Below are 124629 nucleotides of genomic sequence, written 5' to 3'. Positions count from 1 at the left end.
GTACTGTAGTCCTCTTAAGTCTCAAAGAATTGACATATATCCTCCCCATTAAATATAAAGTGTGAAATATAGAAATTGATTTGTGAAATGTTTTGTGTATAGTTTTAATTCCTTTAGTTGGACATCTGAAAAATGTATCCATATATTGTTACATAATATAAAATTTACTATCATACCATGTGGCACTTGGTTGTGTGCGTCTAATGAACGTTTTATTTGCAGCCAGAAAAGTGAGCATATTGTGAACTTGAGCAGTAAAATTGAGCTGCAGTACCTATAGGGCAGTACATTGAACTGCAGTACCTATAGGGCAGTAAATTGAACTGTAGTACCTAGAGGGCAGTAAATTGAACTGCAGTACATATAAGGCAGTAAATTGAACTGCAGGACCTATAGGGCAGTAAATTGAACTGAAGTACCTATAGGGCAGTAAATTGAACTGCAGTACCTAGAGGGCAGTAAATTGCACTGCAGTAACTATAAGGCAGTAAATTGAACTGCAGTACCTATAGGGCAGTAAATTGAACTGCAGTACATATAGGGCAGTAAATTGAACTGCAGTACCTATAGGGCAGTAAATTGAACTGCAGTACCTATAGAGCAGTAAATTGAACTGCAGTACCTATAAGGCAGTAAATTGAACTGCAGTACCTGTAGGGCAGTAAACTGAACTGCAGTACCTATAAGGCAGTACCTATAGGGCAGTAAAATTGAGCTGCAGTACCTATAGGGCAGTAAATTGAACTGTAGTACCTATATGGCAGTAAATTGCACTGCAGTACCTATAGGGCAGTAAACTGAACTGCAGTACGTACAAGGCAGTAAATTGAACTGCAGTACCTAGAGGGCAGAAAATTGAACTGCAGTACCTATAGGGCAGTAAATTTAACTGTAGTACCTATAGGGCAGTAAATTGAACTGCAGTACCTAGAGGGCAGTAAATTGCACTGCAGTAACTAAAAGGCAGTAAACTGAACTGCAGTACCTATAAGGCAGTAAATTGAACTGCAGTACCTATAAGGCAGTAAATTGAACTGCAGTACTTATAGGGCAGTAAATTGAACTGCAGTACCTACAGGGCAGTAAACTGAACTGCAGTAACTATAGGGCATGGACATTATTTTTGCCAAGTATATTCTGACTGTGCACCATTACAGTGTAAAAAAAACAGTGTATTGCATCACTTAATAGGATTTCACTTTAAACTGTTACAGCAGCTTCTTAAATTGCTAAAATTTGTATGATCAGTAAATAAATGTTATTAAAATTGAGGTGAACTTATAAATAGATAGATGAGGATGGTGTGCTTAAGAGCTAATTTAATCATATGCGTTTTGATTCAGAAGCAAGTTCGGTATATAGTAATGTTTTCTTTTCAAGGTACCAGACTTATTTCATCCTATAATATGAAAAAAGATATGTATTAACTACATTGCTACATGTTAAAATATGCTTTTTGTACCATATGATGAAATAAATATGTCTGACATAGGAAAGCAATTCTCTCTCTCTGTAGAATATATGTATTATATATACACTGCATCATTGATATGCCTCAAGATTTTTAAATATTTCATTGAAAAGATACAAGGCTTGCAGAATTTCCTTTTAATGAAAAAGTTAATAATGAGAGATACATCATTTATACAGCAGATACACCATACATGTATTTTATTTATTACATAAATACACATAGTTGAATTTGACTACAGCAACTGTTTATTGTCGGAGTGAATGAATTCATAATATCCCTGCCAGTGTTTCCACTACTTTTTGTGGCAATTCACAATCCTCTTTTCAAATTGATAAGTTGATTCTTAAGTTGCTTCTATTCAACCACTCCGGTGGCCTAAGCGGTTAAAGCATCTATCTCAGATGTGGGTTTGAACCCTGGTCAAGTCATATCATAAACGTATAAAAATGGTACGAGCAGCTGCCTTGCTTGGTGCACAGCATTAAGAGGGTTAGTGTTATGACTGGTCGGCCTGGTGTCAGGATAATGTGGCTGGGTGGGACATGATGCTATGTGTCTGCGGCATAATGCCCCAGTACTAGACATCACTATAAACCGACAAACTGCAGACATGATAGTGATGTGACTGGAAAATTGTTAAAGCTACGTTAGAAATCCAACATCACACATGCTTCTTTTCATTATTTTGAGCTCCTATTTTCATTCATATTGATTAAATAAATACAAGACACATGTAAGATTTAAACATGAAAGATGGTTTAAATGAAGTAGAGCACTGCAAACACTGGATGGTTAGCTTTTTGAACACTGAACATGCAGCCATTCACTTACCACCAAGTATGTTGAAAACGAGTGGGAAATATAAACTAAGTGAAACAACATACCAACAAGAGGTAATTCAAACATTTAAATGTATTTACAGTTGATCAAAGTGATTGTTATGCTTTAACATTGCTGATGACTATAAATTGTTTCTATCCTCCATTTTCCTCGGGGGCCCCGAGTGGCCGAGTGGTCTAAAGCGCTCACCGTTCCGGATCACTGCCATCTCACCTCTGTCTGCGTATGTTCGAGTCCAAGGCTCGGCTAGCGTGGGTACGTGGGAAAGCCTGCCAGTAGCTTCTCGTGGGTCAGTGGTTCTTTCCTGGGTTTTCCAGGGTTCTTCCTCCACCAGTTATACTGGCCGCCATATATGGCCTATCTTGTGCTGAAAAATGGCATTAAACCCTAGAACAACAACAACAACAACCATTTTCCTCCTTCTGTTGGTCTATTTGACTGTAAAATTTTACCATCATTCATAGGTTCAGAGACATTGTTACACAACAGACAAAAATCTTCTATGCATGTTTTTTTCTACTAATTTTGTGTGTATCTTGCTATGATGGTCCAGAGATAGTGAGGGTGTGGTAAAACATGTTGAGAGAGAAGGAGATATGCAGGGGTGGGGTGGGGAGGCTTGCCATAAAGGCATTTTTTCTTGTCCATCCCTATGTTTCTTTGTTGGTCAATGAGTCTGCTGCATGACAAATCAACACAGTGAAAGAAAAAGGGGTGGGGGTGGATTTGAACATTTTGATACTAGATAATCCATTTTCGGAATCTTATGATAGGTATGAAAAAAGCACACAAAAAAAGCAAACAAGACTTTAAATAGATGACAGTATGTGTGTGACTCATAGCTAAGAAATGTGTCATAGTCTTTACATGCTATTATAACTTCGTATCATTGGTATTGTGAACACTATTTAAATCCCATGGAAAGTGTAGACCTACTGTTATGGTGACCTGCGTTCCTATAGATTACACGATGTAAGTTCAGTTTCAAGGGTTTCATCAGGCCCAGATTGCTTTTTCTCTAACTCCACATTTTTTCCGATATATTTTGTCCCTTATGTATGAGAGACAAAGAGATAAAAAGGAAAGCAGAAAGGATTTTGGTGAAATTGTGCATCATGTTTAATTCATTTAGAAAACATGGATTGTTAATATTTTTTTGTCATTAGTTGCTTATGTCGCTTATAGTTAATCAGTGGAAAGTCGTTACTTATCATAGAGTTTAGAAGTGACTGCCACTGTTAAAACTGTTTACATGTGCATATTAATACACCATTTGATGTGCCAACATTATTGGTATATCAAATTATTTTATGCCAACACCATAAAGCCATGCTCTGTTCAATGTACATGATATATACCCAAGGCAGTGAATCTATGTAAAACTGAATTCGTCCAACAATATAAAATTAAGCAACAACAATAAAGTTTTAGACTAAACACTGATTTTTGTTTTCAGTGATTTTTGTTTTCAGTGAGTCTGATCTTCATGTGAGAGGTATGGTGTACACTCAGTGTCATAGCTGACATTGTGGCAGCAACAGCATTGCATTAGCAAATATGCGCTTTAGTATTTTAGTCCATATAGATGAACTGTCAACAGAAAGCAACATTTCTTCTTTTCAATGGAAAATTGCAATCATGCTTATTATGTAACTACTTTTCTCAAGGCTCAGGTAGCATATTAAAAAAAATTCATTGAGAAGTAAGTACAGTAAAGACTGTTTATAGCATTTCAGAGTGGGATTTTAGAACGTCATAACCGAGAAATATATCCAAATTAATTTATTTTTTCAAAATGCTTATAAACCTGTTCCTTTTGAAGATGTTGGATATGCACGTCGTAAACAATTTATACTGGTATGATTATTGTCAGAACTTGTATTTAGAGGTAATAAAATTTTCAAAAGATGTACATTTGCATTATTACACATTATCTTGAAGAAAAACTAGCAAGATTTATTTTCTGATGAAAGTTTCAACATAACGTATCCGCTGGTGGATTAAAAAAAGAACTTTTATGTGAAAATGTCTTTGTTCCATCTTAAACTTAACTGGTAAATTAATCCTCGATTTGATGGAAAGAAGTGTTAATAATTCTGTTTTCTATTAATCAAAGATATTTTGAGTATGTGTTTAAATGACATGCAAATGCTCATATAGCTTGGTGTCTATAAAGAGACATTATTTTCTTTCTTTTTATGACCAGTGCATATTCAACCTTTTTCACAAGTCAGAATTCAAAATGAACATGATAGATCTACTTTGACCTGTATTCACATAGTGGACATACATGTACTGAAGGACAGTTAATGGAAATTTCTAAATCAGTGTAAAAAAAAACTACAAGACAAAACAGTTTCTTTTCATGCCTTTTTAAAAAAAAATTGAACCAGCAACCCTAATTGTAAAGTACTGATTATAAATGAGGTGTGATTATCATGTCTTTGCTACCTACACCTTTATTAGACCTATATTTTGTACTGACACGATTATCCATTGGCCATTGTTCATCTGGCTTCAACACATCTGGCGATAAAAATGATTTAATTGAGCTAATTTTCTCAGGCAGACCACACAGAACAAAGGCTTTAACCAGATGAATGTTGTTACAAAGGAATCTTATAACAAAGCCTTTGGAATACATATTAGTTATGAATTTTCTAGGAGAATATATACTTGAAGAAGTTAAAACAGGAAACATTGTATCCAAGAACATAATAAACAATCTTTATTGTATAATATATTGAAAAACAATTGTTACTAATGCCATTGGAAGAACACAAATTTGATTATATCCGCAGAGTTTCAGATAAGAATTTATTACATTGTATTTTGCTTCCTGGTTTGGAACTATCTGTGTTTTAAAAAATTCAATAGATTATTAGGAAAATGCTGCAAACAAACTTTTACCACCATACTTACTATTCCTCCTCAAAATGTTGATCATACCTTTCTGAATGCACCAATCAGTACATGACTACTTCAGGGTGCATTTGATTAAATAACTCTGTTTGAGAGAGTGGTCTCACAAGGATCAAGTACTGTCATTTCAAACTTCCTAAGTAAATTGAACATTTGGAATGTGCACCAGTAACAGTTTATGTTGATAAAATGCACCATCATACAACATTGCTCATGTTGAAACCAATATATTGACTTTAACTAAATGCTTAAATTCAGTAATATGAACATATGATAAATATTGCTTTCATGTATATTTAGTCAATTTGATGGTATAAAATATGCCCTTTAACTAGAACTCGGTCTTGAGGTCATATACATTACTTATATCTATTTGTGAGTTTGTACTTTATACTTTTAAATTTCACCTGGAGTTTGATTTAACTGTTCAGGTTTTATCTCAAATTTTGGTAAATTTTTTTCATCTGAATTATACCCAAAAATTGCATATACATGTAGTTGTCTTTCGTGCTTGACATTTTATGTGATTTTTCAAAGAGGAATATTTATACTTTACTATGTTTGGTATATAACAACTTATCTTGAAATGCCAAGTTTGCTGATCAGGAATACAAGTATCTTTTTTAAATAAAATCTTTGCAGTCTGTCTTGATTAACATGTTCATTGCAGGTAACATTGTATACCTATATATTCTTCCTGAGAGTATATGCATACATGTACAATCAATAATGATTAAGGGCTGTTGAGAATAAATTGTGAATCAAATCATCAAATTCCAGAACTTTAGATTCCATCAACAGTTATGGTCATAACAATTTGGTACAAATTCATATTTTCTACCATATTTCATCTATATTAGTGTTACCTACTGGTTTCTATTCTTGTACTATCTTTACTCTGAAAAGTAACATTCGGTGTAAAATTCTATAATTGGTGCTCTAGTGCCTTTTTTCCATCATGTGTCCACATGGATAACTCTTGTTCAAACTTTCATCCCAACAAATTCTGATCAGTAGTTTTGTTGATTTGGAATGCGGAATTTTCATTCCACAATATTTGGATTGGTTGGTGTTTCCGTATATCAGATAATATTTAAAAATAGATGTGTTGATGTATTTTTCTCATTTAATAAAAATGTACAATAAGAGAGGCACATTAATTTATGTACATATTCCAAAGTATGTGTGCAGTATCTGTTGATGCAGTTTGATCTGATATATGGTAATAGAAAGTAGATGACAGATTTGTCATTCTAATAAACATTGAAGGGTCTTGTGTAAAATCATCAGTATTTTGTATTGGAATTGTGATAACAGTTGTTACATTGTAGCATTCAGTTTAGAGATTTTCGTATTTAACATCGTGAACTTGTCGTTTGTTTTACTCATCTCCCTGGTAAAAGTTTTTAGAGCTTTACTAAGATCTTGTGGTTCATGAATTTCTTTTATTGCTTCATTTGAGGAGGCTTATCTCATCACAAGTATATCTCCAGTATCAGACAAGAGATAATTTTGACTATCATTGTTGTCCATGTGACCCACTGCAGGCCTTGGGTTAAGCTCTTTGTTGCCACTGGCAATAATATGTAACAAGGCCAAGAAAACTGAAAGTCAGCATAAATGCAAACATACCAGTTGTCAACATCTGCAACTTTGTCTTCCATTTAACATGCTGAAGAAATACACCAGTTGTCCCTCTCCAGAGTGAGAGGTTTATAATCTTTATCCGCAAAAATGCACATCAGTCAAATACATCAACTAGTTGGTGCCAATGTGTGTGCATACAGTGATTTGGTCTTTGTATATATATTCTTGTCTTATGGGCCTTTGACCTAGATTTTCCAAGCTGAATGATTTTAATTCATAATCTAGGTCATTGGCTCATAATACAATAATATATTTTACAATGACTAAATCTATCACTTTGTGCACACATATTGGCACCAAGTAGTTGATGTATTATTAAAAACACAATTTTACAAAGTATTTCAGTTTAATTGAACTTACCTAGAATTCTGTCCAGTTAGTGTGTCACTCTACACAAGAGGTATCAAACTTTATTCTCAATTCAAGGCTTTTAACTATGCACTGGACCAAGATCTTTATATTACATGCAAAGTTGAAGTTTTTGTCGTTTTTTTTTTTTTTTAATAAGCAATACAACTGTCAACTAATGACCAAATTCAATTGTGCTTTAAGCTTACTAATGACTTTATTTTTGAAAATAAAAACACTGAAAAATAATGTCTTTTGTGTTCTTTATTTTCAAGAATAAAAATACTGAATAATAATACATTTTATGTCCTTTTATTTGAAGAAAATACAATCCTTTATTAAGAGAAATACATTTTTTTGTTGTTACTGTTGCTCAGTTTTCAGTGGAAAATAATATTCCCTTCTGTTCTGTTCAGATGAAACATTATTTGCATTACAATATTTACGTAGCAGAGCTGAAGAAATGTAATGAAACTAGCCTGCACAGAGCTGAAGAAATGTAATAAAACTAGCCTGCACAGAGCTCAAAACTATAGCATGCTTGGAGCTGAAGAAATGTAATAAAATTATAGCATGCACAGAGCTTAGGCCCTACTACAGATTAGAAATTCTGTAAAACTACAGCCTGTATGGAGCTTGAACCTTGTGACAGACTATTAACTCTGTGCCTAATGTCAGACAGGTTTCATCATATTTCAATAATGGACGAGTTTCCTTTGTAAATTTCATATTTTACAAGTAACTACCTGGTATTTAACGGGACAAGTGTGTTAAACCTACACACATAACAGAAGACAAAATTTGATTTAGGGCAGTATATCACAGTTCTTTGTAGAATCCATCTTTGTTTTATTGTCAGTTTGATTTTACTGGGCTCAGTTCTTCTGTTGTAATGCCAGTTATGATTTTCTGTTCCAATATTTTTCAATTTTGTAATGTTAATGCCAGAAACTTTGCTTTCAGTTTTGATGATATTAGAGTATATATGTGATCATCATTTAAAAAGCAGCTTGTAATTGGAATTTTTACAAACTTCATGAAACATTAAATATAAAATTGTGTTCACAAAGTTTTTTGTTTATACAAAACTTAAAATGAGATGTTCCATTGAAACAGATATTATACATAGTAAAGCAGATTTCTTAAAAGATATATGCCAGAGTTCTCTAATTAATCAAACAATTCATAAGAAAATGGTACAAAATTCTAAACTCGTGGGGTGACAATTATATACAGAAAATTCCATTTCTGGGTTCCAAGCATGTTTTAACGAAGGCACGTTTTTTTTTTAAAAAATGACCCTTTTCTTTTGTCTCCAAGGTCAGACTAGAATTGCTCCACTCCTTTTTTTCAGTAGTATATACAGTATTTCCCTCATTATAATGCTGTCCATGGGAGTTGTAGAATATACTACTTTTTAGTGAGACTGCCTTATAATGAAATACACTATATAGTTTTACTAACACTCAAAGAAAATGATTTCAGGGTTTACAACGAATGGTCTTGTAGTGCCCATAATCTCAATTAAATAACACAACAAAAAAGTTTATTTTGTTGCATCAAAAAATATCACAGGCCGGGAACCCACAACTTTGGCATTATGAACTGTATTTTTAGGAACCTGTATCATATCTCCTGGTTCCAGCACAACTGACTGTCCATACATCCCAAACTGAAAGTGTCCACTTAAAATGGCATCTTTCTTGGATACCGAATGTGTATGATCTGGAAAATTTGTTCCTGGGCCAAATTCATACATTATAAACTTGAAACCTTGAGAATGCAGCTTTTTCTTCATGTTTTCTTCAGTAAGTGCTCCATCTCTTACTGTATCCCACTTCTCGATCTTCAATCGACCATCTGACATGATTACCTGTCAAAACGAGTTTAAAAAGAACTCTTGAATTCTGACATAATGCAGGTAACATTTTCATGATACATGTACTACGTATTTTAGACACATGGGACATTCAATAGTTGTTTCAACAGAGCTAGACATTTTTTGTACAAAACTGGTTACGTATCTTCAAATTATTCACTCTATTCTGAAACAAATTTGAACTTTTTCATAGTTTCTAGATGTTTTGTGGGCTCATAGGTCAATCCCCTAGACACTAAAATAGAGATGATCAGAGTTCGCTGTACCCGGAAGTATTTAATTCAACTTGGCAAACAAAAGGAATGGTAGATAACTGTCGTCATGGAGGATTAGCAAGCTGAATCATTATTTTTCTTATCCTGCACATGCTTTGGGATATATGCATAAAGCCCATTTCCTTCCATGCCTTACTGTAGTCTTCCATTCCATCAGATATTTGTGGAAGAAACATTACTGGTGACATTTTGCTTCGATCTTAGTTGTTTTATACAAATGACATTAGATTTCCAAAGGGCATAAAGATAATCTTTTTAGACATCAACCACCAATTTTTGGGAACTCTATTTCTCCATACTTCTTCTCAAAAAAGTTCAGAAATGTTTCTCTCAATGGACTATGTTTATTACACAATTACTATATGTAGTTATGGCTTATTTGTGTTTCTAAGGTTTATGCTGAGGGTGGTAATTTGAAGGCATTTGATGAGGCCAGACTATATTAAATTACTGAGGATGGTAAGCTGAAGGCATTTGATGAGGCCAGACTACATTAAATTACTGAGGGTGGTAGCAGAAGGCATTTGACGAGGCTGGACCACTTTAAATTACTGAGGGTGGTAAGCTGAAGGCATTTGATGAGGCCAAACTACTTTAAAATACTGAGGATGGTAAGCTGAAGGTATACGACAAGGCCAGACTAAATTAAATTACTGAGGGTGGTAAGCTGAAGACATTTGACGAGGCCGGACTACATTACATTACTGAGGGTGGTACGCTGAAGGCATTTGATGAGGCCAGACTACATTAAATTATTGACTGTGGTAAGCTGAAGGCATTTGATGAGGCCAAACTACTTTAAATTACTTGGTACGAGTTTCACCAAAACCTATATCATGATTACAAAAGATCACAAGGTAACCTTTAATAGTCATTCTCATTATTCTTCACAAAGTTGTTAAAGGCAGCAACAAAAATATTAAATGGTTGATTAGCGATCAGTATACTAGGAGGAGCTTTGTTCTCTATCCTAAAAGACTTCCTGGGTAATAGGTGCAAAGTGCCAGGATGCATTTCAACAACAAAATAGGATTTTTGTTACATTTTATGAACATGCAACTTGTTGCTCTCATCTTAATCCTATGTACTGGGGATGTGTACCAGTCTCACTCATCAAGTAGGGAGGAGGGAAAAAATGCAACTGAAATCTATATTATTGGCTAGTGACCTTCACCTTGAATACAGGGTCAGTAACTATAACTAGTTTCATCCCTGAGTCACAAACGTCTCAAATGTTATATTATTATATACTGCAAATGAAAGTATGAAGGAGTAAATGACCCATTCTCTAGCCATTTATAGATAATAAACAGCAAATGATACCTTTAAGAAGTGAAATAAATCATGACTCCTTAGCTTTTGACTTTAATCACAAGGCCATCATCAGATGAATGATTTCTGCATGGAAGTCACAAGATCATTTTGTACAAAGACAGAAGTTCCAATCTGGAATCACAGTTCAACACTGGCCCCGCCCTCCATAATCTCAATAGTTGCCCTAATTTTTCTCCTTTGGGTATTGTTCTCTTTACCCAGTACTCAGATTTATTTTGCTACAGAAAGGTATCTATTCCTGTTCATATTGACAATGATGTCGACCTTGAAGACTGGACCCAAAATGTTATTATGCAGCACAGCTAGTGATGCTGTACAAGTAAACAACATTTCATCCTGTTATCTAACAGTGCTAAAATTTATGGGGTGGAACGGAAAGTGTAAGGGAAAACTTTAAATATTGAACATGAGCAATGACCTTGATGATAATTCAGCACACATTCTAACGATGATGCATACATATATGAATTTTTGTTCAAATTTAAAATCTTAAGGTTTTGGTCTGAACTTTGAAGATGAGGTCCCCAATGTCACACAAGATGCAGCTTCTAATTATGAGATACAGGTACACCAAGTTTCATTCCATTGAACGTTAATGAGATGAAGTTACAGTTTGTCAGATGGAGACCTGAATACTATGTCCCCACTACACATGCAAAACGGGACAGAAAAGGAAAACATTTTCTGTTTTTGATCAGAACTTGTGATTATAAATCCATACTTTCTACTTCAAATGATGATGACATCTAAGTACTTACACATTAGTGACTGGGTGTCACATATTCTATAAAGTCACACATAATGGCAAACTAAGCAATAGTCAAATGAGGTAATCTTGCCAGTAATTTTGGACAATCTCACTCCATATATATTTTAAAAGTAATTTTCAGGAATTCAGTTGTAAACTTTACTGGAGAAAGGACACAGTCTGCATATAAATTTTTATAATGTACAAAACGCATGAAAAATTGAAAATTAAGAGGTCCTCTATAATATACCTTGAATCACGAGTTTTATGGCCTTCAATAGCATATAGTCTGTAAACTGAATTTTTTATGGTCTAAGAGGCTTATTTCTCTATATTGCACACTGAGGTTTATATGTAACAAAGTAAACAGATGACACTTAGCATCAGATTGCCTCCATTTGTATTTAAAAGCAGTCTGATGTTAAAAAAATTCTGGTATATTCCCTTGAAAAGGAATAGTGGTAAGATTTTAAAGGAACCTCATGGCAGCCATACTGAATATCTTTATTTTGTTCCAACTATGTATCACAAGAAGTCTATTGAAGGCAAATCCCATACTGATATAATTATCCTTCAAGATCTTCAATTGGCAGCCATATTGGTGGTCAGATAGCAACGATTTCATTTGAGACAAACTAGAAATCATAAAAATTCTAGTGAAAACATGTTGATATGACTTTCCACTCAAAAGAAGTATAGATAACATTTTCAAGATGTCTGCCATCAAATTGGCACCATTTTAGTTCAGAACCAACCATACGTAGCTTGACATCTTAATAAGTCTTCTGGTGAAAACCCAACGCTGATATGATTTGCCATTTATAAGGTGCATAGATAGCAAAATTTTGAAGATGGCTGCCATGGTGTCCATACTGGGCATTAAAGAGGCACCATTTTCATTTAGGTCCAACTAAACACCAAAAGTTTTCTGGTGAAAACCCAAATGTAGATGTGACTTTCTGTTTAGGAGTAGTGATACTATTTTCATGATAATTGCCCTTGTAGCCATATCAGATATCAGATAATCTCTATATTAATATTTGGCCAAACATAATCAAAAGAAGACCAGGTGAAAACCCCAATGTTGATTTGACTGTCCATTCAGGAGGTGTAGTGATAACAATTTTTTTTAAAGATGGATCCATTTGGAACTAACATGACAGTATAAAATCTTTTAGTGAAAACCCCATGATAGACCATCCATTCTGGAGTATCAAATTTGCAAATTTTGAAGATGACTACTATGGTGGGCATTTTGGACATCTGAACAGCACTTTTTCATTCAGAATTAACAAAACCATTGGACAAATTGTGTAAAGTTTCATGGCAATAATTAAGGAGTGGCAATAAAAAATTTATGCTAATGGGCAGATAGACTACTAAAAAAATTTGATAGCCCAACAGCCACGGCCAAATTAATATAAGATCAGGCCCCTCTTGTATTACAAGTGAAGTGCCTGACTGGCTTGTTGATAAAAATCTAATTTGTCTGTGAAAACTAAAATCATGCAAATGAAATGTGTAAATTGGCTGAAAGATGAGTAAATTATTTATATCATTTATACCTGTTACCCTTACTTTTCATAGTTCTATTTAAAGCTGTTAACTTACTATACAAAGTGAAGCATGTGACTATGAACGGGGAACAGATTGCCTAGGTTATCTATAATTAGTGCTCACTTGGCTTTAATATAAATGTACCTCTACAAGCAAAAGCAGTAGGACAAAATACTATTTTTAAGGCATTTGACTGCACATACTGTTTTATAGTTTAAATCTACAGCTTTTGAAAAATTATCAGATTTGTAAACAATAAAACAGACAAATCCCTGGTATTTTACATGTCGTATCAATGAATTCCAGAGACCAGCCAGAACCAGTCTACTGGGTAGCAGAACTACTCCAGCAGTCATTGCAACCAGTGTAATAATGCAAGACTGAGTAAGAGGATTAAGGTTAATATGTATACAAAGGAGGCTATAAATTGATTAATTTGTTGTAATCCCAGGAGTTTAAGCCAAATGTGGGATGTTATCTGATGCATTATAAATAATATAGGATTCAGCCATTAAATTCATTTTTAAATTACATATTGAAAGTTAAAAAGGAACTTGAAGCATTGTGAATTAAATCCCAAATAATCCTACATTTTTTACACTAATTCCAAAAATATGGAATGTTCGGAATAAATTCCAATGATCCTGAATATGTTGAAGTATCAATAGTCTTGAATAAGCCGATGTACCAACAGTCTTAATATATCAAAATGATATTCCGGTAACCCTGAATGTCTTTGAATGAAATCACAATCATTCAAAAGTAGTGTTTTGTCCAATGAGCACTTTTCAATTCCAATGAATAATTTAAATAAATGATTCCTCTAAAATGATATCAGAACATAGCAATACACGATTCCAATGACTGAACTTGAATTGGGAATGAATAATTTTGTTTACCACATCCTTATATGAAAACCTAAGGCAATACAATTGCTAGGATGTGGGGCTGGGTTTGCTTACAGAAATTTCTTAAGTTTTTACACAAAGTTAAACCTTGAAAACAAATATCAATAAAGAACTTATTTAGAACTTACAAACATAACAAATAGACCATAACTACTCTGCCTTCAGTCTTGGAAAAAAGGTCATGCACACAATAAAAATTAAATATACATAACATTGTATTATGACTCTATGGTCTTAAAATTAAGAACAGAATTTAGTCAGAAGCAACAAGCTTTGTAAAATTCAAGAAAATGTATTTTCCTAGAATCCAAAGTGAAAATGTAAGATAAAAACTTAGCATATTGTGAATTAAATCCCAATCATTGAATTATTAACCAAAGTCCTAATGAATAAAGTTCTGAATAATCTTTTGTGGTGATCTAAATAATTTCCAATGCTGAAGGTGTTATTGTACTTGTAGTTTCTAACAAACTAATATACCAAAGGCCTGAATTGTTGAATAACAGTAATATAATCCAAGGTTTCCCTGTCTGAATTCACTATAAACCCCAGTTAATGTCTCTTTCCAAGAATAATTTTGAGCACTTTGTATTTCCAGAGAATAATAATAATTTCACTCGAATCAAAATCTTAATAAAACAATGTACATGATTTCTGCCCAGACAATATCACAGGAATAAATAATTTTTCAAGTAAACAAGATACAAGTATTCAAAACTAAGACGCAAAAGAATATCCCTGATGAGGGCCAAAAGTTAATTTCATAAAAAAGTCTTGGCCATAACTAGAAGATATGTTACTAAGATTATAATAAAGAACATGGTAAACACGATGTCCTTGACTCAAAGATAAATGTTTACTTCTGGTGATATTGATCCTAATATTAAACTAGGACTCGTAGACAAAATATTGGCTAATTATTAGTTGTTTACAGAATTTAAAAAAAATGATTTTGGACGGGGTCACTGCAAAATACAATTTTATATTGCCCATAGGATATAATAAATAATAATAACTAACAAACAATGCAAATAAAAATATACATAACGGATTGAAAATTTATATTGGTAGTAACACTTGAGTGTGGGTTAGTGGTTCTTCCCGGGGTTTTCCAGGGTTCTTCCTCCACCAATTATACTGGCCGCCATGTATAGCCCATCTTGTGCTGCAAAATGGCATTAAACCCTACAATATCAACAAAAACACTTGAGTATTATTCACAGATTTATTTTTGGTCTTGTTTAATTACTATTGCATTATTCGATGTTTGAATGTTTGATGCACGATAATTGAATTGTGCCTTGTTCATGCTTACACTGGTGTAATGTTACACTGGTTAAATATATTAAGCAGCATCTATGAACAACAATGAAAGTGTCAAGAGAAACTTATAAAGGAAGACACACTTTTGATACAAAAATGAACATTAACACTGCTGATCCAAAACGGATGGCATTAATAGAGCAATTGGACAATGATATACAGGACCTGGAGGAAAACACTGCTTTAATTTAAATATTTTGAGATCTGAATAAACACACAATTAAATATGATTTTGTTATTTTATTTTCAAATTTAAAGAACAAAGTTGCAATTTTGTGTGATAGATTATACTAAAGGAATGGGGAATTTTGGGCATATAGCACTGGAATCAGGATTTGTGGAATTTGAGTCAGAGCATGTGATTTTTTTAAAAGTCACAAAAGGTTTGTCTAGTCTATGACCAAAAGAGCTAAAATGAGGTCACTGTGACATATACTTCAGTGCAGTTAATTTCTTCAGATTGTTCATTTCTCAGAAATCATTAGTTATGTTGCCATATGACTTTGCATGTATCAACTTTGACTAGATTGCTGTTGGCAGAGGACTGGGATCTAGAATATTCTCTCATTTCTGAAGCCACTAGCTATCAAACAAAAACAAATTCCATAACCATAAAAATCTATGCATTTTTAAAATCATCAGAGAATGAAGAAAATGAATTGGAGAAAACATCTGCATGGCAAGCTACTCTGCCTATAATTACCCCTTTCTGCAACTTCATCAAAAACCTTGATTTAAACAAAATCTGAAATATTTCATACGGAAGGCAGGGATAACTGTCTCCCAAACTTTACTCTAATGATGAAGAATGCAGACCACAAAAAGACCAGTTTCTGAATAAATACAAAAAAATGTCCATCAAGGAGAGAATGGGCAGCCACTCATGCTAGTCTGTTACTTGAATCTAAATCCCAGTTCGCACAAACGTGTTCCTGCACTATAATCATTCCATTGTACATACAACATGAAAGCATACATTCTTGACACATTCATAAATGATGCGAGAAATATGGACATAAAACATGGGTATCTATTCAATGAAAATGTTACCCCTTGGCCAATCATATGAAACTGTTTAGTTTTACCTTAAAGAAATCTGAAAGCTTGTCAACTCTGCACCTACCCTCTTCCACAAGATATTTTGTGTGTGTGTGTGTGTGTGTGATTTGGATTTTTAATGTAGCTTTAACAATTTATCAGTCATATTGCTATGATGTCTGTAGTGTGGCAGTTTATAGTGATGCCTAGCACTGGGGCATCATATTGCAGACATGTAGCATGATGTCTCACTCAGTCACATTATCCTCACACCAGACCGACCAGTCCTAACACTAACCTCTTGATGCTGAGCACCAAGCAAGGCAGCTGTTAGTATCATTTTTGTAAGTCCTTGGTATGACTCACCAGGGATCGAACCCACAACCTCCCACATCTGAGTCAGACTCTAACCACTAAGCCACCAGACTGGTCTATACAAGATATTGAAACTGCTTATGAATAATACAGTATCTAATTTTGTTGCTGTGCAAAATAAGCTACAGTACCCAGTATCTAGTTTCCATGGTAACACTATGCCATCAATCTTAGACATCTGAGGGATATGTTCCTAATGGCTTCCAGTACTTGTGTCACTAGAATGAAACTATGCCGTGACAATATTAAAACTTACATTATTCTACAGAACCATACATAGTAAGTGGGGAATGGTTCATACTATGAAAAGATTTAATTCCAGATTAAGAGCAATATCAATCAAATAAGAAACTAAATTCTGAAGAAGTAAATAGTAGGTAAATGCACATTAAAATAGCTTTAAACACTTAATAGGGTCTGGGTTACTCCCACTTTAAAAAAAAATTATAGCCATTAACATGTATGACTTTTTAAAACTGTCAGAGAACGAGGAAAGTGAATCAGTAAAAAGATTTGTATGGCAAATCTGATCCTTCTATGGTTACCTGTCGAATCATATCCCCACCAATGCATGAAAAATCACAACTACTTGCTATTTTCAAAACTATAAAAAAACAAATTTCTTAGATATTTCATATATCAAGGCAGTGACAACTGTGTCTGTTATTACTTTAATGATGAGGAAAGTGGACCATGAACTCACGCCCACTCAGACACATTGTAGGCCAAACCTTACACTTCAACGTGCTAGCACCAATGTGTTTTGCACTAGAATTGTTTCCTTGTGCATACAATGTGACATTATCCATTCTTCACAACAATGTAATTTATGATGAATAAACATGGAGATAATATATGGATGCATTATATCTTAAGTCACTGTGACCTTTATATCACAGTACTGTGACTTGTCCTTGCATTTGCTTTAAGCTCAGTTTCTACATGTTAAGATGTTCATTTTTCTCATACACTATTGCAAGGTCACACAAGCTGGTTTTTACATATCAAGATCTACATCTTTTGGTGAAAGCTAGGTAACTCTGACTTAGGTACATAACATGGTATGCAAATGCATTATTTGGAGTACTACAGCCACAAACAGCAATACACAACTAGGTCAGTGTGACTTATTTTGAGGATCAGTTATTTCTGCTTAGCTTTACACTCAGCTTAGTTTCTCAAGGTTAGAGATTGCATTTAGGATTGATAGTATTTATTACAGCATCATTTCAGTTGGATTTAGGTGTCAATCCATCGATTAAAGGAACGCCAAAAATCAACAATGTTTGGTGTCCAATAAAGAAAATGGGATTCACAGTATTCATGATTTACAACCCAGCCATACCACCAATTATAGTTTTTATGACTGCAATCCAATAACACTGACATTTACAGGATCTGCTTTCTGGTCATATGGCAGTATTCATGATCATCAATCATAGTTTTAATGATCTGCAATTCAATCCAAATGGCCCATGGATGTGCAGCAGGCAATGAGCAGGGCTCCAAGCAAAAAAAACCTGCATTGCAGAGTTGATTTCTGTCAGCAACGTGTGGCCCCTGAAAGTGTGGGGGCCCAAGGCAGTTGCCTCATTTGCCTTGCCATAGGGCTGGGCCTGAATCCAGTTACACTGACATTTAACGTATGCAGGATCTACTTTCTGGCCAAACTGCAGTATTCATGATCTGCATATATGGTATAGTTTAACGAGGATAAAAATATATCACATTTACAGTAAATATTACCTTGAACAGACCATACCACCTTCAGAACTGAACAATGGGTATAGTTCATGATCTGCACGTGTCAGTCCAAACAGGATTGGTGCACACACCTAATGCAGTAACAGATCATAACAAACTAGCAAAATGTACAAGACAAGATTTCATTTCACAAAATGAAAAGTACATTTCACTGAGCATTTATGAAGGTGCTTTTATTTATTTACTCAAACCTGTGCACTGCTCAAAGAAACATTTTTTTTCTGACACAGGCTCAGGTTACGTGGCTTTAAAAAAATCTAAAATCCAGACGCAAATTCTACTAGACCTGACTAAAATTCCATATGCTTGAAAGGGATGAATTTTCATTCCTATTATTTTGATATGATATTGAAAATGATGTACATTAGATATAAAAAGAAATAATTAAAAATCATTCAACATACTTACATGTTTGTGTCTCAAAAATATTTTACATAAAACAATATTTTCCTCCATGTTCTGGTCTCAACCATTTTCCAATTGCTCCAGTGTTGAAAGAATTTTTCCAACACAGGTCCAAGGTGAGTTTGTTTTGAAAATAAAAAAAATCTGACTTACGATGTGCCAGAGAAGACTATATGTTTTAGTATTATTTTGACAAACACCCTGTCCAGAAAATGAAATGGTCTATCTCTTATACTTGTGATTTTGCTCACTGATGCTTCATTCCCATTCGCTAATGAGGAGTTCACAACGAAGGAGTTACCAAACAATTTTGAAATTCCAGCAAATTCAGGCCTGAAATTCTAAATAACTGTGGCACACAACACTGCTTGTCATTTCTGACGATGCCTTGATGTACAATCTGTATTTCATCATGATCTGTATGTACGACTAAGTATTCAGGGACCTTTGAGTCATTTCGTTTTCTGAATACTGCACAAATTCCCCTCTTGAATACTGCATAAATTCCCCTTTTTCTCATTCAAGGTGAAAACAGAATGGAAGTTGGAGACTTATTAATTTTTTTCTTCATATCAATCAGTAAAAACAACTGGCTTAATATCGTAATTAGTTTGTGTGATGGTACTGAGGACGTGTCACAATTTCCGAAAATACTCTGCATTAATAAAACCGGCAGCTATCAACTCTTTAAACTTTTTGGAGTTAAATATAAAGTAATGATTTCAATTCCTTTTGGGTGAAAAAATAATGAAACTGTATTGTTTTTTTTTTTTTACAAGTGGCAAATTCCTACCTTAGCTTTAGTGTCAAACAATTACATAATTACTCCTCAACAGACATAACCAAAATGCATTACCAAGTCAGCATGAGCAAGGGACATCTTATTATTTATGCTGTGGAAATAGGCAATAATTATAGGTAACCAAAGAAATATGGAAAACAGAATAGCACTGTTCCTCTTTCTAATGTCATATGCATCACTCTGTACACATAAACCTTATCTTTTGATGCAATTATGCAGAAAATCTTCATAATGTGGATGGGTTTGTAGATGGGGTCCATCAGGAAGAGGAGTATTAATGCTTTATCTGCATCTTTCAAGGACTTCAAAATAAAATTCACCATTTTCTCAGCAGGCTCAAGATTTCTTTCAGGCACATTAAGTAACTTTTGTTTCTGGACCGGTTCAAGAGCAACATACTTATAATAAACATACTTATAATATGTGAGTGAGGTGCCCAATGTAGATTTACCTGGGTCATGAGCATTGGGCTATCAATTTTGTTAGCTCTGCTGTGATAAATGTCACAAAAGACTAGACATAGCAATTATAATTTTCATTCTTTTGTCCAGCTTATATCAAAACGTTTTCTAAATACTAACATCTTTTTGTTTGTATTGTTTCTGGCTCATTACCAAAAGTTTCTTATTTCTTATCTTTGAATTATTAGACAACTGCAGTTGTTTCCATGGGGACAAGAAACACTTAAAGGGATGTTAAGGTCATATGGTCAAAAGTCATCATGCAAGTTTTTTCTCTTAAAAATGTTTATTTGATAATTTTGTATGTTTCATTGGATAGATTATATTAAGACATTGCACAATATTTTATTGAATACAAAGAACATCATTGAAGATGTGGGGTTAAAATGTCGAAGGTCACAGAATAGTAATAAACAGTCTATGATTTAATTATTTTCGTAAACTATGGTTTCATCTTTGTTTATTGGTCAGCTCTCATTCTCTTTTTGTCTAGTCTTCCAATGTGAGATGCCTCCCTTGATATTTTTGTTTTTGTGGTCTCCATCTTATTACCTAAATAGTGGAAGGGGCTCTGAATGGCCGAGTGGTCTAAAGCGCCCACCGTTACGGATCACTGCCATCTAACCTCTGTCTGCATGGGTCTGAGTCTCGGATTCAACCAATGTGGTTATGTGAGAAAGCTTGCCAGTAGCATCTCGTGGGTCCGTGGTCCTTTTCGGGATTCTCCTGGGTTCTTCCTCTACCATTTATACTGGTCGCCATGTATAGCCTATCTTGTGCTTAAAAATGGCGTTACACCCTACAACAACATCAACAACAAATAGTGGAAGATCTCACACTTGGCTGGAATACGGCAGAAATATAATTAAGTTTTAGTATGTTTCTTAAATGAAACACATAAAAATATATATGTACTAATACTGAAGAAAGTATTTAGACAGCTTCATTCAAGTATTATAACTCAATGATCTTAAAATGAGAAACAGCAATGAGTGAAATGCAACAAACTTTGTAAAATTCAACAAATAATTTATATCCCTACAATACAAAGTGAAAATGTAAAAAAAAGGAACTTAAGGTATTTCGAATTAAATCCCAAATAATCCTAGAATTACAGATACAAGTCCTAATAATTCTGCAGGTGTTTATGTGCCTGCAGTGGCATGTATTGTTTTGTTGTAGCAACAGTCTTTTGTTGATTCACAGTGATAGAATTCCAGATTTGAATCACTATAAATCCCAGTGAATATCTCTATCCAAGAGTATTTTTGTATGAGCACTCTGTATTCCCAGGGGAAAACAAATCACTTGAATTAAATAATTTGAATAAATAAATTCCATCCTAAATAAAGTTCTGGACACAAAAATAAAATACAATTGATTCTGCTAGATCTCAAAGCATGCATGAATAATTTTTTTCGAGTAACAAGATTATATGGCACTCTTCTTGTTTCAGGTCACAATTAGCATTTTCTAATAAAATGGAAGGTTTACAAGATAAAATGTTAACTATAATTAGAAGGTATGTTACTAAAATTATAATACAGAACCTGGACTATGTCATGTACACCTGGGGAGTCCCAATAACCTAGACCCAGACCCAAATTATTTGTTCACAAAATTTTAAGAAAATCAATAATTCAAGTCGAGTAGGAAATAAACTGGATTTTGGACAAGGTTAAGTCTAATTATTCAATGTTACATTACAATAGTATATAAGGATATAAACAAATAAATAAATAAAAACTAACAAAGAAACATTGCAAATTAAATACACATAATACAAGATACCTTCGTTTTATTAACCCATTTCAGCATTCCTGGCTTTCAATGCATTCCAGCGAACAGAAATATAGCTCAGTGGAACTGGAAAACATATCCATTTGCTTGTGTGAGAATTTGGATTTATTAGAAGATAAAAAAGACATCTGAGCATGTAAAGTCCAACTAAAGCAATATGACTTTAATTTGTATAAAAGCATCGATAAGGGCTGAGAAGTATGAGAGATATTCCTGGAAATTTGACTTCTCGTTTCGATGTCAGTCAAAATTGGAACATGCTACAGAGTGCCATTATTTTGGCAGTAAGATGACAATCCCAAAGTCACAAATATCTGGGAGGTATCATACAATGTAAAACTACTGCAATGTGTTGCAAAAGCATGAAAAAGTTGACAGAAAGCATGTCTATTTGTCTGTCTGCCCATTTGATAGGCATCAACTTTTTGTTTTAAATATTTAGTATGTAACTTTGCATACTAGTTTATTTGGGCACTAGAAACATCCCTAAAGATGCCAAGGGCAACAGTCCATCATTACAGATGACAAGGCAATGTGAAAGTGGGTCTACTGTCATATGCTACACTAGTCCTACAATGCAAGACATCCTTGCTGATGTTTATGTTTTGTAGGTCAAGGCCTAAACAATGATGCGGTGTAGCAGGTATTGAGGTCAATTAAAATTGGAATGAGAAATCAAATTTTCAGAAGTATCTCACACTTGGCAGCCCATTAGGGCTGTCAAAAACCACGGAAAACTTCACGTGGGTACCTGTTGTGCCGTTTAACAGGTAACCAGGTACCCGTTAGAACATGAAAGACACCCTAGTTACCCCACTGTCAAATTTTCACAAACCTGTATTGTTGTAGGGTGACGAAACGAACTATTTATATTATTTTGCACACTGTTTACCATATTTTATCCACTATTCATTTTCGCTAGCGGACCACTTGTTATGAGATGTAACAATTTAATAGGGAAAGCTAGACCTCTTGGCATTGAGAGTCTGCAGCTGTGCATATAGCAGCAGTAGATTAGTTGGCCCTGCTGCCCTCCCCCCAGTCACAGTCAGCCACAGTTTCTTGGTCATCCGCTGACTGATGAGTAAGTGATATGTTAACATGCGTAGTCTACATATTAGTACTGTTTTGAACTGTGAAGCTGTTTGCACAGCCCAGCGTGCAGATGCCTTTTAGTAGTAGGCCGCTGATGCATAACGGGTGGTCCTACTCCTAAATATAGACTGGAGCTGCAACTCAGACCTGCATACTGCTGATGATATAGGATATTTTGATAGTGTTGTCGACAAATTATTTTTGTGAATGGGTGCTCGTCATTAATTTTCAATGCCCAGGTTTTTCACGACGGTCGGGTACCCCGTTACCCGTTGACAGCCCTACAGCCCATATTGATTCTTTTCTATAAATAAAAGTCATGTTGATTTAAGTAGATTCGACTTACTCAGACGTACATTTTTCAGTTGGCTGGAATGCTGGGATTGTTTAAAGGGTGATAAGTATCTTGAACGAAACGAAGCTAACAAATATTACTAACAGAACTTGAAACACATCCATTTGCTTGAGTGAGAATCTGATTTATTAGAAAAAAGACTTCAGAGTAAGCAAAGTCCACCTAAAGCAGTAAGATTGTAACGTACAAAAACATTGATATGGGCTGCTAAGTGCAAGATATTTCTGAAAATTTGATTTCTATTTCTGATGTCAGTTGACCACAGAACCTGCTATGCAACCCAATTATATAGGCGTAAGACCTCGACCCCCAAAACATAAATATCAGGGTTGAAGTCTAGTCCTTTAATGTAAGGCATTGACCCTGGTATTTATGTTCTGGTGGTCGAGGTCTTACTGCCTTGATAATGGCACTGTGTAACGTATTCCGATAAAGTGCACCACTTTCTGCATGGTCAAATTTCTTCCTTGTTTAATAATTTTCATTAGCACGCGTCTCCACTATTAAATGAAAATCTCGTTATACGGGGATTGATGAATCATGTTGGAAATAAATTATCAAGGCATAAATTAACCTTCACACCGTTATTTCGAAGTTCATTTATCAATGCTCTCTGCAGTTCCTAATGTTTTAAATCTTTACTATGCTATAATAATACATGCCCATGGCCAAAAGAACTGTTCTAGATTAAATTTACTACTGACACGCTTTAGTTATTCCACAACACAGCTGTTGAGATCGAGCCTTTTTTGGTGTTTTCTGTCCCTAACTTCCTACGCTTGCGCAGAGTTAACATCCTGTTTTGAGTCAGGAAGCAACGAACAGGAGGGCGTTCAGCAGAAGGAAACACCAACCCCACATATTTCCGTGTTTGCCTTTTAGATTTTATACAACAGTTTCAAGGTAATATAGTCATTACAATTTATGTGTGTTCCATTGCATTCATTAAACAGAATACTGACATTTATGCGCTCGTTAAACGTCGACATTTTTGAAGAAACCTTTGCTTCCGCGTGTGGACAGTTGCGGAAATGAACTTTGTGACAGGCATTTTCTAAATCTTAATTGCTTTCTTTCCCTCTCATTCCAGATGGCTTTTATGAGAACTAGTAAATTTCGGCACGTGTTTGGAAAGCCATTGAGAAAGGACCAATGCTACGACAATATCCGCATCACCAAAAGTTCGTGGGACTCCACATTTTGTTGTGTCAACCCTAAATTTGTTGCTATAATAACTGAGGCTGCCGGTGGTGGCGCCTTTCTCGTCCTACCTGTAAATAAGGTGAGTCAGACTGTTGTTTTGTCATAAAAGTGTCTCCTGCTTATTGAAATAAAATTTCTAAACGTATATAACTATCTGGTGACACCCTCGTCCTACAGTAGTATATATGACATCAACCAAGTCTAGGTCCCAGATATGCATGGTGGGGTGGCCTTGGGCTACAACAAAATCCCCTCAGGACAAGGTCCCCACTTCCCCAACAAAAAATCTTCATAGGATAATCCCCTCTCCAGGAAAATAAAAGATAGGATAATAGGACATAATACCCTTCCTATGCCTAAGTTTTGAAACTTTTTAAATTGTCACAAATATACTGGTCTATTTTGAAACAGGATAGCAGGAAAAAAAGAAATATGACGCATTATCAATATACCTCATATATAATTTCATAATGTGATGTCATGTTTATAAAATAAAATTATGGTTTAACTTTTAAGTACTTTCACCCTAGGGGAAAAAAAGAAATGTGACATGTGATCAATATATATAAAGTGCAAGTTTTAAAAGCATCATGGATGGACTTAATGTTATGGATTAAAAGTGTTTGGAGTGATGCTTTTTCAAGTGAGGCAACACAGCAAATGTGTGTACAATTAGGTCAAAACGATTACCACTCCAGTGGCCTAAGTGGCTAGAGTGTCCACATTGGATGCAGGAGGTTGCAGGTTCAAATCCAGGCAGAGTCATACCAAAAACTTATAAAAATGGTACTTGCAGTTGCCTCGCTTGGTGCTCAGTATTAAGAGGGTAGTGTTAGGACTAGTCAGCCTGGTGTCAGGATAAAGAAACTGGGTTGGACATGATGCTGCATGTCTGCGGCATGATGCATTTGTGCTAGATAGCACTATAAAACTGCCACTCTGCAGACATCATAGCAATATGACAGAAAAATTGTTAGAGCTATGTTAAAAATCCAAATCACACTCACACACACACACACACTTTCAAAATGATCATTAGGCATCTTAATCTCCTTGTCTGTTAATATCTAACATCTAACCTGCACACTATATATCTTTCATCTACTCAAGAAAAACCAGCACAAAACTTAAAAGGGTCTCAGTTGACACAAGGATGTAAATTTGTGATAGTTTAAAAAGGATTAAACTTAGACTGGGGGAGGTTAAGTTCTCTATTTCATTTTGCTGGGGGGATTTTGTCCAAGGGGTTTGTATTTACCCAGGGTGGTGTATTAGCGTCTTACCACCTGAACAATCAGTGCTGTATAGCATGGTATGTCATCATTTGTCAACAGAACTCTTGGTAACTATCTTCAGTAATATCACACTACTCGTATTGTGTATAATGGAAAATCCATGTTTCCTTAGTGATCTTAATCCCTTCACACTGAAGTCTATGAAATACCAGATATAGTGGTCTTCATTCACAATTTTCATTCAAGATGAAAACTATGTCAGAGCATATCTTTAAATGTCAGAAGGTACTCATAAATCAATATGGTATCATACCTAAGTGAATTCAAGGAGTGTTATTTAATATTTAGCTGAATTAAAATTATAGGTACAATATTAAAATTTTACATTATTTAAATCAGTTTTTGGTGACAAATGAACTTGAAAAAATATGACTACACACCTGTAACAATGCACCTAAATCCAAATCAGCTTATAGTGCTTTCTCAGTTTCAGCAATTTCTGATCATAAGCAGTTAATTATCACACTAAATGAAATGTGAATTACACATACCTGTGACAGAACGAGGATTTCAAACCTGTGCATTTATAAAATTTGGTCGTTTGATTGACTTCTAAACCAGTAGATTTTTTTTTATTGGCATAAATTTGATGTGTTTTAAGAAGATTGAGAACAGAGCAAGTGCCTTTTTTAACATAATATATATTTTTTTCATACTATTAGAGAGCAGCAAGTTTTGAACATTAATCTGATTCAGATTTTGATGTAAAATATTGCGATAGTAATTAGTAGGAGTCACTGTATCATTGATTAATAAAAGAGTAAAAGTTGCTATCATTATCTTTGCAAAGATTTTGTTATGAAATCCAATAGCATTTTTATTTTCCTTCACAAGATCACACTCTGGTGACATTCATTGTGATGATTAAGCTTCAAATTTAACAGGTTCTCCATAGTTCACTGGTCGAGATTCCTCCCTAAATAACTTTGAATTTTGGGAAGAATGGAGAATGTACTCTCAGTATAGGCATTAAAATGTGGCGACAACATGACAACCATGCTCACCCAGCAAAGAAGTTATAACTTCAAGATTTTTGTTGCTATGTTTGTAAGGTTGCTGACTACAAAGACTACTCTCCTATAGTACTCCATGCTTGTGCTTATCCTGATGACCTAGTTCCTGAATTGGACTTTGGATGCATTCCTGAGCCTCATCCTAAAGGTCTTTCTCTTCATGGCTTGGATACAAAAATCTGTTAGCAAGTTTCACCACAGTAAATAAAAAAATAAAAAAAGATTGATTTACATTACCACATGTGCCTTTTAGTCTGTTAATGTACAAGAGGTGAAGATCATTTTGACCTTGTTTGGTCACCCAGTCAAAGTTGTGGAGGCTCATTTTTTTAAAAATTTCTGCTTCCATCATACTAGGATATACCATTACAATACTTGTGGTGAAATCTCATTTTCAGTTTTGCAGATAATATTAGGCTATGAATATTCCGCTGTTTCTCTTAACTTTAGTGAAAATGTATTATATTTCAACAAGTGCTGGGAAAATGTGTGACTTCTGTTCACACAGATTTTGATCATAGTATGAGGGTTTGATAATGGAGGGGGAGGAGGATCTCTATGTATATGACAAGGGAGAAAACATGGCAGGATGCTGTTCCATACACTAGCCATATTGAGAGAAAAAAATAAACATTTATATGTTGCTGTCAATCAGTTCAAACTCTGCAAAGTTTTTGTTGTCAGCAAGGAAAAGTTTTGTTTGTTTGTTGTATTTATTGTGACTCCATGGTCTTTAAATAGGTAAAGTAAAGAGTGAAAACCAACAGGTTATGTAAAATTCAACAAATAATTTATTTCCCTGGAACACAAAGTGAAAATTTAAAAAGAACTTTGGGTATTGCAAATTAAGTACCAAATAATCCTAAAATTGCTAACGCAAGTCAAATTTTTAAGGTTCTGAATTTAAACTTTAGTGGTATTCCAAATAATTTCCAGTGCTACAAGGGTTGATGTGCCTCAAGTTGCCACTAATCTCTAACTTGCAAATGTACCACTGACCTGCATTGTAATGCTGTACTAAGTCTTTTGTTGAACGACAGTAATGTAATCCAAGAAGATATTCTTGTTTGAATTTCACTCTAATTCCATGTCTCTCTGTCCAAGACTATTGTTATAGAGTACTACATATTTCCATTGAAGAATAATTTGAATTAAATAATTTCACCCAAATCAAAATACTGCACAACAATAATACAACTGATTCTGCTTAGATGTTATCACACAGATGACTAATTTTAAAGTAAACAAGATTTATTTAAAAACGTTTGACAAAAAAGAATAGCCTGGATGAGGCCAAAAGTTTATTTCTAGAAAAATCTTAGTTATAATTAGAAGGTCTGGTAGTAAAATTATAATAAAGAGCATGGTAAATGCAATGTCCTTGACTCAGTCCAAGATAAAGGTTTTTATTTCTATTGATTATATGATCCTAATATTAAACCCACACTTATAGAGAAATTAGTTCTGTATTAGTTGTTTACATAATTTTTTTAAAAAATCAATGATTCTGGTCAGGTGGACAATAAACTTGATTTTGGACGAGGTCAGCTACAAAATACAATTTTACATAACAATAACCTTCAGCGTATAATGAATAATAAAAACCCTAACAAACAGTGCAAATTAAATATGCGTAACAGATTTAACTGCACTTTTAACGTGCTATTTGTTATATCCAGTGGTGTAGTGCTAAATAAAGAAGTGAGAATACAATAAAGAAGTGAGGGAATGCATGTCTACTGACGGATGTGGGGTGACATTGGTGAGCACAAAAAAGTAAGGAAGCATGGAAAGAAAAAGTAAGAGAATGCAGTTCCCAAATGTTTCCACTGCACATCACCCCTGGTGATATCATGCTAATGAAATCATTGTAGAGTGCCTTTCCTAAAAGACAAACTAGGGCAGCCAGCCCAAGATGGTATAGAACCCATGACCCATGAATTACGAGTCTAAAGTTTTGTCAGCTGAGCTACTGCAGCTGCATAGCAACAATATGACCTGTGACATTTAAGTTCATTGAGCTTGTACCAGTTGTAGAACCATTGTGTACAGCTGATGTGGTTGGTTGTTCAAGGGTTTCATGGTTGTTTAAGTATTTAAGGGTTTCATGGTTGTTCCAGGAATTTAAGGGTTTCATGGTTGTTTCAAGTATTTAATGGTTTTAGATATCCCTACTGCTAATACTGACTTTGAACTATAGACCAAATTGAATGTGAATTACAGAAAGATACAAACCTGATGCCAAGAGGACAAACAATATAGGAAACTGCTGTTGCCATAAAATTTATTTATTTAGTAAATTTACTATCAACACTTAAAATTCTACTGATATGTCAAATCATTTGTTTGGGTTTATGTTAAAACTAATAACTACATGTAGTTTTGAGGTCTTTTCTGATACTTGTAGCTGTGTCGAGAGAAACCAAATGAACCCTTTTACACACTGCATGTGACTTGTCATTTGGTTCAGACCATTTGTGGCCTTGAGTGGCCAAGTGGTCTAAAGCGCTCACCATTACGGATCAGTGCCATCTCACCTCAGTCTGCATGGATTCAAGTCTCAGACTTGGCCATTGTAGGTATGTGAGAAAGCTTGCTGGTAGCTTCTCGTGGGTCGGTGGTTCTTTTTTCAGGGTTTTCCCGGTTTCTTCCTCCACCATTTATACTGGCCGCCATGTATAGCCTATCTTGTGCTGAAAAATGTCTTTAAACCCTATAACAACAATAACAACTGACCATATGCTGCAAGACTACTTACATACAGTGCTGATAGAAGTTATTATTGCTTAAATTTATCAACACCAGTTAAAGTTTTCAATTTTCTTACAAAGTGACATTGTCTTTATTTGTATTATTATTATTATAATTATTAACATATATCAGTATAGTGGTTTAAAACCTCTTATAATTGAGGGATGTTTGTAAATGTGTGCAGCAGTTTTAGAATTTTTTATCTGTTTGAAGTTGGAGATTTTAAATAATTGGGCATAATCTTCAGATTCATGATAGTTTTCAAATTTTCCATCCCATGGGTGTGGGTACACTTTTGCAGATCACATGTTATTAATTAAAACTTTGGGATATAAAATTGGGTGTAATCTTTAGATGGCACAACATTTTCAAATTTTATATCCTTTTGGGGTAGGTATACTTTTGCAGATCACAAGTTTGAGATGTGATACCCAGAGTTAGTTTTTGCATTTGAGTTTTAATGCTCCATTTAACAAATTAGCTGTATTTTGTCATATAAATGAGAACTAAGAGCCTTTCTCAAACAACAAGGCCACTGAAACCATTCTGCCTAATTGGATTACAAGCGGTAGCTCATGGTGTCACCCCCATGGTCCTCCTTCCGTAACAAACCATACAGAATCCTTAGTAATGTCATTTTGGTGTCACCCCCTCTGATGGTGTCACCCGGTGCAGTCCGCATCCCCCTAGCAACGCCACTGCTGTGCCTGCTAGTCATGTATTTAACTATGATCGGTTATCCACTTATGAAATCCGACTAGACCGAGCAGTATGTGCTCTGTAAAATTTGCAATTTTTCATTTTGGTGTCACCCCTCTGAGATGGTGTCACCTGGTGCGGTCTGCACCCCCCTAGCAATGCCACTGATTACAAGTTCATGAGTCCATCAATCTACCAGCTGAGATATAATGGGAAATATCATGCACACAATGGTTTTAGAGTGGGGTGGGAATCTTTTGTAGTACTCAAGATGGAGATTTGAAAATTTGGAATATTATTGAAGGTGGTTGTTACATGTGCATTGGTGGTTTAGAATTTAGATCCTACTCCAAGGGAAGGAGCTCCAAGGATGAGATATAGCTCCTTGGTTACAACTCAGAAACTATTGAAATTCTCATCTTTTAACTTGCAATATACTTACTGGGCTTGATAAGACAAGTTCAGATATATATTCAACATTGGCCCCTAGGTCTGTCTGTACCCACCCACCCTGGGGCATAGATTGAGGGGGTGGGAAAAAACATGAGATAATGGAATGTTATTTTATAGACATTATGTTTACAGTGTGGCATATATGTAGTACAAGGCTGAATCTGAAATTTGCAAGGGTGTTGTAGTTTCAGGTTTTAAAATGATATATTTCTGACCATAAGCTGACATTTTCCTGTTATGATTTCATCTGATTTGATGTAGACTCAGCTTGACTGGCTGAAGTTAATTGCACACAAGAGGCCCAAATGAAAGAGGAAAGAGGATCTTGAAGCTGTTATTCAGTTTCCTTTTGTACATGTTATTTATGCATTATGAGGATGTAGTGTCTGTGTTACTCATTTATATATGGTGAAATTTCTATCAGTGGCCTCCTTGTAACTCCTCCTTTTTTGCAGCTTTTCCTCATGCTTTACTGCTACTCAAGTCATTTCAATGCAAATTAATCCTTTGACCCCTTACACTGGTCATCTCAACAAAATAGGCACAAGTTTTCTTCCCATCAATATCCAGTTTAGCAAAGTTGTACTGCTATGTAAGTTTAATTACTGATGTATCTTGTTAAAGCAGAGTATTCAGATGTTTTACTAAGTTGTCATTACACCAACTCCAAATTTCATAATTCATGCTTAGCAACTACATAATGGGTCCAGATGACCAGAACATTGTAAATGTCTTCAGACAGCTTGGTCTTTATAACTCAGTCATAAGTCTGTGTTGTATAGGATTAGCTGTGCAACATGCATATACATTTGGATAGGTGAGATCACATAATCACTATATTTCCTTGAAAAAGAAAGGAGATACTTGGTTACCTTGGCTGAACAAAATTTTCATGACAAAAATAATAATTATAATAGACTTTATGTATTTTAGTAAAGTTTTTTGCTGAAGGCACTGAAGCAGTTCTAGTCACATTCTTTTGCAGATGTTCATTACATTTTAAAAGATAACTCCATCATTGTCTCCACACATTGAAACAATAATTAATATGACAAATATAAAACTTCTGTAAACTGTAATTCTTGGTTGTGTCCTTATTTTTATATAATTAAAAAGCTTACTTTTCAAGTAAAATAGCTTGAAAGAACTTTTGATACATACAAAGTTTATTTCTGGTTCAGTGATATATTGTATGTTAGGTGTGACTTGTAAAAGTTTCCTATAACACATTTAGGCTTGTCATGTTCACAATATACATAAAGATCCTTTTGGATTGCCCATTTCATTTGGGTAGTGTCAGTTTGTAAGATGGGTGAGATTTATGCACATAGCATTGTTGTTATACCAAGATGATAAATTTGAGATTTCATAATTTAGCTTATTCTCAATTTCTTAAATATTTGTACTTGTGACTTCATCAGCATTAACATCCACATGCATACACATAAATAGCGGCAGATACCAAAGGGAGGTTAGTGAACTATGCTAACATGGAATGGACAGTTAGCAAGTCATTTGTATGAATATTGGGTCAAACATGAGAGCAAATCGTATACATTTGTAGATTTAAACAAATACAAGAAGTCGAGCCATTGCCAAAAGACTGCTCTTTTCCCTTCAACTGCATATACTGCTAGATAAAAATTAAAGAACTGCCAAAGTCCACCTTATTGCTGAAAATTATTTTGTTGTCACATAATTTTATTGAATTCAGTAAATTAATCTACCGTATATACTCGGGTATAAGCCGACCCACCCAAACTGAATTGGTAAAACTGTTATAAAGTGCATGATCCGCGTATAAGCCGACCCATAATTTCTAGACTACTGGTACATCACAAGATGCACAAAGTGAGTTCTGAATATGTTTATTTAGGCAAATCACATTATTAAATAAAATGAAAGTAAGAAAGCTAATTTATATGTTGAAATAAAAACAATTCTAAAGTGTTAAGTCTTAATGGAAATTTAATTAATCCTCATTCTAAAATCATGAATTATAAAAGTTCTATCACTTTTAGAATCCTTCAAAATCTGGCTCTGTATCAGACTTGCCAAACAGTTCACGAAACTCAGCTTGTTACAGGTGTGCTTTCATCATATATGTTGTCATTGTCATCATGGTCATCCGATAGTGTGTCGTTCTCGTTCTCGCTTTCCTCATCTTTGTCGGATTGAAATATAGCATCATCCTCTGTTCCATCCATGGCATTGCTGATACAGCACTTCCTGAATGATTTTGCAATCATTTCCGATGGAATTGAGTCCTACGCTTCTTTTACCCACATGGCGACCAAATCGATGTCCAGCCTCATTAAATTCTCGCCTTTTGTCATTTTCACAGGTCCTGAACAAACCCATTCTGCCAACATCTTTCATAACTTGTCCTTAAAATGTTTAAGGCAGACATCAAGAGGTTGTAACACTGACGTTAAACCTCCTGGTATCACAGCCAGTGTTGTTTTCATTTTCTTTGCGGCCTTTTTTACTTCATCGGTCTTACTTCATTGATCAAAATATGATTGGTTTCAGCGTGGACATTATTCAAGTATTGTGACAGTTTACAACTTTGAGCAGAAACCATATCCACTACCATATCTCATTAAACAATACATCTGAGAGTCGGCATGTATTAGTAAAGTCATTGGCATTGTGCAACAAAACAAACCTATTATCCCCGAGGCATTTACCACAGATTAAGCATATGGTAGCTGTTGTACAACACTCTACCGCAAACAAACCACTTTGCTTTACAAACAACTAAACAACAGTGGTATATAAACTGTGGCTGCCGATTACTTCCAAAACACCTGTCAAAGAAATCCCACAAATTATATTGTTTTACAATTATTCATGCTGACTCGTATATTGCCCTGTTATTTACCCTTCCTAAGCGTGCACAAGAAACCCCTATGGAGCCTCTCGCTATTGCTCCTTTAAGACTATCATACATGTATTTCTACTCTCGATCAAAATGCTTGTCGTATATACCTTCAGTATCGTAATTCTTTTATTTTTTTACGTAGATTCTTTTCATATTTACACTGAAATAAGCTAGTGTGCATTTGCACGATACCGTAGAGTTTAATGATTACTGATTAGCTGAGGGTTAAATACTTGACTGGAGATTACTAATATGGCAGTTCTTTTGGAAAATACACGTACCACCGTGGCTCAAATAACACGTATGGCTGCATTTTCTGGTGAATGGACATCTGTCAAATAGACATCAAGTACGTTAAAACATGTTTTTCATTCATTATCCTACGACTTAAGTTAGAAAAAAAATATTTGTTTCACTTCACGACAGCACAAATCTTATGAGCCATGTGGCATCATTAGGCATGTGATCTCATCTTTGGCGATTGACAGAAACAATAAATACTGGAAATCGAAGGGAAAAAAGCATTAAAAATTTCAGACTTGGACCTTGGCCCGCAGATAAGCTGACCCCCCTTCTTCCAGGCCTTATTTTTTTCCTAATTTTTCGGCTTATACGCGAGTGTATACGGTAGTTATCATCATATGATTTTCAGGATTTTCTTATCGTTAGTTTACATAATGTTATTTTTTGGCTATTAATTTCCAGACGCATGATTTTCTCAGTAAATTCCCTCAGATTTTATACTTGTAAAAACTTTGTTACATAAATTTATTACAATTGCACAGTATTGCTGGTATACTGTTTTACTGCATTTTTTTTTTTTTTCCAGTTGTATATAACATGATACTTTTTCATTAAACCAGTAATTTGGTAGTTTCTTTGGTAGGGAAAATATGGAAATTCCCAAGGAATCTTCTTACAGCTGTAATGACATTAACAAGATGTTTTCATTATTCATGACAAGATAGTACAAAAAATTACTTTACGAAACAGTTGCATCAGTCGCAAATTAATGGTGAATATGAGAAATATAATTATATTTATGATTTTTTATTTCTTGTTTGACGTGTATTACTATTACATTTCCCAAAGTAGTCGCTAAATGGAATGTTGTGAAAAAATATTTGGGCCAGATCCAACTTTAGGAAAAATTTCAGACTGAAAACACACAAAAAAACCCAATAACAAAACACCCAGAAGCACTTACGTTTTTGTTATTTACTGGTGTATGTGAATTTGTTTATTATATGTATTCCTTTGCAAATCATCTTATGATTTTCAGGAGCATATGTATATGCTTTGTGTCTGAACTTAACCTAATTTCTCAAGTCCGCTAAATATTTTCTCATTTGTTTTATGTTTACTGCATGGCCTTCTCTGACAAATATCTTGCGTGGATTTTTCACCGCACATCTTTATCAATCGGCTTTCTAATGTCAGCATAATGTCTTTCACAGTATCAGCTGTAGTGTAAGCTTAATCATCCCACTTTATGTACAGGTTTTAGTTTGCAGCTTGCATAACACTTCATATACACATAATACACATAACAATTTTATATACTCTTCAAGTACAGGCCATTTCATTTTCATGGGAGTTGGGAAAGGGATGTGATTCATTTGAGCTGAAATATTTCTTTAAGATAATTAATAATTTTTTTCAAGTATCATGTTTTTATTTTGCTATAAATCAGAGCAATATATTTTTTCCAGCTATTGACCGACAGAAATTTAAAATAAGTGTCAGGCCACAGCTCCATAACATTAAATTGTTGGTCCCTAATTTAATTGTACTAGACTGTGATCCATATCAGTGTACATTCAGAAATACCACTGTACAATAGTGTTGTGGTAGCAAGCTGTAATATTCATTCAGATTTTATAAATATGAAGTCAGGAATATTATTATGTAATACAAATTCCAGGATAAGGTCAGTAAAATATCATAATTATCTTGAGTTGATAAAAGCTCTAGTTGTATATACATGGACAGCTCTGACTTAACTTGTACAGTAAAATGAAAAATGATGTACTATGTCACCTGGAGCAGTGACTGATATTAGTTAAGAAATTTTTATCCATTTATTGAAATACAAAAAGAAGACAAAATTTAGGTTTAATACAGATAAAGGATGAAGAAAACTACTATTCATAAATAGACAATTTGGGTCATTATTGGTAAATAAAATGTAAAGTTTTCAAACATTTAGGAATGCATTTCATCATCATCAATTTATGCACAAGTAACTTAAGACAATTCAGTCATAAACAATGATAAAATTTTGTACTGGATATGTAAGGCAACAGTATTTTGATTGTTTCAGAAATGTAACACTATTGTTTTGTATTAGTACATGTTATGAGAGGTATAAATGCCTGCGTTTGTTTTGACATCAGGAGGCTGGACAGTGTGTCAGAGGATGCAATTGAAATAAAAACTAAAATCAATAAAATGGAAAGTAATAGTGTGAAACTGGATGCTGACTAATAAGATCTTGTATTAATGATCCTAAACTTTGCAGTATATTATACCAGTATGTAAAATGGTTTATTACATAGTTGGTACACTTTGCCTATTGTTTGTGCAGTTTAATATTTTTCATATTTTAACCTGTGAATATATCACTTTATGTGATTCTGATTGGTCCAAATAAGCCCATAAAATTATTGTGCAATATTCTCTTTTACTGATTGGCTGTGATCGTGGGAAAACTTTTGTAACCCTGCTTTCTGGAATGTTTTGTTGTCAATGAACATTTTTACCACCATTTTTTTTATTCGATTCATGAAAGGAATTGGGGGAAAATATGGTCTCATCTGTTTCAATATGGCCAATTTAGGGGTTTGTTATGTCATGTATATCATAACATGAAAATTGGCTAGAACCCCCACAGCAAGTACAATAACAACAAGTAAAACTGAGAGTTTTGCTCATTTGATGGTGGGGTGGAATGGTGGTATATCTTTTGCATGGAATCCACCTTTTATACAAGAGTGATTTAAATTTGAACTTACAGAAGTAAATAAACTCATTTTTGTTCACAGAATAATGTAGACATCAACCGGTCTCCCCAGTTGACAGAAGTTTATCCAACCACTGCATATTTATGTGGTGAACATGTGATGCAAGTCCGACTAAAAAAAAATTTGTTTACGTCTTCTGTACAGTCTAATGTTCCATACCAAATACTGCAAATACCCAGTCACAAATACATTACAGTAAATATGTGTATTTCTGCATTTAGTAATCTTCTTTTCCAAACAATATCGCAACAATGCAATGTTTAGTTGTGATGTGAAATTTCAAGGCAAACACTGGCACTGTGTTGTATATGCCAACTCAAACCAATACTGTGCACCGTGTCAAACAATGACATCACATGCATTGGACATTTGTGTTTTATAATGATTTTGTCTTCTGTAAAATTTACTGTTTTTTTGGATGGATGCTTATTTTTTGATTTATAATTAGCAAAAATGTATATTCTGATTTTACTATTTCAACTTTATTTGGGACATTTTTTTATGCACAACAAATGAAAGGTACAGCATCTATCAGAATGAATGAAATTATTCATTCTTCTTTATATCTAAATAATTTCTTCTGAAATAAAAACTGTGATAAAAAGAATCTCAAATGGGTAATGATTTGATATTAAATTTATGAAACTTGTTAAATAATGTCCAGCTTTTGTGAGCCAAGGCTTGCAAAAGCTGGACATTATTCAACTCATTTCATTAAATTCAGTATTAAATCATTTCCCATTTGAGATCCTCTATGCATTAATGATTCTAAAATTTGCATTATATTATACCAATAGATCTACTTTTAAGTTTTGCTCTTTGTTACTCTTTCTCTTTTATATGTGCCTGTCTTTCATTTTTCTTTTTTATTCCTATTTAAAAGAACACAGAAACAATTTAAGAAATTCAATTAATGAAACCACTCAGTGGCATTTACCACTTTGTCTTGCTTAATATCCAGGTTGATGGAGTGTATTTTCTCACTATTTCACTGACTACTATGGCACTTTTTAGAATTATCATTAAAAAGATTTGTTCTCGCAAAGTAGCCATCACTAGAATGTTTGTTTCTCTGCTCTCTGGATCTAAACATGATCTTAGTACCTTTCAAAGAAGCAAATCATTAATTGGCAAAGTGCATGTATAACCAACTTTCACCATCTTTGGAGTAAGCATGCCAAGTATTGTAGTGGTTGTTTCAGTAGTAGGCTATAACAAACTTGGCAGTTTACCAGTTACAAAACATGCACACTAACACCATGATACCATCAAAAACATTACTCGAGACAGGCATATTATAGAATCTGTAGGAAACAACTACACTCTGAGGGTAGTGGGTCTCCCGCACACTTACATAAAGACTGTTTACACTTGTCTATATACTGCATACCTGAATATAAAATAAATGACACACCTTTATCTGATTAGATTGTAATGCATTACCATATAGAATTGTTTATAAGTTGGGTACAACTGTAAACAACAGTTCCTGATCTGCTGTCAGATAATGAACCAGTAGATCAAGGCCTCTTGTTTGTTCTGATTACTTTTAACCAACTGCATAGTCCCAGATCTGCCAGTGCATTATGTAGAGGCAGATCTAAGACTGCAGTTTGCAATTGGACCCAATTTATAAGTGAGTATATATGGTATATAAATCTGCATATGCATGACTATTTTGTAGCAGACCTGCATTTGACTTGATTTGGTAGTTGATAAGTAATCCAGTCTTAGACTAGATACTTAGTTTCCAAAATTTTCACGGGTATTATAAGTTGCCTAGGGTATACTTACTTCTAATACACGGATTGGGGCATTCTATTTCTATATGAGTGGAGATAGTTATTCATATGCTACTGTGAAAACAATGAACATATTTTTTGTTCAGCAAACGATGTAATGTAAGACACAAAAGGTAGCACTGTCCTACAATTTTTAGCAATATCATTGTGGTGTTGGCACCTTAATTTTTGAGCTTTTTCCTATAGGAACATTGCATTATCTGTCCTCCAGTAATGATCGTGTGGGGATGGAAGAATGTCATCTGTGCTCAATCAGTGTGCAACACTGCATTGAAAATATCTGATGTTGTGACATCATTGATCCACAAAACTAGTCTTATTTACCGTTATATGTGAAAACTGGTGTCATTAATTTGTTTGAGATGTAAAAGATGATATGTTTGCTTTTTCACTACACATAAGGCCAAAACAAAGTGTGTTTCCTTTTGCACTGGCTTTAGAATTAAGGTTGCCTTGCAGTTTTTAAAAAAACATATTTAGTGTGATTTTTTTTAAGAAACATTTTACCATTGGGGGTAAAAAAGTGCTGTGGTCAGCAATGAGAAACAGGGATGATCAGCTGACTGGAAATACATATTTTGCCATTGGTGGTGCTCGCTGTCTCAAGACATCATTTTTCTGTTACATTTGATGTAAAGTTGAATCATTTTAGCAATTTTCTTTTGCTGCCCTGATGAGTCGATACCGTTCATATGGTTTCTTAAAAGAAGTGTGATGTCAAATCTTCTTGGAACATACAACTTTTATACAGAATTGTCTTGGTGTGAAATTTCAGAATTATTTGCAATGTATATGTACAATACACTATTTTTATACTTGGCACCATCGAGCCTATGTTGTACTGAGTTGCTGTAAAACAGTATATTGTACATACATTTCTATTGTATTCAGGAACATTTATAGGAAATTTGTGTAAACCAACAGCCAAATCAACACAAATATTAAGCTAGCCAGAATATCGATTTTATTGGTAATCAATGATATAGGGGCCATTATCACTAATGGTTAAAATTAATCAGGTGCAAGTTTGCCTTTAAACTCTAATGTGAAATTTTGCAAGATAGAGTAATGAAAAAATAATTATGTCTTGTTTTGTGTTTCATATCTCACTGTGCATTTTTAATCAAAAGCTCTTTGGAATGCATATAATTTTTCTTATTTTAAGTTAAACAAATTTAACTTTGCACATGGGTGCATGTGACATCTTGGCTGTCATTAAATGAACAGGATGTTGCAAGGCAACTTAATTTCAAGTAATTAATTTATGAAGGGATCTCTCAATCAATGGCTAAGAAAGCTATTTACATTTAAAAGCCTCACTGAGACATAAAAATGGCAACAAAGCCATTGACCATGAACTAGTACAGTTACAGTACTTGTTATACTGTTGGTATCTAATATGCCTTAAGCAGGATGGTTTTACTAACACTGATTGTGACACCTATCTTCTCTTTTTCTAGAATAAAATTACAATTATGAAATCAACCTTGGTTCAATATCAGCAAGTGTTATTTACACAAGAATTCTAACAAGAACAAAACAGTGATCATAAATGAAAACTTTTTTCCAGCATGAACTGCGACGGGAAAATCTCAGGATCTTGAACATATTTTGAAGCAATCAGTGTTTTCACATGAATTTCAAGCAAAATACAATGCAAATTGAAATAATTCTCCAGTTTAAACTATATATTTTCCACATTTACTGAGCAAAATGGATCTTCAAATTTATACAACTTTGTAGGAAATTCTCTCCATTTTTTCTTTGTACAAAATTGTATCATGAATTAGGTCAATAAATATTCTCTCTGTGCAAGGTCAAACAGGATTGGGAACATCATATGTTGACATAAAAGTGGTCCTGTAATGTGAGGTAACATGATAGTTATGTCTCTGACATGGTGAAAAATACTTTTTAATTTGTTATCTGCTCTTTTTAGTAACATGAACATCAATGATCACTGTCTTAATTGAGAAGCCTATACCATTGTGATAGCGATTAATTGTGATACCCTGCACAATGGCATAATATAATTGGAATGTCCTTTACATTTATATTGAAAATTTAAGGTTTTTAATAAAAAGTGAAAGGTTTGCAATATTGTACCTTTCTTGTTATAAATGTCAGTTTCATTTTCAAGTTTTTTCCTGTTTTTATTGTTCAGAACAACACACATTTCATAAGATCATTTTTTCGGTGTCATTAAGTAGTGACAGGTTTGAGTTATGATAGATTGGCAAATGACTGCTGCATGATAGGCTACATTGTCCTGTAAATAATGTGTTAACACCATGTGGCTAACTTCTTGCTGTGAGTTCCCTCCCCTTAAGGTTGGAGTACAGTATACTATCAAAGCCACAATACAGTGCTACATCATTATAATTTGGCTCAATATAAGACAAGTTTAGTTCAGCCTATGATTCCATTTCATTTTTTAGTAGTATAATTGCCTCAGTGGTCCAGGATTCCATTTCATTATTTATAGTAACTGCCTCATTATAAGGTGTGCATAGTGCTGGATTCCATTTCATTATTTATAGTAACTGCCTCATTATAAGGTGTGCATAGTGCTGGATTCCATTTCATTATTTATTGTAACTGCCTCTTTATAAGGTGTGCATAGTGCTGGATTCCATTTCATTATTTGATAATAATTTCCTTTGACCAACATAAAATATTGGTTGTATCATTAGTAACTTGGATGGATTTGATAATGACCAAGGGCCGTGAATGTTGATGAGGTGATCTTGCATCTGATTGGCTGACAGCTACCACTCTGAAGGCCAGATTTCGAATCCTGTTTGGATTAGATATCAAATATATTTTGATTTGGACAACATCTCAGAGGAGTTTGATAATGAGCATGATCCATTCATGCTAATGAAATGATCATGCATCTGATTGACTGAGCTGATTACCATTGTGTAGGTTGTATTTCTTGTCCTGTTTTGATCAAACATTTATATCATGAAGGTCTTGTACAAGTTCAGTGAATGAATGGTTCTAATGGCACTAGGTTGGCCTGGCCAGGTATAAAACTCGTGACCCTTGGATTATGAGTGTGACACTGCCATTTTAGCTACCACAATAACAATTCAGATGCATGCATGTTATTGAAATTATTTGTCATCTGTTTAGCAGAGTTTGTTGTCACTCTAGTAGGCACATTTCCAGTCCAATTTTGATGAAGCTTTAAACATTGACATATATCATCAATGTCTAGGATCATGTGATCTTTCATGTGATTGGTTGAGGTTATTACCATTCTGGAAGTCATAATTTTAATCTGAATTTGATGAAAATTGGAAAATGAGCTTACATCAGGATGATCATGGGCAGTTTAAAACATGTGAGCAGGAGCCATGGATAATAATCAATGATCTTTTAGCTGATTGGTTGATCTTGTTATTGCTCTTGAAATCATATTTTTGATCTCACTGATTTATAATGATCAAAATTGTAGATGAGTTTGGTTATGAGCAGGGGATAGTGCATATTTATTATGCCTTTATCTTTAGGGAGATTTTTACCATGATATATAGTAAAATAGGTAGAATCAATATGATATAATGTTTGAGCGATAGTTTACATGGAATAATCTTTTACAGTACTACATATAACTGCTTAGTGGAGTGGCCAGTCAAGTTACCTAAGCTAGAGAGACAATATCAGGCCCACTTGGGCTGCTTGTTTAGCCATGTGTTTTTTTTGTTTTTTTTTGTTTTTTTTTTACATGCTTTGCAGGAACACTTTGAATGTTATATCAATCATGCTGAGGCAAGCTGTGTGATGTGCCTTGTGAAGTGAACTTGCACCCTTCTGGTCCGAAGTCCAAAACTCCAGCAACTTAGTCATCATGGCTTTCCAACTATAGTGGTGGCAACAAGTGTACAAATTAATGGGGTCTAACAGTAATTCATCAAGTTTACTTCTTAGACGCAGTTTGTTTACTTTGCACAGATTTGGTATGTATATGTAAATATGGTATATGTAAATAGGGTTCAGTGACGGCAGCAGGTTACATGTATGTAGTTTGTTAAGCTAAAGTTGTATTGTGAAAATCTAAAGGTAAAATTGGCTTCAAAAACTGAAGGTACAGATTTAGGAGTGATTATGTCGCTTTGATGTACATTTATTGGTTGGATCATTGGAGAAATGACTCGCTTTGAGATTTATTTCAGGCAGATATATTGAAACAGCTTTGTGATTCATTTCAGGCCAATTTATGGAAATAGGTAGTTTGCATTATAAAGATACATGGTAACTGTCACTTAAGTAAGAACAATTTACATGAAAATTATGTTACAGATATTAATGAATGAGACTTGATTGCAATTTTGACTCGTGGTGCTAGTGGTTGAAAATTCACTCCACAAGCAGTGAATGGTGAGTGAAGATTTCATGTGGCTGAATATTTTTTCAATCACTGACTCATTTGGGTATGTGCTGTTTCAGGTTTGACCAGTGTTTCTTTTTGTGTTTTCTCAAAAGAATATTGATGATTTTTCTGGTAGAAAGTATGTCCTTTCATTGAGCAGTTTCTTTTCTGTTTGTCTTGATGAAGCTTTTGCGAGCTCTTTTACTCTCACTTTTCAGTACAAATAAAAGCTTACGAGAAGGAGAACAGACTGGTCTCAGTTTGTAATTTTTTACAACAGGTATTAAAAGGGTCACAGTATAAGTTCATGACAACAACATTTCTCTTGATTGAAGTTAGGTCACTAACTGATTTTCTTTTATATTTTTATAATAACTGCTTGAATTAAAGTTTAGTCATGTGAGTATTTGGACCCCAGGTGAGTCATCAACTTTAAGTGCTGACTTGAAATTGTTTCGTGATAAGTAAAATCAGTCGAAGACTGGTCCAAAAAGATTCAGGTCCAAGCATTTGATTATAATTACATTGGTTGAGTCATCAAAATACTTGTGTGTGAAAAATTAAATCATATGTTTATATTAGATGAAATAAAGCTGAAATCAGTTAACCTTCTGTCCACACAAGTAATGATGGGATTAGATGGCACACAGCATCATAATGTTCAGTATTTCTGATCAATTTTGATAAGTTTGCAGAAACCGTGCTCAGCTCCCACGTAAATGAGACATCATAGGAATAGGTGAAAAACCATTGGGGAGACTTTAATTATTTTAATTGTAATACCATTTTGTAGTTTATAATAATTTTGATGATAATGATAATAATAAAAAATAATAGCTCAGATAATAATAGTAGTAGTACTGCTTGGTCTTAAAAAAAATCAGTTTTGTAGGTTTGTTTACTAGAGATGAACATAAGTTTATTTTTTAAATTATTATTCTTATAAAGTTTTTTACTATAACAGTTTGTAAGAGATTATTTTATCATACTCTTCCATAGAAATAACTTGATACATGATTTTGAGCCACCTTTAATATAGCAGGAAGTGACATTGGTGCAATCATTGATATAACCCTTTGTCAGTGTTCATCACAGATGCTGATTTATGAAATACACTTTGTATTGTTGTTTTTAATTTCTGAATGTGTTTTTTTAATTTAAAATGGCCATTAAATTTTTATTGGTTAATTCATTGGTTTTGTGTAATACAGCACGCCCTTGTTCTAACATGATTTATTATAGTGCAATTCCATACATAAAGCAGAACTGCTATGGACCCCATGACCAAATTAAATCATTGTATTTAATTGGACTTTCAAATATATTACAATATGGGCTGAAAGAAAACATGAAGCTTAGTATTATTTGTTTATTCTTAAAACATTATTTAACGAATTTTGATTATTCTCGTTACAGTATGGTACAGTAAATATGTGATTCTTGCAATATCGCGGTTTTATAAGCATCTGTAACATGGTTCTCACAATAAAAAAGTTATATGGTTGGCAGTTACATACAAGGTTGGCAGTTCACTTTTCATTGTTCCTTCACAAAGTAGTTTAGAAAGATTTACTAGGATATTCTATGTAGCTGCTTAAGACCTTAATTAGGTCATTATTGGTGGCAAGGTGTGATAAGCACTGTTTCATTGGACCATGGTTGCAATTAATGGCATATTCAGTTTGGAAAGCAAGACTATGGCTTCCATAATTCAGTGCCAATTGAGTTCATTCTCATATATTTTGCCGCAATGGCTAGCACTATAGGGCAACATAAATCTCATTCCTGCAAACTCAGAGTGAAATTTTGCTTCAAAAAGTGCTTGTTTCCGAATGGACCATAAAGCAGACCCTGGAATTATTTTTTCTACTCTCTACTTTTGTGTCCAAACAGATGATAGGAACCAAACTGTTTGGTCAGATAAGATGATTTACACTCAGCCTTACACTCAGCCTTTTCATTATCTTTTGAAATAACCAGCTCAAATAGAAACTATATGGTTATGCAGCATGTGCCCTAGAAGAAGTTGCACATGCCTCCTGTACACAGTATATCCTTACCTTAAAGCTTCAACAAATTGTTGACCATTGACTCTGATTACCTTCAGACACAGGGGTGTTGTAAACATGCATGAAAATATTAGGTTTATATTATGTATGTATAATTCAGTATGGTACATAAAATGTATAGAGTAGTACAGATTCAGGACCAACTTTTAGGTCGAGTTTTCTTAAGTCATTTTTCCAGTTAGCCAAAGATTTCTTTGCAGTTTGAGTACATCCTTAAAGTGATGCTAGATATTTGAATGATTGATTTTGTTTTGGTTATCAGGATATACTTTATACATGTATTGACAATCAGTAATTTGTGAAAACTTAATGTTATAAATGTACTGAATTCAGAATAAGTCTGTACAAATCAACCATGGTAGATTAGTTTTATGGATTTTTAGAACAGTTTGCACATATTCTTCAGGTTGGTAGAGTAGAACGAGATGTACCTCTGGTGGCGGGACACAAGGCAGCTGTTCTTGACATAAACTGGTGCCCACATAATGATCAGATCATTGCTAGTGCTTCAGAGGACTGCACTGTCAAAATTTGGGAAATCCCTGATGAAGGCCTCGTAAAAAATCTGACAGAGTCCGTTGTTGACCTAGTAGCTCATCAGAGACGTGTCGGTCAGGTCGTCTGGCATCCCACAGCTAACAATGTACTGCTGAGTGCTGGTATGTATGATTATCCTAATGTGGACAAATTTATTTTATCTTATGTGGTCTTAGTATATTACATGGGGACCTATTGTAGGATTTTACATATCCCTTCTAAATTACTTTTATTTTCATTGGTCAGTAGTGCATCACTTTAAGGTGGGCAAGATGATAGAAATTCATACTGTTTCATTTTTGACCAGAAGGCAGCTTTATCCCCATTTTTGTTTGCCTGCTAAAAGGCAGCTGTATTGTGACATTGTCCATCTGTTTGCCTGTCCATCCATCTGTCTATCAGTCTGTTATTAAGTTTATTTCTGCACAGTATTTTGAGCTGTACACCATCTAATATTTGCCAAACTTTGTGGATGGCTTGCACTTGGGTAAGGAAGAATCCAATCAGTTTTAGACTTAATAGCTCAAAGGTCAAGTACAATGAAAGAAGAACAATCATTCTGCACAAAACTCAAGAACTTTGCCATCTCCATATAGTTTGGGGATTCCCAGTATAACATATCTGGGATGCAGGAAAGGCTTTTTTAATGTGGAGTAGTCGTCAGTAGATTCAGTTTAGAATTACGTATCATTTTCATGTGAAGTCATTAATTAAACAGTACCATGGCATATATTTTTAAAATGTGCCTTCTCTGGGTACCATACTAGGCATAAGGAAGAATCCTATCACTTTTAGAGTCAAAAGGTTATGGTCACTGACTGAAAGGAGAGAAATGGTTTCTGCACAATAGTTTTGAGTTGTTCACTATCAAAAGTTACCAAATTTTGTGGATAGCTTGCAGATGGGCAAGAAAGAACCTTTAGGCTATTCATTTTGGGGTCCAGAAGCTCACAGATTAAGATCACTGTGATTGAAAGAAGAAAATACTTTCTGAACAGTAACTACAAATATGTTATACTGGGATTAGTGCATTGGCAGCAATTTTGCACGGTGACACTAAGGCAACCAACCTAAGCCAGTATTGAACCCACAGTCCTTTGATTACGAGTCAAATATTTTACCATTTTGCTTGTTAAATACTGTTGCTCAAATACAACTGGAGATAACCCATTCTACTGATGTAGATGTGTTTGATCCAGTCCCAGCAATCCACTACTGGAACTCTTCATTCCACATACCTGATTTCATGTGCAGTTATACTTAAGACATCAGAGCCTCGTCTCTGGAGGCTGCGTCTAGCTCTGATACTATCATTGATGACAAGTCAATATATCAGAATCCTAAGTCTTTTTCTGATGAAGATTTGCACTTATCATCAATGGCATCAATAGATTCTGATATCCAACCTCTAGATTGGTTATGTATCAATCTGGATCAGCTGGACAGTAAGCATCATTGTCCTGGTCAGCAAACAGTGGCCATATCATGCATAATTTATTAAAATGTAATAAATTTTACATATATAAATGTAATTTTTTGCTTTTCTTTATTTTCCATGTCACATATTAATAACCTTACTAAAGGCTGATATGCATGTCTACCTGCATCTTCCACTGAGTCACTGACTACATTTTGTCTCCTTGTATTATGAAAAATAGGATGAGTTGGTTATGTACAGAACCAGCTGTATTTTCAGGTTACTGGCCTTGTGGATTTTTTTGGCAAGTTTCACACACTGCTTGGTGTGTCATTGGGAAAGGCACATTACTCCCATTTCCTTCGCATGATATAGCCAATTATGTTAAAAGTGCTCTTTAAACAGACAAGAACAACAAATTTAACAGTAGAACAACAGGTCACCTCATAATGCTAAAGTAGTTTTTGTGAAACATGATTGAAATTTGCGATAAACATGTTCAAATTTTTCTTCCAGGTTCAGATAATAAAATTTTCATTTGGAATGTTGGAACTGCTGAAGTTTTGACAGAGATTGATACACCTGACCTTACGCTGTCAGCTTCATTTAATTACAATGGCAGCAAGCTAGTGGTAACAAACAAGGACAAAATGATGCGCCTAATCGATCCCAGAACAGGAGAAATCACAGCTGTGAGTCACTTAGCCACAAGCATACATTTTCAATTACAAATTTTGAATTTCCTGGTGATTTTATTTTTTTTTTCTTTATGCTCATTCTATCATTTTGGTTTCTTTTCTTTGATCATTCATTAAAATGTGTATAGTCTAATCCAGGGATTAAAATGGATTGTAGACTGAGAGAGAGAGAGAGAGAGAGAGAGAGAGAGAGAGAGAGAGAGAGAGAGAGAGAGATGGAAGGGATGGCTAGAAATAAATACTTTTTCTGATCTTTAGAAAAAAACTTAAGTTTATATGTGCTTCAAGACCATTACACTTTTTTAAAATTTAAGTTGATGTTCGTTTTCTAATTGTAAAGGAGAAAATAAATAATTATATATTTCATTTTTCATATAACACTCAAGAGAGATCGAAAGAGAGAGAGAGACCAATTTTACATGATAATAGGAGAGATTAACATCAAATAAGTTTCTCAATCCAGATTGGTTCTTCAAAATCTTGCATCTTTTTAAGGTATGTTGTTTTGTGACATTTTCATTGAACAGTTAATGTACTTTTTCAAACATTGACAGTAACTGGTACATGTAGGAACTGTCCTAACTGAATGTTGTTTACTTGAGGCAGGAAGCTACATTAACAGGCATAGGGCTGACTTAAAAGTAAGCATGTCACTCCATGGGCAGTGCCTGTTGATGCATGTAGATTTGCCAAAATAGTGAGGACAGAAAGTAACTTTGTTTTTCATTGGCACCACTTTGTTCGTGACATGAATGGCCACTGATAGAGCTCAACAGTCAGCACAGTGTACACAATCCCACACATTTAAAATATTGTCATACTGTGTCATAAGCAGTGTTATTTGCAAAGTTTAAATGGAAAGGTTCAGAAGAATAGTAGGCGTGTTTTTCTTGCCCAAGCTGCTATATCGTAATTGACTGCTGGTACATTGTTTATTGTAAAATTAAAATGTGTATAGTTCATGCCATCTGGCAGTTATTTATGGGTAGGTGAATATTTTATTGATTTATTTAATGGATATGTGTGGCTTTGTTCCTGCATTTAACAAAGAAAGCATGTGGTGTCATTGTGAAAGATAACTCATTTTGAATTGAGTTTGGTTGAATCGGCTTTGCCGCAGTATGTCCTTTTATCAAGCGGTGCGTGTGGATTGAAATTTAGACAGTTGAGGGATTCGTTAGTAAACAGAATGGATGATTCACCCTAACCTAGTATTTTATACTGCGTTTATAATGAAAAGAAGACAACACAGATTTTGGTAATTTATTATTCTTTACAAAACCCAGCATGTTATGAATGTTCACAGATAATCTAAGATATTTTTTTTTACACACAATAGAAAACTGCGGGTAATACATGAGTGTGTTTTAAACTTAGCAGCATGTTATGTTCACTAATTTACAGTATATATATAACTTTCCATTTCTGCATCAGCTAACAGGTACATGTACATGCAGTCATTCAACAGGGATGTAGATTTGTAGCCATGCATTTTTTTCTGAAGTACACTCCAGACATGCCAGCTCTTACGATTTTGCCATAAGTCTTACAATAGTTACCCTTATAATACGGACTTAACAGCATAATAGCAAAAACTATGGTAAAATGATCATTGCCGAAAAATCCGGTTAATTGGTTCATACGTGTTTTATTTGGATGTGGGTTACATCATAGAATGAGTGAAATTAGGGAACCAGACAAACTATACAGGAGCACCCCAGACACTTTAAACTGCACCTATTTGTTCATGCGAAGCGTCTGCATGATCAAAACTGTTGATTATATAATTTATAAAAATGTCTTGCAGAAGGCGTTGCATGTTTAAGACGAAAGGGAAAATAAGCTTCTAGAAAAGTTTTAATAATCAACACAGATAAATAAAAAGGAGTATTCATATTCTTGTGAATAAAAGCTGGAACGGACACAATTAAATTTATTGGACATCACATGACAATTTGAGTATGTCTCGTGGCGATAGATATGATTACAGTCATGATGTGAATGGAAAAGAATTTCCAAGAATTATGTCACGTTGAGAGATAGCAACAAGCCATTGAGCTGCAAAGGGTTTGGAACAAGAATTTGTGCAACTGTACTAGTGGTAAATAAAGTCTACGCATACTTTACAAAGTTTTCAGTTAAACATAATGTTTATTGTTGCTGCATCAAACTTTTAATTGTGTTTTCCAGCTTTGCAATAGCAGTTATTGATGTTTTGTTACACCTTACTGAAAACTGGCCAATCGTACAGAAAAAAATCAACTGCCTTACTGAGATGGACTTGTCAGGGTTGGCATGTCTGACACTCTTTCATGGAGAGAGGTGGGAAGACATCAAAGAAATTAAATATCTTGTATTTTTTCCTACATTACTCATGTTTGTCATTATGTATGCCTAGCTAGGCCACTGATAAATACCACAAGAAATGTTACCACTGTATAGTTTATACAGGTAAAGGTATGAAATATGACATCTGTCATGTCCGGTTTTACTGTCATGTGTTTCCAGCTGTTCACCCACCCACCTGTAGAGAAAAGTTTATTACAATTCTATTTCCAGGAAATGGACATGAATTTTTAAAAATTCTTTTTTCTAACTGAATGACTAGATTTTCCAACACTTTTTGACAGGAAGTCCAGGCACATCATGGGGCCAAGCCCAGCCAGGCTGTGTACTTAAAAAATGGGAAGATCTTCACCACAGGATTCTCCCGCATGAGTGAAAGGCAGTATGCTTTGTGGGATGAGGTAATGGTCATTAACAGCTCTGTTAGAGGATACATTTGTCCCTTTCCCCTTATCTGGTGCATTGGTAAATATTGGCTACCCATTTTTGTATCAGATTTTTATTTGCTCCTTTCTTCGAATTGTTATATTGGAATAATTTTATAATAATTTCCATTTCAATGTTAAATTATATTTTATAATAATTTCTGCCTAGTGGTAAATTCCTTATCGGTGTGAAAATAGAATATTTTTATAATATCTTCATTTTTCAGCATGAGATGTTGCAGAATGTGGGCAAATTCAGGTATAAAAGGTCCCTTAGTATAATCACATCTCCAGCATGTACTCAGTATGTTCGACCAGATCACATTTTTCTCTTTCATTTTGCTATGATAAGGGAGTTTTCTCTTTTCTGCTTGACCTCTTAAGCCTCCTGCCTCACCACCCCTCCTGACCTCATTGACATAGGGGCATCTTAGGTGGGGATTTCAATGGGACCTAGGTTGACCTTCCAGTTAAGACACTGGAGGTGATGAGATTAAGGTTCATATGGTCATCACCAAAGTCTTGCATGCTGACCTTTCTTCAGCAGGTGAATGAGGAATCATTCTCTCCAGCTGAACTGCAGTGATTGCTGAAGGAAAATAGCCCAAGCATCAACACAGAAAGGTTGAGATACTATTTGGAAGTTTTATTCTCACTGGCATCTCGGTACCTAAGGAAGGAACCAGTAACACTGGTCTCAAGCACTCTTGCCTGTTGAAACCTGCCAGGAAGTGTACTTATCCTGTCTGCCTCTCGGGACTTTTCCCCTAATTCTTCAATAAGATGCAAGCCCAACAGTCTTTGGAAGCAACACCAATTCAGGTCTTTTCTCGCCTGTTGTCAGTTAGACTAGGCAGCTGGAATGGTCAAGAGAAGAGGTCTGCAGATTTGTTCCTCTTCCCTAACAAAGAGGAAAGTGGAGGTACTAGAGACTTAGGACCTTTCTTGTCATGCATTCCTCATCTAGGGATACCTGTGGGCACTCTTCTGGCACTCTTTTCAGAGATTTTGTCTAGCATAAGGGAAGATACATGGGTCCTTTCTATACGAAAGGAAAGTTGGCTTTGTTTCTCGAAACATTCACTTCTTTCAATCTAATCTGTTCATTTAGACTGAAATCTCTCACTAGTTGTCAAAACCTTTACCTCAAAATTGATTTTTTTGGCTTAAATATTTAGCTCTGCTAGTCATTTGATCTGACACCCAATATGGCCACAACAGTAGCCATCTTCAAAATCCTGTTATTGTTACTCATTCATAACTGAAAGTCATATAAACATTGCATTTTCAGCAAAGACTTGTTATGGTCTTAAAAACACATTGTTCCAATCCAGCATCCAAAATGGCTGCTACAGAAACCATCTTGAAATTAGTGTTATTTTGCTGCTTTAGTTAAAAAGTCATATCAACTTTGGTCTTTTACCAGATGATTTTTCATGTCTACTTGATCCTAAATAAATTGGTAGCAATCTGATGTCAGTATCACTACAGTGGCAGCAATAGCTCTAAAACCCTGTAGCTTCTACTTCTAATGGAAAATTGTATTGACATGATGTTTTTACACAAGAAGTTTAATTTTGATATATAGTTGGTAAATCCATCCTCAGATACATAGATGCTATCCATTACACTTTTTTTCCACTAAATTACGCCTTATGCGTAAATGTATTCAGATTATGCATTTTTGGTATGTCCCTTTCACAAAGAAAACTAATAATTTGTTTTCTTATTTTTATTAACATCTTATTAATCTTTCATACCGTATTATAGAAAGACGGCTTCTACATAACTGCGACAAAAGAATACGCTTGTCTGCCCTTGCATTCACTTTCCTAACAGTATTGTTCTATTTATAGCAGCTGCTCTGTTTCCAAGAAACATGCTGGTTTTACTTTCAAACTTATGACCCAGGTTTCTATTTATAGCAGCTGTATGCCTTAGCTAGGAGAGAACAGACTGGTTTTCTAATTTTTAATCTTTGCTTGCAGATTTTTTTCTTCTAATTCATATCTGATACAGAACCAGTCTGTAGGTATTTTGCGCTAAAAGTTGTGAGATTTATTCTAGTAGATGCATGTGTTAGAGCAAAAATGTTTTTCAAATAATTTCACAGTTGGATTAGAAAAAGACAAAAAACCGATTCAAAAATGAATACATGAATTACACAATATAGCGTTCTATTCTGGGGCAGCTTCATGCCCACTGCATGCTGTGTGGAAAGGATTTAAATATTGGTCATGATGGTAAAACAAAGGAACCTTGAATTAGCTCGTTTTACAAACTCCAGTACTAAGGTAACTTGTAACTTCTTTTTTAAAGCATAACTAATAAATGCAGAGGTGTTATTTACCAAGTTCTTAATAGAACACGGACCACGGACTACCACTAGCAGTAGAAGACTACGTTTGTCCTTTGTTCAGATGGATGTTTTCTGATTCCAAAATTGCAGAAAATATACATCTGCAAGAACAAAATCATCTAATAGTGTTAGATGTTTAGCAAAAGATAATTCGTTTAAAATTGCAGAAGCCATGAAAATTGGGTCATTTAGGATTGCAACAGACAGGAGCAGTGATTATGATGACAAAATTTGTACCCAGTCTGTGTAAGACACTTTGACAATGAAAAGGGCAAAGTCAGAGTGTTCTTCTTTCATTACCATAATTAACAGTAGATTCCACTGGAGAAAACATTTTTTATTTATTTGAAAATGGTTTGAATAAACGTAAGTTGGCAGAACTGTATGGGTTTTTCAGCTGAGAATGCATCAGTGATGACTGGAATTCATAAAGGAGTTGCATTCTATATTTTGAAAAAAAGTCTCCATCATTGTACATATCAGGTTGTCCCTGTCATATGATGTACCTTGCTGCAGGAAAGGCTGCTGATAAATTAGGAGAAACCCTGAAGTATCAAGTTGGCATTCTACCTGACAATATACTTCATGCGGACAGAGTTTATGTGCAATGGCACCTTATTTCCCAGCTAAAAGATCCAATGACTGGAAGATATATTTCCTCTTCTTTGTTAGGTTATGAAAGGAATATTGGTTCTTTACCATTCTAATGCTGACTGTGAGAGATTGTTCAGTATTGTTTACAAAAATAAAACTGAATTCAGATCCAGTCTCTGTAACCCAACACTTTGTGCTCTAATATTGTGCAAAACATTCAGTCTTCAGCTGGTAGAAAGTGTTTTGAAGTGCAATATGAGAGTCTGTTGCTTTTTAAAGCTCAAAATGTGATATATGAAAACTTGAAGCAATAATTGATATTAAAAGTCCAGAGGGATATTAGATCAATTTGTGCATAATTTCATTGAATTTTTATCATGTGATATGTGGATTACTCTTGTTCTGTTCGGATTACTCTTTTTATCCACTTGGATTACACTTTTTGCTCCCCAGGGGTTGGCATGTATGCAGATGGCAGCCAGCTTTAAAATCTTGTTATTGCTGCTTCTACTGAACAGAAAGTTGTATTGTTGTCTGGGTATGTTATCTAGTTTTTCCTAATGAAAATGATTCCAATCTCACAGCTAGTGTTGCCATTATGGTGACTATCTTGAATATCTTGTTATCACTACTCTTGAATTGATGGTCTTATCAACAGTGAGTTTGTACCAAAAGACTTCAAATGATATCTGGTTTGTCCTAAACACGGATCATGCCAGTCTTGTAGTAAATATGGCTGTGATGATGGCTGTCTTAAAAAGCTTGTTATCACCACTTCTTCTGAATGGATGGTCATTTTGTTTTTGCAAAAGTTCTTTTAATGATGTTTACTTTGTGTGAAATGGAAATGATGTCAGTCTTAAATCCATTGAGGCCATCACAATAACTTATTTCAAAATCTTCACACTCAAGAATGTCAGAGATGGTTTCAACACTCATCGTTTGAAGATGAAATTGTGTCATCTTGAATTCCAGGATTTTTTTCCAACAGTTTCATCCTATTTGAAGAACTTGTGTTATGGTATGCGATGGTAGGTGCAATGCTTTAGTCCCATGGAATAAATGATTTGATACTAGCCTTCTGTTTTTAGTGCCATGGAATAAATGATTTGATACTAGCCTTCTATTTTTAGTGCCATGGAATAAATGATTTGATACTGGCCTTCTATTTTTAGTGGAGCTCATATTGGTACATAATATATGAAATGTCTTTGTTTTCCACTTGAATTTCAGGTAGTTATAATCTGAAACTAGAATTTTATAATAAGTTTTTTCTAGGTTCATCACTATAGTTTGTTGAGCAACTGTAGTTTACTGAATCTGGATTCATGAGTGAATAAGCCAGTTTTATACATGTTAAGTAATTTGTCATATTTGTATGAAAAAGTCATTGTTGGTGCAAATCTTATAAAATTGGAACTGTCAGTATTTTTCATTTTTTATGATCTTCATTGAATTTTATGTGATTTTCCAAATAAATTTCCCCCATTTCGGAATGCATAGATCACATGTAAGTTAAAGTATATATACTATAGATTTGGCTCATAATACAAGTTTGTTTCTTTAAAATTGTCCTCTTGGTTTATTTTGTTGTTAGAAATTCCCTTAAAACCATGTTCACAAGTGTTATTGGTAAATGTCAACAAAAAATGATAAATGAATCCAGTGCATACTTGGAGTTTTAGTCATTTTAGATCCTCCATGAGCATCCCATGTCCAGGCAGTGTAATTCCATTACCAATTTTTGCATCATGTAAATATATGTAACACTTGAAAACAATATCACTACAGTCTTAGGGTTGTTTTACTTAATCTGTCAGATGAATTTAACAAAGAAGTTTTACAAACTCTCAGATATATTTAATAAAGAATTCTTACAGAATGTCCGATAAATTCAGCAAAAAGTCCTACAAACTGTCATTTATTCAACAAAGAAGTCGTACAGACTATCAGATATATTCAAGAAGTCTTACAAATTGTCAGATATATTCAACAAAGAAATCTTACAAAACTGAATCCTGCTGTAATAAGTTGTTAATGATGCACAACAAATAAAACACTTGCAAGATTAGTTGGATATGGCATGGATGTTGTAATGGCTGATAGCTGTTGAGGTGGTACATAAAGGAAAGGTTGAGTATCATAGAGTCCTTTCAGTTAAACAACCTTGTTACAGTTATCGTAAACAATGTAGACATTGTAGCCTTAGTTCAGACCAGCCCCTTAAAAAGCATCTAATTTGATCAAATGTCAAGAGTGGTCTATGATAAGAGCATTTCGTCTTAATCTGCAGTCTATAGACTTTAAAATCACTTTGTATATAATGTCTTATTTCATTCTGTCAGAATGTACTAACAGCTGCCTCACTTGGTGCTCAGCGTTAAGAGGTTAGTGTTAGGACTGGTCGGCCTGGTGTCAGGGTACTGTGTCTAGGAGTGACATGATGCTACATGTCTGTGGCATGATGCCCCAGTGCTAGACATCACTATAAACGGTCACACTGCAGACATCATAACGATAGGACTTAAAAACTGTTAAAGCTACATTAAAAATCCAAAACACTCATTCTGCCATATGTCCAAAGTGACTTTATATATAATAGCTTATTTCATCTTATCACATGTCCAAAGTCACTTTATTAATGTCTTATTTTTTCATCTTGTCATATGTCGAAAATCACTTGCATATAATGTCATATTTTCAGTTATGTTCGCAGCTCTGTAAACAAATTCACTATAAATAAAAATAATTGTTTTCATAAAGAGATTTTTGGATACAGCTTCTTTTAAGTGTTTACAGTGTGCAATTTTAATCCATATCTTCAGTCTCTACACATTTTTGTCTGACAGATGGACATTCTTTATGGGACTAATTGGAGATAGTTTCATAAGTCTTGTAAAGACAATGCTGTACAAGTACAGAACTGATTTTCTTCTGTTTACAGAAAGACTTGTCCAAACCATTGGTAATGGAGGAAATTGACAACAGCAATGGAGTCATCTTCCCGTTCTATGATGCAGACACAAGTATGGTGTATCTTTGTGGAAAAGTAAGTAAAGAAAAATCTTGGTACCCACACCAAAATGATGATTGCATGTCTGTTCATCCATCCATCAGATGTATCTTTGCATAACATACAGCAAGTTGTCTCTCATACAACACATCATATTGTTTGTTGATGTTATGGGCTTAATGCCATTTTTAAAAGCAGCAATAGCTTATCCATAGTTATTGTTTAGCTTTCTTTTTCATGCTGAAAAAATGCACGAATAATTTGATGTGCGTATATCTTCCATTTTAGTGAAGAAATGTCAGAATGCAATTCCTTGTGCAATTCACCTTGTTCTTCGTATGTTATGTCCAAAAAAGTATAGATAGTTCATCATCTTTTGATGTGATCAGTGCCAAATTCACCAGAATTTTTCTGCCTGTAGCAGTGTTTTTTAAGTGCAATTGTTGCTTGTCCTCTACGGTTATTACTTATAACCTTTTCCTTCATGTTTTGGTTCCTTCAGGGACTTAAGGTTACTTCATGTACACCTGCAGGGGTCAGATACACATACTATCTAAATCATTTTATATCTAGATACTGGTAAGTAATTGTATGCAAGGAATAACAGTAGCTTGCTAACTAGATGCTGTGTGTTCTTCAGTTTAGATTGACACAGCAGGAACCACATTGTATACGGTATCTATACTAGATATTTGATTCAATGCATTGAATTTATTCACATTGCTTATGCATATGTGTATGCTTCCTTTTTTCAATAAAATTTGTATAAAACATTGAGAACTCTCTTTTTCGTACATGGATAAAAGACTGGTAAATTTATACTGCTGTTTACTATGTCTACAGAGAACACTGGTGTAATAGTACGCAGTACATACATACAAGTTGAGTTATGCTAGACATATTTTAATTTATTTACTATATAAAGGAATAATGTCCACACAAGTCTGTGTGAAAGTGTGGCAACAAGAAGTCTTCTTGAGACACTCATCCATACTCTATTAAATGTTCCAAATGTGCAATAAAAAAATTTGTTGTACCTTTGTAAATCATGGTCTTCAGAAAGCTGGAATTTTGCAGACTCTAGCTGCACTTATCTGAGAAAGAAGCTTCATTCTCCTTCTTAAGGGGAATACCCCTCTCAGCAAGTTGTTACCTCCCATTGTAAAGGAAATTCATCGACCATGTAGCAGCGTGTCTCTGCCTCCCATGCACCACTCATGGTGTGCCACTGCCTACCATTGAGGAGGAGTTGCACTGCCTATACCATAATGTGTTGCTGCCTCCCTTGCAGTAGGAGATGTACTACTCTTCTTCTTGTATGTCGCTGCCTTCTATCAAGGAAGATATGCACATCCACCACCCTGTCAGAGGCAGTGAGTCACACCCTTCCACTGGGAGGGATCAGTACCACACCTTCCTTAGTGATGTATCAGTTAAGGATTCTGTATCCTGTGATCATCACACTATGGCCACACGATATGGGGATAGGGTTCAAACTGAGTTTCCCCCTCTCCCCAGACCACAGAGTTAAAGATTGGTCTAGCTTTCTCAAAGTCCATTTCAGTCAAGTCTCTCAGAAGTGCTGTGTGCAGATAAGCCACTTGGCATTGATGATCTAAAGGTTTTTAGGTTGACTTAGACCTGATTTGAATGTTAATCTCCAGTGTCCTCCATTTTATTTAATTGATAGATCACCTGTGTTGAATAACACTTATAAAGTTGTTTTTTGTAACATTTGACACAAGTCATCACAATACCTGCATTAATAACACCATCATTCACTCACTTTATTGATTCAGTTTTGAACTACTTGCTGAAGGTCATCCAACAAAAAGGGATTCCCATGTGGCAATGTTGGCAAGTTGGTGAGGTTTGCAGTCATTGACTTTGTTTGGATGCCTAATCCCTAATTGTCGAGAACTTAATGCTTTGATAGTGTGATTTAAAAGCATCCAATAACCTAATTATTTAGATTACAGTGGTGGTATTATCTCAAACATGTGGAAAAAGAATTTTATTTCTGATTTCCCCATTTATTCCAGATGTTAGCAATAAATTACCTTATATTCAATTGCTGCAGTACAGATTAAACCTGTTTGCTTGTACATGGAAATGAATGTTGTTATACTAGTAAACTTATACAGAGACTTGTGCGTCATTTTTTTTTTCTTTTTTGAGGGGATTTACATGAGAGCCATGATAATATTAGGGACCCATGAATATGTTTTTTTTTTATCCAAACCACAAAATTTGAAACTCATGAAAATAAATTGGTTGACAGTACATCAGATTGTCTGCCATATTACATATGCAGTAATTAAATCTTTGTTATGTTCCTTTAAAACTGATTTCAATAGGAATGGCATGGATTGAGTTAAAACTTTAGGCTTTAAAAATTTGCAGTAAATGTTTAATGACATTTATATTCTAACAGTTTGTATTTTCTTCCATTATTTTGTCTTTATCAGGGAGACAGTCTTATTCGGTACTATGAGGTTACAGAGGAAGCACCCTATGTTCACTACCTGAACCTTTACCAATCTTCTGACCCTCAGAGAGGAATTGGCTACATGCCAAAACGAGGTCTCAATGTTAATGCTTGTGAAATAGCAAGGTAAGTAATCTTAATATGTGCTGTGCCAACTCAGCAACTTGTACAGTCCCTAATTAAGAGTCAGACACTAGACTTATTTTATTTTGCAATCAAGGAACCATACATAATACCATGTACATATATTTATGACTTATCCATATATACAGAATATATTTTTTTAAAAATGAAATTGCATTGTAAATCTTGATTCTTTACATCATATAACATTGTGCTTTTTAATGTCTTAGAAGATTTAAGGTAAGAAATGTCTGTTATTTATGTGAAAAAGTTTACAGTAATGGATATTTATTTGAAATATTTATTACAAGAACTTGCAGATGGTATTATTTAAATCTCTAAGCTTGTTGTTAGTGTATCGAGCTTTATTATTGGACAGTCAAGCTCATTTCAAGAGACTAAACTTAAAATTTAACCCCAGAAGAAATATTTATACCCGATAAGGATTACTGCTCTTGATATAGTTTGACAGCTGATGTTACAATATTACTTTAACTGATATAGAATCATCCAGTGCATAATGGTTTTCAAACGTGTTGATAAAGTATGTTATGTCTAAGTATTTATGAACATGGTTAAAAATTCTCTTCCAAGAGATGAGTAAAAAACTTCTAAAGCATCGGGTGTGGATATATGAAGGAATATTGGTATTTGCTTATAAGCATACAAAACTGAACATAATATTCAGTATCTTTCAGGTTATATACGTATATTGATTCTGTTTTATATAGTATTACATTCTACCAGTATTCTCACCACTGTCATTTCGTTATTATTATTTTCTGTTTTGCAGATTTTACAAGTTACTTAATTCGGGTCTCTGTGAAATCATTCCATTTACTGTTCCAAGAAAGGTACTAAGAATGGCACATATGCTTTATGAATAGTAATAACCAGATGATTATGATTAATTTACTAAAGTTTTTTTTTTTGTGTTCCACCACTTGTGCATACCATTGTACATAATACACCCATCTAACAGACTGTCATTTTGTGATCAGGTCACTTTTCAAGTGATACATTGGGCATTGTTGCACCAATACATTTCAGTCTTACTAAGTCAGAGAATATAGAAGAGGCATATATTGTTTCCCTATCCTGTCATTCCATATATCTGTGTATCCCTCTGTTATTTATGTTCTATGAACATTTTCTTGGTTTGTATTTGCATCTCACCTGCATCATATATAGCAAAGGGCCAGACATGGTGATCACACTGTCAGTTGTTTGCCAGTCGGTATAGTAATTTTTTACAGGGCAACATATCCAGTTTGTATTTATTTTAGTGGATCATCATCAAAAGTTGCACACAAATGTACAAGGCAGAAGGAGCTTCTGTAGATATTGAAGGCCAAGCGGTCAGAGCTCATGGTCACACAAATCAGTTGTTCAAATGTTTGTTAGGTGGTCAGTGGTTAAAAGTTTTGAATCTAGCAGTATTATCTATTACTGCTGCTGAGTTTTAGGATTTTTTTCCCACTAATCCATAATGATATTTTCTGATCCTGTCTAACCATGAGAATAATCTTGTAATGGTGTAAAAAGGCTCATGTATATAAAGGTGTAAATATAATGAAAATGCAAAATCACATTGACATGGTATTCAAAAATACTGTAACATCTTCTATATTTTTGTAGACTTTTCACTAATTTTTTTCTTCAGGTGTGCTGATAATTATAGTAAAATTTAAATTCTGTGGATTTTCAACTTATTCTTAATGATAAAAATGTGCTCAAGTTTAGAAAGAAAAGTGTATTATAGCCTTAGTTGAGGCACCAGTGATGTCTCAACACTTTGAAAGAAAGCATAGAATTAATAGATTGACAGAGCAGTGGTAGTTTTGTTTACTCCTTAGTATACCAATTATGTAAAAAAATTAACTGTGTTTTTTGTGAGGCAGAAAGATCCATTACAAGTGTAAAAAAAATCAAAATATGCTGGTAATTTCAGAATTAGTCAATAAGAAATGTTGAAGTTATAAACTCTTTCGGTTTGCATTTATGTTGTATAGTGTCAGTCATAGGATGTTGGATATCCTCTGACAACTCAGGCAGCAGGCTTTCATTCTTAGTGTGAGGCTGTATTATAGCAGTCATGAAGATATTGGTTCACTGACAAGCTAGGCAGCAGGCTTTCATCCATACTGTTAATGTTTTATAGTTGTAAAGATGCTGAATCACTGACTAGCCAGTTGACAGGCTTTCTTCCTTACTATTAATGTTTTATAGTTGTGAAGATGTTGAATCACTGACTAGCCAGATGACAGGCTTTCTTCCTTACTGTTAATTTTTTATAGAGGTGAAGATGTTGGATATATGAAAAGCCAGACAACAGGCTTTCTTTCTTACTGTTAATGTTGTATAGTTGTGAAGATGTTGGATATCTGACAAGCCAGACAACAGGCTTTCATCCTTACTGTTAATGTTGTATAGGAGCAGTCATGAAGATGCTGGATGTCTGACAAGCCATGCAACAGGCTTTCATCCTTACTGTTATTACATAACATTCACACCAAGCTAACAGTAGTGGTAAGGAAGGACAGTTCAATTCTGTTAATGTTTAATCAGGTGGGCAAAATTGCTGTTATCCTCAGTTTATGATAAAGGCTGTTCCAGTAAAAACATACCTGGGACCTAGGAAAGGCATTTTAATATGGGGTACTCAGTCATAGATGCAGTTTAGAATTTTCTTTTCATTTTAACATAAACTCGGTGCATTCCAAGTACCCAAACATATATTTTTAAAAATCGGCCTTCATGGGTACCATGTATGTTTAAAAGGAACAACACTAAGCTAACATATGCAAAGTTTATATTATAAAACTAGCCAGTATTCATGTTGGTTCATATAATGTACTTAGCTGGGGCATAGTTTGAGATAAAAGATGGCAATTGAAGCAGTTCTGGTTCATTTGTTGTCACAATTTAAATGATAGATCATCTTTTGTGAAGTAATAAAGTAATATTGAATGGTGAAGTGGAGATCAGACAGTCACAAGACCAATATAAATTTCTGATTTTCAGAAGTGCCACAAGAGGAGAGTGCAAGTTGGTGCCATTTTTAATTGATGCTTACACTAGGTCATGTTAACAAAAATGGATAAGAAATGTTTTTAAAAATAAATATTAAGCTATAGGTCTTGAACTATGTAACAGAAAGAAGCAAGACCAGCAAATTTAGCAAAATCAAAAAATAATTTATTTCTCAAAATTAAAAAGTGAAAATTTAAGAGGAACTTGCATGTCTTTAAAATGACTTCTCAATAATAATGTAGTGTTTTAGTCCACAATGTCAATGAGCACATTGTGATTCCAATGAATAATTTAAATATTTTTTTAAAAACACAGCTTTAAGTGATTTACACAGACTGTTCATAAAACAGGAATGAATACTTATTTACAATATCTCTATATATACATGTTTAACTTGACCTGCAAGACAATAGTATTTTCTACCCATTAACTCATAAGCAAGGTAAGGTCTTGAACTCAAATTCAAGTAAAAGATCTTGGGGTTTTTTTTCTTCTTAAAATCATGACAAAATCAGGAAGGCACAACCCTCAATCATGGACAGAAATTAAGTACACAGTATTGATATACATAGCTATCAGTGGTATAATGTAGTGAGAAAATACATATATCTTTATGGCATGATATGTGTAAAAGCATAACATCACATTAATGGAAATAAACATCGAGTAGTATTACATGTTTGACTTGTTTAAGAAAGCATTCACATAAGTCACTGTCTTGAGTAACATCAGTCAAGCATTCTCTGTTCGCTGATCATGCTGTTGAGCTTTGGTATTCCATCATTGCTTCTAACTATTTTGTGTTCTGAAAATAATGATCCTCTTTGTGAATGGCAATGTTTTTAAGTTGCTGAAAGAGACATATGACTTCCTGGTGAGATATAAGACTTCCTGGTGAAATATATGACTTCCTGGTGAGATATAAGACTTAATGGTGAAATATATGACTTCCTGGTGAGATATAAGACTTCCTGGTGAAATATATGACTTCCTGGTGAGATATAAGACTTCCTGGTGAAATATATGACTTCCTGGTGAGATATAAGACTTCCTGGTGAAATATATGACTTCCTGGTGAGATATAAGACTTCCTGGTGAAATATATGACTTCCTGGTGAGATATAAGACTTCCTGGTGAAATATAAGACTTCCTGGTGAGATATAAGACTTCCTGGTGAGATATATGACTTCCTGGTGAGATATAAGACTTCCTGGTGAAATATATGACTTCCTGGTGAGATATAAGACTTCCTGCCAAAACTGGTTACAAACAAGTTCATTTAGTTTCTTACATATGTGGGAGCCATAGTAGTTCATTTGAGAGGGTTGTAATCTTGATACAAGGGTTGTGGGTTCAAGGCCACCTCAGGTCGACTGTCTCTGTGTGAACATTGAAATGGCACATAGCTCCCATTCCTCTGTAATGTGTCAAAAATGGTATGAAATCATCAAAAATGAACAAGCTTTTTCAAATTTGCTAACCCTAAATTAATGCCGTATCCATTATTCGTACTCTGTGATGTATTCCGATTTTCAATTTAAAATGATAGAATAGCTTTTCTGACACCAGAAGTTGCCCAGAGTTCTCTCTGGGAAGGTTTAGGAACTGCTTTCCACTGCCTTATCATAGCAACTTTGCCTATAAGAGGCCATTCAATGTGTTGCTGCTTGGCTGGTGGTATAAGCATGAATTTTAGTGTAGCAAATGAACTTATGACTTTATTTGAAAGATAAATTGTGCTCAAATTCTTAATCATTATATCCAAATTAAATCAACACGTTGTGCATAATCTGTCATTTATTAAATTTACAGCTTGATACGTCTCACACTGTGTGGTTTTTTGCAAGTAACAAGGCAAACACATCTGATTTTCTGAGGTTGGTTTACATTAAATTTCCAAAAATGGTTACAGGAATGTCTTTGGTATCCAAAACTCAGAGGTTCCAGTTTGTGTAGGTTTTGCAATGAAGAATTTAGAAGAAAACTTAGTTACAAACCAAAATGGTTAGTTAATATAGAATACCAAATTGGAGACACTACAGATTTTAGAAGTGCCAATGTGTAGAAATAACACTGCCACTTCAAGGAGATGACAGATAATTGTAATGTAACCGCTAGATTTACTGACATTGAACTAGACAGGATGGTGCAACAATAGATAATGATGATGATTGATTATGATGACATTTTTAGAAAAATTGGCAATGATTAAAATTTTGATGGTAGCAGTACCAATTATTACAAATTCTTTGTTTCAGTCTGAACTGTTCCAAGATGATCTCTATCCTGATACAGCTGGTGATATCCCTGCTATCTCTGCTGAGGAATGGCATGCAGGCAAGAATGCTGACCCCATCCTTGTAAGTTGGTACATATATACAGTTAAGGCCCTTGCTGTTGGACATATCCTTCTTTGTTTCCAGATAATAATTATATTTGTTATGATTGAATTTCAAGAATATTTTTTTATGCAGGTCAATATTTTATATTTAGTTTAGCAGAATTTGATTGTCAGCATCATATGACAAAATTTAGTAGAATTATGGCCATTGAATGTTAGATACACATTTAATATGCATCTTTAAGGTAAACCTTTTGGACTGTAGTGTTTATGCAATATTTCTTTGTTGATATGCCTCTGCTAAAAAGCAAGCTCCCACCCTCAACCCTGCTTTTATAACTTTTTAGCAGACAGTAGCATACCCCAAAGTGACCCCAGTCAACATTTTTTTACCCTAGTTTTGAACAGATGTCTACAAGAATTTGGAATGTTTGATTTTAAGGAGTCAACAAAATCTTATTTCTTTCATTTTTTCATTTATAAGCAGCATAATAAATATCTTTCAGTTATTAAATAATTAGAAATGGCTGCATGTATTTTTTCTTTAGTGGTATTTGGTGGTTCTGTTAAAATTGATCATTTATAGAAATTGATTGTAAAACATTTTTTTGGGGTTATCTTCTGTAAATATAAAACACTTATATGAATCAGACCATTAATGGTTAGTTGAGCAGTGTGCCATCTCAGAGAGAGGGAACATTGAAGGCAATACTTGCTGCTTGGGGATCAGGCTGTTAGCTGTAATATCATTGTGGGATTGTCATTTTTTTATTTTTTCAAGACTTTTTATCAGTGCTTTTATCAAATTGTCCACTTTTTTTTCTCTTTTAAAGGTCAGAGGAGGACATTACTTTTTTTTGTTTGGAGCTGTAACTTGCCAACTTTTGAATGCATTAATAGACATAGAACTTGATATTGCAGTACATAATGCCATGGACCTATCTGTATCTGGTCAATATAATGTTTTGTGTGTCCAAGCTGTCACCCATAAGCCGTTGTTAAAGATCATGGAATGAAATGTTTCCCCCTTTAAAGTCAAAGCTTGAATGTGTATCACTTGTTCCTATTATGTTTATCAATATCATAGTCCTATCAGGAAGATCAAACTTATGCGAGGATTACTGTTTTTAAATTTAGGACTGTAACTCAAAAGTTGTTTAATTAAACTTATCTTTATCTCACAGCTACTGAATGTGTCATTTATTAAATCTATTTTTGTCATGGCTCTAGTTTTCACATTCTCAAGGATAGTGAGATAAAGAAAATGTTTATTCATTCATCATGACCTAAGGTCATGTAACATAACATATTTTTATGATCAAAGTTTAAAGGTCAGTGCTGTTTTTCATTGTTGGACTGTAGTTCAGAAGCTGTTTAAGTAATGAATGTAAAATATTTTAGGTGATGCGTCTTGTACTACTATAGGATCTTCTCTAGGATACCACTATAAAGATCCTGTCTGCAAAGTTAAGGTCAGTCTTCTCAATGCTACTTACTGGTGACATCATGGCTGACACTCTGAGCCATTAAAAGTATTATTATCCAGCAAAGTAAAATTTTACTTATTTGCTTATTGTGACTTTCATAGCCTGAGCCAGAATGGTATAGTCACATGCCAATATGCATATATTTCTTACCAAATCTTGAACTAAACGCCACATATCCGAGAGGTGAAACTGAATATGCTCATGTCCATGATAATCTGACAGTGTTTCATATTCCAGTTTCAAATCTGTTTAACATAATAGGAAGAATGTGTGTATACTGATACAGAGAAGAGTGTGTTGCATACCATGTTTTATGTCATTTCTCAAGGTCAAGGCAAGAGCACTTCTGGTGTCATGTTAAATTATAACATGTCTATTGATGCATTTTTACACTCGTCATATATTGGAAAAAATTAGGTTGACACTATATCTGTCCATCCTTCTGTTAACTTGTGCTTGTTCAGCAATTTACTCTGTGACAGATGGAAAGATTTCATGAAATTTTTCCTATGTCTATATCATGGCTAGATGGTGTGACACATGCCATATACTAATTTCCACCCCCCACCCCCACCCCCTGCAACTAGGTTAAGTTCCCAACAAGGCAAGGGAAAATGCAATATTTTATTTTAGACATTTTTTGGAAGATACCTTTAAACTACTGAAGATATTTTAATCAGACTTTAAGCACTTTTTAGCTTCTTAATATATTTTGAAGAAATCTGTCTAGCTCTACACCTTATCCTGCAGCTGGCAGTTTTGTTGCTCTAGGGTCAAGGTAGTTGGTAGGGATAATGTGATGTGTGGTAAAGCGTGAAGGTTGCATCACATATAACTGATTTTTGGGGTCATCTTTAAATTTTAAATTGTAATTGTTGAGATGGTTATTCTACATGCTTTTATCATCAGCCCATGTGACACTAATGTGAAATTTTGGGTGATTGCAGTATGCGCATCTTAGCCAACTTTGTAATGGACTTTTCAGAAATCTGTGTATGCATCTATTGTAGTATTGGGTTAATAATGCATAAAAGGGAAGAACATACAAACATACTGACTTTCTGAATATTTCATTTTGGAAATAACTATCCATAAGTTCAGTATGAAGCAAATTTTGGTTCCAAAGAACTCTTCACGTGGACACATTTGTGAAATAGACTAGGAATTTGAAGGGTATTTCAACTTCTAGGAGCTTCATAGAAAGAGAGACATGACATGTACCGAGTGTACCTTCCAACCCTGAAACTAAAGTAACTTATTCTGTTTCATGTTTATGTGGCCATGAAGTTTAGAAACATATGAAAGAACTTGGAGTGTTTAACCTTGAATGTTGTGGAGAAATAAAATCTAACTCTGCCAATGCAGTTGCAACATATGGGTACATATATATGTTTTGTCTTGTCAACTAGATATCACTGAAGGATGGTTACAAGCCTGTAAAAAAGGAAGGAATTAAGGCCGTCAAGAAAAGTGATGCATTAACTAAAATGCCACCCAAAAAGCCAGCTAGCAGCACCACAGCACATGATCACGGTGAAGAGGCTTCTGAAGCTGCATCATCAGGACCTTCACATCCACCGGTAAAGCTTGCTGTCATTACCTTAACCAGCCTAATCACCTTTATAGGAATTTAAGGAAGTGTTAAGCAGATATTACAGTACCTTACATTTTTTACCTTCAGGCCTTAGGATTACAAAATATGTGAATGCATAACCTTCATTTTTCTTCAGAATTCTGATGTCAAATAGGTCAGTGATTCTATGTTAGCCATTCAGATTTCAGAATTTTGAGGAGAGCCTGAGTTTTGAATACAATCTTGGGTCATCAATTAATTTCTTTGGAATTGTATTTTTGTTGCATAGCACTATTTCCATAGTTGTCTTTAGAAAATAAAATGGGTCAAGCAGAGTAATAATATTTTCTACCACATGCTTCTTGCAGTGAGTTGCATATATTTTTAAATTGTTATTCATTTTATTTCAGATAAACTTATAAATTGAATTCATTTATCACTCAGCTTAAAATAATTTTCATTTCTGGTATGCAGTGAGGTTGCTGTGTTACATGATGAGGTATTATATAATACTGTAATATACAGTGCTGAATTATGATAGATTTATGCATATCATAGAGTAATATATTTAATTTTCATATTTTCTAACAGTACTTTCTCATTCTTTGTTCTGCTTTTGTATTTTGGTCATTTGTAGACTTCTTTAGTATGTGCACCAGAAACCTTTCATTGACATTTAATTATTAATTCTTCAATTAGTGATTTTTGCTGTAACTAGACCAGATGAGCTTATGGGATGACTTGATGTCCATTTGTCAGCACAAGCTTGTTATTGCTACTCCTCCAGCATTACTTGGAGGAATGCCATGAAACCATCTACACACATTCCTCACAGGGTCTGATTGGCCATATATGAAAAGGAGCCACTTGGAAATGCAGTATGGCTGCCACAGTGGCCATCTTGAACATCATATTATTTATACTCCTATATCAACATGGCATTTTTTACCTAAACAAACATGGCGCCACTCAGGTACCCAATATGGCAGTTGCCATCTCAAAAGTCTTATTGTTGCTAATGTGGTTTTCACTTAAAGACTTGATATTTTGTCTGTTTATCATCGCTTCAGAACACCAAGTAATAATGAAATCAGATTTTCACCAGAAAACTTACTTTTATGTGTGCTTGGTTCTAAATGAAAATAGTGCTGTTCAGACATCCATTATTGCTGTTAAGTGGTTCTCGTGAAAATATTGTTGTCACTATTCCTGCAGAATCATCATATCAATATAGGGTTTTCACCAAAAATTGTATGATGTCAAGTTGGTCCTAAATGAAAATGGTGCCACTTGGACACCCAATATGACAGTGGCCATTTTGAAAATCGTGTTATCACTACTCCTCCTAAATTTATGGTAATACGAACAGTGATTCATTAAATTTGTACAAGTCATTGTAGGTAATTTTCTGCATGGCATTGTGTGTTAAACTGGTACAATGTTATGTTTTCACTTGTCTTCTCTCCTTTAATAAATTAAATTTTGTGCAGCTGATAACCAAATGCAAATCACATTCATATAACCTTGTAGAAAATTACCCCCACTGACTTTAAAATGGCACTGATTTGTACTGAAATTTCCTTTGCTTAGGTTGTTATTTCGCAGAATGTCACGTTTCTAACTGATATTTAAATTCATTTATGTACTTGAAATAACTGACCTCTTCAGTTATCAAGGTTTGTAATAATCATTGTAATTTGGTGAAGTAATGTTTTAGAAGACTGGAGTAATATACTTGACCATATTAAGCTGGATTTTTAGTTGAATTTTGACATACAAGGCTCAGTTGAACATAACCCAAAATATTCTGTACAAACTGCAGAAATATTTATTATATTGATTCATCATACACATTTTTAACTTGTTTAGTAAAATGTGAGCACATGTAATACAGTAGATAGTCTCCTGACTAGACTGGCAAACCTAAGCTAGGTAAGGATCGAGAACCAAGTTTTGGCATAAGCTGAAACATTAACACTGGATACGTGTACGCTTGTGGAAGTAGGTACAAATAATCAAGACTGAGTGAATGTTTTGTATGCAAAGAACAAAGTAAGGATGTTTTTAAAGTAATGCATTATTTGCCATTACTGTATTGTTTTTCTTTTCTGGGATGCAAGTCCCTATGTCCAAGCTAAATATTCCTTCCTCCAGTTTGGTATGGGAATGTTCTAGACAACTTGAACAGAACAAACAGAGTCCCAGTCTGACTCATTTTTCATTGGCCCATATAGAATAAGCTTTCTCATTTCCTTGGAAATCTGTATGCAATGGATGTGTGCAATTTGCTTGGTAAAAAAATTGCCTTCATTTTGAGTTTTGCAACACTGACATTTCTGTTACCTTTTTGTAGTGACTCAATGTTAATTCCTTTAGTCCTTGCAGTAACTGATTGTAAATGGAGTTTACCAGGTACATTTTAGGCATTTTGTTGACTTGCTAATCAGTGTACCTACTAATTCTTCATGTGATAGGGATAGTACTGGCTCCTCTTTTTTTTTAGTCCTAGATTTTGATGTTTTTTTATTTCATATATATTCCCCATACTCAGGTAGCTATGGATCGGGGAAGCATCCCATGGACTAACTTGCAATTCATTTTCTACATAAGTTTTGTCTTCCGTAATTAAAGGCTTCAAACAGCAGTATTTTGAGCTTTTAAAATGAGTATAGGTACGAGAAGAAAAGAGGATAGCCTGAAGAAAGAAAAGAACAATAAGATGTAAGAAAGAAAAGTGAAAGAAGTGTGGAGCAGAAGAAATTGAGAGACGGGAAATTCCAAAAAGTAATGTCATGTTGAAAGATAGCAACAAGCCGTTGAGCTCAGTAGGGTTTGGAACTGAAGTGCAACTGTACTGTAGATAAATAAGATCAACATGTACTTGAAAGACTTTTCAGTTGAACATAATGTTTACCATTGCTACATCTGTTTTGAATACCTAACTTTTTCAAGAGGTTTCCTAACTTTACAATAGCAGTAACTGTTACTTTGTTACACCCGGCTGAAAAATGGTCATAGTTAAGGGAAAAAATGCACTTGAGATAGTCTTGGTAGGGTTGGAATATCTGTCATTGGTCTTCAGGCAGTGGTCACTGGTCAGTGGAGTTCCCTTATTGGTCAATGGACAGAGATTGGATTGATACCATTCTTTCTCAAGCTGGGGCCCTGAGTGGCTGAGTGGTCTAAAGCGCTTTTCATTATGGATCACTGCCATCTCACCTCTGTCTGCGCTGGTTCATGTCTCGGATTCAGCCGATGTGGGTATGTGAGAAAGCTTGCCAGTAGCTTCTCATGGGTCGGTGTTTTTTTCCGAGGTTTTCCTGGGTTTTTCCTCCACCATTAATACTGGCTGCCATGTATAGCGTATCATGTGCTGAAAAATGGCGTTAAACCCTACAACAACAACAACTTTCTCAAGCTACCAATTGGGTTAGGGTATCTGCCTGTACAAGTACAACTAAGGAAGGGGATTGAATTGACATTTCTCCTGTTTTATGTTCCCTTTCAGTTTCATTGTGATGTGAGGACACCCCTTTCTGTTGAATGAATCTTACTTTTTCTTATGGTGCCATGGATATCCTTGCTTTTGGTCTCAAGGCAGGACAGATGTTACAAATTGCGAACCTCTCTCGACTTTTCCAGTCAGAAAACTGAAGGAATGAAAAGCTCTGTCATTGTCCTAGATTTCATGATAAGAGAGGTCTCATCTCCCTTTCTGAGAGTCTGCAGGATAGTAAAATTACTATATTTTAAAGACTATTCCCTAGTCTCCATTGCAGCTAAGAGACCAGGGGAGGAAATGTCCTGTCTCCGCAGGACAAGAATACTCTTTCTGTGTTGGTGGACTCAGCAAGTTTGCAGAGGAACCACTAAAGTGAACCAGATGACAGAGGAAGAAGAGGTCTGTACATTAGATAAGTTGTCATATGACCACCTCCTTGCATCAGAGCTGTATCTGAAGCTTTTGGGCCTTGGGGATAACAATATTATTTCCAGTTTAGGGAGAATCAAAGGGGTGGCTTCTTCCAGATTTCTGTTTCCACATTCCATGATGGTTGAAGGGCTTTCACAGAAGTGTTTTTGGGTACACGAGTTGATCAGGCAGTAGAAGGGGCTGTTGGTCTCCAGTTCAACATTTCAGTTACTGGTTTCAGCTTCCAGCTATAAGATCCATTCACCAGTTTGACCCCACCTCTTAAATGGAGGACAGAACATTTTAGCTTGAATTCTGGAAAAGATAAACAATGCAATGGTGGCAGATAAGGCATTACATAATTTGTTTATTCCCCAACTACATTTCAAATACCATTTTGGTATTGGATGCAAACTTTTGTATCCAAGTGACCTCTGCATATGAAAGTAATTAATTCGAATCTGGAATTACATGAATTCATTAATTTGAACTCTTACAGGTTGTATTATCAAGGTTTCAGTGTATTAGAAATGTTGGGGAAAATGATGTTTGTTCAGGTGAACCTAGAATTGAAACAATCAATTTTTTACTAATGGTAACTGAAGCTGTGCTGCATTTGATTTTAAGGAACAGAAAGTGTAAGTAAGTGACCTTCACTCAGGGCTTTGAGTTTTTATGGGGTTCTCTTTTTATCTCTGTTTTAGGAAAATGCTAAACCTGTCCCTTCAGGTCAGGTGGAGGTAGTGTATATTATTATTTTAATATTATTAATCAGACATAGAACTGTGCAGCCTAATTTTCCATACCCTGTTATGATTCTAACAACTAAATATGTTTAAGCAATAATGACCATTTAGTTTGTTTACCTTAACATCTTTGTATAATATACAGCCTAGGGCAAATCAAAAATGACTGCTTTCTCTCATTTTTTAGACCATGTTTAGTTTCATGATTTGGTCATTTATTTGTGAGTTCCTGGAAATCAGTAGTAGTATCTTTTAAAGAATCTTTTTTTCTTTTGGTCTCAGAAATGAAACACTGATTCTGTTAAAATTGCAAAATCATGACAAGTTATCAGTACAAAAATTTTCCTATATCAGTGGAATAGGTCAGTGCTGTCCAACCTTTTTGACACCATGGGCCACTGAAAAATGTTTTTCTTGAAGCCGAGGGCCGCAGCAGAAAACTGAAAAGCAACGACTATATAGCTGCTCAAGCTCTGGCAGGCCATTTAAAATTGGCCCGCAGGCTGCAGGTTGGACAGCATTGGAATAGGTCATTAAAACATTAAACATGCTCATTTGAAAGGAGCACCTGTTTTTGTAGAACATTGAATCAGGTAAACTGTTGTATTATGTGCCAGCCGATTAAGGACAGTCCTGTTCATTGTACCCCTGATTTCAAGCTTAGACCCGGATCTGCCATTACATTTGGTGAAATGTTCTCCTCCCCACACTCATGCCTATCATGATCTCTAAGAGACCCAATTATGTGTATAGCTGGAATATGTCACCTTTTTTGGCTTTAATTTTCCAAATATTTATATTTAGGTTTATTCTTTTTTAATGGTACAGTAATTAGATTCTCTTTTCTCCTTTCCCCACAAAAACAAATTGAAATCATTATTTTGTATATTATTACTTTTGCATGCTTCTCCATTAACTGTTCCATGATACCAGTATCACAATTTGGCCTGCTCATGCATAATTGACTAGACTCAGAAAAACTTAAACTGGTGTGCCCTTTTAAAGCATAGTCCATATATATTGACCAGGAGATTCGGAAAAGCTTGATCTATCATGTACCTTCAAAGCACATATATATTGACTAGAAGACTCTGAGGAGCTTTGAACTGATGTGTATGTTCAGAGTATAATTTATATACATATTAACTTGAAGACTCAGAAAAAGCTTGAACTGGTGTGTACATTCAAGGCATAATCCTTATGTATGATTTGATTCTAGTTTGCACAAACTTCTACTTGCTCAGACTGATTAATTTAACTCTCACTGTTTGAACTATCACTTTTCTTGTGCATTAGACATTTTTATTAGTGATGTTAGTTCAGATGTACCTAAAAATGAGACAATAAAATTTTCAACAACAGCCGTAGTTGAATATATACAGTATTTGATAATAAAATTGTGTAAGGTAGTTACTTCCAATAGGAACATTAATATCTGAGAAATTTTTCTCTTTGTTTTAGCAAAATACTAATCCTGTCCTTTCAGATCAGGAAGAGGTAGTGTATGCTATTACTTCAATATTAATCAGGCCTAGAACTGTGCAACCTAATTTGATACTCGTTGACATGAAAAATAACCATTTACCTTCTTTTTCTATTCATCAAAGACAGTATATAATATTCATCACGAAAAAATGACCCTGTGATTTTTGTCATTTTTTAGACCAAAAGGTAATGAGTTGTGAAATTTCTGCCATGTTTCATTTTATAATTTTCCAGATATAGTAATTTTTTTGTGAAATTTGAGCTAATCTTAATAAATAATGATTAATTTAAAAGAATTCAAACATACTGGTTCTGTTTAGTTGGAGAATCGTGAAAAGTTGTTGACAGAAATATCTAGCTATGGTTTCTTAGAATGAATTTGACTGGTTTTCCTTTTAAAATGAAAATCAAAAAACATATAAACCTTTATATGCTTTGTATCTGCACCATAATAGCCATAATTGTACCCAGATACTAAATGAAGTAATATCGAGCCTTGTTTGTAAATTTTTTGAAAATTTCACACTTGTACCCCAGTATTGCTATGAAATTAATACACTTTAAATTCACTGTTATTTGTTATATCCCAGTTTTTGTAAATTTCTTGTTTGCTAAAAATACAAATTTTGATAGCCATCTGTCTGGCACAAACTATGATGGATTGCAATGAAATGGGGTAAATATTTTGGTGAACATACACATTTCGACAAGTTACTTTGCGCCCACAGTTTGTGTTCAAGTTATTGCTATTTCTTGTCTTGTAGCTTAATGCAGTGAAAAGCACATCTAGTTGGCAGTTAGTACCAGTGTTTGATGGATTGCCATGAAAGTTTTAAATATTATGGTTGTTACCTAAAGATGCATATAGCAACAAATCATGGTGGCCCTGTGTGGTTTTGTTAGAATTATTGCCCTTTCTACAAGTACAGGGTGCTGGTTACCTGTCAGCTACATTTTTAAAATGTGTCTGAAATCATTTATGCACTGCAGTTTGAAGAAAAAATGTGGAGTTAATGATGCCAAGTTGATACCCAAAATGTTATCTTATGCCATTATTAAACCTCCCGATATTTAAGGCAGAGTGCCACCTATGGAGGGCAGGATTAAGCACCCTTCTAAAACAGGCTATGGCTACACTGTTCCAAAGCGTGCTAGCTGGTCAGGTTCACTTATCTTATGAATATAAGGCAGTGGTTCTTAACCCATGGGTCACCATGCAGTTTTCAGCTGGTCATCAACCTTAATGATTTGAAATTTCCTACCCGAAGTGGGTTTTTTAAGCATTTGATGGGTGGAGAGGCTCACAAAACACAAACCCAGAAGGTTAAGAACCACTGATTTATGGAAATCGTATCTATCCATCCTAATATGCTGCTGTATTATAAAAAGGCATATCTTTGTTCATTATACATGTACTAATATTATGCAGTGGCAGATCTTTGTTTGATATATGTACTAATATTGTACACTAGCAGATTTTTGTTGGATATGCTACTGCTATTATTCATTGGCAGATCTTTGTTTGATATGCTGCTGTATTATGCAGTGGAAGATATTTTTCAGATATGCTGTTGTATTATGCAGTAGCAGATCTTTGTCTTGGCTGTTTGCAGTTTGATATGCATTAAATACATAGATAAGTGTGTCATGTACATTGTAGTGAGAACTTTTATTGGTGGAACATTTTTAGCAAAATAGTAATATTGCATAACAAAGTCCCATCAGATATTACCATCTGAACTTTTTCAACATATCTAGATCTGCAGTCACAAAATGCAACTAGCCAAACTTGCAACCCATTTTGAACTAAATGAGAAAAGAAAATTGTCAAATTTTATGTTGTTGAAAAAATAGCTCTATAGAATGTATATTCTATTTATTGAGTGGACAAATGTTTGGACTGAGAAGTGACTGAAGCTGATAACTTGCATAAAAATGGAGCAGGTTAATTTATTTGGTACAAAGTAATAACAATCTAAATACACTAAAATGTCAATTATGCAGTTACCATTTCACTGGACTTTTAAATGATTCAGACTAACTGTATTTGCTCTCAGCACTTGGTGTCTTGATTAATTCTCTGTAAATTATTGGTTAATGGTAGAATCAGTGATCCAGATAAATTCAACATCTTCCATTAAATCTGGATAATTGACTTTTTCTGTGCAGAATAACTATGTACCAGAATAAGAATGTAGTTACAGTAAATTAATGATTAAAATTTGCCATCATTGTAAAATCTGTATTACTATCAACATAAGTTTAAATGTATGCTTTTAATACAAAACGTGCAAAAGCTGTACAAATTCTATTTCAGTATAAACTGTGTAGGCAGCATTGATTAGAAATAGAAAACTGCATGCAAAATGGATCAGGTGTATATTCATGATATACTAGTACATATTTACAACCATTTACCTCTATATTTAAAAATACTTATCTGTATACATATTCCATAATACATAATATTTAATAATGTGTCACATGTTGTGGCATGTATTATAGCTTACATCTAATGGAGTATTTTCAAAGCTTCAAGTTTTCTACATATTTATTATATTTGAAGGATAATTTTGTCAGCAAAGAAGTTTTTATGTTTTCATTTTATCAAATTGTGACTTTTATATATGGCTGTTTATAGACCTGTTTTCATTATGTTAGTATAATTCTGTCAAGCCCACATCAATGGAAAGCAAGAGATGCTGGCCTCCTTTCTATCAGCGACAGCTGTGACAAGATTTCAGTTCAACAAGAAGGCCTTAGCTTTTGTATTTTTAAATTACTTTTTATTTTTATTTAAATCTGTGGCTTTAAATGTGATGTGAGACCTAAAAACACTTTCTATTAAAGAACATATATATATTGGTCATATCTGCATATAACAACCATGTGGGTAGGGTACCTTGAAGCAGGTGGTCTTTATAAACAGATCAAAGTTAATTGATGTTTATGTATGGGATGTATGAGTTTGTGTCTTTATGCAGTGGTGGTGGTCCTATTTTTGTATGTTCTGTTCTCTCTCCTTTTGTCAACACAGGGCTTTGACTCGCAAGCATTATTGGAGGACATTAGAAAACTTAAACTTATTGTGAAAGCTCATGAGAGGAGAATTAAAACATTAGAAGATAAGCTTGCTCAATATGAAGCCAATTCACCAGACGAAGAAGAGCAAGAGGATCAAGCATAGTCATGTATTGAAATTATTTTTCCCATTTCCATTTGCTGCTTTGTTGGTTCTACAATATTGTAGAGGCACACATGAATAGCTCTACCACATTATAATACTTATTGCATGGTCATATCAGATGGAAGTTAATTAAACCTAACTTATTAACTTCCAAGCCAAGTTAATGGATAAATTATTTTTTGCAATACTGGTATATTTGGAATAATGTCCATGCTGTTAAAGTTTGCAGATTTACTATATTAATATTGGCATTAGTCGACCTTGAATTGATTTACTTCCTTTACTACATGGTGTTAAGTTTTTGACTCAACTGCAAAAATCATGAGAATTGAACATAGAGATTTCTGCATATTTGTGAGAAACTATTGCATATATGAAGGCATAGCATATGCTTTGGATTTTATTAATGTTTATTCATTTTCATTTCATTACTATTTGATTTTAAAATCTGTTATGTTGGAGTCCATTTTTTGTCTGTTTAATAATATCATCATATTAAAAATTAATGGAAATTGGGCATGTATAAAACTAGGAATAAAGAAAATGACTTATTGTTTTTCTTGGCACTGCTATCAATATGTTCTAATAATATGCTAGAGCTATTCATATCAAATTATTGTAGTACAAGCACATAGGAGGTTTGTCATATACGGATATTCGTGTTTGTGTGTGCATGTTTAGGGTGGCACCTTATTTCCCAATACTAACTTATTGTTATTTTCCCTGTGTATAGTGAATGAATAATCTTGTCATGTTTTGTATCTGATTCTGATAAGGTTTTGCTGAATTTTGTGAAGCACCAAAGATGTGTTTTAGGTTGAAAATTATTGAAGTCTGGCACATTGCCAGTCATAAGGATGACATTTTAGTACCGTCATGTACTTGTCTTTAACGTTCAGCCTGCATTTTTATGACGTATGTATTTTGGATCACACATATGTTATCTTGTACATTTGAGGATATACAAAAGAACTAAATTGTTCACAATGCTTTTTCATTTTTATGAGGTTATTGATGATTATTCATCGGAATTTGTAGCAGAACAATATCATTTCAGACATGCAGTTTTGCACTTTATAGTTTATCAGTTTGATATTCAGTTTTTGAACTGTTTTGTATTAAATGAAGACATGAAAATGAGTGGGAGTAAAGATGTTGCTACTCTGTGACGTTTGTTTGTTGCTGTTAATCTTAACATGCTTGGTTATCCATCACATCTGTCTCAGAATCTAAAATATTTTGCCAAAGACATCAGCGTTAATCAGATACATTCATAGATTCAGACGATCTTTGAAACCAGACTATATACTTCTTGAAATGATCTATTTTCATGGTTTTATTGTTCATTTTGCTGTGAAAAATAACATTTTGATCAATTAATAAATTGGTCATGGAATACTTATGTTTCTACAGAGGCATCAGTGTTCATGGGCTTATTAAATTTGTGACTCGTAGCAGCCACAAAACATGTGAAAATTGGTACCCATGAAAATTTGTGCCACTATGAAAAATAGTCACTTCATGGTATATAGTGAAACAGCAAATGACCTGTCTGCTGTGAAACTGAAACAGGGGGTATAGCTCTTGATTTTAATGGGTAGAGATTGAAATGGTGATGGTGTAAAGTATAAACATTGCAGCTTTTATACCACAGTAGAAAGGTTTTGAATTACAACAGCAAATTCAATGTTATAGTAACATTTTGATGTTTTTAGACTTGTACAGTTTGATACTAAGTGGCAGTGTTTGTCTTCTTTCATGTTTATTAATCATGGAACAATTTTAGATATCATCACAAAAACACTCAATTTGTAACAATGAAATGAGGTTTTTCTACAAGTAAATGATGCCATATAAAGGATACTGTAAAATCTGGATAGTATATATATGCTTATTCTTGTAAGTAGTAAAGTTCATATGAACTAATTTTGTATGCACATATTGATAGTGAATTAACCATAACTAAGCTATTTTGTAAATGCATATCAACGAGAATTAACATCATATCAAGATTGTTATTGACGGAAAGGATGGGTAACTTAGAGGAAACTGAATTAGGACAATATCATGAAGATACGGCCAGATGCAGATTGCTGAATGAGAAACAGGGCAGTCATCAAAAGACAAAGGGAGAACCTTGTTTATTGGCAGTTTTTCCTTCTTGCTTATGTATGCTTACATTCTTTATGCGCTAATTTTCACACATAAGCCGGTTGTCCAGATTTTACAGTCACTGTTGAATATGTAAGCTATTTTTTACATTTTTAAAGTCAGGAGACATTGATTTTGATCCACTGTTATGTGAGTTTGCTGTTGATAGTTTATTTCTACATTTGCTAATGCACAGCAATTGGTTATGGTTTGCAAACATAATGGTGCATTGAGGTTTTTCTTTTTCAACTTTAAAGGGGATGATTTCAGAAGAAAATTGTCTCTGTTCATTCCAGCTTCTAAATTTGAAAATTTATTTCTCCTTTTTCTTATCGGTTACCATGCCATTTATTTTTTTCCCTCTCATACTAATTGTGTGTATGTTGTAGTTTTGTATGTCATCGGTGTTGCTAAAAATGCTTTCATGGGAAAACGATTATTTATCTGTATAACATTGTGCCAACATATATCAAAGTCATCCATCACAATTTTCATTTCCTTTCTTTTACAGTTTTACTACTTGAAGGAATTATGCCTTATTAGATAGCTTTTGTCATCCATTTTATTGAAATTTATTAAAACATCTGATACAGTGACTGATGAAATAAAGAACTTCACAAAAAGAGATAATAATCTGCAGAATGTTCTTGGAAAATATTTCATGTGTGTCATTTTTTTGTTCTTATGTAAGTAAGACCAGCTGGGACACAAAGACTTCTTATATTATTTGATTATAAAACAAATTTTAGTTCTAAAACACTTTGATTTTCAAATGCTGATCCAGACCTCTATCTCCTCCCCCCCCCAGTAAATAGACCTTAACCTCCACAAAAGAGAAAAATATTTCCTTTAATTCTCTTTGTTTTGAGAACAGGTTGTCTTTTTTAATTGGTGTACAGAATAAGGGTAACAGTCTTGTTTGAGGTTTCTAGACTGTTGATGGTGGTCCTGCTCTTGTAAATTCATATTCATCACTGCAAAGTTAAGCTTGTATATTTAGCTGATTGTTTGCTATGTATTCATGTATTTTCATGCATATCAGTTTTCATGGTTTTGAAAAATAAAACAACTCCATTTTTGTTGGTACTAATATCTGAGGATTGAGGATGTAATCCCTCAGTCACCACAGAAGGGTCACTGATCAGTGGTCTTTAAATCTGTGCATTTTTTTGCAGTCATGAAAACCATGATAATTGGAACCCTATGAAAACTGGTATGTCATGTTTATTGGTACTCCATGAAAATTGGTATACCATGAATATTGGTACCCAATGAAAACTTATACAACATAAATGTTGATACCTCTTAAAAACTGGTGCACCATGAACAGTTGTATGCATTGAAGACAGGTGCATGATAAATATTGGTACCTGATGAAAACTGGTTCACCATGAATACACATACCCAAATCTGGTACACCATGAATATTTGGTACCTAAGGAAAACTGGTATGTAGTGAATATTCATACCCAATTAAAACTGGTACACCATGAATACTGGTACCCCATGAAAACTGGTACACCATGAATATTGGTATCTCATGTTAAATGGTGAATTCACTGTATCTTTAGTAGATTCAAATGATATGATTAGTTTGTACTCATGCAGTATAAATAAAACAAGTACAAATACCAACATTGCCAATTTATACTAATCGGATTACAAAGTTTGAAGATCAGTTAACGACAGATCATTCTTTCAATAGAGGAGTAGTGAATTGGTCTATTAAAACAATGGTATATTTTGGGATGTATTGAATGGTGACTGTTTGTGTAGGGAGAGATAAATTTAAGTAGTCTCATACAAGTTGACCACTTTTGCTTCAGGTATGGGACTGATAAGACAGTATAATCTGTGTTGAATAACTTGTATTAAAGTGATCGCATTTCAAACAGTTATCGCACACTTTTCAAAGGTAAAGTGAATAATCTTCTACATGATAAATCAGATCTTTTGGAATTTATTTATAAATATTGAGAAAAAATTCTGATAACTGATAATTTGCAAATCTATAGGATTCACACACTCTTCCATTTCTCTGTACCCCCTACCAATTTTAAGGATGAAAAGTATCAAGGATATAAAAAAGTGAACAAAACTTGGCCATTTTGTTGACAATTTCTAACCTGAATGTTGTCAGGAGGTCCTTAAAACTGTAAACTTATTCGCATTTTGAACTAAACAGAAACTCTCAGTGTAAACAAGCAGACAGATTGCTCACTGTCCTTTTCTGGTTTCTAGAATAGCCTATTTCAGTAAAAACTTGTTGTCTGCATCCAATATTTACAACGTCTAGACTAGATATTTCTAAAATAAGTTGAACAAAGAAACAGGATGAACTCGTGTATACATGTGTTCAAAGAGATGTAACTTCCAAATGTATGGAATTATTGAGTTTATCAAAGATGCTGAACTACATAACATCTGTTGCTTGAAAACACAGACCCACCCATGCAGATATGGTGACCGTATTAGCAAAGAAACTCCCATTCTATTTGAAACATCAAAAGTTGAAATTGTTTGAGACCCAATGGTGACACTCAGGTTAGAAATTATAAACTGATGAATGAAATGACTTTGTTTGGTGCATTTTATTACATACTTGATGCCATATGTGTTTGAAATCGGAAGGGGGTACAAACAAACAGGAGAGTATGTGAATACTATAGTCAGATATTATATACCTAGTTGACCATATTTTCTGATTTCACCATTTAGTAAAATATCATCTTTGATTGCTTTTATTCTGAAACAGGTTTAAAAGGTAATGCTTTAAACCAGTAATTATTTTTAACAATATGCTTCTGTAATGCATAGTTACTAATATTAATTGTATACCCAATTATTGAAATGTAGATAGAGCTGTCTCTCCCCGAATGATCTCCCTTGACTAGGCACAGCTTGAGGATAGCACTGGTTGATCAACACTAACACAAAATTTAAATACCACCTCAATTCCACTAAATCTTTACCAGTTCATTGGATTCAAACGTTAAACAAACATATTAATAATGTTGACAATTTTCTTCTAGCTTCATGAATAATGTGTAAAGTTCTTAAATTTACCTTGATTCAGATCATCTTTTTCAATTGTTATCAAAATTCAGAATAGTTTAACAAAATATGATCCTATAAGTTTCAATATCCTTCTGCTTATTGTTTTCATCTTGATCACATCTTGAACAATACTTGTTTTACATGTTATATATTTTTGTCTCTATTATATATTGGTTACAAAATAAGCTTTTGAGCCACCCAGGAGATATTTCTGATAGAAACTGATGTTGGTTTGTGGTAGAAATAATATGCAGTAAAGTACTGGCATATAGGTATATAATTTGTAAAATCTTTGTATGTTTTTTTCTGTTCAGAAATTTGATGCTGCGAAGTTGATGAAGGAAGTGGAACAGCTGAAGGAGATTATAAAGAAGCAGGATACAAGAATTAAGGAATTAGAAAACAAAGTTTCTGAAATGGAAAGTGGAATGGAGGAGATAGTGAATGACACAGGTGCTGTGTAAGACATTCACAGTCCAAATTTCATCACATCACATGACCTGGATTTCTCAGGGACCATTCCTCACATAACTTTTATTACATAAATGTAATGGGCGTGTGGGATGGGTGGGTGGATTAATTGTAGTGTTAAGTGTAGCACTATGAGTTTTAAACATATTTAAGGTTATTTAATGTCCATGTTACCATTTTCCCTCTTTTGATTAGCTTTGTAAGGTTTTAATTGAATTTATTAATGTATGAAAAAATTAGAGGTTTTAAGTTTGCAGATTGAGAATGTTCTGCAAAGAAATTTTAAAAATTCACTCCTGGAGAATATAAAAATACTATATACACAGAGTACATGAACTAATATGTGGCTTTAATACCATATAGATTACCTTTAAGAGGCCACTGTATGGCTATGACTGTGTAAAGAGGCCACTGTTTGGTAATATCTCTGTAAAGATGTCACTGTATGGTTATATCTTTGTAAAGAGGTCACTGTATGGTTATATATTTGTAAGAGGTCACTATATGGTTCTGTCTTTGTACAGAGGTCACTGTATGGTTATATCTTTGTAAAGAGGTCATTTAATGGCTATGACTGTGTAAAGAGGCCACTTCGTGGTTAAATCTATGTAAAGAGGTCACTGTATGGTGTAAAGATGACTGTGTAAAGATGTCACTATATGATTATAAATGTGTAAAGATGCCACTGTGGTTATGACTGTGTAATGAGGCCACTATATGGTTATTAGTGTATTAAAGTTAAACCATTTGGTATGTGAAAATATAACCATACAGAGATTTTCTCATGTAGCACAGGACAGAGTAGGTATTTATGTTCAGCATATGTTAACTAATGATCAAATAACCTGGCACACACATTTACCTGTTAAAATTTGGGGCAGATGTTTAAAATAAAAAGCATCCAGTGAGGACTGCTGCATAATGAAAATAATGTTTGCTTCAGAAATTATGATTGGAATACCACAGGTATCACAAAATAATTCCCTTGTAGTATGTTTTTGATGGACTTCATTGTTTTAATTGACTGCTGATAGCGTATTTTAACTAAAAATGCACTTTGAATCAGAAAGGTCTTGTACTTCAAAGAAATGAATTGAAAAATGTTGAAGTTATCCTATTTTGATGTTCAGATTACCATTTTATCAAGCTGACTTTGGTAGTTCATGCTAGTAAGGGTCAGCATCTCTTCTGATGTACCATCAGATGTGGAGGAAGATGTAAACAATCCAGTAGCCATGAAACAGTTGTTTTTGTATTTAGTCAACAAAATTACAAAAAATTTTGACAGGAATCATAACTGACCCAGATTTCTTGCCAAATGCTCTACTGCTTTTTGATATTAGGCATATGTCAATTAGATGAGCAATCTCCCTTTAGGCCACTTGCTAGATTTTGTCAGCAGTGTCAGTGTCCTTAATTTTCATTCAGAAAATTGTGTATATTTCCTATACATACAGAAGTCTTCAGCTTAAGAATAAAAGAAAACAAACAAATCAGTCAAAATTTGAAAAATACCATCATGTATAACAGGTGCATCAGCTATCCACCATTCTTCTGTAGGTTTCCTAACTGAATGGAAAGGATATATCAATTTTTTGTAAAAATTTGAACATTTTATCATGGGCATAAGGCTAAGTGAGCTTTTTGTTTGGTCGTTCAAGTCATGCATCATTTTTTCTCCATTAACAGTAGTAATTTACAACTTCCCAAAAACAGCTTTACCAATTTGCACATGATTTACAGGTACCATTCAAGCATCTACGCCTTTCATATTTGTTCTCTGATTGTCGTTCTGTCATCAAGGATGGCTGCTAATAAAAGAAAAACTTGAAAATTCTATAAACAGATTTTCTTCAAAACCTTATCCACAACATGTTTTAAAAAATTGGTTAAAAGCACCCTTATATAGATGTCCAGATATTGTCAGATCATGTTAATCCACCATCAAATATAGCTGCTGTAATTAAAAAATATACCAGTCCTCTCAAGACATTTACATTGATAGATATAAATACACCTATTCAGAGGGTAAGATTATTTGATTTATGCATGTTTGTGTGTCAGTTTATGGCAACAGAAAGAGAAATTTTCAGATAAGCCAGGTATTTCACATTTTGGTATGTTTGTAATGAATGTTAACTTTGAGCAAATATGGCTGAACACCATCTGGTTTAAAAAAAAAAGCACAGTTACTAGATATTCTCTATACAGGTTTCTAATAAGTTTTAATTCCTTTTGAACAAAAGGAATCAATAGGCAGAAAAACTAAATGTTGCAGGTGTTAATTGGATTTAGTTTGAAATCCAGGTTTCAGCATTGAATCATCTTTGACAATAGATGATGATCCTTTGTTGGTTCAAGTGGCCATTTCTGTATGATTTTTTAAAGTGAAAATGATGCTATCTGCATGTTTGTTTGCTTCAAATGGAAACTGACATTCTATGATGGTAAAGAGAAAATATTTTAACTTATGTAATATTTTTTTTTATTATGCTAAGAAAAATAAGACATAGTACATCAAACACTGGCATAAATCGTTTTTCAATGAAACATACATGCAAAAATTGTTTCATTAAATAAAATTTTATTTTCCTGACAGAGATTAAAGCAAAGTAGCCACATAAAGTTTATTTACTTTGTTCATATGTGTATTGCTATGTATATAAAGCATCAGTAGGTATAAAAGCAGCAAAAATCTTGTAAAACTGTGGTAGGTTTTTTATCACTTTTTATAACTCCAAGTAAAAGATGCAGATGTATCAAATTGATTGAGTTACAAATATCCTAATCATTTGTACATAGTCTGATATACATATATATGTGTATATTGTATACAATTACTCTTGATGCTGTCAAAGAATGTAACAGCGGCAGGGTCATTAAATACTTCAGAATAGCAAGGGACTGCTGTTGGGATCACAAATAAATGGCAGCAGCTTGCATTCTACTGTGCAAGTCTTGAAGCACTTTACTACAGTGCCTAATTAAGATATTTAAATGTTAAGCAAATGTCTGTATGTTAAATATGGATATTTGTTTTGTTTTCCTCTCGCGGGATAGCATGCACTTAGGGAGTCTCTTTGCTCACAATGAAGTGGTGTTCTAAATAATACTGTATTCAGATCTTAAGATCAGGGTTAAACTGTAGATATTGGATAGCGGTCCCTGATCCATGCTGCTGTATGGTCTGGAATTACTGCACAATGTATATATTAGCTTTGATTCCAATTTGTCATACATAAATGAAACCATTGATGATATGTATATTTTGGTCCATAATTTACATATGTCCATTTATACTTTATAGTAAAAGGTAAGTGAGAGTTTTATTTTTTATAGGAAGCTCATTGAACAAATACAGATACTTTCAAGTTCCCTGCTTGCCAGCAAGTGAAACCTGTCACATATTTTTTTGTGATGTCCATCAGTTAGTTTTCACTGTCTAGTAGCCATCATGTCTGTTAAAAAGTTTGTCGTCGTATCTTTGGTTTTAACAGTCTGTCAAAAAGATGTCACTTTGTGTCACATGTTTGTATTTTGTCATCCTGTCTATATAGCAGTGACACATTTTCTTAGCCTGTTGCTAGGTCTTGTTTAACAGATGTGTCACTGTATGCAATATCATAGTCATGCTAAAAACACCTGTTGCAGAGCATGTCCATATTTATACATTATTAACAATCTTAGTATTTTCTCTGTACATCTTTGTGACCATTAGTATGAAAGAGTGTCATTTGTGTTGAACCTATAGTCTTGGTGTTCAGTAATCTGTCTTCTGATATCAAGATGGCTCTCTGAGAAGTGATCTGTCACTTCACAATATTTTTCTTCTTTTAATTTGGGATGCAAGCGATTAACATTTGAGCTTACCATTGTGTCAGATAGTTATCTTATGATGTTTTCACTTTACTTCCATTTAATAGATTATATCCACAGAATTTTCCATTTTATAATGATAGTCACTGTGTTTGTCAGATGTGAAGGATTTCTTTCATGTTTTTTGTTGCCACTAGCAGTTCATTCATAAGGTCTAAATTGTAAGCACTCTGATTGACAGAAACTGTCATCTATATTTATACATTAACTACGTTATGTGATATTTCAGAAATATACACAAAGTCTGTCAACGTGTCAATACATATAGGATGTCTTTTAATGACTTATTCCACTAAATCTGACTATTGTCATTGAGTCTGTCTTTATATATGTACCAGCACTTCCGTATGTTGCAGAGGATTTGTCAATTTTTGGTCATAAAGTGAATCTGTGTACTTGTCCACTAATCTACCAATACATGTCCTTGTCAGTTTGGCTTTATTTTTCAAAGTCCATCTTTGTACATTTTTTTCTTCTATTCCGTATGATGTCTATGTCTATATATTTAATGTGGCAGTCAGTCCAGAATTTGCCACAAAAGGTAGATATCTTATTTATATACACTGTACAGATGCTCGTTACATTCTTACTTTGGAGAAATCAGATGTGCAGGCAGTTATTATAATAAAGTATTTTATTTTCTATCATGGTTCATCAAACAAAAATTCCAAATTTGTTCAGTGATATCATTTGTTTTTTACTGGATGTGCTGAGGAAGCAAATACTAGATGGTTCACCAACAATTTTGAAGTGGAATTTGATCATTTAGACTGGTTTTAAAAGCAACAATTTTGAAGTGGAATTTGATCATTTAGACTGGTTTTAAAACCAACAATTTTGAAGTGGAATTTGATCGTTTAGACTGGTTTTAAAAGCTTAACCACTTGCTACTTTATTTAACTTTAATACTAGGAGAACAGCTTCACAGACATATTTGTATGACCTACTTTTGACAACAGGTTTTAATCATTAATATTTGAAAAGTCTGTCCTGACATGAGCAGAGTGTACATTGGTGTCCATTGTTATGTACAGTGATTCATTTCAATGATTGTTGACGAAACAGGTGTACATTTCAGTCTGATTTACAGTTATACAAATTTGCACACATTTTTGTAATGGTAGTTTTACTTTAAATGTGTAAATTTGTTGGCATTCATATATTTTGTCTGTATACAATGAAACAAAGATTTTTTTCAAAATTACTTTTGTTTTCATTTGTTAGTTTATAGTTGCCAGTTTTGCTTACTTTTGCTTTTTATCTGTATTAGTTTAATGGATTTTAAGAAATTTAAAGGTGATGAGAAAGTTAAGTGTTAGAGGTTGTCATTGAAGTTTAAGTATTCTAATACTTACATATATGTACAGGTTTGCCAACACCAAATATCATGCTGTAAGATATATAGTATTGACACTTTTGTATATTTAATATAACAAGATCATACACAACAATATTAAATAAGTTTCAAAATGCATGTGTGTGTGTGTATATATAAAACACCAAGATTAAATCATACTGTCTTGATGAATATGTTCTGAGATACATGCACTATCATTACATTTACAGATACATGGTCTGGTGTCCCATGACCTTAGTTTGTCATGTTGTTTAGACTTGTATGATAAACCACAGTAATCTGGTAACAAAAGTAAGTAAACGAATAGATACACAGACACATTTTACTTTGCTAATATCAGAGTTTGTTTAAAGTATAGCATTGACATAAATAAACAGATGATGAGGAAAATGGGACATTGTTTAGGAACTTCCTGAACATAAAAGAAATCAGTATCATTTCTGGTTTTTCACTCTTGGCTTGGTTCACCATTGTTATATGTCTTAAAGTTATTTAATTTAGATAGAGCTTAATGCATTCCAGAAGCATAGATCAATATGGCTGCCAGTCTCTCAATCCATTTTAATGTTTGATGTATATAGAGGCCAGTGAACATGAGCACAGAATCATTGGAGGGTTCACCTATGCTTGATTGATCAAATTACAGTTCTAGGTAAACTGAAAACATTATGACCTATTGACCCTTGATAAGGTCAAAGTCAGGCAAGGTCATTATGGAGACAGCCTGGGGAATACGATTACTGGTACGAAGTAAAATGTCATTCATGTAAATTAGTGCTGTAGTCTGTATATGAGATTTTATAGAATAATAATAGTAATACTGAGTGTATGTTTGGTATTTACATTTGTATCAGACTTTCTATGGCATACATATATATAAATGCCAAGCACAGGTGAGATATAGGGATCACTTTTCTGGCAGTGTTATCATCATTGTTGCCATAAGTTTCAAAGCTCTTGCATTTAACTCCGTTTCTCTTTCACTGTTGTAAGTACATTCATGAAAGTTGATGATGTGTATATTCATCATATTGGGTAATACTCAACACCACAGAAGTAGGTCATAGTGATTTTTCATGACGTAATGATTCTTTTACTAGTTTGCATTTACATCAGTTTCTCTGACATTTGTATGTACAGTCATAAAACTTGATGGGTATATCCATCTTAGAGGTACTACTCACTGCAGACAAACATAGGATACAGTGACCTATCTTACTTGCTCTGGTGATATATTGTAAGAGTTTTGGGATTGTGCCATGATGGAACAAGCAAGACTTAGCATTACACAGTATTTTTGTTTTCTTATACAAATATGGGCCACTTATTTCTTGCAAAGAATTGTAAATACGATGATTTTCGAATTTGAACTAAAAAATAAAATTTTACTTCTGAATTTCTTGAAAGAGGGGATCTATGACAGAGAAGGATTACTTAGTATACTGTAATTATTCAATGAAGTTTTAGGAAAGGTTAATGTTAGACACCTTAAGTAACTCCTGTTACTTTTGTGGCTTGTATATGTATCAGAAAACTATTTTCAAATATCTGTACTCATTATAGAATTGTAACTATTATTTTTGCATTGTACAAAGAATCCTTTCAAGGATTTATTGCAAGTGCATTAAACTTATTATTTTAAAGGTTAAATGTTTTGGTTCTTACTACCATGCTGAGCTATGTACATCAGTGTTCTGTTTATGTAAAAACCATCCAACCTTGGACATGTACTCCAAATACATCTGCATCTGGTTTGAACCCATTGTATGGAATATAACCTCAATAAAGCAATAACACTCCACATGTATGCATAGGTGTGTGCATATTTATGTGTACATGTACATACCTATATTGGGTTTTAATTAAAAAAATTCTTACGATATCTAGTTGGTTCTAAGTAAAAATTGTGCCATCAGACGTTAAATATGGCCACAATGCAGACATCTTGAAAATCATTTTTAGTACTACTGCTTCAGAATGACATGGGTTTTCGCTAAAAGACTTGTATATTGTTGCTTTTGCTGAAAATAAAGGATGCATATCTGACATGCAATATGGCCGTCATTTAAAGAAATTGTATTACAACTCTACTTGTACAGAAAGTAATAATGATGTAGGGTTTTCACCAGAAAACTTATTATGATGTCTAGTTTTGGCTTAAATGAAAATGGTGCCAATCTGACATTCAATAATGGTAACCACAGCAGCCATCATAAAAATATTATTTCTACTCCTTTCCTACAGGATAGCTATATCAGCGTGAGGATTTCACCAGTAGACTTATGATACCTAGTTGGTCATAAATGAAAATGGTGCCAGTGACTGCCATGATGACCATCTTAAATGAAAATGGTGCTTGTTGTAATCCAGATTGGTTGCTATGACAAGTGTTTTAAAGAGTTTGTTGTCACTAATCCTCCTGAATGGATAATCATTATGACAAGACCGCTCCAGTGACTTAAATGGTTAGTGCATCTGCCTCAGATGCAGGAGGTCATGAGGTTGAACCCTGACTGATTCTTACTAAAGACTTTTGAAAAAGCGTTACTGGCAGCTGCCTTGCTTGGCACTCAACATTAAGAGGTTAGTATTAGAACTTGTCGGCCTGGTTTAAGGATAATGTGAGTGGGTGGGACATGATGCTACATGTCTGCAGCATGATGCCACAGTGCTAGACATCAAAATAAACTGTCACACTGCAGACATCATAGCAGTATGACTAAAATTGTTAAGGTTACAGTTAGAATACAAATCACACAAATACACGCACACTCTCTCATGACAAAGTGGTCTTTTCTTACCAAAAGACTTATAATAATGTGTACCTTGTCCTAAATGAAAATGGTGCCAAACGGACATCCAGTATGTGTATCACAGTAACTCATTTTTAAATCTTATTATTACTGAAAAATGTTAGAGATGTTTTTAACACTTGACAGTTAAAAGCAGAATTGTCCTATCTTGAATTAATAGAAATTGTTTTTGCCCAGTAGAGCATCAGTCCTTCGAGGGACAGATACATTATATAAGTTTGTATTATAGAATATGGAGAATAAAATAATGCACCCAGTCCCATCAAAGGTTTATGATGACATATTTATTATTCAGAATTATAGGAAGTTCATTTCCTCCATGAAAATTTTAAATGGCAGTGCCAAGATGGTAACTGATATAGAGATCAGAGCCATTAATAATGTCCACCTAACAGTCTTTATTTGTTGAATTTTTATAAAAGCAAAACCATAGAGAAATACCTGGTGCGATAAAAGCAATTCGGGTGGTTGAGGAAGCAAAGAAGTTCTGAATTCAAGCCCTTGTCAACTTGGATCTGTTTTTTTCTTTTTTTCAATACAGAAATTTCTTTTCCAGCTTTTTCATGTTATCTGAGTTATTCCTAATTCAGGTCTCAAACGGTTGGAAGTATGTAGGAAAAAAATATGAAAACACCAGCAAGAAAGCTCAGGAAACAAAGCTAAAGAAGTGGTAGACAGTTTAAGTGATAATTGTATCTTCTTTGAAATTTATCAGTATCTGTGTGCTAATTCTGTGTGCTACTAGTACTGTTTTATAAGGAAATTTCTAATTTGTTTGATTTAAAATTTGTTTGTTTTTGGGTCTGTTTAAATTTGTTGACAATTTTATCCAACCAGCTGCTGAGAGCCCATACGTCAGTGTTAAATGTTCCTTTAAATGAGTGAAAGCAAGACTTTATCCCTATCTTCAAATCTTGTTCCCATTTTCTTGCACCTTTTTGTGACTTTCATTTACAGTGTCAGTTTCTTGTTTGCACTGAGCAAACATACACCTCCAATGAAGGATAACTTATTGGCAGTAGACAGTGTGGCTTGAAACTGTGAGATGCAAAGACCTTTCTGAATAGTTCGAACATGTTAGTCGACCTTGTTTAGTACCTTGTTATCTTTTGATCCTCAAAGACCCCATTGTCACTAAGTAGTTAGCAGGCCAGACTTATGACAAAAGGGTGTGGAGTCAATTCCACTTCTAGACCTATTATGATTACAAGACAAAGACTTTCTCATTCACATCCTTTACCTCAAGCAATAAATATCAGCAACACCAACATTAAATTCACACAATCAGTACAAAACCTAGGCATTACTCTGGACAGTACTCTCACATTGCACAAACATGTCATGAAGATATGCAAGGCTGCATATCTTGAGCTGAGATGCATCAGCTCCAGTGGCAAATATCTTTCAGTTGATGCCACTAAAACACTTGTGTGTTTATTAGTACTTTCAAGACTGGACTATTGTAACTCAGTTCTGTCTGGTTCATCTCAATATCTACTCCAAAAACTTCAAAAAGTTCAAAACACAGCTGCTTGGATCATACTTAGAGCACACCTCCCATCTGCTCTGTACCCTACACTGGCTATCCATTCAGTCCAGAATCAAACACAAAATGTGTTCTCTGTGCTACGTTTCACTGACGGATTCTAGTCCAACATACCTATCCGACCTCACCCATGTGTACACACCAGCATGATACTTAACGCTCCTATTCTGACAATCGTATACTCATTATTCCCACTATGAAAACAAAGTCATATAGACAGCATTCTTTTGCATACCAGGGCCCAGCAACGTGGAATGAATTGCTCACTGAACTTAGACACAAAGACACGGTGATCCCATTCAAGAGTGCTCTCAAAACTCACTTTTTTGGACTGCAAGAACAAACTTAAAGACCTAATAATGTTTCCTACCTTAAATATTCTCAGCATGTTTTTTATGTTTTCTAATTTCATGGTGTTTGTGTTTGTAATCATATCATTATATATGTTTTTTATCTTCTAGGTGTTGTCTAATGTTGTAAAGCGCTTAGAGCTTCTAAAGATTATGCGCTATACAAAGTCATTATTATTATTATTATCCCAGATCAGCTACTTTGGTGTGTCCCTGCTCTTAATTGTTTCTACACTAAATAGCCTTCATGTGTTGTACTATTAAAACCAAAACGAACCATTATACATAACCAGTAGTACAGCAGCCAGCAGTTATTTGGCATGGTTGTGATTCTATGACTTGTTCAGTCCATTTTTCTTGGGGACAATGCATTTACAGATACACTAAGATCTACAACATCTTGCTGATTCCATGCAAACTCTAAACCATAGCCAAATGTAAGTAATAAATGTGTCTCATGTAATTCTAAAGTAACATGCCCGTTATCACCTGATTATTTAAACATTTTGTAACAGCTCTTGATGTCCGCTGTCATTTTGTAACATTGATCTTGATGTCCGCTTTTGTTCATGTGTAACAATTTGCACTGATATTTAATACACCTGGAATAAAATATCACACATAATGGTAGTTTGCACCCATATCGAAGGGCAACATAATTATTCACCTTACCTGACACTCGTCGATATTGTTTACAGAAGTGACTGAACACGTTCAGTACGTTTTCAGTGCATGTGACCCCAAACGGCATGATGCAGGTATTACTGTAGTATCACATTTTTTAGCGACATGCTTACAAATAAGAATTTGAGCTTCCCTTGGTAATCAGAATTGACTTCACAGATTTTCTACTCTGTGGTACGGGGGTGCTGTGTGGCTGAGAGGTCTAAAGTGTCCACCTTTACCAATCACTGCAATCTCACTTTTGTATTTCCGCGTCGGATGCGGGAGGTCGTGGGTTCTATCCCCGGCCGAGTCGCACAAAAGACTTACAAAAATGGTACTAACATATGCCTTGCTTGATGCTCAGCATTAAGAGGTTAGTGTTAGGACTGGTCGGCCTGGTGTCAGGATGATGTGACTGGGTGGGACATCATGCTACATGTCTGCGGCATGATGCCCCGGTGTTAGACATCACTATAAACTGCCACACTGGCAGACATCGTAGCGATATGACCGAAATATTGTTAAAAATCCAAATCACACACACACAAATAACTTATGTATTTGATGGTTTGAGTCTCGGGTTTGGCCAGTGTTGGTATGAGAGAACACTGACGGTAGCTTTCCTTGGGTAGGTGGTTCTTAGCCAGGTTTTCCCAGGTTCTTCTCCACCAAATATACTTGCTTCCATGTATTATCTCACTTGTGCTGGAAAATTGTGTTAAAACTATGAACAATATAACAACGGGCCATCCATTTAGTACGTACGCAAATATCTGGCAAAGTTCGACTCCACCCCCCGTACACATGCATACTGTTTTTTTTTTTATACATACCCCGCATACGTACGCTTGACGCACCCCCTTCCCCGAATTCTATAGAACGGCCTATATTTAATCCACGCAGAAACGATCATGGATTAATACTATTAACGTGTTTAATAAAACAGATTGTCCACCGACGTTGGATGTCCGACTGCATCAAAGAAATAAGCTGTGTAACTTTAAAAAGTTTGTCTAGTGTCCACTAAAATTCAAACGCCGCTCTGGTGGCCTAGTGGTTAGAGCGTCCGCCTCGGATGTTGTTGGTCGTGGGTTCGATCCCCGGCCGAGTCATACCAACGACTTACAAAAATGGTATTAACAGCTGCCTCGCTTGGCGCTCAGCATTAAGAGGTTAGTGTTAGGACTGGTCGGCCTGGTATCAGAATAATGCAACTGGGTGGGACATCATGCTACATGTCTGCGGTATGATGCCTCAGTGCTAGACATCACTATAAAACAGTCACACTACCGACATCGTAACGATATGACTGAAAACTTGTTAAAAGCTACGTTAGAAAAACCTAGATCACACATCACACAGATCAAACACCGAATGAACCCAATTGAACAGGTTACGTATTAGACAAATTATTATCGAGGTTTCACCCCCACCCCCCGTTTCCTATACGTACGTACATCGTACATTATCAGTAGACCCCACCCCCCCATACGCAAGCGTATGCATTTGGGTTAACCCCCCTCCATGCGTACGTACTAAATGGACGGCCCCTAACAACACTATGGTGCTAATGTTTCTATATCCATTGCCCAAGATAAAATTTGAGGTAAACACAAGATTCATAATTTAATCAAATGAAACTGAACCAGTTTATGCCCCATTTAAAAATATTGTTTCATTATTTCTCAAAGGTCCATTTTTGTGAAGAACAATTGCTTTTGGGATGCGGGAGGTCGTGGGTTCGATCTCCGGCCGAGTCATACCAAAGACTTGCAAAAATGGTACTAACAGCTGCCTCGCTAGGCGCTCAGCATTAAGAGGTTAGTGTTAGGACTGATCGGCCTTGTGTCAGGATAATGTGACTGGGTGGGACATCGTGCCACATGTCTGGGGCAGTTGTCCCAATGCTTGACATCACTATAAACTGCCACACTGCAGACATCGTAGCGATATGACTGAAAAATTGTTTTTAAAAAAAAGCTACGTTAAACAATCCAAATATCACAATTGCTTTTGTCGTATCCATGTTAATGGCCATTTTAGTGACATTACAAATCCATTACTATATATATTACGTGTATCCGTTGTTACAATGGTAGCACTGTGTCAGGGTAGTTAGTAACACCATCAACACATAATAGTGCTAGGGCTATTTTCTCAAATAAAAATACCCTGGTAACAACAAAACTTTATATCTTAAACTTTGTAACATAAGGCAGTGAAACCAACAACTTTATTAAAATCAACAAATAATTTATTTCCTAGAATACAAAATGAAAATTCAAACGACGCTGTATCGTAAATTAATCTTAAATATTCTATTGCAAGACCAAAATTATCAAATGTTCTGAATAAATTATAATAATGCTGAATGTTTAGAGTTTCCACAAAGATGTAACCAATGAAGGCTTTGAATGAGTTCTTAATAATCACACAGTAATGTTTTTGTCCAAAACTGTTGTTGAGCACCTTGTAAAGCATATGAATAATTTTAAAAATTCCTCTCAAATTATATCTGAACACAACTATAAGTAATTCTACAGGTATCATAAACAGGAATGAATAATTGTTTATCAAACTTCTTTATATGCAAACATCCACCTGAACTGCGATGCAGTAGATCACTCTGGAAACCCAAATTTCCAATCGAAAATTATACCAAATTATTAAGATAGCTTCCAGAACATTCTAAGTTTGTAAACAAGGATAGACCTTAAACTCAGTTTTAGTAAATATCTTGTTTACTTCGTACAATCTTGACAAAACATGTAACATCTCAAAAAGAAAAAGAAAGATTCGTAAATAAAGCTTTCTTTTGCATATTAGTTTAATGTACATAACAATTAAGATTGCAGAGGAAAATGTATAATGAACGACATAAAATACATGCAAAATAAAGTAATATAGCACTTCTATGCAAAAGGCACCTGCAATCACCTTACCATTTCCTCTAATACGTCTAATATCAATATTATATTCCTTCAGCATCAAACTCAACCTTACAATCTTTGATTTTTATTTTTCATTTTGTTAATGAAAGTAAGGGGCTTTGTGATGACTTAATACAATAATTGGAGAAGGAGCTGAACTAATATATACTTCAGAATGTTGCAAAGATAAAATCAAAGCTAAACATTTATTCTCGATTGTGGAATAATTTCTCTGGTGCTTTTTTATATAGAAAAATAGCTCACTGGATGATACACACTATTTTTATCTTCTTGAGTCATACTACACCAAATCCTACATCACCTGCATCAATATAAATATCAAAAATGTTGAATGAAATTTGGAGCTGAAAGAACTGTTGCACTGTTAGGTATGGCCTGTAATTAATTTAATGATTCCTGACACTTGTCAAACTGATGCAACTTGGATTTCTCGCTCAACAGATTTGCCACAGACATGGCAATTATGGAGACATTTTAGCAATTTTTTTTATAACATCTAGCCATACCAAAAATCACACCAGTTGCTTTTTACTCACATGTACTAGGATTCCTGATATAGGCTTGACCTTAACTTCTACAGGTATAACTTGACCTTGTCCTATAATATATCCAAAAATGTGACACAAATACGATAAAATTCACTTTTACCTAGATCGTTTGTCAGATTTGCATCATTGAGTTTCTAAGTGATCTTTTCTAAGCGATCCTTGTAGATGATGACATCATCGATGTTAGAGTCCAAATTATGTATCATCTTCATTAAACGCTGGAATGTTGACGAAGAATTTTTCATATCAAACGGCATCACTTTATATTAATGTCAAACTGGAGGTGCAAATGCCAAAAATTATTTTGCTCTTTCTGTAAGTGGAATTTACCAATATCCTTTTAAAAGGTCAAACTTGGTGACATATTTTGCATTCCCCATTTTGTTTGTGCAGTTATCTATACTTGACTTTGGAAGTGAATCTGTTTTGGTGACAATGTTGAATTATCTATAGTCAATACGCATTCGAGATGTTTTATCTGGTCTCAGCACAAGAATGCATGGTGAATTCCAGTTACTTTTACTTGGATCTATGAACTCTTTCTCCAATAAACACTGAATTTATTTTTTCAAAACATAACTGCTTGACAGGATTCACCATGTAAGGATGTTGTTTCACAAGTGTAGAATCTACCATCTCAACGTAAAGATATATTTCATTTGTTCATGTTGGAACATAGGAAACAAGTGCTCATATTCACATCACAGCTATTTTAGTTCACTCTTTTCCTGAAGTTGTAGATGTGAAATTACTGATCCAGATAGTTTAACATTACCGAATTCCCAAGGCTGGTTAAAGCCGAGTTACTACAATCAGACTTCATACTATTGTTCACATTCTCACGGGGGGGGGGGGGGGAATGGTACAACTATATTGATTGAATCGTTAACTGAGCAAATGTCTACTAAAATGCTCCATTAATATATTTACATGGCAAAATCATTTATCTTTTCTCCTCCCAGAAGTGTTAATAATACAATTCAAGTGATTTACTTTCTGTTCAATTGTATAATGACTATACAATTTAGCCAGATGATTTTAAGGTATTGGCAAGAGAGTCAGAACTCTTTTATCAGACTGAAAGCTATTTTGTATATTTCTGTTGTACCTTAATTTCATATTTGACTGAATAGTGTGCAGCATAATTCTTGCTTCTTCACAAGCCTTTGACAACTTGTATTTGAAATTATAGACATGGGAGGATTTGTCTTGGAATCTTAATCTTGAAAAAGCTTATATTTTAAAAGCTTTAACGGTCTGCAGACAGAATGTCAAACTAGTTTAAAAGGACTAAAACTAGATGACGCTTGAACTGATTTCCTAACAGCAAGCAACAGCAAACGAACACCACCATCCCGATCTTGTCATGTGCTAAAAGTAATATGACTGAATCACATTCTTCAAAGTTTGACGAAATCTCTCCAAAGTCCGTTGACTTTCATGGTGATTGGCAGATTCAAACTGTTGGATGCCTAATTGATGGTTACATCGTTGGAAGATTCCAGACATAAAATTTGCCACTTTATCACACTGGACATATTTGGGAAGACCAACCAACGAAAAAACACCCCAAACTTCAAACAAACAAAAAGAAAAAAGCAACTTTCTCGAAAGATTTTACTTTGGGTTTTGTTTTAAGACTTCTCAAAGGACGTGTATCCGGAAAATCTTGTGGACACACTCATTATGGTCAAAAAGTATGTACTGCCTGACTTGGTCTTAGGTAAAGGACCGACACAATATACCATTATTTTGCTAAATGGATCATCAAATGCCGAAGAAGAATGCAGATGAGCCTTAGGTATTTTTTAAATTAGGTTTTCCTACTATTTGACAAGTGTAACAAGATCTACTGTATTTAGAATATCACTTATAAATAAAAATGATTCAAGATTTTTCATAAGTCTTACTGCCTCCTAAATGAGAAGCCAAGGGCATCTCGTGCGCGAGGCTTTGAATTTCCTGTCGACATAACCTAGGAACGACAATTTGATAACTCCTTGTCCACTCATCACCAGCAGGTTTCTAATAGTTTTTCCCAAATCGAGATTTGGAAGTGCGCGCATGAGACTGAGATTTTTTACCAAACAAACTTCAGAGAGAAAGATTTATTGATAAATGAAACTTTATGAGTCAAGGAATGATCAAAAAGTTGTACGCGCAGCATTTTCAAACGTGTCGACTCTTTGCTCATCAGGATAGGTCTTGATGGTATGGATGCAATTCTTGAACTCTTCAACTATCATGAGCTGTCTGAGGTTATCGTAATCTTGATCAACTTTCTTGGCAGAACACCAGCTATGAAACAGTTTTTCTTTTCCATGCAAATTCGACATGGGTTTGACAAGCTTCTTTTCAACAACTCCTTAACCTTCGTCTGTATACCTCAAGTACCAGCTCATAAGCCTTTAAGACACAATCCTTAACCACTTTATGACGAACACAGTTTTGTACTGACGGCGAAGTTTAGACTTCACGAGCTTTGTCAATAAGTACACTTTCTAATAACGAAGTCCAGAGCTCTCTTGAGCGTTTCAAGTTTTCAGCAATTTCCTCAAAGTGAAGAAAGATTTTATCTACTTCATTTTCTTGAACAGGAGTTAGTTATTTAATATGTTTGGTAAAATCTGAACTTGCGTATAAAGGAGTGAGGTGAGCGTGCTCTGCCTGCCAGTTCTAATTCTTGTAATCTATTTTGCATTTTTTCTTCTCTCTGCATTGCATTTCCCTATAATTTTGTTCTCTTTCTCTGCATTTGCATTTCTCTTTCTATTTTCTCTCTCTGCCTCTCCCTTACTTCCCTCTGCATTTGCATTTTCCTCTCCATTTCCTCTTTCTGAATTTGCATCGTTTCTCTCTGAAGCTGAAGTTTTGTTTATTACAATTCCATCTTGTATTTTTTAACTGCAAGTTTTAATAATTCTTGTCAAAACCAGAAACAGACTTACTTACTAATCAAACTCAAAGCACTTTCACCCAAACTTTCCTTTATTTCCTGTTTCGTTAAAGTTGCTTTCGCTTAATAAAAATAATGTATGGCAAGCTCAAGCAAAAGAAACAAATAAATACCATGGTGTGGTACCGGGCGAGCTGGCAGGCGGACAAAGCCCTTGCACAGTGTTCACCCTGGTTGATAGGTTTGGCATCTGAGGCCAGCAACCTACATGCTGTCTTTTTAAGAGTGGCTCTCTGCGCAGAAGTCTCATTCGTGAGGAATCACAGATTGTTCCTGGAGATGCTCATCTACTACCTCCTGGTGTCCTGACACATTGCAACGCTGGACAAAGCAAAAAGAGCTCGTTTAAGTAGTGGCCATATATGCTGGCGTGATGTTGTGCTGCTATCGGAAGGTATCCAGTGGGCTCTGGTTCATCTTGTTTATGAGGTAGACCCCCATTTTATGACCGTTCCTGCGTAACGTCGTCAATGTGTGGCAAATATATTTCTTCTTTGTCTTGGAGGCACCCAATGTAGAGACGGTACCGTAGGTTTACTTTTACTATCGTCCACGAAATGCTGTAGAGTGGGTGTTCCCATGGGTATCCTCCGTGTCTTAGATGCGCTGGCATTTTCAGCCATGTCGCGATAGATATCGGCACTCAGTCTGAAGCAGTCGGCTTTCGGTATCCGTGTAAAGAACTGTTGCCTTGTCTCCATACTTGGCTTTGATGCTACTGTAGTATACGCCGCGCAGGAAGACTTTGCTGAGATCGACGATCGACTGCACTGTAGAGACGGGCAGTTTAACTTGAAGTCGGTGTTTGTGTTGTGAACCGCAACCAGATTGTCGCTAAACTATTCACCCGTTCTCTCCTCAAGGCATCACGAGCTTTACACGAAACCACTTTCTTGAGTTTTCCATTTTTTAATACCAGATTACTTAGGTTCTAGTCATCTTTATCAAACAATGATATCGGCTCAGTCCTTAGCTCAGAGACTTGGAAGAAGTTTGTTGCGCTCAATGAACTTACCACCCCACCCCCCGTAATTGAGGTGTACTCATAAAATGTAGCACTTTGGTTAATCAGTTAAATAATCTGAGCAAGATCTGATTGATCGACCCACATAAAGCTGGCAGACTTTGCATGATAGCCATGTAGCAGAGGTTGTTGGTATCAATGTAGATTATCCAGCTGTTAGGCTTTTCGCTGTCATAGCCGTATCCATAAGCTGCACATTTCTTGTTGTTCACTTTCTGGTGAAGGCAGCTCACCATCGAAATACCACCACAGATTCCCTTTTCAATAAACAGGTGCATGTCGAAGTCTGTCAGCATCTTAAGATTAGCACCAGTCGTCTTCAGAAGTCATCACAAATCTTGCCCGACAAACTATAATAGTGAGTTGGGACAGGGTCATATTATTTTTGAGAGGTGACACGGTATGCGTCAAAGGCGTTTGCTAGCAGAAGCACATGGGTCTTTAGGTATAGGTCATGATAGTCGTCTTTGGTTTTGCAGTTAAAGGTCTTCCACACGCTCTCATAGGTAGTTTTGGTTGTAAATGCGCAGCTGAGCTGACTTTAGAAGTCCTTTGTCGGTGGAAGCTATGAGTAGTCACATGGATCACTTGGGGGTCATGTAAGGTCTAACATTGCGTCCGTTTGTTAACATGATGCAGCTGGCTTGGAGGGTGGAGGGTTATTGGGTATCATATACAAAATGAGTCAAAAGATTTAACGTGGGCTAGTTTTATGGGGCCAAAATATGTTAATGGAGAATGGCAATGGCAATTAACATATCACATATACAATTCAGCACCCGCTTTTTAATTACCATACAAGAATATCACATATACAATCCAACACCGGCTTTTTGAATAGTATCCAATAACAAGCCACTAAAATTCACACACACACACACACACACACACACACACACACACACGGATAAGAAGTATTGATACACATAATTTCACACACAAGCATGAAAATATATTTTCACACAATAGGAGGGCAGGATATAAATGAAGGGAGATTAAATAGACACGCGCCTTCACACAAGCATACTGTCACACACAATGAAGGGTAAGAAAATGTTTATAGACGCAATGCAATACTTTTATATACTATCACAAGAGATGGGATAAAATAGGATTTTAAGTTTTAGTTGTCAACAACATTGACATATAGAAACACACATATGCTAAAAACAAAAATATTGTCTTGGCAAATAAAATTAGCATCTGTCTTTTCAGGAAATTGGAGGCGGGCTGCGATTTATGTATTTAAAAAATTTAAAAATAAAACTGAAAGGACCTAAATAAAGCAAAGATTATGTGCGATCATACTGATTATTGCCGTCTGTTTCTTCAGTCCTGCCCGATATGGTTAACAGTGAAAATTTGGCCCAAATCAGGAACAATCTACCTACAATACACAATTGGTACATCAGTCCCCAGAGAAGACTGATTACTAATTATCCTCTGTGATGTTCCCAAATTGTGCACCAACATTTTATTATATTTTGAAAGGCTTTACATATCATGACATATATCATGTTTGGAAAAAATCTAGTACAACACAATTATAACTGCAATGTCACATCAGAAGATGAGAAAGCTGCCTATATATGCTAAGTTCGTTTGATTTTCTATTTAGCATCATAGACAAGTACGCTTTAGTGAATTCTCATGGACAAGTAAACTTTAGTGAATTATCATAGACAAATACACTTTCGTGAATTCTACAACGTCTAATTAGCACCACCTTCTATTACACTCTAGCGAATTCCACGACGTCTATTTAGAATCACCGTACAGTACACCCTAGTGAATTCCACGACGTCTTTCTAGCATCATCGTCGGGTACACCCTTGTGAATCCCACATTTATTTAGTATCACCGTTCAGTACACTGTAGTCAATTCCACGACGTCTATTTGGCATCGCCGTCCATTACACTCTGGTGAATTCTACCCCGTCTTTTTAGCATCCCCTTCCATGACAGTCTACTGAATTCGACAATGTCTATTTATCATAATGTCCAGTAAACTCTAGTAAATTTCACGATGTCATTTTAGCATCATCGTCCTGTACTCACTAGTGAATTCCACAACGTCTAGTTAGCATTACCGTCCAGGTCACCCCAGTGAATTCCACGACGTCTATATAGCATCACAGTCCTGTACACTCTAGTGAAGTCCACGACGTCTACGTAGGATCACCGTCAAGTATACTTTAGTGAATTCCTAGACTATTTTGTTCTTTGTTTTGGAAATAACATTAGTACATTAAATCAAAGAGTGAAAGATTATATCGAGGAGAGATGCCAATTGAGGAACATTTTCTTCACTTCAATATTGCAGATACAGAATAAAAGGATTTATTTCTGTTTAGAGTTTATTATTCGCCATTACATGAAATTAAATAATATTATCTCTCGTAACATGTCATGTAAATCCAATGTCTCCGTAAGTAAGGTTCGGAAGTAAGCTGAACTAACTTACCATGACCAATTTCCACCATATAGGATGTCGGAACTTGTTGAAATAGAGCATAATTAGATTATCATTACAGAAATTCATCTAATTCAAAATACATTGTGACTAGTTTGTGTCATTAATTTTATCCCATATTTTTTTAAAATTAACAATGAACACCACAATAACTTCCTTTCAAACTTCTATAATGTTGATCTAATATTGCTTCTTCAGTCACAACAAATAGAACGAGAAAGGTTTTACCAAATATAATTAGTGAAACTCACACAAGTTTTATTAACGGTCGATTTATTGGGTATAGTATTCGTCTGCTTCATCATCTGATGGAGAACACGAAGGAAGAAAGCATCCCAGCAATGTTAGCTCCATTACATTTTCAAAACGGGTTTGTTTTATCTGAAGCGTCTTTAATATTTAATGGGTTTGGATCCTTCCTTCTGTAATTAGTTTAAAACTTCACATCATGATATTTCAAGTTGTGTCTTAAATAATGTTCACTGTTCCCAATTTTCCTATTGAACAAGGAGTCCGGCAACTTGATCTCCTTTCACTCTTATTATGAATGGCTATGCCTGTATGTGTTGGTACGTACTGTTGAGCATACAATCGGCATATGAACGCGCGTATCAATAGATATGCAAATATATCCACATATATGTAAGTGAGTATGCATATGTATGTATGTGGGGCATACATATATGCGTGTTTACGTATGTTGGTTTACATGCATTAAATTTTCAGCTATAATGTGAAACATTTTTCGTGTTTTTTTTTCATGCTGATTGACATTAAAACGAAAGAAAACCAACAAATATGCATTGACGATCGTATAAAAGATTTTGTTTTCAAAAAAGTTTTCCTACTCATACTCCATCGATTTCATATTTCTTTACTGACGATGGACGTTGAGCTTTGTTGATAAGCCCGTGCTCTCTCTTTACCCTACCCCTCTTTGCAGAGAATACGAAATCGTGGTTGCGCAGTATGTTGTCACATTGGTAACATCTGTCCCTTCAACAGATCATAGTTTTGTTAGGATTTAATTGTTTTAGGACTTTGTATTCAATGCAGAATTTACTCTTAAAATTCAAAAATGCTTTATTTTAATAAAGATGATGATTCATATGTAAGAGTAATAAAATCTTTAGCATTTCTCAAGTGTATTATAATTTTCTTCCAAAAGGTCTAAATTAGTACTCAGTAACATTAATACAAGGATTGATAGATCAACAAGATTCCTTTCTGCTGCCGTTTATCAGTTAAGTACACGTGCTTCATGAAAGTTGCTACTAAAGCAAATGTTTATTTAATGACACCTGTAATTCCGAGGAACGGGTATCCGATAGACGCGAACTCTGTAGTCTGAAGGGAATTTAAAAGTGCACGTATTCCGATTATATTACGGTTCGCAAACAAAACCCTTATCACTCAAGGAGGTGACATTTTTTTTAAAAATGAAAAATGTATACAGTGAGTGATATATCATTGATACAGCCTATATACTATACATATATTTTATTTATATCACATACAAATACAATTATTTGCCATTTGAACTGAGTTAGGATTTACTATAGGCAACTGTGTATTGACCGAGTGAATGATCTCCTCACATCCATGCTGTGTGTGTCCGCTACAAAATGTAGTTTTATGTCGTTTGTGGCTATTCACAATCGCATTTGCATATTAATAAGTTCATTGTTTTCTTTTTCTAAGTTTCTATTTTTCTTCATATTCATTAATTCAATACAATACACACTTATGATTTAAAGATGAAAGATGGCTCCAATGAAGAAAGTAGGGCACTAGATACACATAGTTAGCTACGCCGTTCACATGAATGCATAGCCATTCATGTACCGACGCATGGAAATTAATGTGGAATAGAAACTAAGCGAAATGGCGAGCTAACAAGAGGTAATTAAAATAATTTAATATATTTGCACTTTATCTAAGTCATTATTCTGCTTGAATAACAGTAGTACCGACCATAAAACAAACTCTCTCTCTCTCTCTCTCTCTCTCTCTCTCTCTCTCGTCGGTTTGACTTCACTTTTACCATCATTCATAGGTCCAGACACATCATGGAATGACACAAACGAAAATCCTCTACGCTTGTCTTTTCATAGATTTTTTCCATTATCAGAGAGAGAGAGAGAGAGAGAGAGAGAGAGAGAGAGAGAGAGAGAGATGAGGCCTTTGGACATTTTAATATTTTCACATAATGACTACCTAGTGACAATTAATTGTCGCCGTAACACACACACACACACACACACACACACACACACACACAGAGTATTACGCTGTATCAATGATGTACCACGAGATGTATACATTTTTCATTACAAGGAAACGAGGTTTGTCGAGTTTCCTTTTAATGAAAACTTTATACAACGAGTGGTATATCATTGATACAGGGTACGTACTATTCATTTATTTTATTTATATCGCATACAAATACACATATTTGTTCTTTGAATGAAGTTAAGATATGCTCCGGGCAATTGTCTATTGATGGAGTGAATAAACTCCTCACATCCCAGCCTTTTTATCCTTTTCATGTTCACAATCACATTTGGGAACTGATAAGGTGATTGTTTTCTTTTTAAGTTTCTATGTTTATTCAAAAGTAGAGCACTAAAAACACGTTAGCTTCTTGTACACGCTGAACGCTTTGCATTCACGTGCTGGCGTATGGAAATTAGCATGGAATAGCAACTAAACAAAATGACGAACCAACTTGAGGAGGTTATTAAAATATTTTAACTTCACCATTATTCACAGATTCAGAGATATCGTCGTATGACACAAGCGAAAATGCGAGAGAGAGAGAGAGAGAGAGAGAGAGAGAGAGAGAGAGATTAAATACATCACAGGATGTGTACCACGTAACCGAGTAATTTACCGTGTAATGTCCACATTATTTGTAACTTTGTATCATTGATTATTGGGCAGTGGCAGATGCTTTATCTGCTCGGGAAATGGATGCACCCGCCCATCCACGAATCTCCTGCTGCCTTGCAGGTCGGATTTGGTTAGCCAAAGGCTAAGGGAGTAAACCCTATAAGAAAATCCGGAGTGGAGACCCAAAGGCAGCTGGACGATGTACTACATCCCGTTCTGGCAACTCCTTGGTCTGGAGAGGGATGGGCTCCGCCAGACGACTTTTGCCCAAGACACACTGATAATGCTGGACAAATCTGAGCTTACAATACCGGATCGGTCGTCGCCCGGGTCAACAAGGACCGCGCCTGCCGTTGTCCACCAGGACGGAGGTGACAAGTGTGCTACTGGTACTATGCATAAAATCAGAGCGAGAGACAACATTGCCATCGCCACCTGGAACATTAGAACTCTGGCGCAAATTGGAAGACTCCAAGAGTTGACACATGAGCTGGAACACTACACATGGCACATTCTCGGACTCTGTGAAGTTAGATGGAAATCCCTAGGAGAACACCAAACCGAAGATGGGCATATATTATACTATAGTGGAGAGTGTGACAAGTCCATAAATGGAGTAGGCTTCCTTATAAACAAAGCCATCAAGGGATCTGTGCTTGAATGCTGCCCTTTATCTAGCAGAATCATTTCCATTCGTCTGAAAGCATCTCACTTTAACATCACAATTATCCAAGTCTATGCTCCAACTATCGATCATGATGATGAAGAAATAGAGGAGCTTTACAACAAACTACAGGGTATTCTAAACATGGTCAGTAAAAAAGACATCCTCATCAGACTGGAATGCGAAAGTTGGCAAAGATGCTCTAAAAGACTGGGAAGTACATTGTGGACCTTCTTGCACTGAGCTTACCAATGAAACAGGGAGACGGCTGCTCGAGTTCGCAAGCTACAACAACTTGGTACTAGCCAACACCCTGGGACAACATAAAGCTTCACGATGCTGGACATGACACTCACCAAATGGAACCCATCACAACCAGATCGACTATATACTGGTTCAAAACCGTTACCGATCTTGCATCAATAGAGCAAAAACAAGGACATTCCCAGGTGCTGATGTTGGGACTGATCACGACCTCGTGATTATGAACTTCCGAATGAGGCTGAAGAAAATTAACAAGCCAAAGAACATCAAGCTCAAATTCAACCTTGAACAACTGAAGGTCCCTAACATCTGCAAGTCATTCCAAGCCACAATTGGAGGAAAATTTGCTCCACTCCTTGTGATGGATGGTGATGTCAATGAGATGACAGACACCATCAACACAGTCATGACAGCAGCTGCCAAGGACATCATTGGCCTCCATCGCCCGAAGAAAAAACCCTTGGTTACAGAAGAGATTCTGAAGTTGTGTGATGCCCGAAGAGAACTCAAAAACACCAGACACACAACAGGGGCAATGGAGTACCGAGAAATGAACAAGAATATCAGAAACAACTTGAGCAAAGCAAAAGAAAATTGGATTGGTACAAAAGTGCACAGAAATGGAGAACAGTCTGATAAAGAATAACAGCAAAAAGGCATTCCAAATTGTGAAAGACCTCACCAGACAGAAACAACCAAGAGTCAGTACCATTCAAGACAAAAATGGAAAATGCCTCACAGAAGCGAGTGACATTGCAGAAAGATGGACTGACTATTGCAAACAACTCTACTAACATCAGTCCACAGGAGACCCAGAGGTGCTTGAAGTTTCAAACTCCTCAAATGATGATGACTTCCCCATTCTCAAAGAAGAGGTGGAGTCAGCAATAACAGCACTGAAGAATGGGAAGGCAGCTGGAGTAGACAACATCCCAACTGAACTTATCAAGAATGGGGGAAAATCAGTGAAAGAACTACTAAAAAAAGTCTGCAACAAGATCTGGCAGACAGGTGAATGGCCAACACAATGGACCCAGTCACTGATTATAACACTTCCCAAAAAAGGCAATCTCCAGCTGTGCCAAAATTACTGAACTATCACTTTGATCAGCCATGCTAGTAAGGTAATGCTTAAGATCATCTTGAACAGACTGAAACCACAAGCAGAAGAAATAATCGCTGAAGAAGAGCCGGGTTCCGGAGTGGAAGAAGCACAACATAATAAATATTCAATCTCAGGGTTCTGTGCGAAAAGTACTCGCAACACCAACAAGACATCTATCATGTGTTCATAGATTTCACAAAGGCCTTTGACAGAGTGTGGCATGAGGCTTTGTGGGCCACAGTGAAGAAGAACAACATGGGTCAAAAGTTAACCAATACCATCAAGCAGCTGTACACCAAGGCTACCAGTGCAGTAATTGCCCAAGGTTCTGTGGGGGACTGGTTCCAGACAACAGTGTGAGTGCGTCAAGGCTGTCTCCTGTCACCTACGCTTTTCAACATCTACTTAGAGCGCATCATGAGCGAAGCCCTGGAAAACCACTGTGGGACAGTCAGCATTGGAAGGCGTAACATCACCAACCTCTGCTTTGCAGACGACATTGATGGGCTGGCAGGCAGTGAAGACGAACTTGCCACCTTAGTGAAGAACCTGGATGAAACATCTTCCAGATTTGACATGGAGATAAGCGCTGAGAAGACAAAGCTGATGACAAATAGTGACAAACAAATCTCAGCCAAGATTAAAGTCAGAGGACATGAACTGGAAACAGTGAGCCATTTCAAATATCTTGGTTCCATAATCACTGAAGAGGGATCAAGAGCAGAAATTTTGTCAAGAGCAGCACAAACAATGGCAGCTATGTTAAAGCTAAGACCCATCTGGAGAGACAAGAATATCTGTCTGAAAACTAAAATCAGACTATTGCGAGCTCTAGTCATCTCAGTCTTTTGTACTCATGCGAGGCATGGACCCTGACAGCAGAATTAAAACGAAGAATCCAGTCACTTGAAATGAGATGCTACAGAACCATCCTTGGCATCTCTTACATGGACCACATCACAAATGAAGAAGTAAGTAACACCATCAGGCGCGAAGTAGGCGAATATGAGAACCTCCTCACCACCGTCAGAAAGAGAAAGCTGAAATGGTATGGCCATGTCACTAGAGCCAACAGTCTATCCACAACAGTCCTGCAGGGCAGCGTCTAGGGTGGCAGAATGAGAGGTAGACAGAGAAAAAAGTGTACTGGCAACATCACAAAATGGACCAGGAAAAGTTTTGCAGAGACAAAGGCATTGGCACATGATCGAGACAAGTGGAGGGAACTGGTGAGATGATCAGCAGCACAGTGCCTCGACGACCACACTAGGTCATGAGACTGATGATGATGATGATGATGATTCATTATATAAACACTGTTGATAAATCCCAAGGAAAGTGCATACATACCGTTACGACGAACCATATTCTTGTAGGTTATTTGGTTAAGTTCAATTTCAAGGTTTTCATCGAGCCCAAATTATGTTTCTCTCTCACTCCAGATTTGTGCGTAGTTTGTTTATTATGCGTGAGAATGGGGATACAAGGCAGTAAGGATTGCGATGAAATTGTGTAACATATTAAACTAATTTATAAAACTTTGATTATTGATACTTTTTAAAGTTATTTTCAAAGGTCACTAATGATTACTGTGTGGAAATTCATCACTGACCTTGAATCAACAGCGCACGGTTGCGAGAATGTTTATAAATGCGTACTAATGTTATACATGCGTATTCTTGCGCCTTGGATGGATTACAATTTATTACTGGTATATCAAATTGCTTTATACCAACACTTTCAAAGCCTTGCTATATTTAAAGGTGGGTGGGTGGGCGTTTGGACATTTTCATATTTAATTAATAATAATCGAAATTTCAGAACATTATAATAGGTTTAAGAAACAACACAACAACAACAACACCAACAACAATAAAGCATTAAATACAGAGCATGCTATTTTGGAACTTAAGTAAATATGTAATAATTTGCAATTACTACAAACATGTTTGGTGTCAGGTTAATATGCTGAATTCTTAAGCATTTTTGTTGACTCGTTGAATATTTGATTATCTACATTATATTACAAAAGACAGAGATTCCACAATTGTACGAAGGTTGAAAGACTCATTGTATACGTATTTTTTACACCTGAAATGTAACACTTTATCTATATGTATTTCTGTATCTGGAATGTAATTGTCTATATCAAGTATTCTATATTTCAGTAAAGTTTCTGTCAGACTTTCAATGAGATTTCGCCTTTCTTTACAGTTCTAACCCGTACCTCTCTCTCCATCCCCACCGAAGTGAAAGAACATCATCATCATCACTAGGAGTGACATCGCCATGCATGAGAGGTTCTAACTCTATTATTTTTCCATCGATCTAAGAGTGCCTCCAAGCTTACCATCACTGGTCATCACATAATGTTTTGTACCTACTAACCAAAACAGTTTCATAACAAATCATGAAGACAATTTTTTCATAACAGATTAAATGCTTTCTAAATCTAATGTATACATAATATCAATGAGAACAAAGTTGACAAAAGTAATATCTCATCTATTTGCCTCTCTCTCTCTCTCTCTCTCTCTCTCTCTCTCTCCACCTTGGTTGTGACCGCAACAAATACAACCCTAAGAGACAACGATGAATTGAACTAAGTCCAGAGGTTAAGATTTTGGGCCTCTATGCCAAAGACAGAGAGATATCTAACAGTTAGCCCACTTGTTTGACATTAGTAGGATTGTATGTGGACAAGCGGAATTTATTGTAAACTTATATGAAGGTGTTGTAGATTATATGATAGTGAGTGATTCTTACAAAACCAACCTACTAGTTAATGTTATACGCATCGAATATGATGGTTTTTTGTAATGAAGACTGTTACCACAGGTCACTAAAATAGGCCAATACTCAGCAAAAGACAAACAGAATAGAAAATTTGATAACGCCGGCATATCAGTACAAATACAAGCTGACATAAGTCAACGGATGACTGAGTGCACTCATAGTGAAAACAGCGGTCATATCGGGATATAACTCATGAATGACATTTTATGTTGATGGTGCTTGTTGGTATGGTAACATATCGGGATATAACTCATGAATTGCATTTGATGTTGATGATGCTTGTTAGTATGGTAACATTTCGGGATATAACTCATGAATTGCATTGGGTGTTGATGATGTTTGTTGGTATGGTAACATATCGGGATATAACAAATGAATTGCACTGGATGTTGATGATGCTTGTTAGTATGGTAACGTATCGGGATATAACTCTGGAATTGAGTTTGATGTTGATGATGCTTGTTGGTATGGTAACACAGAGGTCATTTTTTATTATCGAAAGGTCATCAGAAGATTATCTACAGCCAGTTAAATTTCAAAAGGTAAAATGTATATTTTAGTATGTTGTAAATTACAAGATTGAATCAATCTTTGATTTTTATTTTTATTCAAGTACGTGAACCACTATAGCGTCGGTAATTAATCTCCTTCCCATACAATTACATTTTTGGTACAAATAAAAATACTGCCAGTGTGTGAAAAAATTATTTTCTGTTCTACGAAACATGCAAACATTCTAGTACATAAGAAACAGAACGTCTATGTTTATTTCTATTTCGATCATTCAGTCAGTTAGCAGAACGCTTGTATGTTGTTTGCTGTTTACAAACTCAAGCATGAAATATCACTCTCTTATACTGTACAAATTTCGTACGCCAAAATATGACATTGCTTGAGAGTGTATAAATAACGTGCTCTGTTATGAGGCATTTTGACGAAATCCTGTTCCCATTCACAATGAAGACCTAATGACAAAATCTGCTTGACCACATAGTCATTTTGACGACGTAGGGTCGCAATATTAAACTGAAAACCGTAATGTCAATTCCCTTGACGTCAACATTTGTTGACGCCATAGTCAAACATTATGCTAGATTTGCCCTATTTGACGTTATACTGTTTTTTGCTGATCATTGCCTTTACAAAACAAGTTGATATCAATTGTCTTCTCTGAAATTAAATCATATAACAAAACCTATCACCTGATTTAGCTCTTCATCATTGGTCCTTAGTTTGTTGCTAGTGAGAGCCCCATCCATGTTAAAAAATGTTCCCTGTTGAATCATTTCAGTTAAATCAGATGTGTATTGAAGTATTGACATCATTTTCCAGCCATATCAGTTTAGCGACAGCCTTCACACACGACAGCATAATCAGCTCCATCGATAGCGTTCTGAGACAATGGGAGTAAAACATTTTTGCAAGTAAAGAAAGAAAACACCTGTTTTCCCAGTTTAGAACTAGCTAATCGAATGGAGTCAAGTTGAAAAATAAAACGACTGAGCAAAAAGAAGGCTTTAATAAGCTCGCTGAAGAAAGGTTTCCGTTTCAAATAATTTAAGATGAAATGTTCCAAAAGTAACAGTTGAGAATAGAATGTTTGAAATAATTCATAAATGTTGCAAATATCCCAAAACTTTTAATTCATTGATGTTTTTCTTAAGATGGATAACTCACTGTGAACTTTTTAGTATCATGCAATTGCATTGGATAATGAAAGATTTGAATAGTATTACGGCTGAATACATTATTTTCAAGCGCCGTTGCTCTTGAATGATCTCTTGGGGATTGTTTTAGTAGTGTATTTGCTAATTAAATATTTTTGTCGATACATAAATCAAGAAACTTGCCTATCAATTTGGTCCAACACTGTCATTTCAGCTCGAATAATTCAAAGACTTCAGAAAGTCCTTAAGAAATGTATCGTTCTCTGTAGGGGTACGGAACTGACATTTAAATGTCACCTTGTAAGAGTAAGCGGTAGTCTTACTTTTCAGGAAATCACCTTGTGAATGGTTTGAATATGAAAAATTTCCCCATGGGCTACAAAATGATTTTGGGGTGGACTAAATTTGCTTTGATTTATGTGGACGGTGTCAAGCAAGAGGAGGACAGTTTGGTATTGTGTATCGATCGACCATTTCTGCCAACATGTCTCATAAAAATGAGGTGATACAGGACGTTGGTGTCACATTGCTTCTGGTTTCTCCATGGAATGGTATGACCGTTTCATGACGATACACTAATCAGTATGCCTGGAACAACTCCCTCTTCCTAACTTTATGCAGAACACCTACGTAAGAGGACACCTTCATTCATTTTCACTATCAACCCGTGAAGATGGAAAATATACGAACCATCATACTTCAGGTCACAGTTTTATAGAAAGTCATTTAAAAATACACTTACAAGTTCCTTTCTTTCCAAAAGTGAAGATATATGTTATGTCTTCAGAAGACAGAATGTTAGTCTACAAAATGTGCGAACGTCAGCTAGAAGGAACCTCAAAGACATCAGAAGCCAGGTCCCGACATAAATCTGCTTTCATTGGTAAGGAAAACGGCATTGGTATCAATATTGTTAAAAGGATAAAATAGTGGAGACTTAGAAGCAGAAAAAGAAACAGAAGATGAACCTATTGTAGCAAAGGAATTCAAAGGAATACAAGAATAAGAAACAACCGAAGAACGCGTTTTAGTATATTCAAAAACGCAAGACAGAAAAAGGAAGAACAAAAGGACTTTGTGATGTGTTTTGAAATATCGTTTTTTCTATTCAAGAGAATATACCTAAAGCTTAAGTGTATATATGCCTTAATTTGTCTATTTAGTATGGATAGGATGTTCAAAAACGCACACATGCATTTGCCAAGTAGTATTGCTTTCTGGGTTTGGAAGACAAAATAAAATATCAATGGCATCTATGGTGGCATATACATATGTTTGTGTGCTAGCTCACCTACTATTTCTCTCCTTATCCTCTATCGATGATATTATATAAGTATAGTTGTGTCTTTATTGTGTGCGTATTCCTTACGTTTTCTTCCCTTTCACTTCATTGTTTGGATGATAGTGTTTATATATTTGTATTTAAGGCAATGATAGGGAAATAACAGATAAAAAGTGGAAAAGGGGATTTAGTTGTTTTTTAATAGCTGGCTTGACTTGTGTTTCAAACCTTTCTTATATATTCTACCGTGTGTGCGTCCATAGATGAATTGGTGATGGTTGGTCAGATAGTGGTTCGGTTAGTAAATGTCGGTGTTTGTCAGTCAGAATGTGCGTTGGTTAGTAACTTAAGGTATTGGTCAGTTCAAAAGGCTTAATTGCGAGTGTTTGATCAGTAGATTCCTCTGTAACAGTAGATGATTCCGTGATGGTCAGTCAGATGGTGTATGGGCTAGTATGTGTCGGTGCTAACCATTCAAGCAGTGAAAACTCTTATACAAAAGTAAGACTTAATAACAGAACCAGGATGAAGGTCATAAGTTCTTATCCAGAACAATCTAACTTGTAAACATGGTTTATTCCTAGGCTGAAAGTGTAGCGGCCAACCAGTTAGAAATCGTGTAGACCATATAATTTCCAAATGAACATGGTTATAAAAAATGGAATTATCTTAAAGTACAACCCACATTTATGGACAAAACTATATAAAATGTAATTTTAAAAAATGACTCTTATATTCTATAATCATGGAAAATAAAACAAAATATCCATGTATATAACACTTTTTTTATTCATTAAGTTTTGTATTGATTGGATGGTTATAATGTGGCTCCCTTGAGTTCAACATATTCTCTTGTTGTGCAAGATATTAGGGCAAAAGGGGAAGCGCTGCTACAGCTGAGACTTAAACAGATAACTACGAGCGTTTATGACCCCATCATGCTAGAAAAGTTCATAATTCTCTTTATAATTTCGAGAGAGGGTTGACACGTTTGCACTATTTGTAAAAGAATTTACTCAAGGAACATAACGTCATAGGTGTTGTTAATGGGATTTATTGAAGCATTTATTCAAACATTACAGCATTGCATTGCTGCCATGGTTGCGAGTATTTATAAGATATATACATCTTAGACGAGTTCGTTATAAAAACAGCTCGTTTAGATGAAAATTTCGATATCCATGTATTTTCTTGTTTGTTTCCAAAAAGAGGATGTTTTGTTCGAAAAGTGCAAAAGTAACAGCATGTAAATTGATTGTGCTTTTCTTGGATCTAAATCACTTTCTTGTCATATCGCTTTAAAATGGTTAAGAGTGTTGCACGTTTTGCCCATATTTCAGAGAATAAGGGAAGTTCAGTAAGAGTTAGTTTGGGGTGGTTCATACCACTTACGACAGCAAAAACAAAGAAGAAGTCGATAATTAGCAATTATGGTGTTGAAACTTCATACCTACGAAACCTATGACCATTAAACGTAAAGAACACGGCCCAAATAGGTATTGGCCAGCTATCGTCTTCACGTCAAGACGGGTACAACTTATATATAATAAGTGATACATTAATGAATTGAACCTAAGTGTGATTCCTAAATAGATGAAAGAAAACAACAAACAGAACATAACAAAGTTCTTTCCATCTATTTGGGTTGTCATCAATAACGTGAATTCGTGGTAAGGTCATTGGTTTCAGGACATAATTATACGCAACGACATAAGGATGGCAAAATACAGAGTTGATTAACATTTAAGATACCTAACTGGGCATGAATGTGGCCTTCACACAAATCTAGCCTGATTTTCTTCAGTGTTGTTCATCTATCGTCACAAAGAGAGACAACTGCAATTTGACATCTATGATATTATCTGATTTATTTATAATTAAATTATGCTACTCAAAGTTTAGGATTCCCTATAACAATTATCTCGTAACAAATACATACATATCTATTCAATGTCACACACAAAATGGTAGTCAGATATCTACTATTCTTTGCTACGTCATTTGGATTGGTGTCCTTGTTATCCACCGCATTAGTTCTTTCCTTTCTCAGCTTCAACATACCTGACTGTTTTTCTTCTTGCTAATCGCATATGCTACATTTCCTTTAGAGTGTAAATACTTCCGTTTCATACAAGAACATTGTTCTGTAATCTGTCGCGTAATATGTAACGAAGGTTGTATAAGTCCGACATCATTTTCCATTTCCTCTCTTGTTCTTTCTCTGCTTACACGTCTTCTAGTTACTGCTCAACAATATTATTATTCTGTATTGAAATGTTTTTCTTCTGCCACATCAAAAAATATAAAACCTAGAAAAGCCCTGGGCACTGACTGTATTCAAAATAAACATTTATTGTATGGTGCAAAGTCACAAAATTAATCGCAATTCTTATTAATTGGGTATTTGATTAGTGTTACATAATTTGCGATTTAAGTTATAGTTCACTGTCCTCGTATTTTGTTTGATTATTATGACTACTCCATCTTGAAATCTAGCTTTAACCTACGATATAACTCGGCTTGCAAATATACCCTCCATCTGCAAACATTTACAAAAGAAAGTTACGACGAGTAAAAAGGAAAGAAGACGAGCACGATCTCGAAAGCATTCTAAGTTTCAAGGGCACAGCCGTTACAAATCAGGCCAGGATCAACTCTAATGTCAAAATATCAGCAGTCCGTACCTACACTTGACGCAACATCCTTTTCACCTCTCAGTACCAATCAGTCTGTATCTGTCAATGTCCGAGTATCATACTGTGATGGATTTACACACATCCGGCCAGGATCAACCGAATACCAACCAACCAGCAGTATGTACCTAAACGCAGTAAACGAGTTGCTGGTGATGCTACTGACAACACAGTTGTTTGTATGACATCTGTCAAAATATTAGACCATAAACTAGTCAATTCAATGTTAAATGAACCAGACCAAAATAAGATCTCATCTATTCCGCCATATAGACCCAAAGGCGGAGAAGAGTACCTTCTGCGCCCCAAAGGCGGAGAAGCGTACCTTCTGCGCTCTGACGAAGATAAATTAAAAGTGAAAGACTGGGATTGCAATGGCTAGATGTGGGTCAAAACAGGTGGCTATGGTATTCTAAAAAAAATCCATCATTATTTGCTCGACGCTACAAACCGAACATGCATAAAGGTGACTCCAAAGGTACCAATCAGTTTAAACAAAGCGCTTCCATGAACAAAGACGTCGGTTTAACATTAGTTCATTATATCAGAGGTCAATCATTATAAGATTCCAAGACCACATGGCCACGATAAAATTGAAAACCTGACTGAATACAGAAGAGCATTACCTTTTGGTCTACAAACATTCAAAGAAAATGATTCTACGCAACACCCGGGGAACGTTTACAAGCAGATGGCAAGCGACGGTGTATCTGGTGTATACCAAACCTTGATGTACGCAAGAAATGCCAAACAAGTAGATATAGTTTTCGTTTTCTATTAGGTCTTCCTAGGTGGAACAGTGCCTCCAACATTTTTGTAAATTATAATGTATTCAGTTTTGATGAAATAATGAGAAAGTATGTATTCTCAATGATGACAAGAATATCTAATAGTAAGAACTGTATGTTGAAATCTCTTTGGAACTATGACATTCATTTAAATTCTCATTTTATTGGTAGATGGAACAAATTACTATTTAACTGTATCATTTAATTTCATTCTTAACAATGCATGGCGCAGTTAATAGTTGTAGATGTATCTGTATACTTGTAGGTATGATATATATGTTCTTTTATGTTTACAATGTTTTAATTTATATCTATATTTTATTTTAAAGGTATAGACTTTGTAGTCTGAAATAAAGAATTCTTATCTTATCTTATATAAAAACCAACATACAGCTGCATAACAAAAGACAACGGCTTTCACAAGACGAAATTTATTGTACATTATAACGGGCATATCACAAAGACGGTGTAATTCTTGATATTACTATGTACCAAGATTCGAGTTGAATCATAGCCAATCAGGAAATTCTGTCCAAAATTAACAAAGTTTTAATCGTGTAATACGATGTGTTTGTAATGTTTTCGTATTACACAACGTAGATGACTTTCATGTTTCCATACTAGTTTTTGAGTACGTGCTTTGCCAATGTAGTATAACAATCCCTGCAGGTTTCCTGATTCATGACCGCAAGAGCGACATTATTCACGACAAATTTTGGAAAACTGTGGCACCATTAGTTCCCATAAAAAAGAAAACCAATCCTGTTATTGCCACATACCGCGAATAAGCCATCAAAAACGCCATTCTAGGTAACCTACCTCAAGCCAAATATGTGCACTGTCGGAACCATATAAAAAGGACATTAAATACTGCCTTAAAGGCCATGGTTTTAAACCAGTCGAAAACAACGTATATTCAAGTCACGTAAAGGAACTACTGCATGCATCTTCAATCGGTGATTTCACGGATCTGTACAACTGATTTTCTGCTGATTGGAGTGCACCGTTCCTCGTTTATTTTGAAACCAATCTAAATGAAGACCCAATACAACATGCATGGCGTTGGGAGTTAGAAGACGCTGAAGTTTACGTCCCATAATTTTGTGTTCCAAATAACATTTGTGAAGGTGTGGACACAGTGATAAAGCGCATTATTGACTGGAAGGGAGTAGCCCCATACAGCATTGTTCTGACACTGAACTACCTGCAGAACTGCTACATGCACGAACTTCTACGTGGATTTTGTGATCATGGAAACTACAGGCTAAAATTGTCACTCGTCTGCAGCCATTGATAGAGAAAAAGTACACATACCAGAATGTAAGTGAACCCAAGACACCGTCGATCAAAATTAAAACGGAAATGTTAAATGGGGACCAACACAAAGACAAAGAAAGCAACCTTGACACTACGACTACAATACATGCATCCAGAATCAACACACTGTTCCGCACAGCGTGCTCACGTAGTTGCAGCGGTACGCAAGGGACCCCCCCAAAAAAAAAAAAAATTAAAAAAAACCAAAATAATGTTCCTGAATCTGTGTCCTTCACAGCGAAAGGTTCTCTGGGTGGCAAGTATGCTGTTCAATTATATCTAAAGAAAACCTGCTTCGGTCTGTCTCTTTGCATGCTATCATATCCTGTCAGCTAGGATGAGCATTGGCATTGACATTCTAGCAGAGACACGGTTTTTAAATGTAACTCATGTCGCAGGAACACAAAGAAACGTCCCAACAAGAAAGCCGGCAACAAAAAAAAAAAAGAAAAAAGAAAAAAGAAAGAAGAGCAACCACGACCGTGTGACAGGAATGATATTTCCTTAACACCATCACCGAAATCTGCAGAAAAAAGCCTCTTTCTTATGTTCAACACCACAATTTAATTCAAACAACGACATTGTGAAAACACCTCGCTCCATTAAGAAGGAAGAAAAAAGTTTGAGATTCCTCGTCAAAAGAACTATCCTGCAATGTATCACAAACACCCGCGTCCCCAATTAGGCAGTCCAGCTGCATTTCTACACCTCAGTGCAATGCTACAAATATCACTGGAACGTTTTCCTGATGGCTGCTTCCAGAAATCTCCAGATTAAGTACAGAAATGTACTATTTCACCAACACCGCTCAAATATACTTCAATTACAAAATCTTCATAGCGTTCTCCTATACCACGTTTTCGGAACTCACATTCACCCAATTCGAAAGCCGACAAAAGAATCTGGACTAGTGTCCAAAATTGTGCACTGTATTTTTTTTTAAAAAATCAAACAAAAGTGATATTTTGCTTGATCAAAACTTTGCTGCCAAACGACCAGTTTTGCTCAACGCAAGTTAAAGTCCCAGTTTCGTAATATCGACGGCTTTCAGTATACTGGATAACGTACCAATTTTTGTGAACAACATTCACTACAACATAAACCTGTACAGTAATCTAGCATACAGATCCACCATACAGGCCATGACCACTGGGTCACTTCAGTAAAAGACAAAAACAACATTCACTACAACTTAAACCTGTACAGTAGCAGCAGAGAGGGCGAACAAGCTCTAATTTGTTCACCTGTATTTCGCCAAAATAAGCCTTCCTACGAGATCACAAAAATCGTTTAAAAAAATGCGATATCTAGCGTAAGGCAACTCCGTCGATGACAATTTGGCTTACCTGTTATCGCCGATATATTTTTTTTTTGTTGCATCGAAGGAAAAATGCGCGATCGTCGGTGACATGTTGACAGCGTCGCCCCCTCTGCTGCTATTATCCAAAAATTTTATTTAACCCGATTCGATATGGTGTTCGAGGATCATGTAAATGGATTGTTATAAATCCGTGCGGAGTTAATTGGGCACGACTAAAGAAATTTCTAAATTTATGTCCATATCACCGCTGCACCAGGTCTGATGAATATTTCGTAACGTGTGAGTATCAACTCATTAAACACTGCAAGGATATTACAGTTATCCCTGATCACTTTAGGAATTTGTGTATACCGCTGGGTTTGTGTATACCGCTGGGTTACATAAATCACATCTGTGTTTTTGTGTCTGCCCCTGGAAAATATCCGAACTGGATTGGATTGTTTATCCAACATCACATCATCGTACACAACTAAATTATTAATGGATCCGTCAATATCTTCAACGGAGGGAGCTTCATCGATGTCAGTTATAAATTCAACAGCGTCATCGTTGGTTAACTCCTTTGCGCGTTCGTTAAATTCCTTTAACACGTTATAACAACGTTGGTCGTCTGCGGATGGAGCTATCAAATATAACTTTTCCCACTTCATCCACTTCATTATTAAATTCAACACAACTGTGTTTTTCCCGATCCAGATGGGCCAATTATAATCATGCGAACAGAATTTGGTAGCATCGGATCATGCTTAATCGGTTCTCGTCGTTTTGTTGCAGAAAAGTCTGTGATTTCCATTAAAGTAATATTAAAATAATATGGATCTATATTGTGTGAAATGTAGGGCGCGTACCCCAACAGGTGATGTAACAACTGTTACAACAAAAAATAATAGACAAGCGCTTACGGGCAAGTGTTTGCAGTGTGGTACGAAGAAGTTTAAATTTATTTCCGGTGTTAAACCAAAGCCAAAGATAGCGCCAAGTAAAAACAAAGCGACACGGACGTGATATTGCAGCAAAATTAACAAAATTACCCGGGAACTCCGTGAGCGAAATATCCAGGAGAAAAACATCTTCCAGGATATAATTATTGTGGCCCTGGAACCCGACTTGATATCAGACTTGATGACCAAGATCAACCAAAACCTGGTGAGGAACTAATAAACGCTATTGATAAAGCATGTCATGTTCATGATGTAGCTTATCGAAGTAAAAATCTACAATATAGGCATCTCGCGGATGTGAAATTAATTCACGCGCTAAATTCCATCACTGATAAATCTTTCAAGGAGAGGTTAGCTAGTTGGCTAATAAGATCCGCAATGAAAGGTAAATTAGCGTTAGGTGCTGGTAATTAATTATAAATGGAATCGATTTATTATTCCCCAAGAGGATGCTGGAAGGGTACCGCAGCAATTAGTAAACTCGTTGAAGCAGCAAAAGTTACGCGTGTTACTGCTAAAAAGTGGTTATCCAAACAGGCAATATGGCAAATTTACCAACCACCGCCTAAACAAATTCACTTTGCACATTTTGATGTTAGTGTTCCTAATGAAGTTCATCAGGCTGATATATTATTTCTGCCACATGATACCTTTAAAATCCGAAGACGTCAAATTACATACAAGTACGCGCTAACTGTAGTTGATGTTGCAAGTAGATACAAAGATGCAGAACCGTTAACGACTAAAACAGCATCTGAGGTTGCTTCTGCGTTTAAACGAATTTATCAACGAGGACCTCTACAATGGCCACAGTTGTTACAAGTTGACCCTGGCAAAGAATTTCAGGGCGCAGTATCATCGTTGATGAAACAACATAACGTCACCATCAGACGAGGACATACTGAGATTCAACGTGATCAGGCAATTGTTGAGCGATTTAATCGAACACTTGCTGAGCGGTTATTTGGATATCAGTACGCGAAGGAATTCATTCAGGACAAGAGATCATGCGAATGGGCTGCAAGATTACCAGGTGTGATAACTGCATTAAATAATGAAATAACTCGAACAACCAACATGAAACCTATTAACGCAATTACCAAAAAACATATACCACAACGACGTGATCAACACAACCAATACTGGGCGATGTCACTGTGAGATATTTATATGAACCAGGTGAACTTGAAGGTGGTAAAAAAAGACCGACTGATTCTATCTGGAGCATCACGACACACAAGATATCTAACATAACTAGATCTACTGGTAGACCACAATCTACAGGCTGGATTCAACTGCTCCTCAACGTGGATTTACACGTGAACAATTACAAGTAATTCCCGAAGACACACAATTACCGCCCAGATAACTTAACTAGCACCCCTACGCCGGTTGAACTCAAGACATGTCAGCATCACGTTTTGTCGTGTATGACCAAGACGATTATCCTTTCTATCTACGGTGAATTGTCTTGGATTATTACTCGAATACTGCCACAACATTATAAAATTACAGCTCGCACAATGATTATTCTGCTGTTGTTTTAGTGCCATGATAAATTCAACATCAAGATCAAAGTCGCGATTATTTTTTTTATCACTTTGTTTATAACCAGTTAATTTTTTTCTTATTATATCGTTGTCAATATCATCATTAATGGTTTCTGACGAGTCCATGACAATTCTCCGCAGCTGAGATATTCTTCTGACTCTGGACACAGCCAAGTAAACTAAGTTTGACCACTCGATTCGATCATCAACGATCCAAACAACTGTATCAGAGATAGTCAGTCCTTGTGATGTATGTATCGTCATTGCGTATCCTAGCGTCCACCGGGATTGGTCAGCGTGCAACGCATCTTCAACAACGCTGACATCAACTGTGACAATATCATTCAACACAAGATTTTGTTTCCTCCTTGACTCTGTCAAGGGTCCTGGTATATCAACGTCAATATTCTGTTGTTGTTGTTGTTGTAGGGCTTAACGCCATTTTTCAGCACACGATAGGCTATACATGGCAGCCAGTATTAATGGTGGAGGAAGAACCCGGGAAAACCCCAGAAAGAACCACCGACCCACGAGAAGCTACTGGCAAGCTTTCTCACATACCTACATTGGCTGAGCCCGAGACTCGAACCGACACAGACAGAGGTGAGATGGCAGTGATCCTTAACGGAGAGCGCTTTAGACCACTCGGGCACTCGGGGCCCCCTCAATATTCTGTAACCGCGAATCAGCTGGTCTATAACACAATGGCACTGGCAGTATTGGAAATTTTTTCTTGTGCAATTGAAATAACTGCTGTTGAAGTGTGTCTCTGACTATCTTTCTACTTGCCTCTATCAAATCGTTTGGTCTCCACGTTTTCCAAAAGTCGCTTACTGAAGTTTCTGAAATCACCTTGCGCATAATTTCACATTGAATTTTATTCAGTTGTAGTCTGATTAATGTTTTAAATTCCTTTAATTCTGCATCAAGAGATCTGTGATCATCAGCCACTACTTCGTAATAATCAACAAAATTCTTCAACCAATCGTGTGGAGATGGTCCAACAAACGGAATTGGCTGACCGTGATCGCCGCACATAACTGCTGCAGTAGTTTTTGTTAATAGCCAATCAAGAAATGTTTTTAATGTTTCTAACGGCACTGTGCACGCTTCATCCCAAATAATAAGTTTTGGAATATATTTCTCTCCCATTCGGTCAGGAGTCCACACACCACCGCTGTATTTGAAAAAGCTGTGATAAGTACAAGAATTGACTCCTCGTTGTTTCATCTCCTTGGCAAGTCTGTGTGTTGGTGTTAGCACAATCATATTTGAATTCTGTCGAAATAATTCGATCACTCGAGTTGTCTTACCAGTAACTCCCGCCCCATTTAAATAAACGGTTTTGTGTCTGGATACTGGATCATACACAGACGGTGCCGACGACATTTCTGGTAATTCTGATTTGCAATAACTATCTTTAACCGCAACATTAGCGGATTCACAATAACAATGTAACATTTCCTTTTTTATTCTCCATGAACCCCATGATTCATCATTGCTTGTGAAACAAGATAGTAATTCTGAATATCTTTTATCGATATAAAATGAATCCGTAGTAACTCTAACTGCAGTGTCAGGAAATCTATTTATCATCGATAGCAAATTTATAGAAACATAAGCCAGCATGGAAGATCTTAGATGTGTGTACTGAGGTGATTCTCCATCAATGTAACTAACAAATGTGTCCAACCGTGTTCCGTCAGACAAGTAAGCGTCTACCCGATTACAAAATATATTTCTCGCAGCGGCATCAGCAATTATAAAATCTAATTCAACATCATCCATAATCAATCGTGAGTGATGCCGTTTATGATCATATGCACCACCTTGAGTAAATTTACCGATTATTCTTCTACCAAGATCTTTTGCTGTTTTTTCACTATTGCTGAGTTTAATCTCAAGAAAATTAGGAGCATCATTAACAATGACATCAGCAGAAACGTTTGGACATTCCCGCGCATATTCTTCAATGACTAGAAAGTAATTGGATTTAATATAAATTGCAAATAATGGGGATGAAATCCTATAATGGGAGTACCGTGGTATGATTGTTTGTCTGTGACATTGTCAGACGTTTTAGGTACTGGTGGTATCGGTGATGCCGGTGGTGGAATTTCAGGCCATCCTAACACTGTTCTGATCGAACTCTGATATATATCCACGGCGTAGTCTGGGGTGCTTATTTCGATTGCAGAAGACAACGTTGGTTCATGAGCAGTTATTGTTATCTTGGATTCTTTTCCTGTGATATCTTTTATTCGACGTTGTAATTCCTCATTGATTTCTTCGATTTGATAAGACCCGGTGGGTATCCCAATGACGTTCCAGTCGGGTGTACCATCTTGTTTATTTTTATTTACAAACACAAACAAATTATTTGCTGGCAATCCACCAAACGCTTTTGATCTGATATTGGGCCA

At 35.1% G+C, this 124629-nt stretch overlaps 2 protein-coding genes across 10 annotated transcripts; one reads left to right on the top strand and one right to left on the bottom strand.

The window, feature by feature from the left end:
• Window positions 1–7480: 7480 nt before the first annotated feature.
• On the bottom strand, window positions 7481–24140 carry LOC149777400 (uncharacterized). Of its 5 annotated transcripts, XM_089942017.1 has the most exons (4): window positions 24056–24099; window positions 21893–21967; window positions 14982–15118; window positions 7481–9104 (listed from the first exon to the last, which is right to left on the bottom strand). In XM_089942017.1, the coding sequence occupies exon 4, from the start codon at window positions 9096–9098 to the stop codon at window positions 8778–8780; it is 321 nt and encodes a 106-aa protein (XP_089798143.1). In that variant the 5' UTR covers window positions 9099–9104; window positions 14982–15118; window positions 21893–21967; window positions 24056–24099; the 3' UTR covers window positions 7481–8777. The 5 variants fall into 5 exon arrangements, with proteins under 5 accessions (XP_089798143.1, XP_089798141.1, XP_089798142.1 ...); XM_089942015.1 differs by lacking the exon at window positions 14982–15118 and having other exon boundaries at window positions 24056–24140; XM_089942016.1 differs by lacking the exon at window positions 21893–21967 and having other exon boundaries at window positions 24056–24133.
• On the top strand, window positions 24134–89479 carry LOC149777399 (coronin-1C-A-like). Of its 5 annotated transcripts, XM_089942008.1 has the most exons (13): window positions 24134–24254; window positions 24442–24633; window positions 45328–45580; window positions 47392–47567; window positions 50204–50320; window positions 56242–56346; window positions 58779–58924; window positions 59715–59775; window positions 64214–64315; window positions 67193–67363; window positions 71974–72009; window positions 76538–76691; window positions 82210–82349. In XM_089942008.1, exons 2-12 carry the CDS (start codon window positions 24442–24444, stop codon window positions 76685–76687), a joined length of 1509 nt encoding a protein of 502 aa, XP_089798134.1. In that variant the 5' UTR covers window positions 24134–24254; the 3' UTR covers window positions 76688–76691; window positions 82210–82349. The 5 variants fall into 5 exon arrangements, with proteins under 5 accessions (XP_089798134.1, XP_089798135.1, XP_089798136.1 ...); XM_089942009.1 differs by lacking the exon at window positions 76538–76691 and having other exon boundaries at window positions 82210–89479; XM_089942010.1 differs by lacking the exon at window positions 71974–72009.
• Window positions 89480–124629: the final 35150 nt, after the last annotated feature.

This window comes from Sinohyriopsis cumingii, chromosome 18 (genome assembly GCF_028554795.1).
Source record: "Sinohyriopsis cumingii isolate HCF-2022 chromosome 18, ASM2855479v2, whole genome shotgun sequence".
Taxonomy (NCBI): domain Eukaryota; kingdom Metazoa; phylum Mollusca; class Bivalvia; order Unionida; family Unionidae; genus Sinohyriopsis; species Sinohyriopsis cumingii.
This window is presented reverse-complemented; position numbering and strand designations above follow the sequence as displayed.

Bases quoted from the DNA above. Each gene is read 5' to 3' on its own strand.
- LOC149777400 (XM_089942015.1), bottom strand. From the start codon at position 21,919: ATGCTGAAATGGGTTAATAAAACGAAG. The intron at 9,105-21,892 runs GTATCTTGTATT...TCGTTTTGACAG, and splicing joins AATGGGTTAATAAAACGAAG to GTAATCATGTCAGATGGTCG.
- LOC149777399 (XM_089942007.1), top strand. From the start codon at position 24,442: ATGGCTTTTATGAGAACTAGTAAATTTCGGCACGTGTTTGGAAAGCCA. The intron at 64,316-67,192 runs GTAAGTTGGTAC...CTTGTCAACTAG, and splicing joins AGAATGCTGACCCCATCCTT to ATATCACTGAAGGATGGTTA. The intron at 67,364-71,973 runs GTAAAGCTTGCT...TCTCTGTTTTAG, and splicing joins CAGGACCTTCACATCCACCG to GAAAATGCTAAACCTGTCCC.